At 45.5% G+C, this 130,612-nt stretch overlaps 1 protein-coding gene, 1 long non-coding RNA gene and 2 pseudogenes across 4 annotated transcripts; 2 read left to right on the forward strand and 2 right to left on the reverse strand.

Annotated features, from left to right (window-relative positions):
- Positions 1–8,786: 8,786 nt before the first annotated feature.
- On the reverse strand, positions 8,787–32,519 carry LOC132658823 (uncharacterized). The gene is made up of 2 exons (XR_009598884.1): positions 32,249–32,519; positions 8,787–10,461 (listed from the first exon to the last, which is right to left on the reverse strand). It is a non-coding gene; the product is annotated as an uncharacterized LOC132658823 (long non-coding RNA).
- A 20,131-nt stretch (positions 32,520–52,650) lies between these two features.
- LOC114111631 (heat shock transcription factor, X-linked member 3-like) lies at positions 52,651–59,415 on the reverse strand (annotated as a pseudogene).
- Positions 59,416–61,969: 2,554 nt separating this feature from the next.
- Positions 61,970–69,462, forward strand: LOC114111485 (melanoma-associated antigen 10-like; annotated as a pseudogene).
- A 23,459-nt stretch (positions 69,463–92,921) lies between these two features.
- Positions 92,922–100,388, forward strand: LOC114111496 (melanoma-associated antigen 10-like). Of its 3 annotated transcripts, XM_042241874.2 has the most exons (4): positions 92,922–92,949; positions 93,711–93,803; positions 93,892–94,023; positions 94,156–100,388. In XM_042241874.2, exon 4 carries the CDS (start codon positions 94,176–94,178, stop codon positions 94,968–94,970), a length of 795 nt encoding a protein of 264 aa, XP_042097808.1. In that variant the 5' UTR covers positions 92,922–92,949; positions 93,711–93,803; positions 93,892–94,023; positions 94,156–94,175; the 3' UTR covers positions 94,971–100,388. The 3 variants fall into 3 exon arrangements, with proteins under 3 accessions (XP_042097808.1, XP_042097807.1, XP_027819069.1); XM_042241873.2 differs by lacking the exon at positions 93,892–94,023 and having other exon boundaries at positions 92,922–93,235; XM_027963268.3 differs by lacking the exon at positions 93,892–94,023.
- The last annotated feature ends 30,224 nt before the right edge of the window (positions 100,389–130,612 follow it).

Genomic DNA, 130,612 nt, shown 5'->3' on the forward strand with positions numbered 1-130,612 from the left:
TGTGTTTCCTGTCTAGAGAAGATCCTTTAGCATTTGTTGAAGAGCTGGATTGGTGGTGCTGAATTCTCTCAGCTTTTGCTTGTCTGTAAAGCTTTTGATTTCTCCTTCATATTTGAATGAGATCCTTGCTGGGTACAGTAATCTGAGTTGTAGGTTTTTCTCTTTCATCACTTTAAGTATGTCCTGCCATTCCCTTCTGGCCTGAAGAGTTTCTATTGAAAGATCAGCTGTTATTCTTATCAGAATCCCTTGGTGTGTTATTTGTTGTTTTTCCCTTGCTGCTTTTAATATTTGTTCTTTGTAGTTGATCTTTGTTAATTTGATTAATATGTGTCTTGGGGTGTTTTGCCTTGGGTTTATCCTGTTTGGGACTCTCTGGGTTTCTTGGACTTGGGTGACTATTTCTTTCCCCATTTTAGGGAAGTTTTCAACTATTATCTCCTCAAGTATTTTCTCATGGCCTTTCCTTTTGCCTTCTTCTTCTGGGACTCCTATGATTTGAACGTTCGGGCATTTAACATTGTCCCAGAGGTCTCTGAGGGTGTCCTCATTTCCTTGAAGTCTTTTATCTTTTCTCCTCTGTGCTTCATTTATTTCCACCATTCTATCTTCCACCTCACTTATCCTAAATTCTGCCTCTGTTATTCTACTGTTGGTTCCCTCCAGAGTGTTTTTGACCTCATTTATTGCATTATTCATTAATGATTAACTCTTGTTTATTTCTTCTAGGTCCTTGTTAACATTTATTGCATCTTCTCAATCCTTGTCTCCCAACTATTTATCTGTAACTCCATTTTGTTTTCAAGATTTTGGATCATTTTTACTATCATTATTCTGAACTCTTTTTCATATAGACCCCCTATCTCTTTCTCTTTTGTTTGGTTTTGTGGGCGTTTATCATGTCCCTTTACCTGCTGAGTATTTCTCTGCCTTTTCATCTTGTTTTGATTGCTGTATTTGGGGTGGCCTTTCTGTATTCTGGCAGTTTGTGGGTCTTCTTTATTGTGGAGGTTCCTCCCTGTAGGTGGGGTTGGACGAGTGGATTGTCAAAGTTTCCTGGTTAGGGGAGCTTGCATCAGTGTTCTGGTGGGTGCAGCTGGATTGTCTCTCTCTGGAGTGCAATGAAGTGTCCAGTAGTGAGTTTTGAGATGTCTATGGGTTTGGTGTGACTTTGGGAAGCCTGTATATTAAAACTCAGGGCTATGATCCTGCATTGCTGGAGAATCTGCATGGTTTGTCTTGCTCTGGAACTTGTTGGCTCTTGGGTGGAGCCTGATTTCAGGGTAGGTATGGAGGCTTTTGGATGAGTTTGTACTGATTAATGTTCCCTGGAGCCAGGAGTTCTCTGGTGTTCTCAGGTTTTGGTTTCAGTCTTATTCTTATAGTAGCCTCAAGACTTCTTCATCCATACAGCACCAATGATAAAACATCTAGAGTAATGGATAAAAGGCTCTCCACCATGAAGGACACCCAGAAAGGTTCATTGAGTTACATGGAGAAGAGGGAGGAGGGAGATAGAAGTGACCAGGAAGAGAAGTTCAGTTCAGTTCAGTTGCTCATTCGTGTCTGACTCTTTGTGATCCCATGAAATGCAACACCCCAGGCCTCCCTGTCCATCATCAATTCCCAGAGTTCACCCAGACTCATGTCCATTGAGTCAGTGATGCCATCCAGCCATCTCATCCTCTGGCATCCCCTTCTCCTCCTGCCCCCAATCCCTCCCAGCATCAGAGTCTTTTCCAATGAGTCAACTCTTCACATGAGGTGGCCAAAGTATTGGAGTTTCAGCTTTAGCACCAGTCCTTCCAATGAACACCCAGGGCTGATCTCCTTCAGAATGGACTGGTTGGATCTCCTTGCAGTCCAAGGGACTCTCAAGAGTCCTCTCCAACACCACAGTTCAAAAGCATCAATTCTTCAGCAACTCTCACATCCATACATGACCACTATGTTTGGGAATGCATGTAAGAATTAAAGATTTTAAAATTTAAAAAATAAAAAACTAAAATTAAAATTAAAAAAAAAAAAGAAAAAAAAAAGAAAAACCATAGCCTTGATTAGACGGAACTTTGTTGGCAAAGTAATGTCTCTGCTTTTGAATATGCTATCTAGGTTGGTCATAACATTCCTTCCAAGGAGTAAGCATCTTTTAATTTCATGGCTGCAATCACCATCTGCAGTGATTTTGGAGCCCCCAAAAATAAAGTCTGACACTGTTGCCACTGTTTCCCCATCTATTTGCCATGAAGTGATGGGACCAGATGCCATGATCTTCGTTTTCTGAATGTTGAGCTTTAAGCAAAATTTCTCTCTCTTCTTTCACTTTCTTGAAGAGGCTCTATAGTTCCTCTTAACTTTCTGCCATAAGGGTGGTGTTATCTGTATATCTGAGATTATTGACATTTCTCCCAGCAATCTGGATTCCAGCTTGTGTTTCTTCCAGCCCAGCGTTTCTCATGATGTACTCTGCATAGAAGTTAAATAAGCAGGGTGACAGTATACAGCCTTGACGTACTTCTTTTCCTATTTGGAACCAGTCTGTTGTTCCATGTCCAGTTCTAACTGTTGATTCCTGACTTGCATATAGGTTTCTCAAGAGGCAGGTTAGGTGGTCTGGTATTCCCATCTCTTTCAGAATTTTCCACAGTTTATTGTGATCCACACAGTCAAAGGCTTTGGCATAGTCAATAAAGCAGAAATAGATGTTTTTCTGGAACTCTCTTGCTTTTTCCATGATCCAGTGGATGTTGGCAATTTGATCTCTGGTTCCTCTTCCTTTTCTACAACCAGCCTGAACATCTGGAAGTTCACGGTTCACATATTGCTGAAGCCTGGCTTGGAGAATTTTGAGCATTACTTTACTAGCATGTGAGATGAGTGCAATTTTGTGGTAGTTTGAGCATTCTTTGAGAGGGAATCAAAAGGGGAGAGAGCAATCTAGCCAGTAATCAAATCCCTATGTGCTCTCCACAGCCTGGAACACCTAGAGTGGTTCACAGAGTTACATAGAGAAGAGAAGTGGGAGGAAGGAGATACAGGTGACCAGGAGGAGAAGCAGGGGGGAGAGGTCAAAAGGAAAGAGACAGATCTAGCCAGTAATCAGTTCCCTAAATGTTCTCCACAGTCCAGGATACCCAAAGAGATTCACAGAGTAGGGTAGAGAAGAGAAGGGGGAGGGAGGAGATAGAGGTGACCTAGGGGAGAAAAAGGAGAATCAAAAGAGGGAAAGGGCAATCAAGCCAGTAATCACATTTCTAAGTAAAAATGGGTACTGAAGGTTAGATTATTAAAGGTACAAAATTGATAAGAAATCCCAAAAACCAAAGATTAAAAATCTAGAGTAGAGGTTAGACTCTCAAAAATATTTAAACAAAAATCACAAAAATTCTAAAAAGTATATATGAAGTTTGCTTTAAAAATAGGGTCTTTTTTGGCAAGATAATAGTAGGTTATAAAAATGAAAATTAAAGGAGTAATAGAGGACTTTAAAATTAAAAAAATAAAAATTTTAACAATAAAAATATTTGTAGGAATTTCTCTGGAGCTGTTGTGGGCAGTGTCGGGTCAGTTCAGTTTCAGATAGTTCCTTGTTCCAACTTATACTTCTCAAGAGCTATAGGCCCCTTCCAGTGTAGTTGGTGCTAACTGCAGGGTTTTAATCTGTTGCATCAGTCATTTCAAAAGCAGTTCCCTCTGTTTATTTTGGCTTCTTCTGTTTGCAAGTCTCTTCAATGTCTAATTTCTGCCCTGACACAGGGGGCAAAAGTGGTCACTTATTTAGGCTCACTTGTTCAGTCATGCCGTGGGGAGGGAGGAACGCTGCAAACAAATATCACTGGTGTGTGTGTGGGGAGTGCTTGCAGTGTCGTGGCCACAGTGGATTTGCCCCTGATCACAGTGTATGTGCTTTCCCAATCTACACTGCTCAGGCTCCAGGTTGCTCTGCAGGGGAACTGTCTAAAGCGGGCCCTGGGTTGCATGCACTTTCCAGGTCTAAGCTGCTCAGGTTCAGGTTTTCAGGTACTCCACAAAGGTGTAGACTTGGTTGGGCCTTCGTTTTGTGCCCTTTGCAGGTCTGAGCAGCTCAGGAGACCAGGTGCCTGGCGAGTGCACTCTCCCTAGGTGCGGTGCCAATCTGTGGGTTTTATTTATTTATTTATTTATTTATTTTTCCTCCCGGTTATGTTGTCCTCTGAGATTCCAAAACTCCCCACAGACCCGTCCCTGAGAGGGTTTCCTGGTGTTTGGAAACTTCTCCTCTTGTATGACTCCCTCCCCAGGAAGGATCTCCATCCCTAACTCTTTTGTCTCTCTTTTTATCTTTTATATTTTGTCTTACCTCCTTTCGAAGACAGTGGGCTGCCTTTCTGGGTGCTTGGTGTCCTCTACCAGCATTCAGAAGTTATTTTGTGGAATCGGTCAGCGTTCAAATGTTATTTTGATCAATTTATGGGGGAGAAAGTGGTCTCCCCATCTGATTCCTCTGCCATCTTAGGACCGACTCTTACACTTTTAATTTAAAAACTTTAAACATATTATAATTTTTCCACATTTATTCCTTTGTTTGCCTTTCCTAGTCTTTTTTTCCCCCTTCAACCAGGAAGTCAGTTGGTTTGGACTACATGTGCTCCCTAGGGCAGAAGAGACTGTGCTTGGGGGATAGGCCAGTAGTGTCAGAGGCGAGGAAAGTGATGTTAACCCTGTGACACCAGCTGGGTAACATTTTGCTGCTGCTAAGTGTGGCCCCATGCCGATCTCTCCAGCATTCTCAATTCAGAGTGTGTAACTTAGTTCTTTGGAAGCCTAGGAGGATTACCTGGCAGTGGCAGCAGCACTGTAAGGTGCTTGGAAACAGTGAGCCTGCCATTACAACTATGCCCAAGAATAAAGGTAATGACTCAGTTTCCTGGAACCATGGCTTGCTCAGCTGCTGCCAGTGCTAATTCTTCCTTCTTGTAGTTGGCTGATGTCCTTGAGCGGGACTGCACGGTCCACATATGAGCTAGGAAGATGTTCTTGCTTCCTCCCACTTTGTTCGCATAGCAGTATAATTTCCTCTCTGTTTTTGCCATCTTTACATGGAAAGTATGATTTACTTTGGATTCATGGCAGTTTAACTGCAGGCATGTTAGTAAACTGAGCAGAAAGCTACTTGTGGGCAGAAGAGGCTTCCCCTTGTAGGGTAAGGGAGTTAGAGAAGGCGAGGTTCAGAAAAAAGAATGAGACTGGCACTTTACAGGAACAGATCACCTTTAATGAGGTGAGAGGGGGCAAAAGTCAGATTAGTGAGCTGCTTCACTAACCCAAGAGAAGTGTAAGTATATATAGGCATATATGTGGAAAGCTACTGTCTTAAGGGGGCTTGTTCTTCTTCAAAGTTGTTCAGAGTAGTTATCTCTTAAACGGCTTGGGCAAGGAATTCTAGACATTGGCCAGAGGCTGGACCAGCTGGGAGCTGAGCATAATCAACATTAATGTCCTTTTTTTTTTCCCTTCTGGTGAGAGAGTTCCTTGTTTTGCATAGAATGGTGGAGCGACCCGGAGGAGGGGAGTTTTAACTCCAGGCTATTTTGAGCCATGTAATTTCCTTCACGCCTTTCTGTCCTTCACCCCTTCCCAGGACTCTCCCTTAGCAGTTCTTTATGACACACTGATTCTTTCTTTTGAGACCATTAAATATTTGTCCATACTTTACTTTGTAAACAGTTCACTACTGGTGAAAATACTGCTTCTTTGCAAACACGAAGGTAATTCCTTGTTGCTTGTTTAGGTTCATGTCTGCTGGTTTACTTTCCTGTACCTGTCACAAACTTTAACCCTCTTTAGAAGGTATGCATATACCAACGTATTCAGCATTTTCTCATAAAATAGATGCTGGCACTATGCATGTTTATCTTTATTCTGAGGGAGACAGTTCACAAATAATCAGATTTGGCAATAACTTTACTTGTAACTTCCAAAATGGTACTTCTAAGCTAACTGAAGCAGAGCACTGGGACAGTCATTCCTTGAATTCTCCTTTTTACAGATCTGAGTTCTTCTGTCATGTTTAATGTCCTTGTAATGCCTCCTAGAAAACTGTAACTGCAAGGAGTGAGAATACCTCCTTCACAATAGCACCACATTTCACATTCCACAACAAATCTCTCTTCATTATTCATTCTATGCAAATGGCTCTCTATTTTAGCTCTCAAAGCTTACTTAACTTTTGCCATATTCACTCACATTTCTTTATCTTTGAGTTCAGTGCTCTCTAGATTCCCCAAACCAACTGGCAAGGCCTTTCTCTAGCATGCAAATGCTTTGCTGCTAAATATTCAGGGAAACTTTAGGAACATACTTTTCATAATGTGTTAGGTAAATTATAAACCGCTTCTACTTGTTTTTTTCTAATCTAGTTAATTCACTTTTAGCTTACAAATAACTGTTCATTTCCATACATTCCTTGTTTTCTCCTCTGTTTCTAGGAATGAAGTTTCAGATGCACACATTAGATTGTGTATTCTAAAGAGAATAGTACTTACTTTATGAATGCTGAGTCACTATAACTTGGTGCTTAATAGATGTTCATTACATTTTTGTTAATGTTATCTTCCTAGCTTCACTCCAGCCTTGGGTAACTCCCCTCTTCCTTTTGTGGGACTTTTAAACTAGCTGCTACCACTCATGCCAATCTGAAGACATTTCTACATATGATTTTTCAGTTTTCATTCCTTTACAAATATATGGACTAGTCTTGGTTTATTAATTTGAAAATAAATTGTGGAAGAAAATGTATAGAATCCAGGTTTAATTGGAAAGCATGGATAATAAAAAATGCTAACGATTATCTCTGGTAATGGGTTATGTGGTTGATAATATATTTATCTGCTATGGGATTTAGAAGAAAGCCATTGACAATTTGTAAGTGGCTAATCAGTAAGCAAAATAGGTTAAATTGTAAATCTCTTTTGAGGTCTGTTAACATTTTACTGCTATTTAAATTATCATCTGTTTCCCTGTGTTTTCCTAAATTTTAAAAGCTTCTGTTAATTTGTTTGATAGTTGAGTTAGTAAACTATTATACAGATGATTAGACTTCAATTTTCATTCACTTTTTAATCACTTAGGTAAAGGAGGCAGAAACAGGCACAAGGTTAAGAAGGAGAATGAATATGAAAAAAGATACTTAGTCTTTAAAGAGGATGGACAAGGTAAGAATTCTTTACTTATTTATACCTTTTATAATAATGTAAATTTCAGAGTTTAATCTGAAACATCCCTTAGTCAAAATCCTGAGGAGTTGTCTCGTATCTCCTTTTTTTATCTAAATGATTTTATTTGCTTATGTGTTTTTCAGCTGTGCTGGGCCTTCATTACTGTGCATGGGCTTTTCTCTAGTTGTGGGGAGCGGGGGCTGCTCTGTAGTTGCAGAGCACGGGATTCTCGTTGGGGTGTTCTCTCCACTTGTGGAGCAGAGGCTCTAAGGAGACCAGGCTTCAGTAGTTGCAGCACGTGGGCTCAACAGTTGCAGCTTCCAGGCTGTAGAGCACAGGCTCAATAGCTGTGGCACAGGGACTCAGTCATTCTGAGGCACGTGGGTTCATCCTGGACCAGGGATCAAACCGGTTTCTGCTGTGTTGGCAGGTCGATTTCCTACCACTGAGCCACAACAGAAGCCCATTGTAACTCCAGTTTTTCCCCATTTACATTGCCTTTCATTTCTCCAGAATTTCTGTATTAAATAATTCATTTTACACTATTTCTCATGGAGGCTTAATGTGGCATTTCTGTAAACAAAGTGTCTTGTTTTTATTCTGTGGAAAATCATGGTATAAATGACAGTGAATTTTAGGGTTTAGAGCAGAGTAATCCTGGCTGCCAACATTGAAAATTCCCTACTATTGTAATATTTTTCAGTAGACTATGATAAATAAATGCCAAGACCTCAGACCCTTAGTGCTCCAATGTCACTAGCACATGATCATATTTAATAAAGTAACGGAATAATTGACTATCTTTCATTTAAGTAAGTGCCAACTAAAATAAGAGTAAAATAATTGACTGAAGCACTTACTTTTTTTTCCCTTTAAATAATAGCACAGAGGAGTTGAAATATGAGTACAACTCCCATATTTCTTTTTTTTTACTTAGACTCAGTAATCTTTAATGTTTTTTTCTTGTACTTTCTGTGCATGAACATTTTCCTCCTAATGTTTTAAACTTTCTTATAGGCAGGTCTAGTTACATACAGTTATGGACTTTAGCTCTAAATATTTCATCTCCTAAGAGTGAAGCCTTTCTCTTATGTAACTCCAGTAGCATGGTCACAAGAAATAAGTGCTCTTTTCTAGCACTGTTGCTTGCACTTAGTCATGTCTGACTGCTTTCGATCTCATGGACTATAGCCCACCTGGCTTCCGTGTTCGTGGGATTCTCCAAGCAAGAATACTGGAGTGTGTTGTCATTTGCTTCTCCACGGGATCATCCTGGCCCAGAAATCAAACGTGTGTCTCCTTTGTCTCTTGCATTTGCAGGTGGATTGTTCATGGCTGAGCTACTGGGCAAACCTGTGTTTTGGGATAGCCACTAGCCATATGTGGATGTTGAAATGAATTGAAAGTAACATATTGTTCAATTTACATGTATACTATTCTCTTAATTGAAAATTCTATTCTCTGTTGTTGTGCAAGTGTATAACCTTCATTCACATTTGTCCATTTGTTTCAGTAATTTCCAGCACTTCATAACAAAACCATGTAGTTAGTCTTGCATAGTGCAAGCCACTAAACACATACACACACACATGCTCACAAACACAAATATTTTTATTAATTATTTGAAACATGATGTGTGGCTAAAGATAATCTGGTCCTTGATCTTCATATTTTTTCCTTACATTAAGTTTGTTTTCAGGGCCAGTTTTTAAATTATCGTTTTCTTTCCTTTGTTATTTTATCCTATGTAGCAGTCCTGAGTACTAAGCTAGGTTCATGGCCTGTGATCCAAGGGACTCTCCATCATGTGAACCCAATTTACTTTTCAGGATAATTACAGATTAGACTAGGATCTCTTTGGTGGAGTTGTTGCTATTCAGTCACTAAGCCATGTCTATGACTCTGCAGGACCCCGTGAAATGCAGTACACCAGGATTCCCTGTCCTTCACTATCTCCCTGAGTTTGCTCAAACTCAATGTCCCTTGAATCCTGTGATACCATCCAACCGTCTCATCTTCTGTTGTCCTCTTCTCTTGCCCTCCCACTTTCCCTGCATCAGGGTCTTCTCCTTTCATTCAACTCTTTACATCAGGTGGCCAAAGTATAGGAGCTTCAGCACCAGTCCTTGCAGTGAATATTCAGGGTTGATCTCCTTTAGGATTGAATGGTTTGATTTCCTTGCTGTCCAAGGGACTCTCAAGAGTCTTCTCCAGCACTACAGTTTAATAACTTCAACTCTTCAGCGTTCAGACTTCCTTATGGTCCCAACTGTCACATCCATATGTGACTACTGGAAGAACTAGAGCTTTGACTATACAGACCTTTGTCAGCAAAGTAATATCTCTTCCTTTTTGAGTGACTTCACTTTCACTTTTCTTTTTTAACATGCTGTCTAGAGTGGTCATAGCTTTTCTTCCAAGGAGCAGTTCAGATCAGTCACTCAGTCGTATCCAACTCTTTGCGGCCCCATGGACTGCAGCACACCAGGCCTCCCTGTCTATCACCAACTCCCAGAGTTCACCCAAACTCATGCCATCCAACCATCTCATCCTCTGCCATCCCCTTCTCCTCCTTCCCTCAATCTTTCCCAGGATCACATTCTCTTCAAATGAGTCAGGTCTTCACATCAGGTGGTCAAAGTATTGGAGTTTCAGCTTCAGTATCAGTCCTTCCAATGAACACCCAGCACTGATCTCCTTTAGGATGGACTGGTTGGATCTCCATGCAGTCCAAGGGCCTCTTAAAACTCTTCTCCAACAACACAGTTCAAAAGCATCAATTCTTCAGCACTCAGCTTTCTTTACAGTCCAACTATCATATCCACACATGACCAATGGAAAAATCATAGCCTTGACTAGACAGACCTTTGTTGGCAAAGTAATATCTCTGCTTTTCAATATGCTGTCTAGGTTGGTCATAACTTTCCTTCCAAGGAGTAAATGTCTTTTCATTGCATGGCTGCAGTCACCATCTGCAGTGATTTTGGAGCCCCAGAAAATACAGTCAGCCACTGTTTCCACTGTTCCCCATCTATTTGCCATGAAGTGATGGGACCAGATGCCATGATCTTTGTTTTCTGAATGTTGAGCTATAAGCCAGATTTTTCACTCTCTTATTTCATTTTCATCAAGAGTATCTTTAGTTATTCTTCACTCTCTGCCATAAGGGTGGTGTCATCTGAATATCTGAGGTTATTGATATTTCTCCTTGCATTGATGATTCCAGCTTATGCTTCATCCAGCCCAGCGTTTCTCATGATGTATTCTGCGTATAAATTAAATAAGCAGGGTAACAACATAAAGCTGTGATGTGTATGACAATACAACCACTATATCTGACATCATACCCATTATATCTGACATCACATCCACTGTATCTGTGTCATCACACCCACTGTATTGATGACATCATGCCCACTCTATGTATGACATCACAATCAGCGAATGATGACATCATATGCACTATACATGGCATCACATCCATTCTTTATGACATCAAACCACAGTTTTTATGAAACACCTCCACTGTATTCATGACATCAAACACACATATATGTGGTGACATATGATATTGCATCCACTGTATATGGCATCTCATCCAGTATACATGTGACATCACAGTCACTGTACCAGTGTCATCACATCCTCTGTACCTATGACATCACACCCACTGTGTTAATGACAAATCATCCACTATATGTGACATCACATCCATTGTATATGACATCACACCCACTATATATGACATCCCATCCACTGTATATGAGATCACATCCACTATACATGTGACGAAACATCCATTGTATTCATGACATCACACCAACTATATATGACATCATATCCACTGTATATGACATCACATCTACCATACATGTGACATCACGGCCATGGTATCTATTTCATCACACCAAGTGTATCAATGATATCTCACTCATCTGTATGTATGACATCAGACACACTATATGTAGGATATCATATGCACAATATATGACATCACATCCACTCTTTATGACATCAAACAACAGTGTTTATGACATCACATTCACTGTATTCATGGCATCCCATCCTTTACATATGACATCACACCCAATATATATGATATCACCTCCACTGTATATGACCACACATTGACTATACATTTGACATCATAGCCACTGTATCTATGGCATCACACCTGCAATATTTTGACATCATATCCACCATATATGACATCACACCCACTATGTGAATGACAACACAACCACTGTATCTGACATCACACCCACTATATCTGACATCTCATCTACTGTATCTGTGTCATCACATCCCCTGTATCAATGATATCACACCCACTCTATGTATCACAGCAAAGCCACATATGTATGAAATCTTATGCACTACGTAAGAAATCACATCCACTGTTTATGACATCACACCACTGTATTCATGACATTACATCCACTGTATCCATGACATCACACCCAATACATACAACATCACATCCACTGTATATGACATCACACCCATTATATATGTGACATCACAGCCACCATATCAGTGTTATCATACCCACTGTATGTAAGACATCACACCCACTCTATTAATGACAAAACATCTACTATATATGACAACACTTCAATTGCACATGACATCATATCAGTTGCATATGACGAAAGTGAAAGAGGAGAGTGAAAAAGTTAGCATAAAACTCAACATTCAAAAAACAAAGATCATGCCATCCAATTCCATCTCTTTATGGCAAATAGATGGGGAAACAATGGAAACAGTGAGAAACTATTTTCAGTCAGTTCAGTTCAGTTCAGTCGCTCAGTCGTGTCACAGATGGTTGCAGATGGTGACTGCAACCATGAAATTAAGACTCCTTTGAAGAAAAGTTATGACCAACCTAGACAGCATATTAAAAAGCAGAGACATTATTTTGCCGACAAATGCAACACTGAGGCAAAATAAATAAGTCACAAGCACTCAGTTATCCCCAGTGACTTTTCTCCCACCTTTCCATCTATTTTTAGTTTCACAAGTTACCAATTACTGCCAAGTCCATCTAAGACAGTGCAGGTGTGAAACTCAGACTGTTTTGTTACAGTACCCAGTATTTAGACACTACTTAAAATATTCATTCTATGTTAGAACACCATGATTTTTTAAATCTTGGAAACTGACACTGCATACAAGAGCAAAATTTTTTATGCCTAGATTTCCATAAATATGTCTATGAAAGTCCATTTGCTTAGAATAAGCATCCAGCTGGGGAAAGAAACATTTAAGCTGCAAGGTGCCCAAAGTTTCCCAGACATTGTCTCTATTGTCAGAAAAACCTGACCCACAGCGTATCTCACAACAGTGGAAGAAAATGAGGCTTCAAGAGCTCAGAGAATAACATGACAGGTAGTGAGTAGTGGCTCTGCAACTCATAGTTCAACCTGGCCTGAAGTCAGTGTTTCTTAAACAAGACCAACATGTGCTGTCATATCTGATCTGAGTCAACTTTCTTGGAAGAGGCATGGATCCCTTAATGACCTTTATCTTCTGACAGGCAGATAAGCAGATAAGAAAAGGGTATGGAGGATAAATTCACAAACTTTTTGGGCTGATGAAGATGGGCCTGGATGTTTTTTGCTTAGGACACACTGAATGCAACCTTTAATCTTAGTAACTATTATCTATCATGCACACCTATAACCACAGCATTTCCCCTCCCACCTAGACCCCAACCTCTCCACCTCAGTCCCAGAAGGAGGATCACAAACCCCTGTGTGCTCCAATGAAGGAAAAGTTAATGTGTGGCAATATCAATAGCATGTACTGACCACTCTCGAGATGGGTAAGGTCATGCCAGTAGGTACTATAAAGGCTATGGGCATTCATTGGAAAAGACCCTGATGCTGGGAAACATTGAAGTCAGGAGAAGGGGACAACAGAGGACGAGATTATTGGATGGAATCACGAACTCAATGGACATGAGTTTGAGCAAACTCAGGGGGATGGCGAAGGACAAGAAAGCCTGGCATGCTGCAGTCCATAGGGTCACAAAGATTTGGACATGACTGAGTAACTGAACAACAACAATGATCGACATTTAGGAAAAAAAAAATAGACCCTTGGTCCTCAGTGCATTTGAGAGTCAATTCAGAACATAGACTGAACATGGAACCAGACTGGCGGGATTCAAACCTCCCTCCTCCCACCCACCCAGTGACCTTGGGCAAGTTACCTCTAGGTTTCAGTTTCCTCATCTGTGAGTGTACGTGTGTGTGCATGCGTACAGGCACACGTGCACATGTGCGTTCAGTTGCGTCTGACTCTTTTCGACCCCATGGACTGTAGTCCATCAGACTCCTCTGTTCGTGGGATTTTCCAGGTAAGAATACAGCAGTGGGTTGCCATGTCCCCCTCCAGGAGAATCTTCCCGATGCAGGTATTGAACCCACGTCTCCTGTATTGCATGCACTGTACCACCACCTGGGAAGCCCCTTCCTCATCTGTAGAAAGCAAATAATAGCAACTAACACAGAGGCTTATAGTGAGAAGAAGTTTATACCAGAATCTGAAAGGCACATGATTAAGCACTATGAAGTGTTAGCACTGATATTAATGTAAATACAAGGAACAAATTATGTGCTTTGCATATAAGATATGTGTATAAAATGACTATATTTTGGCCATACTGGTATAACTTGGAGCAGAATGTGTTTCTCAATCAACAAAGTCCTATTTCCAGCAGAAGAGGGTGTCAAGCCAGGCCTGAAGCATTCCAGCTCAGACATAGGAAATGAGCAGGCTTGTTCTATGAGAGGGAGTCACCAGGGCGGGATTCAATCCCTGGGTTGGGATGATCCCCTGGAGAAATAACTGGCAAATATGCACTCTGGTATCCCTACCTGGGAAATCCCATGGACAGAGGAGCCTGGCAGGCTACAGTCCTTGTGGTCGCAAAGAGTTGGGACATGCCTGATCACATGGGCATGCATCAGGGTACAGGCTGTAAATGAAAAAGAAAGAACTACCAGTTTCTCAAGTCTGAAGAGACACTGAGACCCTGCCTGAGTGAAGGGTGGCTAAAGGGAAGAGGTCAAGGCAGGGAAGACTGATCCAAATGCTGAGGATCACAGGAAGACTTGGGTAAACAGTCAAAGTGGCACAACCAGTGAATCATTCTGACTGCGATAAATGAAACAGATTTCAAGGAGATGAAGAAAGTGGGAGAACACTGCAAAAAATATCCCAGCAGTCAAAGCCCAAAATAAGGCAGCCCCAGCACTCTTACAGTATATAGAAAGGGGGAATATAGCTACCAGTTATTTCATTAGAGGGAGAAAATGAGTCTTAGAAACAACCTGATGAGAAGAATTTTAAATGAAACAAAAGCTTAAGATGAAAGGCTTAAAAAGAAGGTTAAAAAACGTACAACCACTAAGAGAGGCAAAATTTGGGGGACATGACTGTTTTCAGAAAAAAAAAAAATCAGAACTCCTTGGGAAAATAGCTTATTTGGAGTCTGGAGCAGGAAACGGAATAAGATACATGTAGAACAACTTTTGCTGGAAAGCAAGAAAGTTATTAGAGACTATTCAGTTCAGTTCAGTTACTCAGACGTGTCTGCAACCCCAAGAATTGCAGCACACCAGGCATCCTTGTCCATCACCAACTCCTGGAGTTCACTCAAACTCATGTCCATCAAGTCAGTGATGCCATTCAGCCATCTCATCCTCTGTCGTCCCCTTCTCCTCCTGCCCCCAATCCCTCCCAGCATCAGTCTTCTCCAATGAGTCAACTCTTCACATGAGGTGGCCAAAGTACTGGAGTTTCAGCTTTAGCATCATTACTTCCAAAGAATACCCAGGACCAACATCCTTTAGAATGGACTAGTTGGATCTCCTTGCAGTCCAAGGGACTCTCAAGAGTCTTCTCCAACACCACAGTGCAAAAGCATCAATTCTTTGGCATTCAGCTTTCTTCACAGTCCAACTCTCACATCCATACATGACCACTGGAAAAACCATAGCCTTGACTAGACAGACCTTTGTTGGCAAAGTAATGTCTCTGCTTTTAAATATGCTATCTAGGTTGGTCATAACTTTCCTTCCAAGGAGTAAGCATCTTTTAATTTCATGGCTGCAGTCACCATCTGCAGTGATTTTGGAGCCCAAAAAAATAAACTCTGACACTGTTTCCACTGTTTCTCTATCTATTTGCCATGAAGTGATGGGACGAGATGCCATGATCTTTGTTTTCTGAATGTTGAGCTTTACGCCAACTTTTTCAGTCTCCTCTTTCATTTTCATCAACAGGCTTTTGAGTTCCTCTTCACTTTCTGCCGTAAGGGTGGTGTCATCTGCATATCTGAGGTTATTGATATTTCTCCCAGCAATCTTGATTCCAGCTTGTGTTTCTTCCAGTCCAGCATTTCTCATGATGTACTCTGCATATAAGTTAAATAAGCATGGTGACTATTTAGGGCCTTGTAAGAAGTATGCAGGAGATGAATATAAACAGAGCATCAAAAAGAATACTGCCTTCAATGGATCAAAACAAATACATTAAGATCATATTGATGCTTGAAAAAGAAAAAAAACTCACTGATTGTTAGGGTATTAAATCATAACTCAGAAAATTGATAAAAAGGAAAAAAATCAAGCCTCTCCCCGTCCTTCCTATACAATCTTTTTTTTTTTTTAGAAGACCCAAGTAGTTCATGAGGGTATTTTTTTTTCTTTTTGAGACTAAATTCTTTATGACAGAGTTCCAACTGGTAAATGAAAGAGGAATCATAGATTTATATCATCATTTTGCAACCTCTAATGAAATGGACCTAGATTACAATAATCGAGGATGCTACAATCATTAGGTGAAAAGTAGAAAGGTATACTTACCCCACCAGAACCCACCTAATCACTCTTGGTATCTCAAAGAGGGACATATTCAGGCATCATGTCTTTAGTGAAGTGATACAACAGATTATACACCATAACACCTACCAAGAATGCTCGCTCTTAAGTCTGAATCTAATCAAGCTGCCACATCTCACTGCCAGATTACAGGAAACGTGGAAAATAAATGAACAAATCAGACAACATCACAAGCAAGAAAGGACCCCAGAAGTGGACATTCTACCTGACAAATGACCTGCTACCTCCATTACATCAAAGGCATGAAAAAAGAAAGGGGGGGGGTGTTATAAAACAAAATAGATTTGAAAACCTAACAACCAAACACACTGTGTGGACCTTAATTCCTAGTTGCAACCAATCATAAGTGAAAAGATGTCTGTGAGAAAAATTAAATGTGGGAATTATGCTAGGGAATTATTATTAAAAATTTTAAGCAAGAAAGGCATGCAACTTTTTTTAAGGAACAAAGTCCTTATCAAAGATGTAAACTGAAACACTAATGAGTGAGATGACATAATACTTAGGATTTTAAAATATACCAGTCCCCCACAAAAGAAAAGTGGGTAAAAGAGAAATAAATGAAACAAGATTGGTAAAATGTTAAAGGTAGGAAGTAATTATATTATTCTCTCATAATGTCCACAACACAAAGTTTTTTTTTTTTGTTTTTTTGTTTTGTTTTGTTTTTAAAAATGAATTGGAGTAAAATAAAAGAATGCGCTTATCGGAAAAAAAAATGAATTGGTTTTGGTGTAAATTCAATCTGTGCCTTATTTTACCAGTGACTTTTTAGGAGGTAGTTAAGGTCTTCCCCTATAGAAAAATCTAGTCATTTCACTTAGCCTAAAGAGGTGCAAAGAGTCTTCATCAGCTTGCATTCTGAATTCAATATGACATTAAGTGACTGAACCAAGGAACCAGGAGTTCTATAGAAAAAAAAAAAAAACACAAATGTCAGCTTACTTTTTACCAGTAAGGGACAGCCTACAAGGTACGTGGGTTGGGCAACACAGCCCACAAAGAGGTTATCTGATGACACTTGATGTCAGATGGTTAAGATCTGTGGGAGCCCAAGGCGGCAAGGACCACACAGATTTAGTAAATCAGATATTGGTCAATACAGAAGTTGCAAAGTTTCCTACCAACTTGTGTGATGCACAAAGTTACTTTCTTACCAGTGGTAACGAATCTGTGCTAACTTGTCCCTATAATCACTCACCTGTAATCTTGAAGTACAGCTCATGACATACAAAACTGAAGGTTCACAGAAAGAGCTTAGCCATGATTTACTTTCATTGGTTTCACTGCCCTAACCAAGGAGCTAACCACATGACCCCAGGTGTTTACAAGTCACCCACTGGTTTGATACATACTGCTTGCATTTTTCTCCTTACTTCAAACACTTCTGTTATGGACTGAATATTTGTGTTCCTCCAAAATTAATATGTTGAAACGATAAGCCCCAAGATGATGGTATTTGGAGGGTCTGTTGGAGGTACTAAGGGTAAGACTAGGTCATGAGGGTGGTATCTCCATGACCAAATTAGTGGCCTTATAAGAAAAGGGAGGGAGATCAAAGAATAAGAACAAAAAAATTTTTAAATTTGTATGAAACCACAACAGACTACCAATAGTCAAAGCAGTTTTAAGAGAGAGAACAAAGCTCCAGGTATCACACACCCTGATTTCAAAAAATTTATATCGCAAAGTTAAGGTCATCAAAACAGTATGGTACTGGCACAAAAACAGAATAAAGAACTCAGAAATAAACACATGCTTATATGGTACATTAATCTATGACAAAGGAGGAATATACAACAGGCTAAAGACAGCCTCTTCGATAAATGGTATTGGGAAAACTAGAAAGCTACAGGCAAAAGAATCAAACTGGACCACTTTCTCATACCATATACAGAAACAAACTCAAAACAGATTAAGGACTTACAAACATAAGATATGAAACCATAAAACTCCTAGAAGAAAATATAGGCAGTACACTCTGCTATCAGTCTTAACAATACATTTTTTGGATCTGACTTTTCAGGCAAGGGAAACAAAAGAAAAAATAAGCAAAAGGGACTGCTACTGCCGCTGCTAAGTCATTCAGTCATGTCCGACTCTGTGCGACCCCATAGATGGCAGCCCACCAGGCTCCCCCGTCCTTGGGATACCCCAGGCAAGAACACTGGAGTGGGTTGCCATTTCCTTCTCCAATGCATGGAAATGAAAAGTGAAAGTGAAGTCACTCAGTCATGTCCGACTTTTAGCGACCCCATGGACTGCAGCCTACCAGGCTCCTCCACCCATAGGATTATCCAGGCAAGACTATTGGAGTGGGTTGCCATTGCCTTTTCTGAAGCAAAAGGGACTACATCAATCTAAAAGGCTTTTTCACAGTGAAATAATACATCAACAAAATGAAAAGGCACCTTACTGAATGGGAGTATGTAAATGATTTGCACATGATATACCCAACACGGAGTCAATCAAAAATATGAGAAGAACTCATACAATTCAACATCAAAAATAAAAATAGCCCCATTTTTTAAATGGGCAGAGGACCTGAAGGGACACTTTTCCAAAGAAGATATGCAGATGGCCAACAGGCATAAGGGAAGATGCTCAACATCACTGATCATCAGGGAAATACAATTCAAAACCACAATTAGATATCACCTCACACCTGTCAGAATGACTATCATCAAAAAGACAACAAACAACAAGTGCTGGTGTGGATGTAGAGAAAAGGGAATCCTCCTGTACTGTTGATTAAGGTTATAACTGGCACAGCCACTATGGAAAACAGTATGGAGATCCCTCAAAAAATTAAAACTAGAACTACCATATGATCCAGGAATTTCACATGTGGGTATTTATCCAAAGTAAATAAAATCCCTAATTGGAAAAGATATATGCACCCTTATGTTCACTGCCACACTATTACAACAGCCAAGATATGAAAGTAATTGAAGTGTCCACTGATGGATGAATGGATCAGGAAGATGGGGTATATACATATAAAGAAAGATTACTCAGCCATTAAGAAAATGAATTCGTCCATTGGTGACAACATGGATGGATCTAGAGAGTATTATGCTAAGTGAAATAAGTTAGAGAAAGACATACTGAATGATCTCAATTACATGTGGAATCTAAAAACCAAGACAAAATGAAAGTAGACAAAGATACAGAGAATAAGCAAGTGATGGGGGTGGCATAAAACAGGTGAACAAGCTTAGGAGGTATAAGCCATGAGGCTGTCATATACAGCATAAGAAATATGGTCAATAATACTGTAATAACTTCATATGGGAACAGATGGTAACTAGACTTACAGTCATCATTTTTCAACGCATGCAAATACCAATCAGTATGTGGTACACCTGAAACTAACATCATGTTTATGTCAACTATATTTCAGTTTAAAAAAGAAAATAGAGGGGGGGGGTTCTCTTTTCCTCCACAGGCACCAAGGAATGGTCACATCAGGACATAGAGGGAAGATGTCTATCTACTGGCCTGGAAGAGAGTTCTCACCAAAAACTAAATATGCTGGCACCTTGATCTTGCACTTCTCAGCCTCCACAACTGTGAGAAAATATGTTTTTGTTATGTAAGCCACCAGATCTATGGTATTTTGCTATGGTAGCCTGAACAAACTAATACGTATTTCACTGAGTTTTCTCTTTCTTTCAAACCCTTTCCAACTCCTTTGATGGGAAGGTTCCACAATCACAAAGGTGGTTCCAGAGCCAAAGGAGGGAAAACGGTTGAAAATTGTGGGTTTGCAATGTTGGAAAATTTGACAATCTCCCTCCAATTAAAAAAAAAGCTGATCAAGCTGCCAATGTTATTTTCCAGAGAACTAAAACAAATAAGTTCACAATTTGTATCAAAATACAAATCACCTTGAATAGCCAAATCTTGAGAAAGAAGAATGGAACTGGAGAAATCAACCTACCTGACTTCAAACTATACTACAAAGCTACAGTCATTAAGACAGTATGGTACTTGCACAAAGATAGAAATATAGATAAATGGAACAAAATGGAAAGCCCAGAGATAAATCCATGCACCTATGGACACCTTATATTTGAAAAGGGAGGCAAGAATATGCAATGGAGAAAACAGAATATCTTTAACAACTGCTGCTGAGAAAACTGGCCCCAGCAAATGTGAAAACCACTTGTAAAACAATGAAACTAGAACACTTTGTAACACCAAACACAAAAATAAACTCAAAATGGATTAAAGATCTAAATGTAAGACCAGAAACTATAAAACTCCTGGAGGAAAACATAGGAAAAACTCTCTGACATAAATCACAGCAGGATCCTTGATGACCCACCTCCCAGAATAATGTAGATAAAAGTAAAAACAAACAAATGGGACCTAAGTAAACTTAAAAGCTTTTGCACAATGGAGGAAACTATAAGCAAGGTGAAAAGACAGCCTTCAGAGAAGCAGAAAATAATAGCAAATGAAGCAACTGACAAAGAATTAACCTCAAAAATACACAAGCAGGTCATGCAGCTCAATTCCAGAAAAATAAACAACCCAATCAAAAAAAAAAAAAACCAAAAAACTAAACAGAAATTTCTCCAAAGAAGACATACAGATGGCTAACAAATACATGAAAAGGTGCTCAACATCACTCATTATCAGAGAAATGCAAATCAAACCACAATAGGTACCATTTCACACTGGTCAGAATGGCTGCTATCCAAAAGTCTACAAACAATAAATGCTGGAGAGGGTGTGGATAAAATGGAACCCTCTTATACTGTTGGTGGGAATGCAAACTAGTACAGCCACCCTGGAGAACAGTGTAGAGATTCCTCAAAAATCTGGAAGTAGAACTCCCATACAACCCAGCAATCCCACTGCTGGGCATACACTAAGGAAACCAGAATTGAAAGAGACATGTGTACCTCAATGTTCATCCCAGCACTGTTTACAATAGCTAGGACATGGAAGGAACCCAGATGTCTCTTGGCAGATGAATGGATAAGAAAGCTGTGGTACATATACACAATGGAGTATTACTCAGCTATTAAAAAAGAATGCATATGAATCAGTTCTAATTAGGTGGATGAAACTGTAGCCTATTTTATAGTGTGAAGGAAATCAGAAAGAAAAACACCAATACAGTATATTAACACATATATATGGAATTTAGAAAGATAGTAACTATGACCCTATATGCGAGAGAGCAAAAGAAACACAGATATAAAGAACAGACTTTTGGACTCTGTGGGAGAAGGCAAGGGAGGAATGATTTGAAAGTATAGCACTGGAACATGTATATTACTATATGTGAAATAGATCACCAGTCCAGGTATGACATATGCGACAAGGCACTCAGGGCTGGTGCACTGAAATGACCCTGAGGGACAGGATTGGGAAGAGGGTTCAGGATGGAGAAACATGTACACCCATGGCTGATTCATGCCAATGTATGGCAAAACCACCAATATTTTAAAGTAATTAGCCTCCATTAAATAACTTAACTTTTTTAAAAAGAGGGGGCAGGGGGGCAGTCCTAAGATGGAGGAGGAATAGGACAGGGAGACCATTTTCTCCCCCACAAATTTATCAAAAGCACATTTGAACACTGAGTAAATTCCACAAACAACTTCTGAATGCTGGCAGAGGACATCAGGCACCCAGAAAAGCAGCCCATTGTCTTTGAAAGCAGGTAGGAAAAAATATAAAAGACAAAAAGAGAGACAAAAGAGATAGGGACGGAGCTCTGTCCTGGGAAAGGAGTGTTAAAAAAGAGAAGTTTCCAAACACCAGGAAACACTCTCATTGGTGAGTCTGTGGCCAGCCTTGGAACCACAGATGGCAACATAAAAGGGAGAAAACATAAATAAATAATTAAAACCCACAGATTACGTGCCCAACAGTAACTTCCCCAGCAGAGAAGCAGCGCAGATGCCTGCATCCACCACTAGCAAGCAGGGGCTGGGCAGGGAGGCACAGGCTGCATTGCTTAGAGTAAGGACCAGGCCTGAATGCCCCAAGGGCAATCTGAGGGAACTAACGTGGGCTAGCAAACCAGACTGTGGGATAGCTACCAAGCAAAAAGCCCTAACCTAAGACACCATCTGGCCCACTCACAGAACAAAGGACTGAGCAGAGCTAGCCGGCTGCAGATCGGCCTATCCCCCTCCAATGACAGGCAGGCGAGGGCAGCCAGAGCCGGAAGAGGGCAATCAAGGCCCCAGAGAGGCATCTACCAAACTGCAAGCAGGCTTCATTGCTAACCAAGACTTCTTGGGATTCTGGACGGTCAACATATACCTGAGGTGTAACGGTTGTACACCCAGAAAACCGAGCGGCAGGGACAGGGGAGGCAACAAGTCCTAGCGACCGTGCACACCAAACACCTGGTCACCTGAGCTGCTCTGATCTGGGAAAGGCACAAAACGCAGGCCCAACCGAGTCTGCACTACTGAGGACTACCTGAGTACCTGAACCTGAGTGGCTTAGACCTGGGAAGTGCATACAACCCAGGGCCAGCCTCAGAAAGTTCCTGGCAGAGCAACCTAGAGCCTAAGCAGTGTAGACAGGGAAAGTACACACGCTGTGAGTGGGGACAAACCCAGTGTGGCCGAGACACTGTGAACACACATCAGTGTTATTTGCTGTAGCATCCCTCCCTCCCCACAGCACGACTGAACAAGCGAGCCTAAAAAAGGGTCCACCACCGCTCCCTTGTGTCAGGGCAGAAATTAGACACTGAAGAGACCAGCAAACAGAAGAAGCTAAAACAGAGAGAACCTCATTGGAAGTGACAGGTGCAATAGATTAAAACCCTGTAGTTAGTACCAGCTACATAGGAAGTGGCCTATAGACTTTGAGAAATATAAGCCGGATCAAGGAACTATCTGAAAATGAACTGACCCCACACTGCCCACAAAACCACCAGAGAAAGTCCTAGATATATTTTTACTATTTTAAATATCATTCTTTAATTTTTAAATTCTTTTAAGTTCTCTATTGTTCCTTTTTCATTTTTATAACCTATTATTAGTTTGCAAAAAAAAGACCCTATTTTTTAAAGAAAAATTCATATGTATATATTTTAAAATTTTTGTGACTATTTTTTTTTTTCGTTAATATTGTATTTTTTAAAATCAAAGTTATATTCTGGACTTTTAATCTTTGCTTTTTGGTATTCGTTATCAATTTTGTACCTTTAAGAACCCAATCTTCAGTACCCAATTTTACTTGGGAGCGAGATTACTGGCTTGACTGCTCTCTCCACCTTTGGACTCTCCTTTTTCTCCACCAAGTCGCCTCTATCTCCTCCCTCCCCCATCTCTTCTCTATCCAACTCTGTGAATCTCTTTGTGTGTTCCAGACGGTGGAGAACACTTAGGGAACTGATTACTGACTGGATCTGTCTCTCTTCTTTTGATTGCCCCCTTTATCCTCCTGACCATCTCTGTCTCCTTCCTCCCTCTTCTCATCTCTGTATAACTCCATGAACATCTCTGAGCGGTCCAGACTGTGGACCACACACAAGGAAGTGATTACTGGCTACCCTGATCTCTCCACTTTTAATTCCACCTCATCTCATCCTGGTCACCTCTAAATCCCTCCTCCCTCTTCTCTTCTCCATGTAACTCTGTGAACCTCTCTGGGTGTCGCTCACTGTGGAGAAACTTTTCATCTTTAACCTAGATGTTTTATCAACGGTGCTTATAGATGGAGAAGTCTTGAAGCTACTGTAAAAAAATAAGACTGAAAACCAGAAGCAGGAGATTTAAGTCAAAATCCTGTGAACACCAGAGAACTCCTGACTCCAGAGAACATTAATCAACAGGAACTCATCAAACTCCTCCATTCCTACATTGGAATCAAGCAGCACCTAAGGGCCAACAAGTTCCAGTGCAAGACATACCACACAAACTCTCCAGCAACACAGGAACACAGCCCTGTGTTTCAATATACAGGCTGCCCAAAGTCACTCCAAACCCACTGACATCTAATAACTCATTACTGGATACTTCATTGCACTTCAGAGAGAAATCCAGCTCCACCCACCAGAACACTGACACAAGCTTCCCTAACCAGGAAAGCCACAGGTACAACCCCACCCAGAGCGAGGAAACTCCACAATAAAGAGAACTCCACAAGCTGCCAGAATACAGAAAGGCCAACCCAAACTCAGCAATATAACCAAGATGAAGAGACAGAGGAATACTCAGCAAGTAAAGGAACAGGAGAAATGCCCACCAAACCAAACAAAAGAGGAAGAGATAGGGAATCCTTCTGATAAAGAATTCCGAATACAGATAGTGAAAATGATCCAAAATCTTGAAATCAAAATGGAATCACAAACCAACATCCAGGAGACAAGGATTGAGAAGATGCAAGAAAGGTTTAACAAGGACCTAGAAGTAATGAAAAAGAGTCAATATATAATGAATAATTCAATAAATGAGATCAAAAACACTCTGGAGGGAACAAATAGTGGAATAACAGAGGCAGAAGATAGGATTAGTGAGGTAGAAAATAGAATGGTAGAAATAAATGAATCAGAGAGGAAAAAAGAAAAACAAATTAAAAGAAATGAGAACAATCATAGAGACCTCCAGGACAATATGAAACGCTCCAACATTCGAATTATAGGAGTCCCAGAATAAGAAGACAAAAAGAAAGACCATGAGAAAATACTTGAGGAGATAATAGTTGAGAACTTCCCTAAAATGGGGAAGGAAATAATCACCCAAGTCCAAGAAACCCAGAGAATCCCAAATAGGATAAAGCCACAGAGAAACACCCCAAGACACATATTAATCAAATTAACAAAGATCAAACACGAAGAATAAACATTAAAAGCAGCAAGGGAAAAACAACAAATAACACACAAGGGGATTCCCATAAGGATAACAGCTGACCTTTCAATAGAAACTCTTCAGGCCAGGAGAGAATGGCAGGACATACTTAAAGTGATGAAAGAAAAAAAAACCTACAGCCCAAATTACTGTACCCAGCAAGGATCTCTTTTACATATGAAGGAGAAATCAAAAGCTTTACAGACAAGCAAAAGCTGAGAGAATTCAGCACCACCAAACCAGCTCTCAAACAAATGCTAAAGGATCTTCGCTAGATAGGAAACACAGAAAGGGTGCATAAACTCGAACCCAAAACAATAAAGCAAATGGCAATGGGATCATACTTATAAATAATTACCTTAAATGAAAATGGGCTGAATGCCCCAACCAAAAGACAAAGACTGGCTGAATGGCGACAAAGACTGGCTGAATGGCGACAAAGACTGGCTGAATGGCTACAAAAACAAGACCCCTATATATGTTGTCTACAAGAGACCCACCTCAAAACAAGGGACACCTACAGACTGAAAGTGAAGGGCTGGAAAAGGATATTCCATGCAAATAGAGACCAAAAGAAAGCAGGAGTACCAATACTCATATCAGATAAAACAGACTTTAAAACAAAGGCTGTGAAAAGAGACAAAGAAGGATACTACATCATGATCAAAGGATCAATCCAAGAGGAATATATAGCAATTATAAATATATATGCACCCAACATAGGAGCACCACAATATGTAAGACAAATGCTAACAAGTATGAAAGGGGAAATTAACAATAACACAATAATAGTGGGAGACTTTAATACCCCACCCACACCTATGGATAGATCAACTAAACAGAAAATTTACAAAGGAATGCAAACTTTAAATGATACAATAGACCAGTTAGACCTAATTGATATCTATAGGACATTTCACCCCCAAACAATGAATTTCACCTTTTTCTCAAGTGTACATGGAACCTTTTCCAGGATAGATCACATCCTGGACCATAAATCTAGCCTTGGTAAATTCAAAAAAATTGAAATCATTCCAAGCATCTTTTCTGACCATAATGCAGTAAGATTAGATCTCAATTACAGGAGAAAAACTATTAAAAATTCCAACATATGGAGGCTGAACAACACGCTGCTGAATAACCAACAAATCACAGAAGAAATCAAAAAAGAAATCAAAATATGCATAGAAATAAGTGAAAATGAAAACACAACAACCCAAAGCCTGTGGGACACTGTAAAAGCAGTGCTAAGGGACAGGTTCACAGCAATACAGCCATACCTCAAGAAACAAGAAAAAAGTCAAATAAATAGCCTAACTCTACACCTAAAGCAACTAGAAAAGGAAGAAATGGAGAAAGCCAGGGTTAGTAGAAAGAAAGAAATCTTAAAAAATTAGGGCAGAAATAGATGCAAAAGAAACAAAAGAGACCATAGCAAAAATCAACAAAGCCAAAAGTTGGTTATTTGAAAGGATAAATAAAATTGACAAACCATTAGCCAGACTCATCAAGAAACAAAGGGAGAAAAATCAAATCAATAAAATTAGAAATGAAAATGGAGAGATCACAACAGGCAACACAGAAATACAAAGGATCATAAGAGACTACTATCAGCAATTATATGCCAATAAATGGACAACGTGGAAGAAATGGACAAATTCTTAGAAAAGTACAACTTTCCAAAACTGAACCAGGAAGAAATAGGAAATCTTAAAAGACCCATCACAAGCACGGAAATTGAAACTGTAATCAGAAATCTTCCAGCAAAAAAAGCCCAGGTCCAGACGGCTTCACAGCTGAATTATACCAAAAATTTCGAGAAGAGCTAACACCTATCCTACTCAAACTCTTCCAGAAAATTGCAGAGGAAGGTAAACACTGGTATATATCTACCTAAAGAAACAAAACTCACCTCACATGCTAGTAAAGCAATGCTCAAAATTCTCCAAGCCAGGCTTCAGCAATACGTGAACCGTGAACTTCCTGATGTTCAAGCTGGTTTTAGAAAAGGCAGAGGAACCACAGATCAAATTGCCAACATCTGTTGGATCATGGAAAAAGCAAGAGAGTTCCAGATAAACATCTATTTCTGCTTTATTGACTATGCCAAAGCCTTTGACTGTGTGGATCACAATAAACTGTGGAAAATTCTGAAAGAGATGGAAATACCAGACCACCTGACCTGCCTCTTGAGAAATCTGTATACAGGTCAGGAAACAACAGTTAGAACTGGACATGGAACAACAGACTGGTTCCAAATAGGAAAAGGAGAAAGTCAAGGCTGTATATTGTCACCCTGCTTATTTAACTTCTATGCAGAGTACATCATGAGAAATGCTGGACTGGAAGAAACACAAGCTGGAATCAAGACTGCCGGAAGAAATATCAATAACCTCAGATATGCAGATGACACCACCCTTATGGCAGAAAGTAAAGAGGAGCTAAAAAGCCTCTTGATGCAAGTGAAAGAGGAGACTGAAAAAGTTGGCTTAAAGCTCAACATTCAGAAAACGAAGATAATGGCATCCGGTCCCATCACTCCATGGGAAATAGATGGGGAAACAGTGGAAACAGTGTCAGACTTTATTTTTGGGGGCTCCAAAACACTGCAGATGGTGGCTGCAGTCATGAAATTAAAAGACGCTTACTCCTTGGAAGAAAAGTTATGACCAACCTAGATAGTATATTCAAAAGCAGAGATATTACTTTGCTGACTAAGGTCCGTCTAGTCAAGGCTATAGTTTTTCCTGTGGTCATGTATGGATGTGAGAGTTAGACTGTGAAGAAGGCTGAGTGCTGAAGAATTGATGCTTTTGCACTGTGGTGTTGGAGAAGACTCTTGAGGGTCCCTTGGACTGCAAGGAGATCCAACCAGGCCATTCTGAAGGAGATCAACCTTGGGATTTCTTAGGAGGGAATGATGCTAAAGCTGAAACTCCAGTACTTTGGCCACCTCATGCAAAGAGTTGACTCATTGGAAAAGACTCTGATGCTGGGAGGGATTGGGGGCAGGAGGAGAAGGGGACGACTGAGGATGGGATGGCTGGATGGCATCACGGACTCGATGGCCATGCGTCTGAGTGAACTCCGGGAGATGGTGATGGACAGGGAGGCCTGGCGTGCTGCTATTCATGGGGTCGCAGAGAGTCGGACACGACTGAGCGACTGAACTGAACTGCACTGAAAGAAACAAAAGATCTATATATAGAAAACTATAAAACACTGGTGAAAGAAATCAAAGAGGACATTAATAGATGGAGAAATATACCATGATCATGGATTTGAAAAATTAATATAGTGAAAATGAGTATACTACCCAAAGCAATCTATAGATTCAAGGCAATCCCTATCAAGCTACCAACTGTATTTTTTCACAGAGCTAAGACAAATAATTTCATAATTTGTATGGAAATACAAAAACCTCGAATAGCCAAAGTAATCTTAAGAAAGAAGAATGGAACTGGAGGAATCAACCTTCCTGACTTCAGGCTCTACTACAAAGCCACAGACATGAAGACAGTATGGTATAGGCACAAAGACAGAAATATAGATCAGTGGAACAAAATAGAAAGCCCAGAGATAAATCCACACACCTTGGACACCTTATCTTCAACAAAGGAGGCAAGAATATACAATGGAGGAAAGACAATCTCTTTAAAAGTGGTACTGGGAAACTGGTCAACCACTTGTAAAAGAAGGAAACTAGAACACTTTCTAACACCATACACAAAAATAAACTCAAAATGGATTAAAGATCTAAATATAAGACCAGAAACTATAAAACTCCTACAGGAGAACATAGGCAAAACACTCTCCGACATAAATCACAGGAGGATCCTCTATGACCCACCTCCCAGAATATAGGAAATAAAAGCAAAAATAAACAAATGGGACCTAATTAAACTTAAAAGCTTCTGCACAACAAAGGAAACTATAAGCAAGGTGAAAAGACAGCCTTCAGAATGGGAGAAAATAATAGCAAATGAAGCAACTGACAAAGAATTAATCTCAAAACTATACAAGCAACTCCTGCAACTCAAAATAACCCAATCAAAAAATGGGCCAAAGATCTAAACAGAAATTTCTCCAAACAAGACAGACAGATGGCTAACAAACACATGAAAAGATGCTTAACATCACTCATTATCAGAGAAATGCAAATCAAAACCACAATGAGTTACCATTTCATGCCAGTCAGAATGGCTGTGATCCAAAAGTCTGCAAGCAATAAATGCTGGAGAGGGTGTAGAGAAAAGGGAACCCTCTTAGACTGTTGATGGGAATGCAAACTAGTACAGCCACTATGGAGAACAGTGTGGAGATTTCTTAAAAATCTGTAAATAGATCTGCCTTATGACCCAGCAATCCCACTGCTGGGCATACACACTGAGGAAATCAGAATTGAAAGAGACACATGTACCCCAATGTTCACTGCAGCACTGTTTATAATAGCCAGGACATGGAAGCAACCTAGATGTCCTTCAGCAGATGAATGGATAAGAAAGCTGTGGGATATATACATAATGGAGTATTACTCAACCATTAAAAAGAATACATTTGAATCAGTTCTAATGAGGTGGATGAAACTGGAGCCGATAATACAGAGTGAAGTAAGCCAGAAAGAAAAACACCAATACAGTATAATAACACATATATATGGAATTTAGAAAGATGGTAATGATAACCTTGTATGAGAGCAAAAGAAACACAGACGTATAGAAGTCTTTTGGACTCTGTGGGAGAGAGCGAAGTTGGGATGATTTGGGAGAATGGCATTGAAACATATGTAATATATGTAAAATGAATCGCCAGTCCAGGTTCGATGCATGATACAGGATGCTCGAGGCTCGTGCACTGGGATGACCCAGAGGGATGGTATGTGAAGGGAGGTGGGAGGGGGGTTCAGGATGGGGAACACGTGTACACCAGTGGTGGATTCATATGGGTGTATGGCAAAACCAATACAATATTGTAAAGTAATTAGACTCCAATTAAAATAAATAAATTTATATTAAAAAAATAAATAAAAACCCAAGGTTGAATTACATCATAGGTCCTTGGGCACACATTTGAAAAAATTAAGGAAAATAAATAAGAGGGGGTATATGTATACATATACCTGATTCATTTTGCTGTACAGTAGAAACTAATACAACATCCTAAAGCAACTATATGTCAATAATTTTTTTAATAAAAGTACCTGCCTTTAAAAAATAAAATAAAAACTGACCATGCACTTATGATGTGTTTAGATGTTGCAAGGAGCACTAACACAGTATTAGAACCAAAGAAGGGCTAATAAAGTATATCTTATTTGAAGTAACTACATTTGGAATACTTAATTAGAGTAAATATGTATTTTGGCATGGTACACCACATCATCCCAGGCAAGGGGAAACACAAGTCTCTATGCAGATGAACACTCCAGATCTCTTTACACAGAAACCCTGGGCAATCCTACTCACAGACTGCCTCACGGTATCAGTATTCTGTGCACTGAAAAAGTAACTGCCAAGCATAACAGGAACACAATTTGACCTACTTTCCCCTCGACTCCTGGAAAGTCTCTAACTCTGATTTTTTTTTTTTTAGCTATCATAACTCTGTTTATTTAGCTGTCATCACATTTTGTGGATACATTTCCTCACTTTCTTTGCAGGCAAGCCTGTACTCCACATGGTAAGGTCATTTGCAGGTAATTCCTAAACTCCCCTGGTCATCTGACCTAAAGATGTCCTATTACTGCTCAGCTACACGACTGAGCGACTGGACTGAACTGAACTGAATCCTCAAAAATCCTTCTGAGGTCGATCATGTACAGTCATCTCTATGTGGGAAGAATTCTCAGGGAAGGAGGAACACAGCCTAGAAAGGCCAAAGACTCAATGTCAGTTCAGACCCTTTCCTGCCCAAAGGAAGCCATACCAAACCCAGTGTTTCTCCCTAACTCTCGTTTCACAAACCTATCTTTCAAGAGCTGAGAGTCCCCCAGCAAGATCTTTTAAGGCAGACAACTAAGACTTCTTTTTTTTAATTACAGACCAAAATATCTACCTGGTGGTACCTTCTCAGTAAAGTCTCGTTAATGATGCAAGATTTTTAAAAACCAAATAAATAAATAAAATTAAATTAAAAAAAATAACATTCCCCCTAAAAAATCATGAAGTATTATTTAAAGATATAAAAGAAATCACAAATAAATGTAGAGATATCTTGTGTTTCTCTACGGACAGAAAAAAAAAAAAAAAAAACAAATAAAACTCCCCAAAGGTGCACAAGGCCCTGGTGAGCAGGGACACCCAAAAAGTCAGCAGGGCCTGTTGAGTAACTTATGAGACATCCCAGGCCATCCCGCTTTTCTTCACCACAACACATGTCTGACCGCTTGGGCCATCAGAAGTACTTAGAACCCAATGAGGGACACTCCTCCACCAGGAAATCCCAAAGAACACACCAGCAGGAAGTCAAAATTTAAGATTCTGGGGGCGTCACCAAGAACTAAGTGCTGGAGGCCAGGAGGTAGAGGTGGTCCAGACCTTCTGACTCCAGCGTCTGCTCCTTGGCCATGGTGGTGGCCAGAGCCAGTGTTGCTGCCAAAGCTTAGTTCTCAGCAGTGCCCCCAGAATCTTAAATATTGACTTCTTACTGGTGTTTTCCATAGGATTTCCTGGTGAAGGAGTGTCCCTAGTTGGGTTCTAAGCTAGTGTTGGTGCAGCATTGCACACGTCTCCTGCCTCCTGCAAACTGAAGTCCCGCGCCTGGGGCCTTGGGCTTGCTGTCCGGACAGGGCCAGCCTTTAGGCACCGGACACCTGCATATCTCCCTCTCCGAACGGGCAAACGGCCCTTCTTCGGGCGATGGTCAGGGTCCTCAGGCATGCCTAGGCTAAGTCAGGTGCTCTAGTTCAGTTCAGTCACTCAGTTGTGTCCGACTCTTTGCGACCCCATGAATTGCAGCATGCCAGGCCTCCCTGTCCATCACTAACTCCCGGAGTTCACTCAAACTCACGTCCATTGAGTTGGTGATACCATCCAGCCATCTCATCCTCTGTCGTCCCCTTCTCCTCCTGCCCCCAATCCCTCCCAGCATCAGAATCACAGGTGCTCTAGGGGAGAGGAAAACCGACGCTCCCCGGGGGGCACCCCACGACCCCGCCTTCCCAGGCCCCTCTTGTGCCTAGGCCTACACAAAAGCTCCACTCCTGGCACCTCCCTAACTTTCAGATTCCCCCCTTGGCCGCCCTGGAGGGTGGACGCGGGCTCCACGTGCGCCTCCCACGCCCACTCGGGCCGCGCAGGATCCGGCCACTCACCTGGCCCTAGTGGCTCCGCCGTTCCTCCGTAGGGTGAGACCGCTCCGCAGCAGCGCCAGCAAGTTCCACAGCTGCAGCCGCGGAGGCACCGGCAGCTGCTCGCAAGCCGGCTCACGCGCACTTGGGCTGCAGCGCAGGAAGCCCTCCGCCGCCGCGGCTGCACCTTGACGGAGCCCACGGCCGTCCTCAAACCCTGAAGGCGACTGTGGTGCTGGCGGCTCTTCCTGCACTCGCCTCCGCGTCCGTCCGCGCCTTAGCCACGCAGCAAGAGGGGCAACAACGGATCAGGAGCGGGGCGCGCTCCCACCTACTGCCCATTGGCGCGCGCCTTTCCCCCGCCCCGCCCCAGTGCGCCCGGCCCCGCCCCCGCCACGCACCGGCCCCCTGGCCCCACACCATCTGGCCCCGCCACACCCAGGCTGGCTCCCCCTACTGGCCCCACCCTCGCAGAGGCACACCTCTGCCTGTGGACTGAGCCCATCCACCTACTCCCTTTAGGCTAAAAAGTCCCAATCCACCCCTTTTTCCTGTATGCCAGGCTTAACTGGAACTTTGACTAAGTGAGATAGGAAGTGGGGAACATCACCCCGCCAGGGAGCACAGGGTGGGTAGTTTTGTTTTGTTTTCTTCCCTTCACAGCCTGGCCCCAAATCATAATCACTATTCCCAGAAGTGGTTTTCGCTGAAGAACTTCAAAATAGGCTCTATATTCTGCTACAAGTCAAACATCACTGAACTAGAATTGCCCCCATGCTGCCCTCTCTTTAGCACATTCATTATTAAAGTCTAAAACTTTTGTTCCTTATAATAGGTGCTGGGCACACAGATGCAAATCTGGTGACCTGGAGGTGATTCTCTGTAAAGTTGAAATCTGATCTTCCCTGAAAGCCTGATGCATGTGATGAATGTGGTTGGTAAAGTGTAAAGGCCTACCGTGGTCATTGTTCACACCATTCCGGGAGGCAGGAATGGTGGAGCCCTGGCAACAAGATTCTTCCAACAGGGCCTTAACATGCAGATGGCTGTGACCCTTCACCTCCCAGATCGATCTGTCTTCAGCAAGGGGCAGCCAGTGATTTTACTCCTTATCAATAGGACGCAGGCCCCCTATCTTTGCCTAAGACCTGCAAAAACTGAATAAGCTTATTCACAATAGGAAAAATAAAGTAGATAACCAAGGATTACAGTGGATCAGGGACCTTTGTTGGTTTACCACTGTACCCTCAGCTCTCATATGGCAGATGCTTGGCAAATATATGTGGAAATATGGCCATGCAAGGAAAAAAGAAGAATGACCTGTGACCTCTGCCTTCAAGGATCTTAAGACCTGTGGTGGTTGTTCAGTCACTAAGTCATACCTGACTCTGTGACCCCATGGATGGCATCACACCAGGCTTCCCTGTCCTTCACTATCTCCCAGAGTTTGTTCAAACTTAAGATTTGACCCAGGATTAGATACACATATAAAAAAGCAAAGATATTGTGTTGCAATCTTGATAATTGCCAAGTGAGTGTGAATAATGAGCACTATAGCTCGCAGGAACAGGGATATGCTTCTGGCCTGAGACAGGCAAAGAAAAGTCAATGAAGGGAGTTTGAGCTGCGTCCTTGAGCTGAGTGCAGAAGAGTCAATCAGGCAGAAATAAGGATATGGGTCCTTCAAGTAAGAAGGAAAAACATGAGAAAACCACCAGGGTAGTAGGACACAGGACCTACTGGGCCCTGAATGTGTCCTATTGGTGGGAGAGGGGGATCACGTGATGGAGGAGGAGAAGAAAAGAACAGAATAGATGCTGGTGACATATTGGACGCCTTACATCATGTCACCAAAAGTTGTGTGTGTTTACTGGAAAGAGCCCTGCATTAAACTCTATCAGACATTACAGTTTCCAAATATCTATTACATATATTTATTCAAGGCAGAAATTCCACTTGTACAGAACATATAAGAGTATATCAGCTTATATAATGTTCAAATGCTTCTTCTCCCACTGGTAATTAGGCATTGTCTTGAGCCCCAGTGTCATGGTAATCTCTTCTAGCTCAGTCGGTAAAGAATCTGCCTACAGCGCAGGAGATCTGGGTTCAAATCCTGGGTCAAGAAGATCCTCTGGAGAAGAAAATGGAAACCCACTCCAGTATTCTTGCCTGGAGAATCCCATGGACAAAGGAGCCTGGCAGATTACAGTCTATGGGGTCGCAAGAGTCAGACATGACGTAGTGACTAAAAAAAACAAAAGTCATACTCCATACTCCAGATTTCCTCCTGAAATACCAACTAAATGTCCACTAGACGTTTGGTCCTGGTCCAGTAAAGGCACTCCAGGACACTTGTGACCAACAGTTTCTCTGATAAGTGGATGTTTGTGCCATGTCACCCCTGAGAGCACCCTATGAATCACACTATGAACCTACTCTGCTATAAAACAGAACACACATGTTCTGACTCCTGGTACACATCCTTGGACTTAATGCTCTTTCACAGAGTTTCTCAATGCAAGTCCAGGGAGTTTGGGACTTGACCCCATAGATTCTATGTCATTGATCAAAGTTCTAAAGCTTAATATCAACAAAGGCCTTTGTAAAGTTGGCTTGGGGTAAGGTGCTAAATGCCAACTGCCTATAGCTATGGTATGAGACAGACAGTAGGGCATAGCAGGTATGTGTGAGCAGAAGAGCAGTACCACTGTCTAGTTCATATCAAGAAATGTCCCACCCACCCCAGGACCTTTGCACTTGCTGTCCCCCCTTCATGAAATACCCCACCTCAGAAATGCTGTCTAGTAGAACTCTCTGTAATGGTGGAAGTGTTCTATATCTGCTTTGTAGCCACTAGTCATAGGTGACTCATGAGCACTGAAAATGTGGCTACTGTGCTTGAAAAACTGAATTTTAAATTTTATTTACTTTTAATTAATACAAATTCAGATAGCCACATATGGTTGTGGGCTACTATACTAGAAAGCAAAGTTCTAGAATTCCATGTTACCCTTCCTCTACTCCTTAAGTTTTTCTTTAACTGAAATGTCTCCATTTCAGTGAGGTCATCTATGACCATGTGATTTGAAATTGTAGCCCTTCCCATCTGCCCCCTGCCCTGTCTGCTTTCTAGCCCTCCAGTGTTGCAATCCATCAGTCTATCTATGTTACTTATCCATTTTCCCTATTGTTCATTAAATCCCACAAGAGCCTAAATGCCTTTTTCCTTTTGTTCAGTATCTAAAACATATTAGTCAAAGAATCCAATTCTGGATCTCCTGATTTTGCAATGTTGAAAGTTCTTTTTTTTTTTAACATCACTGAATGTTTATTAGATGCAAGGCACTTTGTCAATATATGTATTAATTCAGTCATCACAGTAGTTATTTTTCCCAGTCCTATTGAGATATAATCAACATACAACATTGTATAAATTTAAGGTATACAAGGGAAAGATTCAACATATGCATATATTACAAAAGGATTACCACAATAAATTAGTTAGCACATCCATCATCTCACAGAGTTATCTTGTTTGTATGTGTGTTGGAAACTTTCAGGATCTATTCTTTAGCAACTTTCAAGTATACAATACAGTCCTGTTAACTACAGTCACCATGCTGTGTATTAGACCCCCCAGAACTTAGTCCTCTTGTAATTGGAAGTTTTTACTCTTTGACCACAGGCTTCCCAGGTATCTCAGTGGCAAAGGATCCATCTGAGAATGCAGAAGATGCAAGAGACACGTGTTTGATCCCTGAGTCATGAAGAGTCCCTGTAGGAGGAAATGACAACCCACTCCAGCACCCTTGCCTGGAGAATTCCTTAGGCCGAGGAACCCGGCAGTCTATAGTCCATGGGGTCGCAAGGAGCTGGGCACGACCAAGCACATATGCCATGTCTATGCCATAATTGATATCATGTGTCTTTTTTGGATTTATTTCAGTTAGCATAATGTTCTTAAGTTTCATCCATGTTGTTGCAAATGGTAGGATTTCTTTCTTTTTATGGCTAAATAATGTTGTATTGTGTTCCCTTTTCTCCACATCCTTGCCAGCACTTGTTATTTCTTGTCTTTTTAATAATATACATTCTGATAGATATCAGGTGATCTCATTGATGTTTTGATTTGCATTTCCCTGATGATTAAAGTCATCGCAATAATTATGAGCATGCTAAGTCACTTCAGTCGTGTCTGACTCTCCACAACCCCATGGACTGTAGTCGACCAGGCCTCTCTGTCCATGGGATTCTCCAGGCAATAACAGCAGATTAGGTCGCCATACCCTCCCCCAGGGGATCTTCCCGACCCAGATGTAGAACCCAGGTCTCTTATGTTTCCTGCATTGGAAACATAAGGTCTCTTATGCTCCCCACCACTAGCACCACCTGGGAAAAGGGTTGTGCACTAATTCCAGTTTACAGATCAGGAAGCTGAGATTTAGAGAGCTTAGTAACCTGTCCAAGTGTATGTAACAAGCATGTGGCAGAGAAAGAACCTAAACAGATCTGGTTATAAAGTCCAAGATATAGTCCATTACTTAATGGCTTCACCATTGTTCGGGGCCCAGGAGGAGGGATGAAGTCTGTCTTTGAGGATATAAATTATCAAAGGCTTCAAGGAAAAGGAGGAAACAATTAGAACCAAACAAGCAAAGCAAACTGTTACCAGTTTCCTTGCTTCCTACTGAAACTATGGAATCCTGGGTTTGAAAGGCATAGCAATCATCTCATGTCATGTGCTCAGTTGCTCAGTGGTGTCTGACTCTTTGTGGCCCCGTGGACTGGAGCCTGCTGGGATCCGCTATCTATGGAAGTATCCAGGCAAGACTACTTGAGTGGGTTACCATCACCCACACAAGGGGATCTTCCTGACCCAGGGATGGAACCTGAGTCTCTTATATCTCTGGCATTGGCAAGCGGGTTCTTTAGCACTAACGGCACCTAGGCATTCATCTAGTCTAGTCCAACCCTTTATTTATTTATTTATTTTCTGAAGGAAATAAAGCTCAGAGTGGCAGTGACATTCATTTAATGCTAGCAAAAAATAAAGGCAAATTGGAAATAGCTGACCTTAACCAGAGAGATTCAATAACCCTCCACAGACCACCCCCCCCCCCGCCAGAAGTGAGTGGTAGAGCCAGTATCTGAATCAAGACAGGGTGACCGCAGAACCTGTTCTCTTAACCACTGTGCTATATGGGGTTCTGATTCCTAGCCCTGTTCCCCACCTACTGCCTCAGCCTGCCTCCCCACAATATACTGAAAAGTCAGCACATTCAGAGAGATTAGAGTGGTCACTGTCAGCTGGAGGTGGAGAGGTAGAGAGGGAGAGTGGCATGCTTGCCATTTCCAATAAGCCCAGATCCAAATGCAGACAAGTTGGGCAGATGACTGAGAATCGCTGATTAAAGTCGACTTTGAGCAGAAATAAAGCAACATTGGGAAACCACCTAACTTAAACCAACAAATGGGACTTATCACGAACTTGGTGGCTTAAAACAACAGAAATTCATCACCTTTTAGTTATGGAGACCATAATTCCATACTGTAAGTTTAAAACTTCCATCTTACAAAGACCCACTTGGATTATCCTGATAATCTCCTTATTATGAGATACTTAATTTAGTCACATGTGTTTAGTCGTGTCTGACCCTGCAACTCCATGGACTGTCGCCCACCAGGCTCCTCTCCCATGGAATTTCCCAGGCAAGAATACTAAAGTGGGTTGTCATTCCTTCTTCAGGGGATCTTCCTGACCCAGAGATCAAACCTACATCTCCTGTGTCTCTGGAATTTCAGGCAGATTCTTAAGCCACTGAGCTCCTGGAGAAGCCCAATTTAGTCATCTTACTATATAAAATAGTATTCACTACTTTTCCAAATAAAGTAATACTTACAAGTTCCAGAGATTCGAGTTTGATCTCTTTGGGTGGGCATTGTTCGGTCTACTCATTTTCAAGCCCTAGAACTAGAGAAACCTATATACAGGTCAGGAAGCAACAGTTAAAACTGGACATGGAAAAACAGACTGTTTCCAAATAGGAAAAGGAGTACATCAAGGCTGTATACTGTCACCCTGCTTATTTAACTTCTATGCAGAGTACATCATGAGAAACGCTGGGCTGGAAGAAGCACAAGCTGGAACCAAAATTGCCGGAAGAAATATCAATAACCTCAGATATGCAGATGACACCACCCTTATGGCAGAAAGTGAAGAGGAACTAAAAGGCCTCTTGATGAAAGTGAAAGAGGAGAGTGAAAAAGTTGGCTTAAAGCTCAACATTCAGAAAACGGAGATCATGGCATCTGGTCCCATCATTTCATGGCAGATAGATGGGGAAAAAGTGGCAACAGTGTCAGAGTTTATGTTTTGGGGCTCCAAAATCACTGCAGATGGTGATTGCAGCCATGAAATTAAAAGATGCTTACTCCTTGGAAGGAAAGTTATGACCAACCTAGATAGCATATTGAAAAGCAGAGTTATTACTTTGCCAACAAAGGTCTGTCTAGTCAAGGCTATGGTTTTTCCAGTAGTCATATATGGATGTGAGAGTTGGATGGTGAAGAAAGCTGAGCGCTGAAGAATTGATGCTTTTGCACTGTGGTGTTGGAGAAGACTCTTGAGAGTCCCTTGGACTGCAAGGAGATCCAACCAGTTCATCCTAAAGGAGATCAGTCCTGGGTGTTCATTGGAAGGACTGATGCTGAAGCTGAAACTCCAATACACTGGCCACCTCATGCGAAAAGTTGACTCATTGGAAAAGACCCTGATGCTGGGAGGGATTGGGGGCAGGAGGAAAAGGGGACGACAGAGGATGAGATGGCTGGATGACATCACTGACTAGATGAATGTGAATTTGAGCGAACTCCGGGAGTTGGTGATGGACAGGGAGGCCTGGCGTGCTGTGATTCATTGGGTCACAAGGAGTCAGACATGACTGTGTGACTGAACTGACTGACTGAACAGAGAACTAGAGAAAGATAGATTTAAAAATAAAAAACCCTCTATAATGACTCACTAAAAATATCACCACTATCAAGAAGAATTCCTCTCTTAAACTCTGTTCAATCTGGCTTTTTTCCTCACCATCCTCTGAAAATACCCTTATTTAGGCTACCAGATCCAGCAATGATGTCTCAGTTCTTTATGTTATTGCAGTAGCACTTGACACAGTCGAACAATTCCTCCTGGAAATTATACTCCTTCATTTCCTCCTGCTCTACTGGCTACTTCTTTTCAGTCTTCTCTCCTGTATCATCAGCTTCATACACCTCCTGAGCATCAGAGTGCCCGAGGCTCAATCCTTGAACCTCTCTCTGTCTGTATCTATTCTTATTCCCTGAATGATATAATCCAGTCCTCCAGCTTTAAAGCCTCTGATGCACTGATAATTCCCAAGCTTAAATCTCCAGTGTAGTCTCCCCTCTAAACATCCAACGTTAGAATAGAATAGCTACTTAAATGTCTAACAGGGATCTCAGTCCTATCACACCCCAAACTGAACTCTATTCTGCTCCCCTCCCCAAACCAGCAGTTCCCCCAAATTTTCCAAATCCCAGTAGAATATACTACCCATTCACTCAGTCTAAAAAACTCAGGGTCATCCTTGACCTCTCTTTTCTCATATCCTACAGCCAATCTACCAGCAAATGTTCCTGTTTCTACAGTTTAAAATATTCTGACTCTTATTCTGTCCACCTTGACCACCATTCATCTCATCTAAGCCACCGTTACTTCTTGCCTGGACTGTTACAATTGGTCTCCCTGCTTCTCTCTTCCTCTACTCCTTAAGTTTTTTAACTGAAATGTCTCCATTTCAGTGAGGTCATCTATGACCATGTGATTTAAAATTGTACCCCTTCCCATCTGCCCCCTGCCCTGTCTGCTTTCTGGCCCTCCAGTGTTGCAATCCATCAGTCTATCTATGTTATTTACCCATATTCCCTATTATTCAATAAATCCCACAAGAGCCTGAGTGCCTTTTCCCTTTTGTTCAGTATCTAGAACCTGTTAGTCAAAGAATCCAATTTTTCTACATTTGAGGACCTAGTTTTTCAAAAGGAGCTTAATCTGGATCTCTTGATTTTGCAATGTTGAAAGTTAAAAAAAAAAAAAAGCAAATCCTATATATGCTAAGTTTGCACAGGTCACGTAAAACCACTGGGGATATTGGATCTGATTTTTACTTAGAACGACATCATTCAAACTAAAGTTTATGTAAACTCCAATGTTAAGAAAGTTTCATTGGCTATTACAAGTGAAGGAAAGTGGGATACCAGGAAGGTAACTCTGGCATTTACCCAACTACAAAAGGATGCGAGTTTGAATGAGTGGGGTCGGTGGAAACAGGGAGGTGTCAGATGTTAAACATTATAAAAGAAAGCTCCTTAGGCCTTGGACATGTGTTAGGAGGAGTAGAAACATACTTCACATGGTGATGCAGGTTGTATTTTACCAAGATGACCAACACAGTATCTCCTAACCTCAATATCTTCTACAATACAATCTTGCTACTCTCCCATGAAGAGAACAGGGTTTCTTTCTCCATCTCCTTGAACTTGGGCTAGCCCTGGGGCCACTTTGGCCAACAGAATCCAGCAGACCCAACAATGCCAGTTCTGTAAGTTGCCCTTCATTGACCTGGTAACTTTCACTTCCTACTCTCTTCCTACTCTTCCCACTCAGAGACCAGCTTCTTGTGAGAAGTCCAGTCTATACAGAGGTGCTCTGGCAACTGAGCTCCCATCCAACAACCAGCATATCTCCAGCCGTTTGGAAGTCGTTTGGAAACTCTCATCCAGTCAAGCCTTCCCATGACCCCTGCACTTGCCCATGTCAGACCGTAACCACAGTGAGAATCCAAAGCAAGAACTACACAGCTGAGCCCAATCAACCCACCAAACTATGAGAGTTAGCAACAAATTGTTTTAAGTGACTCAGTTTAGAGATATTGGTTGCATACAGATTCAGGTTCAATCCCTGGGGCAAGAAGATCCCCTGGAGGAGGGCATGAAAACCCATTCCAGTATTCTTGCCTGGAAAATCCCAAGAACAGAGAAACCTGACAGGCTACAGTCAATAGGACTGCAAAGAGTTGGACACAAGTGATTTAGCATACATGCACATTACATATTAATAAATGGCCAAAACACATGGTTCAGAAAACTGAAAATTATACTCCTTTATGAATTAAAAAGGAAAAAAAATGTATAATTCTATTTGCATGTGTGTGAAGAAACGTGAAGTTTCCTGCAAGTGGTTAGAATTGGCTACATGAGGAAAGGAAACAAGGGGGATTTTTGTTCAAGCAAAACTTTTGTTTAACATGAAAACATACTACCTATTAAAAAAGTTGTTTTTAAAAATGGCTCTGGTTCTAGAAAAGTTAGGAGGTGGGGGGAGCTAATTTGAGAGTTTTGTTTACACAGCAGCTAAACTCACTAAACTAGAAACTCCCCCCACACCCCACCCAGTGAAAATCTGACCAGCAAGACCAAAGGATGGGGGAGCCCAAGAGAAAGGACAGGAGTGATTATGATGCTTGTGTCCAAATATCTGATTGTAAAGGATGGAACTAGGCTGGAGTGCTCAGAGGACAGAGAGGAGCAGAGACAGTCCACCCCTTGCTACACTGGGCCCTTGGAGCACACACAGGGTGTGACTTTCCAGTCCTTGTTTATGGAATTTAAAGCAATGATTCACTTTGCTTTTCCTCCTTTAATTTTTGTTGTCCATATAATTATCCAGAATGCCAAGGAAGGCACAGCTAGGCTTTCCCTTGTATTTTCCCCCTCCCTGTGTAACTACTTATCTCCCCATAAATGTATACCATGTGTATTATAGAGTCTCCTAACCCCACAACTACCAGGACTTTGATGAACCCTCCTTGGTGCCCATTCCTTCCCAACATCCCTTGTTTTAATTTTTCCATTTAAGATGTGTTGCATTTTTATCAGCTATTCTAAATAGAAAATCTAAATACAGTTTTGTTTCTCTATTCAAGCCTGCTAATGCTTTACTATATAATGAGCAAGATGCATTGAATGGTACCTTCCCAAGGACTGTGGCTGAAGTGGGAGATCAGAGGCAGAGCTTGCACTTGAAACACAGTACTGCCCACTCTGCCTCTGCTAAGAATGCCACACAAAAGTGTTTGCTTGATATTAATTCTATTTTTATGTTTGCTTATCGAATGAATACACAATTGAGATCAAAATCACAAAATAATGAAATGTTTAACCTTAAAAATGTTAAGCCTTACTCGTTTTATTTTAGTTTTCAAGAATCACATATAGGACTATCTGCCATCAGAGGGTTCATGACACACCTGTGTGATGCAGTGCTGTTATTTGTGTAGTATATCACACGCTATGCATCATGCAAATATTCCCCTCATGGATGACACATTTTTTCCTTACACTATTTGCATTGGTGACTCCAACCAGAGACTGGCTGAAAAGGATGGGTGCCCTTCCTTGTAAGTTTGTCTTCTATTCTTTACACTCATAATCTTGGAACAAAATCTGTCTGTTCATGACTTTTCATATGGCATTGACTGTTATCATGCTGGAAATTTCGTTTTTGGTTTTTTGTTGTTTTTTTTTTTAAAAGTCAGGTGTGCATGTTTACAAGGCCCCTAAGTATTTAGGACACTGGTTAAAAAAATTCTTTATGGTCAAGTGCCCAAGAAGACGCCAGGAGAAGGGAATAGGAGACATAAATTGACAAACAGACAGCAAGGAAGCCGAGCCAGTCTTGTCCCATCTCCCCTCTCTGCTTATGTAAATCTACTTGTCCTTGCAGATTCAAGTGGGCACCCTTGTCTTGTTCCTGATTTTAGGGGAAATGCTTTCAATTTTTCACCATTGAGGATAATGTTTGCTGTGGGTTTGTCATATATAGCTTTATTATGTTGAGGTATGTTCCTTCTATTCTTGCTTTCTGGAGAGTTTTTATCATAAATGGATGTTGAATTTTGTCAAAGACTTTCTCTGCATCTATTGAGATAAACATATGGCTTTTATTTTTCAATTTGTTAATGTGGTGTATTACATTGACTGATTTGCGGATATTGAAGAATCCTTGCATCCCTGGGATAAAGCCCACTTGGTCATGGTGTATGATCTTTTTAATGTGTTGTTGGATTCTGATTGCTAGAATTTTGTTAAGGATTTTTGCATCTATGTTCATCAGTGATATTGGCTTGTAGTTTTCTTTTTTTGTGGCATCTTTGTCAGGTTTTGGTATTAAGGTGATGGTGGCCTCATAGAACAAGTTTGGAAGTTTACCTTCCTCTGCAATTTCTGGAAGAGTTTGAGTAGGATAGATGTTAGCTCTTCTCTAAAGTTTTGGTAGAATTCAGCTGTGAAGCTGTCTGGACCTGGGCTTTTGTTTGCTGGAAGATTTCTGATTACAGTTTCAATGTCCATGCTTGTGATGGGTCTGTTAAGATTTCCTATTTCTTCCTGGTTCAGTTTTGGAAAGTTGTACTTTTCTAAGAATTTGTCCATTTCTTCCACGTTGTCCATTTTATTGGCATATAATTGCTGATAGTAGTCTCTTATGATACTTTGTATTTCTGTGTTGTCTGTTGTGATCTCTCCATGTTCATTTCTAATTTTATTGATTAGATTTTCTCCCTTTGTTTCTTGATGATCTGGCTAATGGTTTGCCAGTTTTATTTATCCTTTCAAAGAACTAGCTTTTGGCTTTGTTGATTTTTCCTATGGTCTCTTTTGTTTCTTTTGCATTTATTTCTGCCCTGATTTTTAAGATTTCTTTCCTTCTACTAACCCCGGGGTTCTCCATTTCTTCCTTTTCTAGTTGCTTTAGGTGTAGAGTTAGGCTATTTATTTGACTTTTTCTTGTTTCTTGAGGTATGGCTGTATTGCTATGAACCTTCCTCTTAGCACTGCTTTTACAGTGTCCCACAGATTTTGGGTTGTTGTGTTTTCATTTTCATTTGTTTCTATGCATATTTTGATTTCTTTTTTGATTTCCTCTCTGATTTGTTGGTTATTCAGCAGCGTGTTGTTCAGCCTCCATAGGTTGAAATTTTTAATAGTTTTTCTCTTTTAATTGAGATCTAATCTTACTGCATTGTGGTCAGAAAAGATGCTTAGAATGATTCCAATTTTTTTTTGAAATTACCAAGGCTAGATTTATGGCCCAGGATGTGATCTATCCTGGAGAAGGTTCCGTGTGCACTTGAGAAAAAGGTGAAATTCATTGTTTTGGGGTGAAATGTCCTATAGACATCAATTAGGTCTAACTGGTCTATTGTATCATTTAAAGTTTTTGTTTCTTTGTAAATTTTCTGTTTAGTTGATCTATCCATAGGTGTGGGTGGGGTATTAAAGTCTCCCACTATTATTGTGTTATTGTTAATTTCCCCTTTCATACTTATTAGCATTTGTCTTACATATTGCAGTGGTCCTATGTTGGGTGCATATATATTTATAATTGTTATATCTTCTTGGATTGATCCTTTGATCATTATGTAGTGTCCTTCTTTGTCTCTTTTTCACAGCCTTTGTTTTAAAGTCTATTTTAGCTGATATGAGTATTGCTACTCCTGCTTTCTTTTAGTCTCTATTTGCGTGGAATAACTTTTCCCATCCCTTCACTTTCAGTCTGTATGTGTCCCTTTTTTCGAGGTGGGTCTCTTGTAGACAACATATATAGGGGTCTTGTTTTTGTAGCCATTCAGCCAGTCTTTGTCTTTTGGTTGGGGCATTCAACCCATTTACATTTAAGGTAATTATTGATAAGTATGATCCCGTTGCCATTTGCTTTATTGTTTTGGGTTCGAGTTTATGCACCCTTTCTGTGCTCCCTGTCTAGAGAAGATCCTTTAGCATTTGTTGGAGAGCTGGTTTGGTAGCGCTGAATTCTCTCAGGTTTTGCTTGCCTGTAAAGTTTTTGATTTCTCCTTCATATTTGAATGAGATCCTTGCTGGGTACCGTAATCTGGGCTGTAAGTTATTTTCTTTCATCACTTTAAGTATGTCCTACCATTCCCTCCTGGCCTGAAGAGTTTCTGTTGAAAGATCAGCTGTTATCCTTATGGGAATCCCCTATGTGTTATTTGTTGTTTTTCCCTTGCTGCTTTTAATGTTTGTTCTTTGTGTTTGATCTTTGTTAATTTGATTAATATGTGTCTTGGGGTGTTTCTCTGTGGCTTTATCCTATTTGGGATTCTCTGGGTTTCTTGGACTTGGGTGATTATTTCCCTCCCCATTTTAGGGAAGTTCTCAACTATTATCTCCTCAAGTATTTTCTCATGGTCTTTCTTTTTGTCTTCTTCTGGGACTCCTATAATTTGAAAGTTGGAGCGTTTCATATTGTCCTAGAGGTCTCTGAGATTGTCCTCATTTCTTTTAATTCTTTTTTTTCTTTTTTCCTCTCTGATTCATATATTTCTACCATTCTATCTTCTATTTCACTAATCCTATCTTCTGCCTCCGTTATTCTACTATTTGTTCCTTCCAGAGTGTTTCTGATCTCATTTATTGCATTATTCATTATATATTGACTCTTTTTTATTTTTTCTATGTCCTTGTTAAACCTTTCTTGCATCTTCTCAATCCTTGTCTCCAGGCTATTTATCTGTGATTCCATTTTGATTTCAAGATTTTGGGTCATTTTCACTATCAATATTCGGAATTCTTTCTCAGGTAGATTCCCTATCTCTTCCTCTTTTGTTTGGTTTGGTGGGCATTTCTCCTGTTCCTTTACTTGCTGAGTATTCCTCTGTCTCTTCATCTTGGTTATATTGCTGCGTTTGGGGTGGCCTTTCTATATTCTGGGAATTTGTGGAGTTCTCTTTATTATGGAGCTTCCTCACTGTGGGTGGGGTTGTATCAGTGGCTTGTCAAGGTTTCTTGGTTAGGGAGGCTTGTGCTGGAGTTCTGGTGGGTAGAGCTGGATTTCTTCTCTCTGCAGTGCAATGGAGTGACCAGTAATGGGTTATGAGACATCAACGGTTTGGAGTAACTTTGAGCTGCCTGTATATTGAAGCTCAGGGGTGTGTTCCTGTGTCGCTGGAGAATTTGCCTGGTGTGTCTTGCTCTGGAACTTGTTGGCCCTTGGGTGGTGCTTGGTTTCAGTGTAGGTATGGAAGCGTTTGATGAGCTCCTATTGATTAATGTTCCCTGGATTCAGGAGTTCTCTGATGTTCTCAGGATTTGGACTTAAGCCTCCTGCTTCTGGTTTTCAGTTTTATTTTTACAGTAGCCTCAAGACTTCTCCATCTATACAGCACTGATGATAAAACATCTAGGTTAAAGATGAAAAGTTTCTTCACATTGAGGGACACCCAGAGAGGTTCACTGAGTTACATGGAGAAGAGAAGAGGGAGGGGGTAGTTAGAGGTGACTGGAATTAGATGAGGTGGGATCAAAAGAGGAGAGAGCAAGCTAGCCAGTAATCACTTCCTTATGTGCACTCCACAGTCTGGACTGCTCAGAGGTATTCACGGAGTTATACAGGGAAGAGGAGAGGGAGGAAGTAGACAGAGGTGGCCAGGAGGATAAAAGAGGGAAATGAACAGGAGAGAGACAGATCCAGCCAGTAACCAGTTCCTTAGGTGTTCTCCATCGTCTGGAACACACAGAGATTCCCAGAGTTGGGTAGGGAAGAGTAGGGGGAGGGAAGAGACAGAGGCCACCTGGTGGAGAAAAGGGAGAGTCCAAAGGAGGAGAGAGTGGTCAAGGTAGCAGTCTCGCTCTCAGGTAAAATTGGGTAGTGAAGTTTGGGTTTTTAATGTACAAAATTGACAACAAAAACCAAAAAGCAAAGATTAGAAATCTAGCTTAGAGGTTGGATTTTCAAAAATACAATAGTAAAGAAAAGAAGAAGAAGAAGGAAAAAAAAGCCACAAGAATTATAAAAAAAAAAAAAAAAACACCACCACACATAGCCTATATATAGTGTTTGCTTTAAAAAATAGGGTCCTTTTTTTTGAAAGCAATAATAGGTTATAGAAGTAAAAATTAAGGGAGAAATAGAGGACTTAACAATTTTAAAAAGTTAGAAAAAAAGAAGAAGAAGAAAAAACAACCACACAACATCAATTTAAAAAAAAAAAAGAAAAAAAATGATCTTAAAAATAGTAAAGATATACCTGGCCCTTTCTCTGGTGTTGTGGGCGGTGTGGGGTCACTTCCAAGGCTGTTCCCTCTGTTTAACTTCTTCTGTTTGCTGGTCTCTTCAGTGTCTGATTTCCATCCTGATAAGGGGCGGGGGGGTGGGGCGGTGGTAGACACTCTTTGTTTTTTTTGTTTTTTAGGCTCACTTGTTCAGTCTCGCTGTGGGGAGGGAGGGAGGGATGCTGCAAACAAATAACACTGTCGTGTGTACACAGTGTCTCAGCCCCGCTGGGCCTGCCCCTGCTCGAGGTGCACAAACCACTCAGGCTCTATGTTGCTCCGCTGGGAACCGTCTGAGGCCAGCCCTAGGCTGCATGCACCTCCCCGGTCTAAGCCGCTCAGGTTCGGCACTCAGGTAGCCCTCAGAGGCGCAGATTCGGTTGGGACTGCGTTTTGTGCCCTTCCCAGGTCCGAATAGCTCAGGTGTTTGGCTAGCACGGTCGCTGCGACTTAAGCCTTTCCTGTCTCTGTTGCTCAGTTTTCTGGGCGTACCACTGGCCCCCTTGTGAGGTAGATGGTGACTGTCCAGAATCCCCAGAAGTCTTAGCAAAGAAGCCTATTGCAGTTTGGTAGGTAAAGTCTCTCCGGGGCTGCGATTGCCCCCTTCCAGCCCTTATGGCTCTGGCTGCCTGTCCCCAGTGGGGGATGATCTGCAGCCGGCTATTTCCATCCCATCCTTTGTTCTGTGCGCGGTCCTGGCGGTGTCTTATGTTCAAGCTTTTCACGTGGTAGCTATCCCACGGTCTGGTTTGCTAGCCCAAGTTAGTTCATTCTCTTTACGCGCGGGGAGTTTCTGCCAGATTCTTAAAAAGCACTGCAGCCCATGCCTCCCACGCCTCCCTGCCCGGCCCTGACTTGCTAGTGGCGGATGCAGGCGTCTGCACTGCTTTTCCACTGGGGGATTTAATGTTGGGCTTGTAATCTGTTGGTTTTAATTATTTATTTATTTTTCCTTCCTGTTATGTTGCGCTCTGTGCTTCCAAGGCTCGCCACCGACACAGCAGGGAGAGTGTTTCCTGGTGTTTGGAAACCTCTCTTCTTAAGATTCCCTTTCCAGGACGGGATTCCCTTCCCAGGACAGGATTCCCTTCCCAGGACAGAGCTCCCTCCCCACCTCCTTTGTCTCTTTTTTCGTCTTTTCTATTTTTTCCTACCTGTTTTTGAAGACAATGATCTGCTTTTCTGGGTGCCTGATGTCCTCTGCCAGCATTCAAAAGTTGTTTCGTGGAGTTTGCTCAGCGATGAGATGCTCTTTTGAGGAATTTGTGAGGGAGAAAGTGGTCTCCCCTTCCTATTCCTCCGCCATCTTAGGACCGCCCCGGCCCCTTTCCAGCATTTATTCTTCACAGGTTTTATTGATGATGGCCATTCTGACCAGTATAAGGCGATACTTCATTGGAGTGTTGATTTGTATTAGTCTAATAATTCGGACCATATGTTGAGCTTCTTTTCATGTGCCTGTTGGACATCTGTGTCATCTTTGAAGAAAGAGTCTTCTTTGGAGAAGGGGTTTTGTGTCAGGGTCACACAGGCTGGGTGGCTCAAACTACAAACTGCATTGGTGCAGGAGGCCAGCAAATGAGGTCAAGGTGTCGACTGACGTTGGTTCTCATGACGGATGTGGAGAGTCTGTCCCATATCTCCCCCCTCACTTCTGGGGCTTTGCTGGCCATGGTGGGTGTGTCTGGGTTTGGAGAGCTCCACCTTCCTCTTCACCCAGAGTTCTCCTCTGTGTTTATCTGTCTCTAAATGTGTCCTTTGTATGGAGACAGCCATCCTGTTAGAGGAGGTTCCATCCTAATGAGCTCACTTGGCCACCGTCAGCTCTGAGAAGACCTTTCCTTTGTCTGTAAGGTCCGGAGAGGTACAGGGGATTGAGACTCCAGCACCTGACTCTGAAGGGACGTGATGTGACTCCTCACACCTTACAAAGGCTCTGAGGTAGGAACACACTGGAATGCTCTAAAGGATGGAAGGATGGCCTTCTTAGCTACCAGGGGTGAATCCAGCACTGAAGAGAGCAGGCCACTAGGGTAGGAGCCAGATCAGGTGGGGCCTTGTGGGCCTGTGAGAACTGTGGCTTTGCTGTGTTTGGGGAAGGAAAGGCCCGGAAGGCCCTGAGCTGGGTGCCTCTGGGACTTTGTCCCCATCCTCACAGACACATGGAAACGGAGGCTCCCTGCAAGGTGCTGAGATGCCACTGAGGTTCAGGACTGCAGCTCTGCTCCTCTGCCTCCACCCTCTTCCAGTAAACAAGGAACCCCAACCAGGTACAAGGAAAGAAGTGAGAATGGAGGTGCATGTGGTCATGTCCCCTACAGTCATGGGCTATCTCTCTATCCCCCGGCTCCTCCTCAGCAGTTGAACGAGGTGACAGTAACCTAGTGGGTTTTTTGAGGTTTGAATTCTGTGATCCTTGCGTGGTACCATCCCAGGCCTGGCAAGGACATGTCCATCCCAGTTGTTTCTGCTCTCTGTCCTTCCTCTAGGCTCTGGACAGGGGCCGGTGCATCTGCTGACAGTGGAGGGCATGGTGTGGGAAGGGCTGGGAGGAAGGTGACTCCCAAAGGTGAAGACACCTGGGGAAGACACCTGGCAGGGTGTCTGAAGTCCAGGGCAGCCCCGGGGTCAAGGCCAGATTGGTTAGCACAGATGTGTGCTCAGCATCCCTGGGCTAAGATGGAGCATCTGAAGAGCATGGGCAGTGATGGGGCCAGGGAGCTGAGGGTTGTGGTGGGGCCCAGGGCTGGGGGAAACCAAGCCCAGGACTGTGCCTGTCTGTGCTGGGAGAGGGACCAGAGCCCAGCCCCTGGGCTGTGAAGCCAGAGGAGCCGCCCTCCCTCCTGACTGCTCCCAGGGTTTTGACTCCCTCTGTCTTCAGACTCACCTCATGCCTCTCTCCTGCTGTCCCGCCTTCCTTCCTGACCTCCCCACAGACTACATGTGATGGGTGGGTCCTCTGGCTCGCCAACCCCTGTCTACAGACAGTGTGGAGATGGATGGAAGGAGCCAGCCCTCTGCGACCCTCCCCTCTGTGTCAGGAGGCTTGGAGGATGCTCAGACACATGGGGTGATGTCCGGCCCAGGGCTGTGAGCTTGGAGGCCACTGTGTCAGGCTCCTGGCCTTTGTGGATCTGTGTTTCCACAGCCACATGAGACCCTGGGAGCCCTTGGAGATGAAGTTCGGCTGTCTGTCCTTCTGAAAGCCTTATCCAAGTTTCTTCTTAAACGACGTCAAGAACCTGGAAACACAGTAGCAGCCCATGCTATGCGGACCTGGCACTGTACCCTGGCCATCCACATCGGGCACCGGACTGGGAGGATGTGGCCTGATGGGAGGTGCCGGAGCAGAGAGCTCCAGTGGATGAGCCCCACCCAGATCCAGGTCTGCATGTGGCACTTGTCTCTGTGCATGTTCCTACGTGCATGTGTGTGCCCGGCAGAGAACATGAGAGGCACCACAGCACCCAGCCTGGGTTCCCCATCCCCACTGCCTGCAGCAGAGCCAGAGCAAATCCCCTGACTCCCCAAGGGTGAGGCCCCACAGCAACACCTGTCTGCTGGTGAATCACTTGGGGACCTGATGTCTGCAGGCTCCCCACCAGGGCCCTCCTGCTCTGACCCTGTGGCCTGCAGTGGTCAGACTGAGAGCTGCTCCTGTCCTGGTGAGTTCCTGGAGCACCAGGCCTCTCCCTTTCACTTTGCTCCCTCCCTCGCTTGGCCTCGCCCTGAATTACCTTTGCCAAGGTGAGCATGCTGAAATGCTCAGACAGAGGATCCAGTTCACCCAGGTTCCCTTCCGTAATGCGGTCTTAGTCTCTAGCAGGTGTGACTTTGAATCACCTTGTTCTCCTTCTGTGTCCTGTCTTTGCACGCAGGTCTCGTGGACATTGGGGTCACTTTGCTGTGCCCAGAAAACCTAGGTCCAGACGAGGTGGAGGAGCTGGAGAATCAAGCCCTGCTGCCTGACCTGCAACAGACGTACTGACTGCACTCACCAACCCCCACTGGCTGCTGCAGCCTGCCCCGGGGACGGCCGGGAAGGCCATCTTCCAGGTGGACATCTTTGAGCACCTGATCCCCTTTGGGCATTAGGCCTGTCCAAACTAGGCTCTCAAGTGGAAGGTGACTGAGAGACCAGTCTCTCATGGTGACACTGTCCCGTCGCTGCCGTGCCCTGGACATGCTCTCCTAGTTCAGTCTGAATTGGCCCCGCCCAGCGGTGGGCTGCCCACTTGGTGCAGGGCCGGGCCCAAGACTCCCACTGTGTGTTGCTGCTCTGGACTCAGTGAGAGTCTCTGGGACTTTGACCTTTATGAAAAAGTGGCATCTCCACTCATTTCGGCCCTGCTCGGTCTAGGTGGTTGTGAATGTGTTGTTAAGAAACCGGTTAGTGCTTTTCCCTCTATGTTCTGGTCCAAACTCCCCAATGTTGGAACAGTGTTCAGCGGGTGATGGGGGAGGGCCAGGGGCTGGGCTGAGCATCAGTAGCCGGCAAGGCCTCCAGCACCTGGACAGGCCCGCAGGCCCAGAAACAGGCTGTGGTTTGTCCTTGCAGGTGACCCTTGCCCTGCTGGAAAGTGTCCCTTGGCTCACAAAGTGTGTGTGTTGGACGCAGTGCCTGGCTATTCCACGTCCAAAGACAGGCTCTTAAATACAGCTGTGAGCTCAGAACAACAAGGGCTAGTGTTCACCTTGTGGAAACCTCGTACTTGTCTTTGGGTTTGGGGTCATGTGTTTGCAAGGCCTTTAGCCGGTGGGGTCACCCCCACCTCTTGAGGAGGCCCCTGGATTGGGAGCTGGAGACTCTCAGCTACTGATCAGAAACCTATGGCATCATCGGGGGACCCAGGAGCAGCCCCTTCTGCTTCAGGGTGCGTGACTCATGGAAGGTGACACCCCCAAGGTCAGGAGCCTGGCTGGGCTGTCTCCTGAGTGGCAGGCAAGGCACAGGGACCAGTCCGTCCTGGGTTCGCCTCAGTGCTCAGCTTGTGGGTCAGACCCTTGGCCGAGCGTTCGAAATGCTGCTGCTTCAGATGAAAATGGACCATGAGGACTGGACTGAAGCTTTCCTGGGGTGTGGGCTTCCAGCCTCATGTGGCCCCTCCAGTGCCATGTCTGAATAGCATGGACAGATAAAGAACACAGACTCAAAGTTCTTGTTCAATTCTTTATTTACTCCAGTGAAGTTTTGCTTTACTTTATTGGAGCCAGAATTAGATTTTTGATTACAAGAGAGTGCTTTTGAGTGTCCCTGGGGACCTGGCAGCTCAGGGACTGGGGTTGTTCTAGAACTGCTCACAGAGGGCACACTTGTAATCTGAGGACTCCTGCTCCTCTTCCACCTCAGGGGCCTCGATTGGGGTCACAACTGAAATGGCCGCTTTCACGATGGAATAATAGATGCTGTACATAATCATCACTGAACCATAACCTGGGTACTCTGGGAGGCTCTCGGACAGTTCCCCTGTGGTGTCCTATCCAGCAGTAGCCGGGGGTACAGATGTGGCATTGCTGGACGTACCCTCTCCACTGGGGCTGCCCTGTTCTCTGGGAAGATGGTTTGCCCCGGCCTGCACGGCTACACTGCCCGTAAACCAGAGGCCACAGAACACAAAAGAGTGCCGGCCGTGGGTTCCGTGAGCAGTTGGGGCTCCCTTCTGGGCCTTCTTGTCAGCCTCTTGGGTGGACTCGTTGTGATGGAATCAAGGAGAGTGTCTGGTCGTCAACGCTCACTTCTTTCTCTTTGGAGTCGTTGTTGTGCCAGTGGCGGGCTGAGCAGTTGTTATGGGGTTGCCTTTTGTCTGGATGTTCTGCAGGAAGAGAGGCTTGTCTCTCTGAAAGTTGGAGCTGTGATAGATCTGAAAGGACATGGATTACTTTAGCCATTGTGGAGGAGAATAGCCATTCCTCGCTGCCCTCCTCCCCACCACAGTCCTGGCCTTCCCTAAGGAGGGAGATAAGGTCTTTTCATTCCTGGCAGGTTGAGGCCCTAGCAAGTGTTCTCCCTAGAGCTCCCCTGGGGTTGGCCTCGCTTGAGGTGTAGCTGGCGGTCCCTGACATCAAGTGGCCTCTCAGGATCTGGAGTCACCCATGTGGATCCTGTCTAAGGGGATTTGTGGAACACGAAAGGCCCTGCTTTCTTCTCTTTCCTTAACCACCCTCTCATGAGAAAACAGTTCTCCTGGGAAACGAAAGCCGTCAAGCACTCGGGTCATCTAGTCTAGTCTCCCTGGAAGGGCTTTCTTCCTTACCATCATCCTCTTTTTCCCCACAGAGCTACCCGAAGGATGGATTTTACTGAACTCATACAGGTTCAGTTCACAGATAAAACTCTGGATGCTGTCTGTCTCAAAGATACTGTCCACACTTCTGCCCTGGAGGCCCTCTGTCTGGAAGAGATCTGCCTTGATGACCACTGTGTCTGCCTTGTTGTTCCAGTGCACAGAGGTGAAGGCCGCATCCTCCACGATCATCCAGAGCTTCCTGGGAAAGGACAGCCTGAGGACGGTGTTGTTCTCTTCCTTGTTGGCTGTTTCTGGGTTTGGGCCCTGTGGGGGGGGGTGGGTTGTCTTGGGAGCCCAGATCTAGGCTCTCGGGTTGGTCACCCTGCTTTGCCAAAACCTCCCCTGAATACACATTTGCATTGGGAAAGAATGGGGGGGTGTCTCCTGCTGTGGGCTTCCCATCAGTTGATGGGGCCAGCGGGGCTGTGTGCCTCGTTGGAACTCCGACTAGCCATGGAGCCACTCTAGCTCAGGAGCATTCTCTATCCAAGCAGTGAACGCTCAAGGCAGAAGGGCCTCAGACCAGGGTTGGGGGGAGCCCAAAAATACTCTCTGGAGGTTCTAGAATCTGGCAGCCAATTAAGTGGTCAGCTCCCTTAATTGTTTCATGATGTCACAGAGCTGATGTGGTGAGGCAGCCCTGCACCCAGTGTGGGGGAGGGGGGATGTAGACAGGGATGGGATCCCCAGCTTGTTTCTTGTCTGAAAGTACAGAAAAACATGCTTCAGGTTGCCTGCAAAAGCTCTCATCTGCTGCCAGGCACCTTGTTTCAGGGGGCCAGGTCCTGGATAGGTTGACAAACGTGCCCCTGGCTCCACCTCCCTCCTTAGCAATGGGCAGGCCTGTGGCTGGCTTCTGCTAAAGGGCCAGGCCCTGGTGAGCCCTGGCTCAGCTTCCACCAAGAGAGACCCCAGGGGTCAGATGGGCTCCTGGCGACTGTTCCTCCCAGAAGACCGGGTCTGTAGAGGGCTGGATGGCCTAGCTGAGTTGTTGGTCCCACCCCAACCCCCAACCCCCATCCCGGTCTCCTTGCCCCTCTTCTGGCTTTGGTCTCTTCCAGCTGGTGCTGCTGGTAGGTAGGTCCTGCTCAGATGGCCCCAAAGTCAGAGTCCTGTTGTCCTGTCCCCAGCACCCCCCAGGTCAAGCCTTCCCCAGAATAGGGCTGTGCTTGAGCACAGTGGGAGCGACCTCACGTTCCACTTGACTGTGGAGAATAAGGAGACATGGACACGGACTCCACACGAGACACGGACTCCACACGATGCCGTGTAAGAGGGCACAGCCAGGTGCTCTGCTGAACTCGCAGCCTCCTGAGTTCTGCCCACCCCCAGACGTCATCCCACTGAACATTACAGGTTGTTGCCTTCAGTTTCCATTTCTTCCTATAAAGACTGCTCTCATGGCTCACCTTGGGAACACCTGGGTGTGTGCTTTCCCTGCCCCGTTCCCAGAGTCTCAGACTTGGATTTAGACTCCCTGGAGGCTGACTCGAAATCCTGTTTCCTTTCGTAACTGGGGTGGTTTGACTTCTGCTATCCCTAGTCCTGGCCTCCCATGTCCAACTTGCATGTCCCATGGGTACTTGCCCTTTGAAGGACTTGACTAGGGGTTCAAGGTGCAGATTGTTCTGTTGAAAACAAGCATTTCAGTGGTCCTCTCCGAGGCCAGCTCTGATCTCCTCCACCCCTGCCCCTGCCCCTGCCCCTGCCCCTGCCCCCACCACCACTGTGGACCTGTTCTCCCTTACCCAGATGGCTGGTACATTGAATGATTTTGTTGGCTCACAGGTTAGGTACTTTTCAAGGAGTCTCCTTTATACACACTCACCCCCAGGGAGAGTTCTCAGTTGTTGAGCTAGGTGTGACCAAAGGATGCCCCCGCCTACCTGTATTTGAAAATGGATGAGAGTCTGGGTGTGGGACTGGATGAAACCCAAGTGAGAGTCACCTGTCTGCACGGCACATGGACGATAGGGCAGTGGGTTTGGAGATGTGTGTTCTCTGACCTTTGTGGGCCACTGTTCTTCAAAATCCCATGTAGGGGACAGACCAGCACCTTGGAAAGGCCCACGTGTGAGGACCCTAGGGCACTGTCCCCCTAGAGATGGTGTCCCCCTAGTTCTGCCACTCAGCAGGGTCATTTGCCCTGTGTGAGGGGCACAGCCTGCTGTGTGAAAGGGGAGAGCTAAGAGGCTGTGGAAGAGGCTCTCCCAGGGAATCTTGGCCTGAGGACCGGTGGCCAGAATGGAGCTTGCAGGCCTCGACTTGGGCTTGCTCCCTTGCCTTTGCACTCCTAAACAGGCTGACAAGGCATTCCTTCAGGTCGGTTCATCTGACTGGAACATGACCCTGGTGGCTCCTCTGAAGGGGACGGGAGACTGGTATCTGTGGGCAGCTTGGCTGGGTGGCCTTTCCTGCCTCCACCCAACCCCACTCGGGGCCCCGCCTCACCCCCTGGATCCTGAGGGAGCTGCGTTTTCTGGTCCCCATCCTCCAGGCACCACCTGGGGCCTGGCAGTGGGTTCACGTGGCACTGAGGAGTCTTCGTCAGCTGGTGCTCGGGACACATGTATTGTGCACACACCAAGCTCTCATGATGTCAAAGGCCTGCCCTTCTCAGCCTAGCTCTCCTGCCCCTGCACTTGGCATCCCCACCCTGGTGTCCCCAGAGCAGAGGCCCTGCAGCTGCTCCCCTCCCTCACTGCAGCTGGAGAGACCTGGAGCCTCGGGGGTCTGCCTGTGTTACCTTCCCTCCCATATCGGAGGAGGCTCCTATAGGAGCCTTATTCCAGTTGGACTGGGACCATACAGTCAGGCCCTCCTCCCTCCTGCTCAGTGAGAAGCTGGTCAGCCTGGCACATTCACTTGGGCAGGAGGCCCCATGGCAGCAGCAAGGACAGGGCACTGCCCTCACTCGGGAGGTGCTGGGACTGCACAGAGACACCGGCCCCAGACAGAGTCAGTTCTCAGCAAAGCACAGAGCAGCCCACAGTGCTTCTGATTCGCCTTGTCCCCTTCCTTCTGCCAGCCTGCTTTTTGTCGCCTTAGAGACATCGTGTAGCACTAAGAGGAAGGCGTGAGGTGTCGGAAGGATGGGGCACAGCCTGGGCTGGGCGGGGAGGGCAGGGGCTCCAGAGGAATTGAGACCAGGGCTCTAAGCCCACCCTGGCCCTCACTAGCAGGTGGTCTTGGGAAGAAGCCCAAGCCCCATGGCCTGAGTTCTTCATCTGGGATGTGAGCAGGTGTGAGGAGCCCCTTATGCTGGGTTGCAGGATGGGCCTGAGGGACAGTACAGAGCTCGCAGGGCCTGGCGGCCGTTGGCACTGTGATGACACGACAGGAATCTCGCACATTGTTGCCCCCAGACACTCCTCCAGTCTCCACTGTGGGATGGGGTTGGCTGCTTTGTGGTCCAGGCATGTCAGAGAATATGACCCTCAAGAGGATGTGGAATAGCTAATCAGCCAAACTGGACGTTTCATAAATAAAACTAAGAAACTTTCCTACTTAGACCATAGTGGACTATAGTGTTTGTCACTCAGTCATGTCTGACTCTTTGCAATTCCGTGGACTGTAGCCTGCCAGTCTCCTCTGTCCATGGAATTCTCCAGGCAGGAATACTGGAGTGGGTTGCCATGCCCTTCTCTAGGCAATCTTCCTGACCCAGGTGTCGAACCCAGGTCTCCCACAGTGCAAGCAGATTCTTCATCATTTTAGCTACCTGTTAAGCCCCACTTCCAGTTAGAGGACCTGTTAAACTTGGGTGTGAAGGAGTGTTCCAGCAGGACCCAAGCTGCTATAGGAAATAGAAGCAAGAACCAGTCTTTGCCTCTGCCTCAGCCGGTCTTCCATCCAAACCGTTATTTTCCTTCATTGCAGCCCCAACAGAGGTCGATTCATTGATTATGATGGCCAAATACAATCAAGATAATTCAAAGCTAATTAACACTTTATGATCCGGATCCCCTGGTCCAGGAAAAAGAGAGTAGTTTCATGGATTTCTTGGGCACCATTTCAAGGGAGTGTGACCAAGTTCTGCAGAATTCCTAGCAGATATGGGGTATGATGGAGAAGGCAATGGCACCCCACTCCAGTACTCTTGCCTGGAAAATCCCATGGATGGAGGAGCCTGGCAGGCTGCAGTCCATGGGGTCACTAAGAGTCGGATACGACTGAGCGACTTCACTTTCACTTTTCACTTTCACCCACTGGAGAAGGAAATGGCAACCCACTCCAGTGTTCTTGCCTGGAGAATCCCAGGGACGGGGGAGCCTGGTGGGCTGCTGTCTATGGGGTTGCACAGAGTCAGACACGACTGAAGCTACTTAGCAGCAGTAGCAGCAGCATGGGGTGTGAAAACACCTCATTTGCCCCTGTGATCAAGAGCAATGTGACGAGAGCCAGGGCCCCTTCCTTCCTGCCCAAGAAAGAGATCTCTCTGGGCTTTATCCAAGATGCAAAAGGACACCTCACAGCAAAGATCCACTTCAGAATTTCCCGTCACCCTCAAGACACACTGTCTGCAAGTCTGAGGGCTGCCACCACCCAGCCTCAACACAGTCACCTCCCAGAGAAAGAACCCAGCTTTCCCAAGCCCCAAACCACCCTGGCTCAGGCACTGACACTCCAACACTCCTCCCGTAACCCCACCACCCTGCCCTGTGTTGCACTGTTCATTGCGACTATGGGATGTCTTTCCACCTTCCTCATGTGACTGCAGCTCCTAGACCGTCGCTCTAGGTGTGGGGGTGTCCTGCTTCTCCTAGTGTCCCCACTGCTAACACAGCATTTCACAGAGCAGAGGCACCAAAAAGGTCTTCGGAATACACGAGCCAGTGAGCAGGGGGCTCAATTCATTATCTGCTACTTCCTAAAATGACCCAGGCAAATCCAAATAAACAGAGATAATTTAGTTTTTGAAAATGACACACAAGAAGGACAGAACCATGAATTCACTACAATTACTTTTATCATCTAATTCTTCCCCCATCAATATTACTGCTAAGTAAGCTCACTTTTCCAAAACAGTTCTAATTCCAATTCCATTGCATCCTGTTCGGGACCACAAAACACAATGGAAGAGTCTCCAATCTCTTTTACAAAACAGCGAAGCTCTTGTTCTTGAACTGGGTAAGTTCAAACACACTGTGATCAACATCATTCACTAAGGTAAGACACTGAAGTTTATTTAGCCTTCTATGAAAACAATCATGAAAAAAAAGAAAAAGAAAACAATCAAAGTTTGAACGTTCTCTAAGGAAAACAGATGAATCTCCATGTCATCATAGAGAACAGGAACCCAAAGATGCTATACACCAGTTTCCCCAACAGGCCCTGCCCACTGTTCAGCATCTTATCATAGGTGAGGCCCACGGTGGGGACCATGATGTATATGTGTTCCCTGGGTTCCATCTCCTTCACCTCCACACCACAGACCAGCTGCAGGCACTGTGAGGCTTGGCTGAAGACCACCGGAAAGTGCTCCTGGTAATCCCTGAGGACCTTCTTTAGCATTTCCACCTGGGAGGTCAGCTCCTTGGCCGGATGCATGAGCAGCAGGAACTTAATCAGGTTAGCCAGCATCTCATTCAGAGCTACCGGGGGCAAGGCCAGAGACTGGGGGCGGGGGGGGGGGGTGGCAATTGCAGTCTCCCCTGCCTCAGGCCCCAAGAGCTGCGCCTCCAATGGGCCCTGGGCCTGGGTCCTAAGTTCTTCCTCGAGCTTGCTCAGCTCACTCATGTCGACCATGAGCGCGATGCCTGGGATCAAACCACAGCCTGAGGCAGGAGGGAGGCGGCGGAGGCGGGCGGGGGGCAGATGGGGACATGTGGGGACCACAGGCCTGGATGGTGGAGAGAGGGGCTGTGAACAGCCTCAGCTGAAAACCACACCCTGGGCGGCCACAGGCCACTTACGCATCTCCTCTTGAAAGGTGTTCTCAGACTTCACAGGCGCAAGCCTCCGGGGCATCCAGTCCCCTGGCTACCTGAAGAAGGAAGTGAGGTGTCTCCCCAGGGTGCAGTCAGCACAGTCCAAGACTTCCCAGGCTGACAATGTGGTGGGACTAGGCCCATGTGGGGTCCCCTCTGTTCTGGGATGGGGAGCCCCTGGTGTACACTCAGGGCACCCTCCTCACCTTGACTCCGGGTACTGCCTGGACCACCTCTGCTCTCTGACCTCAGGACACGGGCCTCAGACCTCTGCTTTCGCCTCCTGGTTCCTGCAGCTCCTGTGAGAGAAAGGGAGGACGCAGCTCGGGGGTATCCTGTGGCACAGTCCTGAGCCTTCTGTGACAGTACGAGGGGTGGACTCTGTGAGGTCCCTCAGTTTTGTGTGGCGGGAGGTCCCCTCAGGGCTCCCTTGCAGTGCTCACCTTTCCCCTGGTACAACCTGATCCCTACCCTCTGGGGACCTGCAAGGAAACTCAGAACAAGACCCTAGCCTGAACAAAAAGTGCTGAGGGGCCCCACAAGAGGCCGTACCTGCCCAGGGAATCCCATGGGTCCTAGGCTGGGGAGATGCTCGGTCCTCAACTCCTCTTCACGTCCTGCCTGGCCTCCCAGCACTGACCACAGAGGCAGGGGTCTGCTTAGTCCTCCATCGGGATTAGTGTGTCCAGCCTCTACTAACCTGAAAACATCCGCACTCCACCTGAAAAACCTCACCTCACGAGGTCCCTAGGCCAGATGTCAAGAAGCTGCTCACCCTGCTCACCACCCTGCTCTGGGCCCTCCAAGACCCTCCTGCAAGGGCCAAGTCCCTCCCTGTTGGGGTCTAACTGTCTCGTGGTCCCTCCTCGCATGGAGCCTGTACTCCAGGCAAGATCTGCAAGTGTCCTGTCTGTAATCGGGAGGCTCTGCTGCTTTCACCCGTCTCTCTGACAGGGATGTCAGGCAATGCGGCATGAAGTTGTCCTGCCTGGGGACTACCAAGGTTCCCTCTGGTCTGAGATCTGACTACCCTCAGTCCTCACTCAGGGTGTTCACCTTGACTTCCGGTAGGACCTAGGCTCTGGCGTCTCCCCACTAGGAAAGGTGGGAAGAGGTCCCTGCTCCTCACATCTGGTCCCCACACTCACAGACCCGGAACTCAGGAAGAGAGGACAGACCTATTGTGCTCTTCTTACCCCAAGGGCTCCTAGGGCCGATAACAGGGGCTGAGATCTGTGGGGTTCCATCAGTCTTACCTTGGGGTCCCTAGAGTCTTCACTTGGGGTCCCTTCAGTCATCCCTCAGGGACCTCAACTTGTCTCTGTGTAAGGGCTTTCGATTCTCTCCTCTCCCCACTCGTGCCCCATCCGTTATGTCAGGTCCCCAGTCTCTCTGACACCCGGATGTCAGGAAATGCACCATGGTTCATCTGCCCTATGTCCTCCCAGACCCCACTCTGCTCTGGGGTCCAGCGTCCTCTCAGTCCTCCCTTAGTGTCTTCACCTTGACCCTCAAAAGAACTAAGATCTCCCCCTCTTCCCATCTGAGGCCCTGCCCCTTCTAACAGTTGCCTAATGTCTCTGAGATGCAGATGCGGAAGTCAGAACAGGCTGCCAAGTGCTCATCCCACCACCAGGGTGGCCCAGGGCTGACAGCAGGGGCAGGGATCAGTGGGGTTACCTTTTATCATCCCTCAGGGACCTCATCTTGAGCCCTGGCAGGTCCAGGGATGCCCCTAGTGTTGACCCGAGGCGGGACCCTCACATCAAGGCTCAGGGAACACAGAGGGTGGATGAGCACATGCTGCATTTCCTGACATCCAGGTCTCAGAGAAACTGGGGACCTGGGAAAGGGGGCGTGGCCTCGGGTGAGCAGAGGGAAGAAGCCCAGCTCCTCCAGAGTTTCAAGTTGAGGACCCTGAGGGAGGACTGAGCGGACTCTGGACCCCAATCAGAGGAGACCTCAGAGAAGCCTGTAGCTGCTGTTGGTCCTTGGCGGCCCTGGGGTAGGATGAGCCCACAGTGCGTGGTTTCACTTCCTCATATCCGATCTCAGACTGGAGACGTGGTAGGGGGGCTGACTTCCTGAGTCGGTCAGTCGGGATCTCAGACTGGGGACCTTGCATCTGGGGCGGGGCCTTAGGTGGTCCGATTCCCAGGTCCGGTGGGGTGTCAGGTTGAGGACCCTGAGGAGGAACTAGAGGACCCTGAACCCCAATCAGAGGGTACCTCAGAGAGGCTCATCTCTGCCGTCAGTCCAGGGCAACTGTGGGGTCGGATGAGCGCAGCAGGCATGGTCTGACTTCCTGACATCCGGGTCTTGGAGAGACTGGGGCCCTGGTATAAGGGGCGGGGCTTCAGCTGGGGCGAGGCGAGAATCCCAGGTCCCGGCCGGAGGCAGGTGAGGTGCCTGAAGGAGGACTGAGGGGACCCTGCATGAGGAGCGACGGATCCCCACAGATCTCCGCCCCTGTAGTCGGCCCTGGGAGCACATTCTGTCTGTCTGCCTTTCTTACATGCTGGTCTGAGAGAGACTGGGGATCTTGTGAAAGTGGCAGGGTCTCAAAATGGCGGACGGGACAATCGCCGGTCCTGCCTGAGGGCCAGGCTGCATGCGAGGGTGGACTGAAGCGGAAAGACCCCAACAGGGAGGCAGGGATCCTAGCCCTTGTGGGGACTCTTGGAGGCCCTAGAGCGGGGTGAGCAGTTTCTTGACTTCTGGCTTAGGGACCCCGGGAGGTGAGGTTTATTTGGGCGGAGGGCAGAGGCTTCAGGTCGGCAGAGGCTGAACTCCCCAAACCCAAGGGAGGACTAAGCAGACCCCCGCCCCTGTGGTCAGTGCTGGGAGGCCAGGCAGGACGTGAGGAGGAGCTGAGGACCGAGCATGTCCCCAGCCTAGGAATCACAGGAAGCCCTGGGCAGGTTGGGCAGCATGTGGAGCCCCTCAGGGCTTTCTGTTGAGGCTGGGATCTTGTTCTGAATTTCCATGCAGGCCCCCAGAGGGGAGGGAACTGGTGGTGCCAGGGGCAAGGTGAGCACTACAAGGGAGCCCTGAGGGGACCTCCCACCACACAACTGGGGGGACCTCACAGAGTCCTCCCCTTGTACTGTCACAGAAGGCTCAGGGCTGTGCCACAGGATACCCCCGAGCTGCCCCCTCCCTTTTTCTCACAGGAGCTGCAGGAACCAGGAGGGGAAGGCAGAGGACTGAGGCTCGTGCCCTGAGGTCAGAGGGCAGAGAAGGTGCAGGCAGTACCCAGAGTCAAGGTAAGGAGGGTACCCTGAATGTGCACCGGGGGCTCCCCACCCCAGAACAGAAGGGACCACCCAAGGGCCTAATCCCCCACCTTGTCAGCCTCGGAAATCTTGGACTGTGCTGACTGTACCCTGCGGAGCCACCTCACTTCCTCCTTCCGGTAACCAGGGGACTGGCTGCCCCGGAGGCTTGCCCCTGTGAGGTGTGAGAGCACCCCTCAAGAGGAGACCTGTAAGTTGCCTGTGTCAGTCCGCCCAGGGTGTGGTGCTCAGCTGAGGCCATTCACAGCCCCTCTCTCCCCCAGCCTGGCCCGTGGTCCCCATCTGTCACCCTGGCTGACTCCTGTCTGTGGTTTGATCCCAGGCATCACGCTCGTGGTCGAGATGAGTGAGCTGAGCAAGCCCGAGGAAGATTTTCAGGACCCTGGCGAGGCCCAGGGCCTGGTGACTGCGCAGCTCTTGGGGGCTGAGGCAGGGGTGGCTGCATCTGCCTCGGCCTCCTCCCCACAGTGTCCTCCTTAGGCGGTGGGAGTCCTTGCCCCACCAAGCGCTGAATGAGATGATAGCTAGCCTAATGAAGTTCCTGCTCCTCAAGTATCGAGCCAAGGAGCCGACCTCCCAGGCGGAAATGCTGAAAAAGGTCCTCAGGGATAACCAGGAGTACTTCCCGGTGGTCTTCAGCCAAGCCTCGCAGTGCCTGCAGCTGGTCTTTGGCGTGGAAGTGAAGGAGGTGGACCCCAGGGAGCACATCTACATCATGGTCTCCATCCTGGGCCTCAGCTGCAACGCAATGCTGAGCAGTGGGCAGAGCATCCCCAAGGCCGGCCTCCTGGTGCTGGTCCTCAACCTGATCATGCGCAATGGAGACCGTGCCCCTGAGGAGAAGGTCTGGGGAGCACTCAGCAGATTGGGTGTGTATGCTGGGAGTGTGCACTGCATCTTTGGGGAGCCCAGGACGCTTCTGACCCACGTGTGGGTGCAGGAGGGTACCTGGAGTACCGGCAGGTGCCTTACAGCCACCCTGCTCGCTATGAGTTCCTGTGGGGTCCCCGGGCTTATGCGGAGACCAGCAAGTGGGAAATCATGGCATTTCTGCTCAGGGTCAAACAAAGGGCTTTGAGGGCCTTCCCACTGCAGTCTGCAGGGGCTGCAAGGGAGGACGATGAGGCGGACTGAGCCAGAGCAGCATCCAGGTGACCCTTCGCTCTGAGATTGAAGAGGGAGCGGTCAGCCTTCTCAGAAGTGAGGGCCTGGGGCAGTTTGGCGAACCAGTGTATAGCTTCATTGCATTTGTTTTCTGTATGATGACATGGAGGTTCACCAGTTCTCCTTAGAAAATTTTCAAACTTTGATTGTTTTCATAGAATGCTAAATAAACTTCAGTGTCTTAGCTTTGTGAATGATGCTGATCACAGTGCATTTGCGCTTACCCAGTTTGTGAGCAAGAGTTTTGCTGTTTTGTAAAAGAGATTGGAGACTCTTCCATGGTATTTTGTGGTCCTGAACAGGATGCAATGGAATTGGAATTAGAACTGTTTTGGAAAAGTGAGCTTACTTGCCAGTAATATTGATGATGGAAGAGATGATAAAAGCAATTGTAGTGAATTCATGGTTCTGTCCTTCTCATGTGTCATTTTCAAAAACTAAATAATGTCTTGTTCATGTGGATTTGCCTGGGTTATTTAAGGAATTAGCGGATAATGAATTGAGCTCCCTGCTCACCGGCTCGTGTATTCCAAAGACCTTTATGGAGCCACTGCTCCATGAAAGGCTGGGTTAGCAGTGGGGACACTGGGAGAAGCCGGACACCCCCCCACACACACACCTTGAGCGATGATCTAGGAGCCATAGTCACACGAAGAAGGTGGAGATAAGTCCCCTAGTCACACTAAACCAGGCAACACAGGGTGGGGCGCTCAGGCTCCTAGAGGAATGCTGCAATGTCAATGTCTGAGCCAGGGCGTTCTGGGGCTTTGGGAAGCTGGGTTCCTTCTGTGGGAGGTGATTGTGAAGAGGCTGCATGGTGGCATCCTTCTGACTTGCAGACAGTGTGTCTTGGGGGTGACAGGAAAGTCTGAAACAGATCATTGCTGTGAGGTATCCTTTTGCATCTTGGATAAAACACAGAGAGATCTCTTTCTCGGGCAGGAAGGAAGGGGTCCTGACTGTTGTTGCATTGCTGTTGACCACAGGGGCAAAGGAGGTGTTTTCTACCACTGCCCCACCATCTGCTCAGAATCCTGGAGAAGAGCAAATGTTGCTTTGAAGTATGGCCCAGTATTCCCTGGGCTGGCCCTCTACTCTCTGTCCTGGGAAAGCAGATTACCAAGTATATTGAAATGACCATTTATTTGGTCATCTGGACTTAATTTTGGTCACTTGTGCCCATGCTCTGGCTATCAGAGGGATGAAATGAGTGAAGAGAAGCTGCTAAGTGGAGAAATCCTGCCGGGTGACTGGATCCTGGGAACTTTGATTCCCAGCTGGGAAAGACACTGCTCCACACCCCTCAAGCACACACATACACCCAGGTTGAATAACATAACCTCTAAGAGGAAAACGCACAGAGCAGCGATTTTGACTGCTTTTTTTATTTATCTGAGACTCAGAGTCTGAGATCCAAATGACAAAAGAAATAAGTACTAGCCAGAAAAGATGCAGCATCCATACATCTGTGTCTCTTTTGCTGTGATATTAAAAAAAAAAAAAAAAAGATGCAACATCCACCAGCGTCCCTGGCTTCAGGCAGAGTCAGAAGTGTGGAGGCAGCAGAGACTCAACAGGTTAAGGCTGTGCCTGGCATCAAATGACAGGAGCGAGTTCCAGCCTCAGGAGGTGGTGAGGTCACTGCAGTCCGGTGTGTGGGCGGGTGCAGGGGGCTGAAGGGGCAGCTCTCCCTGCTGAGTGCCAGAGAACAACAGGAACAGAAGATGTGATTCTGGCTACATACATGGCACCTGCCACATAGTCAGTGGACACTTGGAAATGGTTGAGAATTTCCAGACCCATGTGACCTGCTCAGACTCTCTTCCCCAAAACAGAGGAGATTTTGTCATTATAAGTTCTAACTGCTGCTGTTTGTTGAGCATCTGGTAGGCAGTGTGGAATTGGAGAGATGTCAGGTGTTCAGTCAGAGAAGGCAATGGCACCCCACTCCAGTTCTCTTGCCTAGGGAATCCCATGGACGGAGGAGCCTGGTAGGCTGCAGTCCGTGGGGTCTCTAGGAGTCGGACATGACTGAGCGACTTCACTTTCACTTTTCACTTTCATGCATTGGAGAAGGAAATGGCAACCCACTCCAGTGTTCTTGCCTGGAGGATCCCAAGGATGGAGGAGCCTGGTGGGCTGCCGTCTTTGGGGTTGCACAGAGTCAGACAGGACTGAAGCGACTTAGCAGCAGCAGCAGCAGCAGATGTTCAGTTACTTCTTGTCTTTCTCTCTCCCTGCACACATGGGGACACGGCCCTGCCAGGCCTCTTCACTTTGGAAGGGTCATGTGATGACCCGTGACCAGTGAATTTGGAAAAGAAGCATTTTTTGTCACGACCATTTGTTTTGAAGGGACACAGGTGCCTGGGGGTTAATCATCAAGTCAGGACAACACACAGACATAGACAAATCTGAGTGAGGCTTCTCTCCTAGGGACTAAAGTCCTGCACTTCTGACCCTTGAGAGAGGCTGGCCCACAGGGAGCTGGCTGCAGGAATTCCACCCACCCCCACCCACAGCCTGCCACCACCCCCGGTGAGAGGCACTGTCAGCCCCTTCGGGGCTCTGCTCAGTCTCCATCAGGAGGACAGGAGCCAGCTGCCAAAATTCCCTGTTGGGGTTGGGAGCATACTCCTCATGGGCCCCAGTCATGAGGCCTCCCACCCCTGCTGCCCACAGTGCCCCCTCTCCCTCAGAACCTAGCCTTGGGTTTTGTCCTGCCTGGCCCCCTCTCCGGATCCCCACTGAGAACAGCTTAGGCCCTGGTCCTGATGACCTCACGTGTGTATCTTTATCTGAAAGTCCCAGAGCAGCATCCCCTTCCATGGTGCTTCAGCTCGAGCCCGCAGGACTTGACGCAGCCCCTGGGCGAGTCTCCTCGTGGTGGGTCAGTAGTAATGATTGCCATGGATGTGCGGGGCACATCTATATAATCGTGAGGTGTATCAGACCATTCCCTGTGGAATCCCACCTGTTGGAGTAAACGCAGGGTCTTTGAATGTGACTGTTAGGTCATGGCTTTTGAGCCTGAATAAGGGAGGCAGAGGGGTGTCTGGTCAGCCATCCATAGAGCCAGCTAGGAGCCAGTCGGTCTGTTTGAGCAGAGGACAGGCTCTAGCAGATGGCAGGGATCATACCCAGGATGCTCTCCTAGGTGCCAGAGGCCACAGACTCCAGTGGGGATTCAGAAAGGAACCAGGGAGGAGAGGAATCTGGCATCCCAGGGGTGCAGGCTGCACAGAGGGTTGGCTGCCCCAGCGAGGTGGAAGCAGCAAGCCCCTGGAGATCCCATCTGACTTTCCCGGGACTGGCCAGGAGAGGGAGGGGGGAGCAGATGCTGCTGCAGGTGAGCTGCCACCCCGGCCTCCATGAGGACATCCGTGCTCTGGGGCCAAGGCCAGGACCACAGCCCCGGGTTTCCCTCCAGGATGGATACATGACAGCTCTCATAACGGGTATTCCTCATGCCCCTTATTGTATATGACTGTCAGGTGTGGTTGTGTTCTTGCTCTGGGTACATAAGAACCTCAGGCCTTTGGCTGCTAGGAGACCCAAACTGCCCCCTGCCCCCACCGACTTATCTGGAGGTCATTTCCAGGATCCAGCATCTTCTGCAGCAGCCTCTGTGTGGAAACACACCACCCTGTTCCCAAGCTGATCTTGCCCAGGGCATCAGCGATTGGACAGGGGCCTCCCCTGGCTTAAGGAGTCTCAGTGAATGTTCTGCTCTTCTGAGAAGGCCCTGTGTTTCCTCATGGCTTCCCTGGAGACTCAGTGTTAAAGAATCCGCCTACAATGTGGGAGATGCGAGTTTGATCCCTGGGTGGGAAGGTACTCTGGAGGAGGAAATGGCAGTCCACTCAAGTATTCTTGCCTGGGAAATCCCACGGACAGAGGAGCCCGGGGGACTACAGTCTATGGGGTCTCAAAGAGTCAGATATGACAGTGCGACTGAGCACGGCTCACATGTATGCACAGCTGAACGTTTGCTCTGGACTCTTTTATCTTTGGCAAGACACTGACCCCTGCTGGAACGTGCCAGACTTCTTCTGTGGCAAATAACACTTGCTGATGTCTTAAAGTGGATTTGGGGCAAAACAGGGTTCCAGGTCTACCCCTGGCCTCAGGTGGTGGCTCTTGCCATATCCAGGCAAAATATCCATGAGATTGGGTCAGGGCAGTGTTTGTGGGACTTGAGAAAAAAGTGGATCCAGTGATGTTTCTGTGGTGGAAGAGGCCCCGTTAGTATATTATATGGGGTTGGATGTTAAGGGAGAAGAACAGCTGAAGATAATTTAGGAAGGGTTGTTTCACACAGGTTCTGTGTGCTTGCGTTTGGTTTCCTTTCTATTTCCTTTTTAAACATACTCAGCATCTTTTCCCCAAAGATTCCTTGTCTTTTTTTATTATTATTATTTTGAAACTGTCAATAGACTTTAATTGGAGCTTTTCCGTTGTAACCCTTTAGATTTGAGTAATATTTGTGAAAATCGTGGACTTCTCATATGCCCTCACCCAGTTTCCCCTATTACTAATATCTTACATTAATATGATACATTTATTACTGAGGAATCATTGAAGAAGTATTGATGAGGAAGTATTGATGCATTATTTATTATCAACTAAAGCCCATACTTTACTCAGATTTCTATAGGTTTTACCCACTCCAGGATCTTGGCCAGGAAACCAGCCTAACATTTAGTTGTAATGTCTCCTTGGGTTCCCCTTCGCTTTAACATTTCTTTGTTTTGGATGATATTGACAGTTTTGAGGAGTACTCAGTAGATGTTTTGTACAATGTCCCTGTCCCTTGATTGGGATTTGTCTGATATTGTACTCACGCCTCGTCTTGGATTACGAGTTTGCCGGAGGAATATTACTGATAAAAATCCCATTCTCATCACATCAAATCAAGTGTATATTCTATTAGCACAGTTGATCACTGATGATGCTCTCATTGATCATCTGGCTGAGGTAGTGCTTGTCAGGTGTCTGTGCGATAAAGTGATTGTTTTATGCCCCATTTCCATCCTGTCCTCCTAGGAGGAAAGTCACGATGGATGGTCCATGCTTCAGGGGTAGGGAGTTATGCTCCACTTTCTAGAAGTGGGAGTGTCTGCATAAACTGGAATTTTTCTCTGTGGGAGATTTGCCTATCTTTGTTTGTGTAATTAAGAAATCATTAATTTTTTCTCAGTATGGACTCATGGTATTTATATTACACTTTGGGTTAAACTCCAATACAAATTTATATATTTTCATTTTCAAATTGTTCTCAGATTGGCCATTGGGAGCTCTTCCTGTCAGTTCCCTTTGTGAATAACTTTGTCATACCCCTGGAAATGTTGCTTCGTTTTTTTTTTTTTTTTTTGATCACCACAATAAATTTATTTATCACATTATCATATGTAGTTAAAAGTTATTTTTCTTTCAGTTCAGTTCAGTTGTTCAGTCGTGTCTGACTTTCCACGACCCCAAGAATCACAGCACATCAGGCCTCCCTGTCCATCACCATCTCCCAGAGTTCACTTAGACTCACGTCCATCAAGTCCATGTTGCCATCCAGCCATCTCATCCTCGGTCGTCCCCTTCTCCTCCTGCCCCAAAATTCCTCCCAGCATCAGTCTTTTCCAATGAGTCAACTCTTTGCATGAGGTGGCCAAAGTATTGGAGTTTCAGCTTTAGTATCAGTCCTTCCAATGAACACCCAGGACTGATCTCCTTTAGAATGGACTTACTGGATCTCCTTGCAGTCCAAGGGACTCTCAAGAGTCTTCTCCAACACCACAGTTCAAAAGCATCAATTCTTGTGCACTTAGCTTTCCTCACAGTGCAGCTCTCACATCCATACATGACCACTGGAACAACCATACACTTGACTAGACGGACCTTTGTTGGCAAAGTAATGTCTCTGCTTTTCAATATGCTGTCTAGGTTGGTCATACCTTTCCTTCCAAGGAGAAAGCATCTTTTAATTGTATAAGAACTTAGCAGCTTTCAAATATGCAATACAGTATTTTTATCACAACTTTGGTTGTACATTACATCCCCAAAACTAAATTATAGGTGGAAGTTTGTACCTTTTGATCTTCACTTTATTTGCCCACACCCTATTCCCCAACCTCTAATATCTGGGTATATGAGCTTGGATTTTTTTCTTTCTTTTTTTTTGTTGTTGTTTATCTTCTATGGTGAAATATTTGTTGAGATCTAAGAGACACACACTCCTGAGACCAAGACACACACACACACTGAGGGAGAGAAACTTAACCACAGAGAGCGAGACACACATTCACACACTGAGAGAGATACACACACACACTGAGAGGGAGACACACACATTGAGAAACACACACAGACACTACCAAAGAGATCCATGGCACTGAGGCAGACACACAATGAGACAGAAACACACACATGGAGAGAGAGACACATTGGAAGACACACAGAGACACACACACAGAGACACACACACTGAAAGGGACACACACACACTGAGAGTTAGCCATGCACACTGAGAGAAAGACAAACACACACACACTGAAAAAGACACACAAGGGAGAGACACTCACTTTGAAAGTGTGAACACACAACATACAGAGACACACACACTGAGAGAGAGAGACATCCACACTGAGAAGGAGAAACACACTGTGAGAAACACACACACTGAGAGAAATATACACACTGAGACAGAGACACAAACATTGTGAGCCACACATAGTGACACATAGAGTAACACACACAAACACACACACACAAACACACACACACTTAGAGACATACACATACAGAGAAAGACACACATACACACTGAGAGAAAGACATCCACAATGAGAAAGAGAAACACACACTGAGAGACGCACATACTGAGAGACACACAGAGAGAGACCTAAATAATTATAGAGTCACAAACACTGAGAGACACACACAGAGACACATAGTGACAGAAAATAGACAGACAAACACACTGAGAGTCAAGCAGATACAGAGAGAGACACACGCACACTGACACACACACACTGAGAATCAGACACACTCACACTGAGAGAGACACACACAGAGACACACACCCAGAGAGAGAGATGCACAAACACTGAGAGAGACACACACACTATATGAGAGTAGACACACACACTGTGTAAGATTGAACACAAAATATGCAGAAACACACACTCATTGAGAAAGACACACACACACACCATGAAAGACAGACATCCACAATGAAAGAGAGAAACACACAGTGAGAGACACACACAGACACTGAGAGAGACATACAAACTCAGTCACACTCCATGAGAGACCCACACAGAGAGACATAGAGACACACATACTGAGAGTCATACCCATACAGAGAGAGACACACACGCACACTGAAAGAGACCTACACAGTGAGACAGAGTAACACACACTGAGACACACCCAGAGACAAATAGAGACACACACTGAGGCATATACAAACTGAGAGACATACCCTTAGAGAGAGAGAAAAAACAAAAACACGGACACACACACACACACTGAGAGAAACACACACACTGAGAGAGAGACAAAAACACACTGAGACACACACACACAGACACAAAGAGTCATGCAGTCTTAGAGGGACACACACACTGAGAGACATACACATAAGGAGAGGCACACACACACACTAACAACCTGACACACTCACAATGAGAGAGACACACTGAGAGACACACACTGAGAGAGAGAGAAAAACACACTGAGAGACACACATACTGAGAGACACACACAGAGACAGGCAAACTAACAGGGACACATGCAGTGAGAGACACCCTCATCCAGGAAGAGACACACACTCATGAGCGCAAGACACAAGACACACACAGAGGGAGAGAAACTTAAACACAGAGAGTGAGACACACATTCACACACTGAGAGAGAGACACAGTGAGAAAGACACAAAGACACTACCAAGGAGACCCACAACACTGAGGCAGACACACAATGAGACAAACACACACATAGAAAGACACACTGGGAGACACACAGAGACATTGGGAGAGTCACACAGAGACACACACACACACTGAAAGGGACACACACACTGAGAGTTAGACATGCACAATGAGAGACAGACAAATACACACACTGAAAAAACCACACACAAGAGAGAGATGCTCACACTCACACTGAGAGAGACACACATAGAGACACACACAGAGACACACAGAGACATGCAAACTGAGAGGGACACACACATTGAGAGACATACACACACACACAGAGGCAGACACACACACGCTAAGAACCAGACACACAATGAGAGAGACACACACTGTGGGAGAGAGAAAAACACACTGAGAGACACACATACTGATAGAAACACACAGAGACAGGGAAACTAACAGGGACACACACACTGAGAGACACCCTCATCCAGGAAGAGACACACACTCCTGAGAGAAAGACACACACACACACACACACACACAGACTGAGGGAAAGAAACTTAAACACAGAGAGTGAGACACACATTCACACGTTGAGAGAAAGAGACACACACAACTTACAGGGGGAGATACACACATTGATAAACACACACAGACACTATGAAAGAGACCCACAACACTGAGGCAGACACACAAGGAGACAGAAACACACATGGAGAGAGGGACACAGTGGGAGACACACAAATAGAGACATTGTGAGAGTCACACAGAGACTCACACAGAGAGACACACACACTGAAAGGGACACACACACTGAGAGTTAGCCAGGCACACTGAGAGAGACAGATACACAAACACACACACTGAAAAAGACACACACAAGAGACAGACCCTCACTGTGAAAGTGTGAACACAAAACATACAGAGACACACACTGAGAGAGAGAGAGACAACCACACTGAGAAGGAGAAACACACAGAGACACAGACAGACATTGAGAGAGACATACACATTCAGAGTCACAAATCATGAGAGACCCACAGAGAGAGACACAGAGACACACACACAGAGAGACATACACATACAGGGAGACACACACACACTGAGAGACACACCACACTGAAAGATACATACACAGTGAGAGAGCATCACAAACACTGAGAAACACACACAGAGACACATGCAGACACACAACTGAGAGATACACATACTGCGAGATATACCCTCATATATAGAGAAACACAAAAACACGGACTCACACTGAGAGAGACACACGCTGAGAGAGAGACACACAGGGAGAGAGACATACACACTGAGAGAAAGTCACAAACACTGAGAAACACACACACAGACACATATAGACACACAATTGAGAGATGCACACACTGACAGACATACCCTTAGAGAGAGAGAAAAACAAAAACATGGACACACACACCCTTACAACAAGACAGATTCACATTGAGAGTGACACACACACTGAGAGAGACACACACATGGAGAGAGACATACATACTGAGAGTCACAAACACTGAGAAACACACACACAGACACACAGCTGAGAGATACACACTGAGAGACATACCCTTACAGAGAGAGAAAAACTAAAAAGAGGACACACACACACTGAGAACATGAGACTTACACTGAGAGAGACTCACACACTGAGAGAGATACACACATGGAGAGAGACATACACACTGAGAGACAGTCACAAACACTGAGAAATACACACACAGACACATACAGACACAATTGAGAGATACACACACTGTGAGATATACCCTTAGAGAGAGAGAAAAACAAAAACACAGAAACATACACACACGGAGAACAAGACAGACTCATACTGAAAGACACACAAATACTGACAGAGACACACACACTGAGAGACATACACATACAGAGAGAGACATCCACAAACATGCTAAGAACCAGACATACTCACAATGAGAGAGAGACACACTGAGAGAGAGAGAAAAACACAGAGAGACCCACATACTGAGAGACCCACATACTGAGACACACACAGAGACACACAGAGACACACAGAGACACACAGAGACAGGCAAACTGAAAGCGACACACACACTGAGAGACACCCTCTTCCAGGAAGAGACACACAATCCTGAGAGTAAGACACACACACACACACACACACTGAGGGAGAGAAATGCAAACACAGAGAGCGAGACACACATTCACACTCTGAGAGAGACACACACACGTAGAAAGAGACATGAACAACTTAGAGGGAGAGAAACACACATTGAGAAACACACAGACAGCACCAAAGCAACCCACAACACAGAGGCAGATACACAATGAGACAGAAACACACATATGGAGAGAGAGACACACACACAGAGACACACACACTGAAAGGGGCATACACACACAGAGTTAGCCATGCACACAGAGAGACAGACAAGCACGCACACACAGACACACACACAGACACACACACTGGGAAAGACACACACAAGAGAGAGACACCAACTGTGAAATAATGAACACACAACATACAGAGACACACACACTGAGAGACAGAGAGACATCCACACTGAGAAGTAGAAGCACACTGTGAGAAACACACACACTGAGAGGAACATACACACTGAGAGAGAGACACAAACATTGTGAGCCACACATAGTGACACATAGAGACACAAACACAGAAACACACACACAAACACACACACTTAGAGACATACACATACAGGGAGAGACACACACACACACTGAGAGAGACATCCACACTGAGAGACACACACACTGAGAGAGACTTAAATAATTCCAGAGAGTCACAAACACTGAGAGACGCAGAGACCCATAGAGACAGATGACGAACAGACACACATACTGAGAATCATACACATACAGAGATAGACACACACACACTGACACACACACACACTGAGAATCAGACACACTCACACTGAGAGAGACACACACACAGACACACAGAGACACACACTCAGAGAGAGAGGCACACACACTGAGAGAGAGACACACACACTGACAGACACCCTGATCCAGGAAGAGACACACACTCCTGAAAGCAAGTCTCACACACACACACATAGGGAGAGAAACTGAACCACAGAGTGCGAGATGCACATTCACACACTGAGAGACACACACACACACACTGAGAGAGAGACACACACAACTTAGAGGGAAAGACACACACATTGAGAAACACACACAGACACTAACAAAGAGACTCACAACACTGAGGCAGACACACAATGAGACAGAAACACACATGGAGAGGGAGACACACTGTGAGACACACAAACAGAGACATTGTGAGAGTCACACAGAGACACACACTGAGAGACACACACAATGAAAGGGACACACATGCTGAGAGTTGGCCATGCACACTGAGAGAGAGACACACACAAACACACACACTGAAAAAGATACAAGAGAGAGACACTCACTGTGAAAGTGTGAACACACAACTTACAGAGACACACACACTGAGAGACACATACACTGAGAGAGAGAGACAACCACACTGAGAAGGAGAAACACACAGTGAGAGACACACACAGACACTGAGAGAGACAAACACTCAGAGTCACAAACCATGAGAGACCCACACAGAGAGATAGAGAGATACACATATTGAGAGACACACACTGAGGGACATACACATACAGGGGGGCATACACACACTGAAAGAGACATACACACTGAGAGAGAGTCACAAACACTGAAAAACACACAGACACATACAGATACAAAACTGAGAGACACACACTAACAGACATACCCTTACAGAGAGAGAGAGAAAAAAAAACACAGACACACACACACACTGAGAACCAGACACATTCACACTGCGAGAGACACACACACTGAGAGAAAGACAAAAACACACTGAGAGAAACACACAGAGACACACAGAAACATACAAACTGAGACAGACACACACACTGAGAGACATACACATACAGAGAGAGGCACACATACACATGCTAAGAACTAGACACACTCACAATGAGAGAGACACACACACTGAGAGACATACACATAGAGAGGCACACACACATATGCTAGGAACTAGACAAACTCACAATGAGAGAGACACACTAGAGAGACACACCGAGAGGGAGGGAGAAAAACACACTGAGAGAAACACATAATGAGAGATACACACAGAGGCATACAGAGACAGTCAACTAACAGGGACACACACACTGAGAGACACCCTCATTCAGGAAGAGACACACACTCCTGAGAGCAAGACACACACACATACACACACACACTGAGGGAGAGAAACTTAAAGACAGAGAGCGAGACACACATTCACACTCTGAGAGAGACACAGACACACTGAGAGAGAGACATGCACAACTTAGAGGGAGAGACACACACATTGAAGACACACACAGACAGCACCAAAGAGACCCACAACACTGAGGCAGACACACAATGAGACAGAATCACACATATGGAGAGACGATACACTGGAGAGACAAACAGAGACACACACAGAGACACACACTGAAAGGGACACACACACTGAGTGTTAGCCATGCACACTGAGAGAGATAGACAAACACACACACACTGAAAAAGACACACACAAGAGAGAGACATTTACTGTTAAAGTGTGAACACACAACATACAAAGACACACACACACTGAGAGACAAACACACTGAGAGAGAGAGAGACATCGACACTGAGAAGGAGAAACACACTGTGAGAAACATACACTTAGAGAAACATACACACTGAGATAGAGACACAAACATCATGAGCCACACATAGTGACACATAGAGACACACACACAGATACACACACACACACACACACACACTTAGAGACAGACACATACAGAGAGTGATACACACACACACACACACACTGAGAGAGAGAGACATCCACACTGAGAGAGTGAAACACACACTGAGAGAGACTTAAATAATTCGAGAGAGTCACAAACTCTGAGAGACAAACACAGAGACACATAGAGACAGACAACAGACAGACACACACACTGAGAGTCATACACATACAGAGAGAGACACACACACACTGAAATACAAACACACACTTAGAATCAGACACATTCATGCACACACACACAAGAGAGAGACACCAACTGTGAAATAATGAACACACAACATACAGATATCCACACACACTGAGAGACACATACACTGAGAGAGAGAAGACATCCACACTGAGAAGAAGAAACACACTGTGAGAGACACAGAACTGAGAGAAACATACACTGTGAGCCACACTCAGTGACACATAGAGACACACACACACACAGAGACACACACACACACACTTAGAACATACAAATACAGAGAGAGAAACATAAACACACTGAGAGAAACACACACTGAGAGACATACACACTGACAGATTTATGCAATTCGAGAGAGTCACAAACACTCAGAGACTCACAGAGAGACACATAGAGACACACAATGAACAGACACACACACTGTGAGTCATACACATAGAGAGACACACACTCACACTGACACACACACAAGGAGAACCAAACTCATTCACACTGAGAGAGACACACAAAGAGGCACACAGAGACACACACACTCCAAGAGAGAGGAACACACTCTGACAGAGAGACACAAACACTGAGAAAGACACACACAGACACATACAGAACACAACTGAGAGATACACACACTGAGAGACATACCCTTAGAGAGAGAAAAAAACAAAAACATGGACACACATACACACTGAGAACCAGACACACTCACACTGAGACAGACACACATAATGAGAGAGAGAGAAAAACACACTGAGACACACACACAGGGACACACAGAGACATGCAAACTGAGAGGGACACACACACTGAGAGACATACACATACAGAGGGAGGAACACAAACACACACTAAGAACCAGACACACTCACGAGAGAGACACACTGAGAGAGACACACACTGAGAGAGAGACAAAAACACACTGAGAGACACACATACTGAGAGACACACACAGAGTCACACAGAGACAGGCAAACTAACAGGGACACACACACTGAGAGACACCCTCATCCAGGAAGAGACACATACTCCTGAACACAAGACACACACACAAACACAATGAGGGAGAGAAACTTAGTCACAGAGACCGAGACACACATTCACACACTGAGAGAGACACACACACACTGAGAGAGACACAGTTCAGTTCAGTTCAGTTGCTCAGTCATGTCCGACTCTTGGCGACCCCATGAATTGCAGCACGCCAAGCCTCCCTGTCCATCACCATCTCCCGGAGTTCACTCAGACTCACGTCCATCAAGTGCGTGATGCCATCCAGCCATCTCATCCTCTGTCGTCCACTTCTCCTCCTGCCGCCGATCCCTCCCAGCATCAGAGTCTTTTCCAATGAGTCAACTCTTCGCATGAGGTGGCCAAAGTACTGGAACTTCAGCTTTGGCATCATTCCTTCCAAAGAAACCCCAGGGTTGATCTCCTTCAGAATAGACTGGTTGGATCTCCTTGCAGTCCAAGGGACTCTCAAGAGTCTTCTCCAACACCACAGTTCAAAAGCATCAATTCTTTGGTGCTCAGCCTTCTTCACAGTCCAACTCTCACATCCATACATGACCACAGGAAAAACCATAGCCTTGACTAGATGGACCTTAGTCGGCAAAGTAATGTCTCTGCTTTTGAATATACTATCTAGGTTGGTCATAACTTTGCTTCCAAGGACTAAGCGTCTTTTAATTTCATGGCTGCAGTCACCATCTGCAGTGATTTTGGAGCCCCCAAAAATAAAGTCTGACACTGTTTCCACTGTTTCCCCATCTATTTGCTATGAAGTGATGGGACCGGATGCCATGATCTTCGTTTTCTGAATGTTGAGCTTTAAGCCAACTTTTTTCACTCTCCTCTTTCACTTTCATCTAGAGGCTTTTTAGCTCCTCTTCACTTTCTGCCATAAGGGTGGTGTCATCTGCATATCTGAGGTTATTGATATTTCTCCTGGCAATCTTGATTCCAGCTTGTGTTTCTTCCAGTCCAGCGTTTCTCATGATGTACTCTGCATATAAGTTAAATAAGCAGGGTGACAATATACAGCCTTGACGTACTCCTTTTCCTATTTGGAACCAGTCTGTTGTTCCACGTCCAGTTCTAACTGTTGCTTCCTGATCTGCGTACAGATTTCTCAAGAGGCAGGTCAGATGGTCTGGTATTCCTGTCTCTTTCAGAATTTTCCACAGTTTATTGTGATCCACACAGTCTAAGGCTTTGGCATAGTCAATGAAGCAGAAATAGATGTTTTCCTGGAACTCTCTTGCTTTTTCCATGATCCAGCAGATGTTGGCAATTTGATCTCTGGTTCCTCTGCCTTTTCTAAAACCAGCTTGAACATCAGGGAGTTCACAGTTCATGTAGTGGTGAAGCCTGGCTTGGAGAATTTTGAGCATTACTTTACTAGCATGTGAGATGAGTGCAATTGTGCGGTAGTTTGAGCATTCTTTGGCATTGCCTTTCTTTGGAATTGGAATGAAAACTGACCTTTTCCAGTCCTGTGGCCACTGCTGAGTTTTCCGAATTTGCTGGCATATTGAGTGTAGCACTTTCACAGCATCATCTTTCAGGATTTGAAACAGCTCACCTGGAACTCCATCACCTCCACTAGCTTTATTCATATTGATGCTTTCTAAGGCCCACTTGACTTCACATTCCACGATGTCTGGCTTGAGATTAGTGATCACATCATCATGATTATCTGGGTCGTGAAGATCTTTTTTGTACAGTTTGTCTGTGTATTCTTGCCACCTCTTCTTAATATCTTCTGCTTCTGTTAGGTCCCTACCATTTCTGTTCTTTATCGAGCCCATCTTTGCATGAAATGTTCCCTTGGTATCTCTAATTTTCTTGAAGTGATCTCTAGTTTTTCCCATTCTGTTGTTTTCCTCTATTTCTTCACATTGGTCACTGAAGAAGGCTTTCTTATCCCTTCTTGCTATTCTTTGGAACTCTGCATTCAGATGCTTATACCTTTCCTTTTATCCTTTGCTTTTCGCCTCTCTTCTTTTCACAGCTATTTGTAAGGCCTCCCTAGACAGCCATTTTGCTTTTTGGCATTTCTTTTCCTTGGGGATGGTGTTGATCCCTGTCTTCTGTACAATGTCACGAACCTCATCCCATAGTTCTTCAGGCACTCTGTCTATCAGATCTAGGCCCTTAAATCTATTTCTCACTTCCACTGTATAATCATAAGGGATTTGATTTAGGTCATACCTGAATGGTCTAGCAGTTTTCCCTACTTTCTTCAATTTGAGTCTGAATTTTGTAGTAAGGAGTTCATGATCTGAGCCACAGTCAGCTCCTGGTCTTGTTTTTGTTGACTGTATAGAGCGTCTCCATCTTTGGAGACACTTGCACAACTTAGAGGGAGAGACACACACATTTAGCAAAATACAGACACTACGAAAGAGACCCACAACACTGAGGCAGACACACTATGAGAGAAAAACACACACATGGAGAGAAAGACACACTGGGAGACACACAAACAGAGACATTGTGAGAGTCACACAGAGACACACACTGAAAGGGACACACACACACTGAGAGTTAGCCATGCACACTGAGAGAGACTGACAAACACACACACACTGGGAAAGATACACACAAGATAGAAAGACCACCTGTGAACTAATGAACACACAACATACAGAGACAGACACACACTGAGAGACACACACACTGAGAGAGAGAAGACATCCACATTGGAAGCAGAAACACATTGTGAGAGACACAAACACTGAGAGAAACATACACACTGAGAGAGAGACACAAACATTGTGAGCCACACATAATGACACATAGAGTCACACACAGAGACACACACACACACACACACTTAGAGACATACACATACAGGGAGAGAGACACACACACTGAGAGAGAGATATCCACACTGAGAGAAACACACACTAAGAGACACACACACTAGAAATACTTAAATAATTCGAGAGAGTCAGAAACACTGAGAGACACACAAAGAGACACATAGAGACAGACTACGGACAGACACACACACTGAGAATCATACACATACAGAGAGACACACACACACACTGACACAATGACTCACACTGAGAATCAGACACATTCACACTGAGAGAGAAGCACAGAGACACAAACACTCAGAGAGACAGGCACACACACTGAGAGAGAGACACACACAATGATAGAGAACCCCACCACACTGAAAGACACACTCACATTGAGAGAGACACACACAATATATGAGAGTAGACACATACACTGCATAAGTTTGAACACAAAACATACAGAAACACACACTCATTGAGAAAGACACACACAGTACAACAGAGAGACATCCACAATGAGAGAGAGAAACACACAGTGAGAGACACACACAGACACTGAGAGAGACATACACAATCAGAATGCACACACCATGAGAGATATACACAGAGAGACATAGAGATACACACAGTGAGAGACAAACACACTGAGAGACATACACATACAGAGAGAGACACACACACACTGAAAGAGACATACACACTGAGAGAGAGTCACAAACACAAAACACACACAGACACATACACACACACAACTGAGAGATACACACACTGTGAGACATACCCTTACAGAGAGAGAAAAACAAAAATAATGGACACACACCCTGAGAACCAGACACACTCACCTTGGGAGAGACACATACTGAGAGAGGGAAAAAACACTGTGAGAGACACACACAGAGACACACACACTCAGAGAGAGAGGCACACACACTGAGAGAGACACACACACTCTGAGAGAGAACACCATCACACTGAAAGATACACTCACACTGAGAGAGACACACACTATGAGACTAGAGACACTCACTGTGTAAGATTGAACACAAAACATACAGAAACACACACTCATTGAGAAAGACACACACACACATTGAGAAAGAGAGACATCCACAATGAGAGAGAGAAACACACAGTGAGAGACACACACAGACACTGAGAGAGACATACACAGTCAGAGTCACACACCATGAGAGACCCACACAGAGTGACATAGAGACACACACAGTGAGAGACATACACATACATAGAAAGACACACAGTGAGAGACACACACACTGAAAGAGACATACACACTGAGAGAGAGTGACAAACACTGAGCAACACACACACAGTCACATACAGACACACAACTGAGAGATACACACACTGAGAGACATACCCTTACAGAGAGAGAAAAACAAAAACACACAAACACACACTATTAATCAGACACACTCACACTGAGAGACACACACTGAGAGAGAGACAAAAACACACTGAGAAACACTCACAGAGACACACAGAGACATGCAAACTGAGAGGGACACACAGACTGAGAGACACACACACTGAGAGACATACACATACAGAGAGAGGCACATACTACACGCTAAGAACCAGACACACTCACAATGAGAGAGACACACTGAGAGAGAAACACACTGAGAGACATACACATACAGAGAGAGGCACACACTACATGCTAAGAACCAGACACACTCACAATGAGAGAGACACACACTGAGAGAGAAAGAAAAACACATAAGAGACACACATACTGAGAGACATGACCAGAGACACACAGAGACAGGCAAACTGAAATGGACACACACACTGAGAGACACCCTCATCCAGGAAGAGACACACACTCCTGAGAGCAAGACACACACACACACTGAGAGAGAGAAAGTTAAACACAGAGAGAGAAACACACATTCACACATTGAGAGAGAGAGACACACACACACAGAGAGACACACACAACTTAGAGGGAGAGACATCCACATTGAGAAACAAAAACAGACACTATGAAAGAGACCCACAACACTGAGGCAGACACACAATGAGACAGAAACACACACATGGAGAGAGAGACACACTTGGAGACACACAAACAGTGACATTGTGAGAGTCACACAGAGACAGACACACCCAGAGACACACACACTGAAAGGAACACACACACACTGAGAGTTAGCCATGCACTCTGAGAGAGACAGACAAACACACACACACACTGAGAAAGACACACAATGGAGAGACACTCAATGTGAAAGTGTGAACACAACACATACAGAGACACACACACACTGAGAGACACGCACACTGAGAGAGAGAGACATTCACACTGAGAAAAGAAACATACTGTGAGAAACACACACACTGAGAGAAACATACACACTGAGAGAGAGACACAAATATTGTGAGCCACACATAGTGACACATAGACTCACACACACAGAGACACACACACACACACACACACACACACTTAGAGACATACACATACAGAGAGAGACACACACACACTGAAAGAGACACATCCACCTTGAGAGAGAGAAACACACACTGAAAGACACACACAGAGACTTAAATAATTCGAGAGAGTCACAAACACAGAGAGACACACAGAGAAACTTACAGACAAAAAATGGACAGACACACTGAGAGCCATACACATACAGAGAGAGACACATGCACACTGACACACACACACACCTGATAATCAGACACACTCACACTGAGAGAGACACACACAGAGACCCACAGAGACACACACTCAGAGAGAGAGGCACACACACTCAGAGAGAGAGGCACACACACTGAGAGAGACACACACACACTGAGAGAGAGAGAGAGAAAAACACACTGAGAGCCACACATACTGAGAGACACACAGAGAAACACACAGAGACAGGCAAACTGACAAGGACACACACACTGAGAGACACCCTCATCCAGGAAGAGACACACACTCCTTGGAGCAAGACACACACACATACACACACACACTGAGGGAGAGAAACTTAAAGACACAGAGCGAGACACACATTCACACATTGAGAGAGACACACACACTGAGAGACATGCACAACTTTGAGGGGGAGACACACACATTGAGCAACACACAGACACTACAAAAGAGACGCACAACACTGAGGCAGATGCAAAATGAGACAGAAACACACACATGGAAAGAGATACACTGGGAGACACACAAACAGAGACATTGTGAGAGTCACACAGAGACACACACACTGAAAGGGAAACACACACCCTGAGAGTTATCCATGCACACTGAGACACACACACACACACACACACACACACACACACACTGGGAAAGACACATACAAGGGAGAGACACCAACTGTGAAATAATGAACACACAACATACAGAGACACAGACACTAAGAGAGAGAGAGACATCCACACTGAGAAGGAGAAACACACTGTGAGAGACACAGAAACTGAGAGAGACATACAGTGTGAGCCACACTCAGTGACACATAGAGACACACACACAGACATACACATACACTCACACACGTAGAAGATACAAATACAGAGAGAGAAACAGACACACACTGAGAGGGAGAAACACACACTGAGAGACACACACACTGACAGACTTAAACACTTCGAGAGAGTCACAAACACTGAGAGACACACACAGAGACCCATAGAGACACACAATGAACAGACACAACACACACACTGTTAGTCATACACATACAGAGAGAGAAAGACACACGCACACTGACACACACACACACTGAGAACCAGACACATTAACACTGAGATAGACACACAGAGAGACACAAGAGACACATACACACCAAGAGAGAGGCACAAACACTAAGAGAGAGACACACGCACTGAGAGAGATATACACACTGAGAGTGCATCACAAACACTGACAAACACACACTGAGACACATACAGACACACAATTGACAGATACACACACTGAGAAACATACCCTTACAGAGAGAGGAAAACTAATACACGGGCACACACACCCAGAGGAAAAGACAGACTCACACTGAGAGAGACACACAAACACACTGACAGACACACTAACACTGAGAGAGACACACAGTATCTGAGAGTAAACACACACACTGTGCATGATTGAACACAAAACATAGAGAAACACGCCCTCATTGAGAAAGACACACACACACAATGTGAAAGAGAGACATCCAAAAACAGAGAGAGAAACACACAGTGAGAGACACAGACAGACACTGAGAGAGACATACACTCAGAGTCACACCCCTTGAGAGACACACACACACACAGAGACATAGAGACACACACATTGAGAGACACACACAGAGACATACAGACAGGCAAACTCACAGGGACACACATACTGAGGGACTTACACATACAGTGGGAGAAACACACATTCCTGGGAGCAAACAAACAAACACTGAGAATCAGACACACTCACACTGAGACAGACACACACACTGAGACGGACACACACATTCAGAGACTCAAAACCCACTGAGAGACACATGCAGAGACACGCGGACAGGCAAACTGAGAGAGACACACACTGAGAGACATACACATACAGAGGGAGAAACACAAACACACACACTGAGAACCAGGCAAACTAACAATGAGAGAAACAACTGAGAGAGAAACACTGAGAGAGATAAAAAACATAATGAGAGAGACACACTGAGAAAGACACACCCTGAGAGAGACAGTAAAACACACTGAGAGACACACATTCTGAGAGACACACACAGAGACACACAAAGACAGGCAAACTGACTGGGACACACATACTGAGAGACACTCTCATCCAGGAAGAGTCACACACTCCTGAGCGCAAGACACACAAAAACCCTGAGAATCAGACACACACACACATTCAGAGTCAAAACACACTGAGACAGACACACAGAGATATGCAACCTGAGGGGACACACACAATGAGAGACACACACATACAGTGGGAGAAATACTGACACACACTAAGAACCAGGCACACTCATAATGAGAGAGACACACTGACAGAGACACACACTGAAAGAGACAATAACACACTGAGAGACACACATCCTGAGAGAGACACACACTGAGAGAGTATTAAAAACACACTGGGAGAAACACACAGATACACACAGACAGGCAAACTCACTGGAACACACACACACAGAGACATACACATACAGCTGGAGAAACATACATTCCTGAGAGCAAACAAACACAAACACTGAGAATCAGACACACTCACACTGAGAGAGACACACACACTGAACAGACACACACATTCAGAGACTCAAAACACACTGAGAGACACACACAGAGACACACAGAAACATAAAATCCTAGACAGACACACACACTGGGAGACATAAACGTACAGAGGGAGAAACACACACACACACACTAACAACTGGCATGCTCACAACTAGAGAGAATCCCTGAGAGAGACACACACTGAGAGACAGTGGAAAACACACTGAGAGAAGCACACAAACTGAGACACACACACACAGACACACAGACAGGCAAACTCACAGGGACACACACACTAAGAGATATTCACATACAGTGGGAGAAACACACACTCCTGAGAGCAAAAAAGCACAAACACTGAGAATCAGACACACTCACACTGAGAGAGACACACACACTGAGACAGACACACACATTCAGAGACTCAGAACCCACTGAGAGACACATGCAGAGACACGCAGAGACATGCAAACCCAGACAGACACACACTGAGAGACATACACATACAGAAGGAGAAACACAGACACACACACCAAGAACCAGGCACACTCACAATGAGAGAAACACACTGACAGAGAGACACAGAGAGAGATACAAAAACACAATGAGAGACACACTGAGAAAGACACACCCTGGGAGAGACAGTAAAACACACTGAGAGACACACATTCTGAGAGACACACACAGAGACACAGAGACAGGCAAATTGACAGGGACACACAAACTTAGAGTCACCCTCATCCAGGAAGAGAAACACTCCTGAGAGCAAGACACCCTCAAATACTGCGAATCAGACACACTCACACTGAGAGGGAGACCCTCAAATACTGCGAATCAGACACACTCACACTGAGAGGGACACAAGCACTGAGAGAGAGTCAAAACACAGTGACAGACACACAGAGACACACAGAGACATGCCATCTGAGAGAGACACACACACTGAGAGACATACAGATACAGTGGTGGAAACACACACTCCTGAGAGCAAACAAACACAAACACTGAGAATCAGATACACTCACCTTGAGAGAAACACACACACTGAGAGAGACACACTTCTTGAGAGAGACAAACACAGAGTGTGTCAAAACACACTGAGAGACACACACATACAGAGAGACACACACAGAGACACACAGAGAGGCAAACTCACTGGGACACACACACTCAGAGACATACACATACAGTGGGAGAAACACACAGTCCTGAGAGCAAACAAATACAAACACTGAGTATCAGACACACTCACACTGAGACAGACACACACACTGAGAGAGACAACACACTGAGACAGACACACACAGAGAGTCAAAACACACTGAGAGACACAAACATACAGACAGACACACACAGAGACACACAGAGAGGCAAACTCACTGGGACACACACATTCAGAGACATACACATACAGTGGGAGAAACACACAGTCCAGAGAGCAAACAAATACAAACACTGAGTATCAGACACACTCACACTGAGAAACACACACAGAGACACACATTCAGAGACTCAAAACACACTGAGAGACTCATACAGAGACAGCAGACGCATGCCAACTCAGAGAGACATACACACAGAGAGACATACACATACACTGGGAGAAGCACACACACACACTAAGAACCAGGCACACTCACAATGAGAGAGACACACTGACAGAGACATACACCGAGAGACAGAGAAAAACAAAATGAGAGAGACACACACTGAGAGAGACAGAAACACACACTAAGACACACACATGCTCAGAGACACACATACAGAGAGACAAGCCCAGAGACACACAGACACAGCAAACTGACAAGGACACATACTGAGAGACACCCTCATCCAGGAAGAGTCACACACTCCCGAGCGCAAGAGACACACAAACCCTGAGAATCACACACACTCACACTGAGAGAGACAACAAACTGAGGCATATACACATATTCAGAGAGTCAAAACACACTACGAGAAACACACACAGACACACAGAGTCATGCAACCTGAGAGGGACACACACACTGAGAGATACACACATACAGTGGGAGAAATACTGACACACACTAACAACCAGGCCCACTCACAATGAGAGAGACACACTGGCAGAGACACACACTGAAAGAGACAAAAACACACTGAGAGACACATATCCTGAGAGAGACACACACTGAAAGAGTGTTAAAAACACACTGGGAGAAATACACAGAGACACACAGACAGGCAAACTCACTGGGACACACACACTGAGAGACATACACATACAGCTGGAGAAACACACATTCCTGAGAGCAAACAAACACAAACACTGAGAATCAGACATACTCACACTGAGACAGACACACACACTGAGAGAGACACACGTACTGAGAGAGACACACACACACAGAGTCAAAACACACAGAGAGACACACACATACAGAGAGACAGACACATAGACACACAGAGAGGCAAACTCACTGGGACACACACACTCAGAGACATACACATACACTGGGAGATATACACACTCCTGAGAGCAAACAAACACAAACACTGAGAATCAGACACACTCAAACTGAGACAGACACACACACAGAAACACACACATTCAGAGACACAAAACACACTCAGAGTCTCATACAGAGACAACAGACCCATGCAAACTCAGAGAGACATACACACCGAGAGACATACACATACACTCGGAGAAACACACACACACACACACACACACACACACTAAGAACCAGGCACACTCAAAATGAGAGAGACACACTGACAGAGACGCACACTGAGAGAGAGAAAAACACAGAGAGACACACATCCTGAGAGAGACACACACTGAGAGAATGTTAAAAACACACTGAGAAATACACACAGAGACATAGAGCCATGCAATCTGACAGGTACACACACACTGAGACACATGCACATAAAGTGGGAGAAACACACACACACAAAGAACCAGTACCACTCACAATGAGAGAAACACCCTGACAGAGTCACAGAGAGAGAGAGAAACAAAATTAGAAAGATATACTCAGAGAGAGGCACATTCAGAGAAGAAAAACACACTGAGAGATACACATTCTGGGAGACACACATACAGAGAGACAAGCCCAGAGACTCACAAACAAAGCAAACTGACAAGGACACACACACTGAACGACACCCTCATTCAGGAAGAGTCACACACTCCTGAGCGCAAGACACACACAAACCCTGAGAATCAGACACACACTGAGAGAGACAACATACTGAGACAGACACACACATTCAGAGAGTCAAAACACACTGAGAGACACACACAGAGACACACAGAGACATGCAACCTAAGAGGGACACACACACTGAGAGACACAAACATACAGTGGGAGAGATATAGACACACACTAAGAACCAGGCACACTCAAAGAGAGAGAGATACACTAACAGAGACACACAGTGAACGAGAAAAAAACACAGAGACTCACATGCTGAGAGAGACACACACTGAGAGAGTGCTAAAAACACACTGAGAGAAACACACAGAGACACACAGGCAAACTCATTCGGACAAACACACTGAGAGACATACACATACAGCTGGAGAAACACACATTCCTGAGACCAAACAATCACAAACACTGAGTATCAGACACACTCACACTGAGAGAGACACACCCATTCAGAGACTCAAAACACACCGAGAGACACACACAGAGACACACAGAAACATGTAAACTGAGACAGACACACACACTGGGAGACATACACGTACAGTGGGAGAAACACACACTCCTGGAGCAAACAAACACAAACACTGAGAATCAGACACACTCACACTGAGAGAGACACACACACTGAGAGAGACACACTTATTGAGAGCGACACACAGAGAGTCAAAACACACTGAGAGAAACACACATACAGACAGGCACACACAGAGACACACAGAGAGGCAAACTCTCTGGGACACACACACTCAGAGACATACATACACAGTGGGAGAAACACACAGTCCTGAGAGCAAACAAATACAAACACTGAGAATCAGACACACTCACACTGAGAGAGACAACACACTGAGACAGACACACAGATTCAGAGAGTCAAAAAACACTGAGAGAAACACACAAAGACATGCAACCTAAGAGGGACACACACACTGAGAGACACACAGATACAGTGGGAGAATTACAGACACATACTAAGGGGGTTGGGCAATTGCAGTCAGCCCTGCCTCAGGCCCCAAGAGCTGAGCCTCCAATGGGCCCTGGGCCTGGGTCCTAAGTTCTTCCTCGAGCTTGCTCAGCTCACTCATGTCGACCATGAGTGCGATGCCTGGGATCAAACCACAGCCTGAGGCAGGAGGGAGGCGGCGGAGGTGGGCGGGGGTCAGATGGGGACCACAGGCCTGGATGGTGGAGAGAGGGGCTGTGAACAGCCTCAGCTGAAAATCACACCCTGGGCGGCCACAGGCCACTTATGCATCTCCTCTTGAAAGGTGTTCTCAGACTTCACAGGCGCAAGCCTCCGGGGCATCCAGTCCCCTGGCTACCTGAAGAAGGAAGTGAGGTGTCTCCCCAGGGTGCAGTCAGCACAGTCCAAGACTTCCAAGGCTGACAAGGTGGTGGGCCTAGGCCCATGTGGGGTCCCCTCTGTTCTGGGATGGGGAGCCCCTGGTGTACACTCAGGGCACCCTCCTCACCTTGACTCCGGGTACTGCCTGGACCACCTCTGCTCTCTGACCTCAGGACACGGGCCTCAGACCTCTGCTTTCGCATCCTGGTTCCTGCAGCTCCTATGAGAGAAAGGGAGGACGCAGCTCGGGGGTATCCTGTGGCACAGCCCTGAGCCTTCTGTGACAGTACGAGGGGTGGACTCTGTGAGGTCCCTCAGTTTTGTGTGGTGGGAGGTCCCCTCAGGGCTTCCTTGCAGTGCTCACCTTTCCCCTGGTACAACCTGATCCCTACCCTCTGGGGACCTGCAAGGAAACTCAGAACAAGACCCTAGCCTGAACAAAAAGTGCTGAGGGGCCCCACAAGAGGCCACACCTGCCCAGGGAATCCCACGGGTCCTAGGCTGGGGAGATGCTCGGTCCTCTACTCCTCCTCACGTCCTGCCTGGCCTCCCAGCACTGACCACAGAGGCAGGGGTCTGCTTAGTCCTCCATCGGGATTGGTGTGTCCAGCCTCTGCTAACCTGAAGACATCCGCACTCCACCCGAAAAACCTCACCTCACGAGGTCCCTAGGCCAGATGTCAAGAAGCTCCTTACCCTGCTCACCACCCTGCTCTGGGCCCTCCAAGACCCTCCTGCAAGGGCCAAGTCCCTCCCTGTTGGGGTCTAACTGTCTCGCGGTCCCTCCTCGCATGGAGCCTGTACTCCAGGCAAGATCTGCAAGTGTGCTGTTTGCAATCGGGAGGCTCTGCTTCTTTCACCCGTCTCTCTGACAGGGATGTCAGGCAATGCGGCATGAAGTTGTCCTGCCTGGGGACTACCAAGGTTCCCTCTGGTCTGAGATCTGACTACCCTCAGTCCTCACTCAGGGTGTTCACCTTGACTTCCGGTAGGACCTAGGCTCTGGCGTCTCCCCACTAGGAAAGGTGGGAAGAGGTCCCTGCTCCTCACACCTGGTCCCCACACTCACAGACCTGGAAATCAGGAAGAGAGGATAGACCTAGTGTGCTCTTCTCACCTCAAGGGCTCCCACTGCGATAACAGGGGCTGAGATCTGTGGGGTTCCATCAGTCTTACCTTGGGGTCCCTAGAGTCTTCACTTGGGGTCCCTTCAGTCATCCCTCAGGGACCTCAACTTGTCTCTGTGTAAGGGCTTTCGATTCTCTCCTCTCCCCACTCGTGCCCCATCCGTTATGTCAGGTCCCCAGTCTCTCTGACACCCGGATGTCAGGAAATGCACCATGGTTCATCTGCCCTATGTCCTCCCAGACCCCACTCTGCTCTGGGGTCCAGCGTCCTCTCAGTCCTCCCTTAGTGTCTTCACCTTGACCCTCAAAAGAACTAAGATCTCCCCCTCTTCCCATCTGAGGCCCTGCCCCTTCTAACAGTTGCCTAATGTCTCTGAGATGCAGATGCGGAAGTCAGAACAGGCTGCCAAGTGCTCATCCCACCACCAGGGTGGCCCAGGGCTGACAGCAGGGGCAGGGATCAGTGGGGTTACCTTTTATCATCCCTCAGGGACCTCATCTTGAGCCCTGGCAGGTCCAGGGATGCCCCTAGTGTTGACCCGAGGCGGGACCCTCACATCAAGGCTCAGGGAACACAGAGGGTGGATGAGCACATGCTGCATTTCCTGACATCCAGGTCTCAGAGAAACTGGGGACCTGGGAAAGGGGGTGTGGCCTCGGGTGAGCAGAGGGAAGAAGCCCAGCTCCTCCAGAGTTTCAAGTTGAGGACCCTGAAGGAGGACTGAGCGGACTCTGGACCCCAATCAGAGGAGACCTCAGAGAAGCCTGTAGCTGCTGTTGGTCCTTGGCAGCCCTGGGGTAGGATGAGCCCAACGTGGGTGGCTTCACTTCCTCATATCCGGATCTCAGACTGGAGACCTGGTAGGGGGGCTGACTTCCTGAGTCGGTCGGTCGGGATCTCAGACTGGGGACCTTGCATATGGGGCGGGGCCTTAGGTGGTCCGATTCCCAGGTCCGGTGGGGTGTCAAGTTGAGGACCCTGAGGAGGAACTAGAGGACCCTGAACCCCAATCAGAGGGTACCTCAGAGAGGCTCATCTCTGCCGTCAGTCCAGGGCAACTGTGGGGGTCGGATGAGCGCAGCAGGCATGGTCTGACTTCCTGACATCCGGGTCTTGGAGAGACTGGGGCCCTGGTATAAGGGGCGGGGCTTCAGCGGGAAGCAAGAATTCTCGCCTGGGAGGCGAGAATCCCAGGTCCCGGCCGGAGGCAGGTGAGGTGCCTGAAGGAGGACTGAGGGGACCCTGCATGAGGAGCGACGGAACCCCACAGATCCTCGGCCCTGGGAGCACATTCCGTCTGTCTGCCTTTCTTACATGCTGGTCTGAGAGAGACTGGGGATCTTGTGAAAGCGGCAGAGTCTCAAAATGGCGGACGGGACAATCTCCGGTCCTGCCTGAGGGCCAGGCTGCATGCGAGGGTGGACTGAAGCGGAAAGACCCCAACAGGGAGGCAGGGATCCTAGCCCTTGTGGGGACTCTTGGAGGCCCTAGAGTGGGGTGAGCAGTTTCTTGACTTCTGGCTTAGGGACCCCGGGAGGTGAGGTTTATTTGGGCGGAGGGCAGAGGCTTCAGGTCGGCAGAGGCTGAACTCCCCAAACCCGAGGGAGGACTAAGCAGACCCCCGCCCCTGTGGTCAGTGCTGGGAGGCCAGGCAGGACGTGAGGAGGAGCTGAGGACCGAGCATGTCCCCAGCCTAGGACCCACAGGAAGCCCTGGGCAGTTTCGGCAGCATGTGGAGCCCCTCAGGGCTTTCTGTTGAGGCTGGGATCTTGTTCTGAATTTCCATGCAGGCCCCCAGAGGGGAGGGAACAGGTGGTGCCAGGGGCAAGGTGAGCACTACAAGGGAGCCCTGAGGGGACCTCCCACCACACAACTGGGGGGTCCTCACAGAGTCCTCCCCTCGTACTGTCACAGAAGGCTCAGGGCTGTGCCACAGGATACCCCCGAGCTGCCCCCTCCCTTTTTCTCACAGGAGCTGCAGGAACCAGGAGGGGAAGGCAGAGGACTGAGGCTTGTGCCCTGAGGTCAGAGGGCAGAGAAGGTGCAGGCAGTACCCAGAGTCAAGGTAAGGAGGGTACCCTGAATGTGCACCGGGGGCTCCCCACCCCAGAACAGAAGGGACCACCCAAGGGCCTAATCCCCCACCTTGTCAGCCTCGGAAATCTTGGACTGTGCTGACTGTACCCTGCGGAGCCACCTCACTTCCTCCTTCCGGTAACCAGGGGACTGGCTGCCCCGGAGGCTTGCCCCTGTGAGGTGTGAGAGCACCCCTCAAGAGGAGACCTGTAAGTTGCCTGTGTCAGTCCGCCCAGGGTGTGGTGCTCAGCTGAGGCCATTCACAGCCCCTCTCTCCCCCAGCCTGGCCCGTGGTCCCCATCTGTCACCCTGGCTGACTCCTGTCTGTGGTTTGATCCCAGGCATCACGCTCGTGGTCGAGATGAGTGAGCTGAGCAAGCCCGAGGAAGATTTTCAGGACCCTGGCGAGGCCCAGGGCCTGGTGACTGCGCAGCTCTTGGGGGCTGAGGCAGGGGTGGCTGCATCTGCCTCGGCCTCCTCCCCCACAGTGTCCTCCTTAGGCGGTGGGGAGTCCTTGCCCCACCAAGCGCTGAATGAGATGATAGCTAGCCTAATGAAGTTCCTGCTCCTCAAGTATCGAGCCAAGGAGCCGACCTCCCAGGCGGAAATGCTGAAAAAGGTCCTCAGGGATAACCAGGAGTACTTCCCGGTGGTCTTCAGCCAAGCCTCGCAGTGCCTGCAGCTGGTCTTTGGCGTGGAAGTGAAGGAGGTGGACCCCAGGGAGCACATCTACATCATGGTCTCCATCCTGGGCCTCAGCTGCAACGCAATGCTGAGCAGTGGGCAGAGCATCCCCAAGGCCGGCCTCCTGGTGCTGGTCCTCAACCTGATCATGCGCAATGGAGACCGTGCCCCTGAGGAGAAGGTCTGGGGAGCACTCAGCAGATTGGGTGTGTATGCTGGGAGTGTGCACTGCATCTTTGGGGAGCCCAGGACGCTTCTGACCCACGTGTGGGTGCAGGAGGGGTACCTGGAGTACCGGCAGGTGCCTTACAGCCACCCTGCTCGCTATGAGTTCCTGTGGGGTCCCCGGGCTTATGCGGAGACCAGCAAGTGGGAAATCATGGCATTTCTGCTCAGGGTCAAACAAAGGGCTTTGAGGGCCTTCCCACTGCAGTCTGCAGGGGCTGCAAGGGAGGACGATGAGGCGGACTGAGCCAGAGCAGCATCCAGGTGACCCTTCGCTCTGAGATTGAAGAGGGAGCGGTCAGCCTTCTCAGAAGTGAGGGCCTGGGGCAGTTTGGCGAACCAGTGTATAGCTTCATTGCATTTGTTTTCTGTATGATGACATGGAGGTTCACCAGTTCTCCTTAGAAAATTTTCAAACTTTGATTGTTTTCATAGAATGCTAAATAAACTTCAGTGTCTTAGCTTTGTGAATGATGCTGATCACAGTGCATTTGCGCTTACCCAGTTTGTGAGCAAGAGTTTTGCTGTTTTGTAAAAGAGATTGGAGACTCTTCCATGGTATTTTGTGGTCCTGAACAGGATGCAATGGAATTGGAATTAGAACTGTTTTGGAAAAGTGAGCTTACTTGCCAGTAATATTGATGATGGAAGAGATGATAAAAGCAATTGTAGTGAATTCATGGTTCTGTCCTTCTCGTGTGTCATTTTCAAAAACTAAATAATGTCTTGTTCATTTGGATTTGCCTGGGTTATTTAAGGAATTAGCGGATAATGAATTGAGCCCCCTGCTCACCGGCTCGTGTATTCCAAAGACCTTTATGGAGCCACTGCTCCATGAAAGGCTGGGTTAGCAGTGGGGACACTGGGAGAAGCCGGACACCCCCCACACCTTGAGCGATGATCTAGGAGCCATAGTCACATGAAGAAGGTGGAGATAAGTCCCCTAGTCACACTAAACCAGGCAACACAGGGCGAGGCTCTCGGGATCCTAGAGGAACGCTGCAATGTCAATGTCTGAGCCAGGGCGTTCTGGGGCTTTGGGAAGCTGGGTTCCTTCTGTGGGAGGTGATTGTGAAGAGGCTGCATGGTGGCATCCTTCTGACTTGCAGACAGTGTGTCTTGGGGGTGACAGGAAAGTCTGAAACAGATCATTGCTGTGAGGTATCCTTTTGCATCTTGGATAAAACACAGAGAGATCTCTTTCTCGGGCAGGAAGGAAGGGGTCCTGACTGTTGTTGCATTGCTGTTGACCACAGGGGCAAAGGAGGTGTTTTCTACCACTGCCCCACCATCTGCTCAGAATCCTGGAGAAGAGCAAATGTTGCTTTGAAGTATGGCCCAGTATTCCCTGGGCTGGCCCTCTACTCTCTGTCCTGGGAAAGCAGATTACCAAGTATATTGAAATGACCATTTATTTGGTCATCTGGACTTAATTTTGGTCACTTGTGCCCATGCTCTGGCTATCAGAGGGATGAAATGAGTGAAGAGAAGCTGCTAAGTGGAGAAATCCTGCCGGGTGACTGGATCCTGGGAACTTTGATTCCCAGCTGGGAAAGACACTGCTCCACACCCCTCAAGCACACACATACACCCAGGTTGAATAACATAACCTCTAAGAGGAAAACGCACAGAGCAGCGATTTTGACTGCTTTTTTTATTTATCTGAGACTCAGAGTCTGAGATCCAAATGACAAAAGAAATAAGTACTAGCCAGAAAAGATGCAGCATCCATACATCTGTGTCTCTTTTGCTGTGATATTAAAAAAAAAAAAAAGATGCAACATCCACCAGCGTCCCTGGCTTCAGGCGGGTTCAGAAGTGTGGAGGCAGCAGAGACTCAACAGGTTAAGGCTGTGCCTGGCATCAAATGACAGGAGCGAGTTCCGGCCTCAGGAAGTGGTGAGGTCACTGCAGTCCAGTGTGTGGGCGGGTGCAGGGGGCTGAAGGGGCAGCTCTCCCTGCTGAGTGCCAGAGAACAACAGGAACAGAAGATGTGATTCTGGCTACATACATGCACCTGCCACATAGTGGACACTTGGAAATGGTTGAGAATTTCAAGACCCATGTGACCTGCTCAGACTCTCTTCCCCAAAACAGAGGAGATTTTTGTCATTATAAGTTCTAACTGCTGCTGTTTGTTGAGCATCTGGTAGGCAGTGTGGAATTGGAGAAATGTCAGGTGTTCAGTCAGAGAAGGCAATGGCACCCCACTCCAGTACTCTTACCTGGGGAATCCCATGGACGGAGGAGCCTGGTAGGCTGCAGTCCGTGGGGTCTCTAGGAGTCGGACATGACTGAGCGACTTCACTTTCACCTTTCACTTTCATGCATTGGAGAAGGAAAAGGCAACCCACTCCAGTGTTCTTGCCTGGAGGATCCCAAGGATGGAGGAGCCTGGTGGGCTGCCGTCTGTGGGGTCACACAGAGTCGGACAGGACTGAAGTGACTTAGAAGCAGCAGGTGTTCAGTTACTTCTTGTCTTCCTCTCTCCGTGCACACATGGGGACACGGCCCTGCCAGGCCTCTTCACTTTGGAAGGGTCATGTGATGACCCGTGACCAGTGAATTTGGAAAAGAAGCATTTTTTGTCACGACCATTTGTTTTGAGGGACACAGGTGCCTGGGAGTTAATCAAGTCAGGACAACACACAGACATAGACAACTCTGAGTGAGGCTTCTCTCCTAGGGACTAAAGTCCTGCACTTCTGACCCTTGAGAGAGGCTGGCCCACAGGGAGCTGGCTGCAGGAATTCCACCCACCCCCACCCACAGCCTGCCACCACCCCCGGTGAGAGGCACTGTCAGCCCCTTCGGGGCTCTGCTCAGTCTCCATCAGGAGGACAGGAGCCAGCTGCCAAAATTCCCTGTTGGGGTTGGGAGCATACTCCTCATGGGCCCCAGTCATGAGGCCTCCCACCCCTGCTGCCCACAGTGCCCCCTCTCCCTCAGAACCTGGCCTTGGGTTTTGTCCTGCCTGGCCCCCTCTCCGGATCCCCACTGAGAACAGCTTAGGCCCTGGTCCTGATGACCTCACGTGTGTATCTTTATCTGGAAGTCCCAGAGCAGCATCCCCTTCCATGGTGCTTGAGCTCGAGCCCGCAGGACTTGACGCAGCCCCTGGGCGAGTCTCCTCGTGGTGGGTCAGTAGTAATGATTGCCGTGGATGTGTGGGGCACATCTATATAATCCTGAGGTGTATTCGACCATTCTCTGTGGAATCCCACGTGTTGGAGTAAACGCAGGGTCTTTGAATGTGACTGTTAGGTCATGGCTTTTGAGCCTGAATAAGAGAGGCAGAGGGGTGTCTGGTCAGCCACCCGCAGAGCCAGCTAGGAGCCAGTCGGGCTGTTTGAGCAGAGGACAGGCTCTAGCAGATGGCAGGGATCATACCCAGGACGCTCTCCTAGGTGCCAGAGGCCACAGACTCCAATGGGGATTCGGAAAGGAACCAGGGAGGAGAGGAATCTGGTGTCCCAGGGGTGCAGGCTGCACACAGGGTCGGCTGCCCCAGAGAGGTGGAAGCAGCAAGCCCCTGGAGATCCCATCTGACTTTCCCGGGACTGGCCAGGAGAGGGAGAGGGGAGCAGATGCTGCTGCAGGTGAGCTGCCACCCCGGCCTCCATGAGGACATCCGTGCTCTGGGGCCAAGGCCAGGACCACAGCCCCGGGTTTCCCTCCAGGATGGATACGTGACAGCTCTCATAACAGGTACTCCTCATGCCCCTTATTTGATATGACTGTTAGGTGTGGTTGTGTTCTTGCTCTGGGTACATAAGAACCTCAGGCCTTTGGCTGCTAGGAGACCCAAACTGCCCCCTGCCCCCACCGACTTATCTGGAGGTCATTTCTAGGATCCAGCATCTTCTGCAGCAGCCTCTGTGTGGAAACACACCACCCTGTTCCCAAGCTGATCTTGCCCAGGGCATCAGCGATTGGACAGGCGCCTCCCCTGGCTTAAGGAGTCTCAGTGAATGTTCTGCTCTTCTGAGAAGGCCCTGTGTTTCCTCATGGCTTCCCTGGAGGCTCAGTGTTAAAGAATCCGCCTGCAATGTGGGAGACGCGAGTTTGATCCCTGGGTGGGAAGGTACTCTGGAGGAGGAAATGGCAGTCCACTCAAGTATTCTTGCCTGGGAAATCCCACGGACAGAGGAGCCCGGGGGACTACAGTCTGTGGGGTCGCAGAGTCAGATATGACAGAGCGACTGAGCACGTTCACATGTATGCACATCTGAAGGTTTGCTCTCGACTCTTATATTGGGCAATACACTGACCCCTGCTGGAACTTGCCAGACTTCTTCTGTGGCAAATAACACTGGCAGACATCTTAAAGTGGATTTGGGGCAATACAGGGTTCCAGGTCTACCCCTGGCCTCAGGTGGTGGCTCTTGCCACCTCCAGGCAAAACATCTATGAGATTGGATCAGGGCAGTGTTTGTGGGACTTGAGAAAAAAGTGGATCCAGAGATGTTTCTGTGGTGGAAGAGGCCCCGTTAGTATATTATATGGGGTTGGAGGTTAAGGGAGAAGAACAGCTGAAGATAATTTAGGAAGGGTTGTTTCACACTTACAGGCTCTGTGTGCTTGCGTTTGGTTTCCTTTCTATTTCCTTTTTAAACATACTCAGCATCTTTTCCCCAAAGATTCCTTGTCTTTTTTTATTATTATTATTTTGAAACTGTCAATAGACTTTAATTGGAGCTTTTCCGTTGTAACCCTTTAAGATTTGAGTAATATTTGTGAAAATCGTGGACTTCTCATATGCCCTCACCCAGTTTTCCCTATTACTAATATCTTACATTAATATGATACATTTATTACTGAGGAATTATTGAGGAAGTATTGATGAGGAAGTATTGATGCATTATTTATTATCAACTAAAGCCTATACTTTACTCAGATTTCTATAGGTTTTACCCACTCCAGGATCTTGGCCAGGAAACCAGCCTAACATTTAGTTGTAATGTCTCCTTGGGTTCCCCTTCGCTTTAACATTTCTTTGTTTTGGATGATATTGACAGTTTTGAGGAGTACTCAGTAGATGTTTTGTACAATGTCCCTGTCCCTTGATTGGGATTTGTCTGATATTGTACTCATGCCTCGTCTTGGATTACGAGTTTGCCGGAGGAATATTACTGATAAAAATCCCATTCTCATCACATCATATCAAGTGTATATTCTATCAGCACAATTGATCACTGATGATGCTCTCATTGATCATCTGGCTGAGGTAGTGCTTGTCAGGTGTCTGTGCGATAAAGTGATTGTTTTATGCCCCATTTCCATCCTGTCCTCCTAGGAGGAAAGTCACGATGGATGGTCCATGCTTCAGGGGTAGGGAGTTATGCTCCACTTTCTAGAAGTGGGAGTGTCTGCATAAACTGGAATTTTTCTCTGTGGGAGATTTGCCTATCTTTGTTTGTGTAATTAAGAAATCATTAATTTTTTCTCAGTATGGACTCATGGTATTTATATTACACTTTGGGTTAAACTCCAATACAAATTTATATATTTTCATTTTCAAATTGTTCTCAGATTGGCCATTGGGAGCTCTTCCTGTCAGTTCCCTTTGTGAATAACTTTGTCATACCCCTGGAAATGTTGCTTCGTTTTTTGTTTGTTTTTTTTTTTTTTTTTGATCACCACAATAAATTTATTTATCACATTATCATATGTAGTTAAAAGTTATTTTTCTTTCAGTTCAGTTCCGTTGTTCAGTCGTGTCTGACTCTCCGCGACCCCAAGCATCGCAGCACATCAGGCCTCCCTGTCCATCACCAACTCCCAGAGTTCACTCAGACTCACGTCCATCAAGTCCATGTTGCCATCCAGCCATCTCATCCTCGGTCGTCCCTTTCTCCTCCTGCCCCAGAATTCCTCCCAGCATCAGTCTTTTCCAATGAGTCAACTCTTTGCATGAGGTGGCCAAAGTATTGGAGTTTCAGCTTTAGTATCAGTCCTTCCAATGAACACCCAGGACTGATCTCCTTTAGAATGGACTTACTGGATCTCCTTGCAGTCCAAGGGACTCTCAAGAGTCTTCTCCAACACCACAGTTCAAAAGCATCAATTCTTGTGCACTTAGCTTTCCTCACAGTCCAGCTCTCACATCCACACATGACCACGGGAAAAACCATAGACTTGACTAGATGGACCTTTGTTGGCAAAGTAATGTCTCTGCTTTTCAATATGCTGTCTAGGTTGGTCATACCTTTCCTTCCAAGGAGAAAGCATCTTTTAATTGTATAAGAACTTAGCAGCTTTCAAATATGCAATACAGTATTTTTATCACAACTTTGGTTGTACATTACATCCCCATAACTAAATTATAGGTGGAAGTTTGTACCTTTTGATCTTCACTTTATTTGCCCACAACCTATTCCCCAACCTCTGGTAAACATCAATATCTGGGTATATGAGCTTTGATTTTTTTTCTTTCTTTTTTTTGTTGTTGTTTATCTTCTATGGTGAAATATTTGTTGAGATCTGCCTCGTTTTTTAAATATTTTTTGAGCACTTTTTTTTTTCACACCCTACAAGGATGCTCCAGGGTCATTTTTCATATTTCCTAACCCAATTCTAGAATCATCAATTTTTCCATGGAGCCTTTATTCCTTTTATTATTGAATGGTGTTGACAAACCTAGATCTGTACACTAATTGTGCTCATTGGTACTAAAGAGTTCTGGGGACCTCTTTCTTGACAGAGCAAAGAATTACATGTGTACTTCCTATCTTGTGTTTATTTATATATCTAGAAATATTTTAGATGGTAATGATTTCATGGATATGATACCAAAAACAGAGGCAAAAAAAAAAAGAAAACACATAAATTGCACCTCATCACATTAAAAAGAGAAAATGTCTGTGCGTCAAAGAACACAATCAAGGAAGCTACCATATGATACAGCAACTCCACTTCTGAGTGTATTTTCAAAAGAAAATGAAAATAGGATATCAGAAAGATATTTTCACTCCTACATTTATTGCGTCATTGTTCACAATATCCAAAATGTGGATACAACCTAAGTGTCTGTCAGTGGATGAATGGATAAAGATGTGACACATTCAATACACAGCCATGTGAGAGAAGGAAATCATGCCGTTTGCAACAACTTGGAAGGAGCTTGAGGGCGTTATGCTAAGTAAAAGAAGTGAGACAGAAAAAGATAAATACCAGTTGTTGTCACTTACATGTGGAATCCTAAATGGACAAAACAGGATTTTCCTGGCAGGCCAGTGACTAAGACTCTGTGCTTCCAATGCAAGGAGCATGGATTTGATCCCTGCTTGGGGAACTAAGATCCCACATGCTGAGCAGCAAGGCCAAACATTAAAAGAAATAATAAAAATAAATTTAAGAAGTAAAAAGGACAAACACAGAAATGGAGAAAAGAGTGGTGCTTACCAAGAATTAGGGGATGGGGAAATAGGCAGAGATTGTTCACAGGGTACTAGCCCCCACTTATAATACTAACAAGTTTTGAAATCCAGTGTACAGCAGCATGCTTATAGCTCACAATTCTGTATCAAATACTTGACTGTTGCTAGGAGAGTAAAACTTATACGTTCTCACCACAAAAAAAAAAAAAAAACAAGGAAAGAAATGTGACAGGATGGAGGTGGTAACTAATACTATGTCAGTAATCATTTCACCATTTATAAATGTATCATATCAACATGTCAAGATTTTTGCTTGAACTCCATCCCTCCTTGCTAGCGAGGCTTCTCTTCTAGTGGAGTAAACCTAACTGCAGTGGTGGTGTCATTCACCCATGTGACGCTTCCAGACTTGAGCAAGAAACAGTTCTCAGTGTGAGCAAAATTTGAAACATCCCTTAGGAGATGCTGTCAATTCTGGCTCCAGTGCAGCATCCCATATAACACTCTGGAAACCAGTCTGCAGATCAGAATCCTTTTCTGCTTGTTTTTTTTTTTCTTTTTTTTTAATATATAAATTTATTTATTTTAATTGGAGACGAATTTCTTTACAATATTGTATTGGTTTTGCTATACATCAACATGAATCCGCCACAGGTATACACCTGTTCCCCATCCTGAACGCCCCTCCCACCTCCCTCCCCGTACCATCCCTCTTGGGTCATCCCAGTTTCTGCTTGTTTTAGTGTTTTAAAGTTGGCATCTGTACATTGTCAGACTTTTTAAATTTCAAATTCCCTTACCTCCCCTGACTGAACATCAGTAATACCTGATGGGACTGGAGGACACATGCAGGTTAAGAGTTTCTTTCCTGGTTCAAAGATTTGTTACTCAGAAAGTGTCACCTCTCTCCCCACATGCAAACAGAGAACAATGTGAGTCCATTTCCCAGCTTTGACAATTACCGCCACACAGTCAAGAGTAGTAAACACCACATGACAGAGGAATATGTAACAGAGCAGAAGACATAGGTTAAGACTGTCTAACAGTATCTCCATAGTGTTCTGCTCTCCTAAAGTCCTATTCTGAATTTCGCACCTGGTCTATGGCCCTCAAGTGTCTTGTATATTTTCATCACTTGAACTGTCTTTGAAGTGAACTTGAAACACATTTGATTAATCCTTCACAAAGTGATAAATTACTCTTGGTTCCAGTTATCTGAATGAAGAGCTTCAGAGAGAGACCCACCTGCCCTGGATTAGAGCCAAGGCCTCCCTGCCCAGGAGTCAGGAGCCAGAAGCATTCCCAAAGAGATGAGCATATATGTTGCAATATCTGTAGAGATAAACAGAGATCTTCATTCTTAAGGTAGAGGATCCTCAATTCTAGGGCACTTTGCTCTGACCATGGGCTTCCCAGGCCATTTAGCCAGCTCTAGGGTTGAACCCAAAGTCAAGGTTTACAGAGGTCAGGACAAGGGCCACTCTACCCCTACTCCATCCGTATCTGGGTCTTACCCAGTCTCCCTCCACAAAACCCTTTTTGCCAACCCCCGCCAGCTCAGAGGGGCTGCACGGAGAGCTGGCTCTCCAGGGTAAGATCTTGAGGACACCCTTTTCCCCCTCCGGGAACTGGAGAAATGATCTCTAACGTGGTAACTCCATGTCTCCCAATGACTTTTAGCAGTTGCTCCTGTGATGAGTAAACGCCAGTGTCTGCAGAAGCTGTGCTGAGCTGAGAGTGGCTGTAATTTATTTCCTAGAACTCCACTGCTTTCTTGTAGGAGTCCATGAAATTGTCCTTTAAGGTGAGCAAAGTACCATGATATTCAAATAGCTGTGAACTTAACTCAGTGGACAGCCAGAGTGTCCTGCAGTGTGTGGAGCTCAAGAGTAAAGTCCAGAGGGATAAAGAGGGACTCGTGGTTGCCACAACCTAGTTTGATGTTTTAAATTATGTTGGCCACTCAGCATGCAGGATCCTAGTTCCCCAACCAGGGATCAAACCCACGGCCCCTGCAGTGGAAGCAGAGGGTCCTAACCACTGGACCATGAGGAAAGTCCCTGCAATATTCTTAACCAGGATGCCTCAAAATTGTCAATGTCATGAGAGAAAAAAAACAAAAAAAAAAAAAGAGGAAAGTCTGAGAAAGTATCCCTGCAATGAGAAATTTAAGGAAATATGACAGCTACATAGACTGTGGTATGCTGGATGTAAATTGACCCTCTAAGAAAAAAGAACATGAGTTAAAGACTAACTATAAAAATATAAAGCTAATTACTGTTATACTATTCAGTTCAGTTCATTTGCTCAGTCGTGTCCAACTCTTTGCGACCCCATAGACTGCAGTACGCCAACTCCTGGAGATTACCCAAACTCATTTCCATTGAGTCGGTGATGACATCTAACCATCTCATCCTCTGTCGTCATCTTCTCCTCTTGCCTCAACCTTTCCCAACATCAGGGTCTTTTCAAATGTGTCAGCTCATTGCGTCAGCTGGCCAAAATATTAGAGTTTCAGCTTCAATATCTCTCCTTCCAATGAACACTCCGATATTAAATAAATTAAACCTTAATATTAAGTAAATAGATCAATTAAGTAACTAAATTAATCATAAACATTAAATATGAATACATTAAACACAAAATTATTATGAATATAATACAAAAATAAAATTTAAAATCTGTCTATCTCAGAGAAAATGTATGACCTACAAGGACAAAAATATTTACAATTTAGTCATTTACTGGGAAAATTTGCTGATCCCTGGTGTAAAGCAAAGTAGCATGAACATACTGAGGGATTTATAACATGGATAGAAGCAAAAACCCCAGGTCTAGATTTGTAACCCTGTGGTGGAAGACTCAATAACAGCATGGTAGACACCTAAAATTTTGAGGGAGGGCGTTTTTTCTCTCTGTAAAGACAAAAAATTTGTGAGAAGTGACTGTTGTGCCATTTTTGTATTACTTCACCGCTTGGTGACCTAGGTGAATCCATTTAAGGGAAGTACACGACAGAGGGAGGAAACTAAATACCCCCACTCAGCGTGAGAGGACCAGAAGGAGAGCCTCCTGGTAGCCAAAGAGTGAGGGCAGAGAGTGGAGAAGAGCAAATATGAGCAAGGGATTCCAGCATGTTGTAGGAACTCCTGAGTTTGACCTGAGCTGTGCATGTAGGAATTTCACCCTAGGCAGAATACCAAAAGCATGGAGAAATGAACCATTGCCCAAGGGGCAGGCTGGGCCCTGCGTGATTCACAAACACTATGGATCGAAGCATCACTGCATCAACCACAGCAAAATGCACATTTATTTCGAGTACATGGGAAACATCCACCAAGACAGAATCCTATATCCTCAAAAGACATTGAAAACATGTAAATGATGCAGAGTATGTTCTCTGACAAGAAAGGAATGAAAATAGAGATCAAGCAATATGGAAGGAGAAGAAAATCTCAAAACACTTGGAAATTAAACAACCATCCATAGGTCAAAGAGAGTCTCAAGGAAGCAGAAACTGCAATAGAATGAATTAAAAGGAAAGTGCAAAGTATTACAATTCATGGCATGCAGCTAAATCAGTGTTAAGAGGGAAAATTATAACATTTAATGTTTAGGTTAAGAAAGAAGGACCTCAAGCAATAAACTGTGCTCCCACCTTAACTTAGAAAAAGAAGAGAAAACTTTACCCAAAGCAATCTGAAAACAAACTAGAAACATAGGAGGAAAAAAAAATCATGGGAAAAAAAACTGGTTCATTGGAAAGATCAACAAAATTGATAAAACTCTAGCCAGATAAACAAAATCGAAAAAGAGAGGACAAATGACTAATACCAGAAATGAAATACTGACTATAACTACAATTCTACAAGCCCTACACTGAAGACGTTGGAAAGATAAAAAGGAAACACTAAGAACAAATCTATGTATGGTAGATAAATTCAAGAACTTAAATGGAATCGTACAATTCCTCAAAATCCAGAAACTACCCCACTCACTCCTGATGTGTACTACAACTATTCGAGAATGGATATCACATTTTAAATTTTTCTAAAAAGAAAATGTGTAGAACCTCAGAAACTTCAAAAACTCAAGCAGAAATTGTAACAACCAACTTTATCAGAACTCTGAAGAATAGTCAAAACTTTGGAGCAACTAAGCTATCAAGGTTGTGAGCTCCTCTGGGTAAGGGTTACTGGTCATGCTCTGTGGTCTTGGTGTCCACCATGGTCCTTGGCACTCCGTGGGAGATCAGAAAGTGTTTGCTAGTTAATGTCTTACTCATGGCTCCTGCAATCTGGTTGGATCAACTTTATTTGGCCCCCAATACATGCAACCGGAGAAGGCAATGACAGCCCACTCCAGTACTCTTCCCTGGAAAATCCCAGGGGTGGAGGAGCCTGGTAGGCTGCAGTCCATGGGGTTGCTAAGAAACGGACACGGCTGAGCGACTTCACTTTCACTTTTCACTTTCATGCACTGGAGAAGGAAATGGCAACCCACTCCAGTGTTCTTGCCTGGAGAATCCCAGGGACGGGGCAGCCTGGTGGGCTGCCATCTATGGGGTCGCACAGAGTTGAACACGACTTAGCAGTAGCACATGCAACAGGTCAACACAACCATAAACACAAACAGGAGCAGTGGCGCAAACACACCTCTGCAAACATCTGTAGGAGAGGTGCCTGACGCTTCCGTCACCAACTGAGACAGAACCATTTTAGGCCATAGGTAGCTTTAAAAAATCCCAAAATCTGATCACTGCCATGAAAGAACAAAATGATGGCAAGAAAGAGCTCCTCATAGAATGACAAGCTGAGCCCGTGTCCTCCAAGTTCTGGGATAACCAAAGTGGCATTTAGGAGGCAAGGACCAACTAGGCACAATAGGAAGGCAATTTAGGTTTGGAGGAGTACAATATTCTGATGACTTCCAGAAGTATAAAACCCAGTCCTTACCTAAAAGGAAAGGATGGATGCGCCTTTCCTCTGGCACCTCCAAGATACAGACAACTTTGACTCTTCTAAGAAGATAAACATTCTGGCCCTTCCATGACAGTGTATGTGTTAAATGTCAGTACACAAGAAACAAGTACCCTCACAGTCCGAATTCCAGGCCTGGCCTTCCTGTCACTATTACAGAAAAGTGAGTGTGTGAAACAAGTATTTAGTACTTCTGTTTCACTTTTGCTTAAGTCAAAAGGACCTGAGACAGTGTTAGTTTAGCAAATCCACCCTTCTAGCAACAGAGAGGTCAAGACAGTGAGGTGATAGATACCTGGGCACAAAAATAGGCCTACAGTCAGAATTCAGATGGAAATACAATGGTGCACATGACCATAGGATAGGGAGTCCATAATACACAATGAAGAATGAAGATGCTCAACTGGTGTTTTCAGCTCCTCATCAAGACTTCATGCTTTCCAGCATTTTGGGCCATGATGTTGAGCTGTGACTGGATGGAATTTGACCTGAAAGAATAAAGAGAACACAGGTGAACTGAATGTGTGACTTATTGAAACACCTTAATCTCAAAATGAGCAAAGGATTGTTCTTAGACGGGAGCTTAAATGGGCCCTTCTTTTGAGATATTCATAAGTACATCCCAAAGTGAGAACATTTAGGCCTTCCTCATACCCGGTGAGGATAGTATATAAGAAAACAGATCCAAATCCCACTCCCAAAAGGAACTGGGGAGGATGAGAGGAGCTCAGGTGTGATCATGTCACTCTGCTGCTTAATTATCTACCACCCATAAAAGAAAAGCTTCCCAGGTGGCACCAGGGGAAACGGACCTGCCTGCCAATGCTGGAGACATAAGAGATGCAGGTTCGATCCCTGGGTAGGGAAGATCTCCTGGAGAAGGAAATGGCAACCCACTCCAGTATTCTTGCCTGGAGGATCCCATGGAACGAGGAGCCTGGAAAAGTACAGTCCATAGGGTCACAAAGAGTCTTGACATGACTGAAGCAACTTAGTGTGTAACATAAGGTCCACACCCCTTCCTCTGATATTCAGGGTCCCCGTAAGTTGGACACAAACTGCCATAGATTCTCTATTTACACCATGATCCCATTTATTGTTTTCCATGTTGGAAGACTTCTGTTCCACTGCAGGAAACAGGGCTGAATATTTTTTGTTGGTTGTAATCTGCTCAATAAAGGACAGAAATGGTATGGACCTAACAGAAGCAGAAGAGATTAAGAAGAGGTGGCAAGAATACACAGAAGAACTGTACAAAAAAGAGCTTCATGACCCAGATAATCATGATGGTGTGATCACTCACCTAGAGCCAGACATCCTGGAATGTGAAGTCAAGTGGGCCTTAGAAAGAATCACTACAAACAAAGCTAGTAAAGGTGATGGAATTCCAGTTGAGCTACTTCACATCCTGAAAGATGATGCTGTGAAAGTGCTGCACTCAATATGCCAGCAAATTTGGAAAACTCAGCAGTGGCCACAGGACTGGAAAAGGTCAGGTTTCATTCCAATCCGAAAGAAAGGCAATGCCAAAGATGTGCACAATTGCACTCATCTCACACGCTAGGAAAGTAATGCTCAAAGTTCTCCAAGCCAGGCTTCAGCAATACGTGAACCATGAACTTCCAGATGTTCAAGCTGGTTTTAGGAAAGGCAGAGGAACCAGAGATGAAATTGCCAACATCCGCTGGATCATGGAAAAAGCAAGAGAGTTCCAGAGAAACATCTGTTGCTGCTTTATTGACTATGCCAAAGCTTTTGACTGTGTGGATCACAATAAACTGTGGAAAATTCTTACAGAGATGGGAATACCAGACCACCTGACTGGCGTCTTGAGAAACCTATATGCAAGTCAGGAAGCAACAGTCAGAACTGGACATGGAACAACAGACTGTTTCCAAATAGGAAAAGGAGTACGTCAAGGCTGCATATTGTCACCCTGCTTATTTAACTTATATGCAGAGTACATCATGAGAAACGCTGGGCTGGAAGAAGCACAAGCTGGAATCAAGATTGCCAGGAGAAATATCAATAACCTCAGATATGCAGGTGACACCACCCTTATGGCAGTAAGTGAACAGGAACTAAAAGGCCTCTTGATGAAAGTGAAAGAGGAGAGTGAAAAAAAGTTGGCTTAAAGCTCGACATTCAGAAAACTAAGATCTGGCATCCTGTCCCATCACTTCATCGCAAATAGTGATGGGGAAACAGTGGCAACAGTGTCAGACTTTATTTTGGGGCCTCTCACATCACTGCAGATGGAGATTGCAGCAATGAAATCAAAAGACGCTTCTCCTTGGAGGGAAAGTTATGACCAACCTAGATAACATATTCAAAACCAGAGACATTGCTTTGTCAACAAAGGTCCATCTAGTCAAGGCTATGGTTTTCCCAGTGGTCATGTATGGCTGTGAGTGTTGCACTGTGAAGAAAGCTGAGCACCGAAGAATGATGCTTTTGAACTGTGGTGTTGGAGAAGACTCTTGAGAGTCCCTTGGACTGCAAGGAGGTCCAACTAGTCCATCTTAAAGGAGATCGGTCCTGGGTGTTCATTGGAAGGACTGATGCTGAAGCTGAAACTCCAAGACTTTGGCCACCTCATGCAAAGAGTTGACTCATTGGAAAAGACCCTGTTGCTGGGAGGGATTGGGGGCAGGAGGAGAAGGGGACGACAGAGGAAGAGATGGCTGGATGGCATCACCAACTCGATAGACATGAGTTTGAGTGAACTCTGGGAGCTGGTGATAGACAGGGAGGCCTGATGTGCGGCACTTGATGCGGTCGCAAAGAGTCGGACACGACTGAGCGACTGAACTGAACTGAACTGAAGAGGACCTAAAAGGCCTATTGATGAAAGTGAAAGAGGAGAGTGAAAAAGTTGGCTTAAAGCTCAACAGTCAGAAAACGAAGATCATGGCATCTGGTCCCATCACTCCATGGGAAATAGATGGGGAAACAGTGGCAACAGTGTCAGACTTTATCTTTTGGGGCTCCCAAATCACTGCAGATGGTGATTGCAGCCATGAAATTAAAAGACACATACTCTTTGGAAGGAAAGTTATGACAAACCTAGACAGCATATTAAAAAGTAGAGATATTACTTTGCCAGCAAAGGTCCGTCTAGTCTAGGCCATGGTTTTTCCAGTGGTTATGTATGGATGTGAGATTTGGACTGTGAAGAAAGCTGAGCACCAAAGATTTGATGCTTTTGAACTGTGGTGCTGGAGAAGACTCTTGTGATTCCTTTTTACTGCAAGGAGATCCAACCAGTCCATGCTAAAGGAGACCAGTCCTGGGTGTTCATGGGAAGGACTGATGCTGAGGCTGAAACGCCAATACTTCAGCCACCTCATGTGAAGACTTGACTCATTGGAAAAGACCCTGATGCTGGGAGGGATTGGGGGCAGGAGGAGAAGGGGACGACAGAGGATGAGATACCTGGATGGCATCACCGACTCGATGCACATGAGTTTGGGTGAACTCCAGGAGCTGGTGATGGACAGGGACACCTGACACACTGCAATTCATGAGGTCGCAAGGATTCGGACATGACTTGAGTGACTGAACTGAACTGAATCTGTGTGACAAGTTAGCCACAGTTAGCAGTGATTTCTGGCTGGTTATTTAGGACATGATCCAAGTGCTGTCTTCCTCTCTTCCTTATTTCTGCATCTGAGCTCAAGAGAGGAAAAAACATGACAAATACTACTTCAGCTAGGTGATCGAGGTAAATATCAATGGTGATAAATCATGTTGATAGTATATACCCTTGGTATGATGTGATAAGAATGGCACTTTGTCTCTCTGGTCTTCCTCCCCAAAACTCATTACCTCAGTTGAATACTTTGGACTAACCCTTCTTTTGATGATGACTGGATGTTGATTTTTATTAATACTTCCCTGCATCAATGTAGGTCTGATTTTTCTCACTCAATCTGTTATTTTAATGAGGCAATCCTGGGCTTATGCATTCCCAGATCCATCCCTCATTCTTCCTTGCTCTGTTCTAGATTACACAGGGGCCGAGTCTGGCAGGCTGCAAACAAACTAGCCAACAGTTGGCTGCCATTTTGGTTCAGCTCACCAGAAACACCAGCAAGAATTTAGAATCCTGGGAGACAGAGAAGTCAAAGATTTTTCTCCTTCCTCTGCATCAGGTGGTTCTTGCCCTTCAGTGGGTCTATATTCATGGCTCCAGCCATTCAGCCATGAGATTGGCCCATCATGGCTCTGGATCCTGTTGAATCCAACACCCATGTTCCAGTAATACTGTCTCCTTTCTTTGTCCTTCCATCCTAGAGGTGAGTGATTTCCTTGTGTTGCTAACAATTGGGTTTCCCAATTCTTTCCTGCTTGGCTTCCTCCCACTTTCGTAACCAACCCCTTGCATTACGTTCTCTCCATGTTAAGTATTTACAGTTCTTTCTATTTTCCTGGACAATCCTTGACTGTTACATGCAGCCAATTATAGTGACTGATCTTCTAGTAAAGTCCTTTGCATTCCTGGCATAAACCCAGCTCTGTCACCAGCAGTTAAATATGTTTGTCTCTTCTGTAATTAATAAAAATAATAATAAAACAAAATACCCCTGGGCTCTGAAACTTTCCACAAATAATGCATCTTTCATCATCATCTTCACAGCCTTCTCAAAACTAAATTTTACACTTGCTGTTTTGGGGGCTTATATTGAAAATTTCTAACAGCATGAGTAACAGAGTGATTTAGTCAATTTATTTAAATAATTCAAGCAATACCAGTTCAGTTCAGTTGAGTCGCTCAGTCGTGTCCGACTCTCTGCGACCCCATGAATCGCAGCACACCAGGCCTCCCTGTCCATCACCAACTCCCGGAGTCCACCCAGACTCAGGTCCATCGAGTCAGTGATGCCATCCAGCCATCTCATCCTCTGTCGTCCCCTTCTCCTCCTGCCCCCAATCCCTCCCAGCATCAGAGTCTTCTCCAGTGAGTCAACTCTTCGCATGAGGTGGCCAAAGTACTGGAGTTTCAGCTTTAGCATCATTCCTTCCAAAGAAATCCCAGGGCTGATCGCCTTTAGAATGGACTGGTTGGATCTCCTTGCAGTCCAAGTGACTCTCAAGAGTCTCTCCAACACCACATTTCAAAAGCATCAATTCTTCAGCGCTCAGCCTTCTTCACAGTCCAACTCTCACATCCATACATGACCACAGGAAAAAACCTTAGCCTTGACTAGTCGGACCTTAGTCAGCAAAGTAATGTCTCTGCTTTTGAATATACTATCTAGGTTGGTCATAACTTTTCTTCCAAGGAGTAAGCGTCTTTTAATTTCATGGCTGCAATCACCATCTGCAGTGATTTTGGAGCCCCCCAAAATAAAGTCTGACACTGTTTCCACTGTTTCCACTGTTTCCCCATCTATTTCCCATGAATTGATGGGACCGGATGCCATGATCTTCATTTTCTGAATGTTGAGCTTTAAGCCAACTTTTTCACTCTCCTCTTTCACTTTCATCAGGAGGCTTTTAGCTCCTCTTCACTTTCTGCCATAAGGGTGGTATCATCTGCATATCTGAGGTTATTGATATTTCTCCCGGCAATCTTGATTCCAGCTTGTGTTTCTTCCAGTCCAGCATTTCTCATGATGTACTCTGCATATAAGTTAAATAAGCAGGGTGACAATATACAGCCTCGACGTACTCCTTTTCCTATTTGGAACCAGTCTGTTGTTCCATGTCCAGTTCTAACTGTTGCTTCCTGACCCGCATACAGATTTCTCAAGCAATATACACAGAGTTAAATAGCATGGCTTCTGCAAAATAGCCAAAATGGTACTCAAAGGGGAATATATATCCTGAAATAGATGTGTTAGAAAACAAGAGCTATCTAAACCCCCCAAGAAATTCAAGAAGCTAGGTAATGAACATCATAGGAAACCTTAGGTAATAGAAGGTAGGAAATAATGAGGAGAGTGTAGAAATAATGAGCTGGAAAGCAGTAAGGCCAAAAAACAAATGCCAGTTACTTGAAAATATTTATGAAAGAGGCTTTTTTCGAAAATATGACCAGATACTAAAGAAAAAATATAACACATAAACAATATAAATTAAAACTGTATAAACTATAGATGCCAAAGCTACTTAAATGACGTAAAGACACAGCAAATATGTTATATGATTCCCTCAAGATAAGCAAATGGTGGACAAGGAAATGTTTCTCCATATGAAAGTCCTTTAGGTAATAAACTAAAACTGAATGAGAGAATTTGAAAATTACCCCTCTGCAACCCTCAATGGGTAAATGAAGGTGAGGATCATCAATGACTGCCAACTCAGCACAAAGGAAAAGAAAACATTATGTTCTTAACGGAAGTACATGGCATCACCTAGGTAGCAGTCTTGTAGATAAACAAGTTAATCAAGCTTCTACCTGTAACTAGCAATTTAAAGAACTGTTGAAGGGCCCATCGTGTTAAATGACATCAAACTGTTTCATTCAACATAATGTATATTATGGAAAACTTGAAAAATACAAAACTTGCTTTTTCTTTTCACAACAAACACTTTTCTTTTTTTTTCAAAACAAAGAAAAAAAGAAGATGCAGGGGAAACCTATTGATTAAAAAAGACTTAAGGAACATAAAAAAAATCACAATATATAGACCATATTTCTATCCAAACAAACTAAAAAAAATACTGTATAAGGTAAATGTGAAAAATTACTAGATATTTGCTCTTGTTGAAACATTTAAATTTTTAGGAATGATCATTGTTTTGGGTTTATGTTTTACAAAATATCCCTTGTCTTTTAGAAATGCATACTGACATATTTAGAGATGAAACATCCTGATGTCTTGGATTACCTTCACATTAGTCAACTGGCAGAGATGTGGGGAAGGTTAGGGGACATTGGAACCAGACCGGCCAGTGCTACAGATGATTGATGCTGGCTGCCAAGCATATTGGGTCCCTTATACCATTCTCTACTGCTATATGTGTTTTACAGCATCTGTTATAATAATAAAGTTGTATTAGTAATATCATGCAATAAACTTGAAATTCTGGGTGAAATGGACAATTACTTTTAAAAAAAGACCAAATCAGTCCATAAAGTGATAGAAAACTTTAAACAATACAAACTTTAACTGTAGTCAACACCCAGGCTACCTTCAAATGTTCCAAAACAGGCATTTCCGGTGGTCATTTCTACCAATGGTCAGGGAGAACTAATCTCCATCTTATGTAAACTTTTCTAAAGCACACACACACAAAACGGGGAAATTATTAAACTTATTTTCTGACTAGCTCTCCTTGACTATAAAACCAGATGAGTACCCCTACTCCCACCATGAAAAGAACACTTGAGCAAAGTTCAGCCACACAGTAGCAAATATGCTAAGCAAACTAATAGCATATTCAATATAGCAGTGAATTACATGAACAGACAGGTTATGGCTAAAGAATGAAAATATGATTCAAACTAGAAAATAGCTCAATTATAATTATCCACAGTAACAAATTAGGGAAAATCATTGGAGCATGTCAATGGATGTGGAAAAAGCCTCTGAAACCAATTCAACATGAATATGACTTTTAACTAATTGAGATTAGAAAGGATCTTCCATCTCCTAATATCTACAGCAAGCATACTTCAATGTGAAATGTTCGATGCATTCCCATTAAAGACAGGAACGTGTCAAAGATGCATGCTCTCCCTTATACGATGCAAAAATTCACTGGAACACAGAGTTGGAACTGTGCATATCAAAGGAACTAAGAAGTATGACTATTGAAAAGATAATATTTTGTGACATTATGGTCATCTACATAGGGAATTCAAAGAAATCAATACATGGAATACTCAAATTAATAAGAGACCAAAAAAAACTTTGCATGGAAGATTACTACAGCAAAATGAAGAGCCTTCCCACACACACAAAGCACTATTTAGAAGATGTAATTTAAAAATGCCCCATTCACAACACAACCCCCAAATTACCTAAGAAGCCTAATGAAATATGTAAAATCTTAATAGAGGCTACAACACAAATTTGTAGATAGATATGGGTAAAAAAAAAAAATCGCAAACAGTCTCAAACAAAAAGTCTCTAGCAGTGTACCATATTCATTTATGGGGAAACTGTTATAAAGATGTCAAGTCTGCTTAAATTATTTATAGATTTAGTGCTTTACCTGTAGTTCTCAAGATGGTGGTGAAGTGTAGGCTGCTGTCTTCTGTTCCCAAAATCTACCCTGACAAACTCAAGAAGAGAAAATGAAGCAAATGAAAAGAGCAATATCGACCACAAAAGCTAAACAACAGAACATGAGATGCCTCTGTAAGAGAACAGGGCTGGGAGACATATCAGTATGAAAGAAAGATGCTTTTAGCATTTCCACAATGGTTTCCAACAATTTAAAATTTTGAGAGACCACATCAAAATCTGGATTTACAGCTCAATTTAAAAAAGAGGGAAAGCACTGACAACACTTGGCCTCTGTGCCAGGCTGGTGTTTTTCCTGCAGCTGGGCAGCTTCATTCATTTATATCAGCCACCGAGCCCCCACCAGAATCTGCATTTGCGTGTTCCTTTTGTCTTGCCCTGCACCACAACCTTCTGCTCTGGCCACAGAATGACCCTATTGGGGCTTCTCACATAGGACTGCACTTCACACTTCTGGGTTAGCGGTACACGCAGTGACCTTCCCCTCTCTCTTCTATTGTTAGCTCTTCCACAAAGCCTCCTCCCATTCTGCCATTCATATCTGACCTCACTCTTCAGTCTCTCTTCTGAACATTGCTCAGGTCTGAGTAAGCAAACCCCACACCTGCCTCTGCCCTAGGTATTTGCATGCAGTTCTAGGGCCTCCACTAGACTCTCATCCTTTCTGTCTTACTGATTGCCAGCTTGACTGCTGCACCCTCTATATACCCTGTAGACCGTAGGTGCCTAATATTTTACAGATTGGGTGGTCCTGCTGGCCTGGCCTGATGCTGAGGAAGTAAAGTTGCTATCACCATAGGAAAAGATTCAGCACAGAAAATCATGGTACACTAACTCAGAGCAGTGACAAGTGAGGGAATTTAGCAGCAAAGACCATGGGGAAACACTCCTTGCTTGAACTGAGCTAAGCCTGTTCAGAGATATTTCACAATGTGGCTCAGCGGAAAGAATCTGCCTGCAATACAGGAGATGAAGGTTTGATCCCTAGGTTGGGAAGAGCCTCTGCAGGAGGAAATGACAAGCCACTCTAGTATTCCTGCATGGGAAATCCCATGGACAGAAGAGCCTGGTGGGCTGCAGTCCATGGGTTCGCAGAGTCAGTCACAACTGAGTGACTGAGCATGAAGGGTCTCACTCAAACTGCAAGTGGCCTCATTCCTTCCAACAGCAATGCTCTCCTGATGGTGGCTGGTAAATGGCATGTTGGCAGCTGAGGCAGTGAAAGGTGATCTGGCCTGTGCAGCCAGTGCTTGCAAATCTGACAATCACATTTTCTGACAACCCCATCGGCAAAGTGCTACTTCTCCCTCCCACTAGAACAGGCTAGACTGCAGGGTTGACGGGCAGAGCACAGAAATCGCTATTTATTGCCTGTCTCCACCTGAGAAACCACCTGGAGAGTAGGGGAAAGCCAAGAACAGAGGTTTGGAGGTGGGTGGGGGCTGGGAAGAGAAGTCCTAACTTCTGTTTTCCTTTAAACCATTAAGATCAATTTTTTTCTCCGTGGTCCTTGCTCTTCAGTCATGAAAAAATTTCTTCTCAAGGAAGAATAAAATCACGCTCCTAAGGAACTGAAAACAACTCTTGCTAGGTGAGTAACTAACTGGAGTTTCTAGACAGTCTCCACTGAAGAAATCAGGCTCGATTACTTCTGACTATGTGCACATGCTAAGTCGTTCATGGACTGTAGCCCACTAGGCTCCTCTGTCCATGGAATTTCCCAAGCAGGACTGCTGGAGTGGGTTGCCATTTCCTCCCGCAAGGAATGTTCCCTACCCAAGGATCCAACCCACATGTCTTGCAGCTCCTGCACTGTAGGCAAATTATTACCACTAGGTGGCGGTAGTGGATAAAGAACCCACTTGCCAACACAGGACACTACTGAAGCAACTCAGCCGGCAAGCAGGAGCCACTGGGGAAGCCATTCCTGACTATGGAAGACACAATGGCCCTGCATTCACAGACTCTACAAGGCAGTGGACCACAGCACAAGGGACAGTGAACACGTGGTGACTTGCTCCATCCCCCTCCTGAAAGTGAACGTGTCAGTCTCTCAGTCGTGTCTGACTCTTTGTGACCCCATGGAAGCCACCAGTCTCTGCTGTCCGTGAAATTCTAGGGTTGCCATTCCCGTCTCTAGGGGATCTTCCCGACTCAGGGATCTAACTTGGGTCTCTCCCATTGCAGGCAGATTTTTTTTACCATCTGAGCCACCAGGGAAGCCCTTCCCCCTTCTGGGGATCTGGTTAATATGGGGATCTCTGTATAGCTGGGTGGAGGCTGAGATCTCACCTCTCTTCTCTGCACTCAGGTGATGGGGTGCTGCTGGTCCAGAACCAGGGGCTGCAGAGGAGGGAAGGAGTTGGGGTGGGTGCAGGGAGGGTGGGCTGCAATGGAGACAAAGTAGCCAGAGTGGGCCTTGGCTCACCCCAGGCACAGGTGGATGCACCCTGGTGGTCCTTGAGAAGGCTTGGGATTTGTTTAAGCAGCTCTCGCCCTCGTGGCTAGAGCCCCTTTAGCTCCTCACTTCTTAGAGATTAGAGATTCACTGGTGTCTCAGGATCATGATAAAGCACCTGGCTGCAGTGCAGGAGACCCGGGTTTGATTCCTGGATCAGGAAAATCCCCTGGAGAAGGGAATGGCAACCCATTCCAGTAGTGCCTCAAGATTTCCATGGACAGAGGAGACTGGCAGAGAGTTGGACACAATTGAGCGACTTTCACTTTTCCTTAAAGATCCAGCAAAGGATGGTGACAGCGCTGGAACCAGTTACTGTGTGCAGGAAAATGTCAGTGTGTAATGTTGGACACGGGCTGGGATGGGCTGGGACTAGCGTATGACCTCCCAATCTGTCCTTTCCCCCAGTGCCAGAGAGATGAGTGGGATCGTCTTTCAGGGATGCACTGGGGAACATGGGGAGACCTCCACACATGTCCCCAGTCTCTCTCCTCAAGGAGACCCTGGGTTCACTCTTGGAGGTGCCCTGCAGTGGTTGATAGTTCTCCCTCAGCCTTAAGCTTCTTTGACTCCCACCAGCCAAGGGCAGAGCCTCCCAGCTGCACCACACAGAAGGAGTCACGGGCTGAGGTCCAGGGGACCCAGTGTCTCTGCCAGACTGGGCAAGCCCTTGGCCCCAGGCATGCAGTTGCCCCAGGGATGCTGGACTGCAGAAGTTTCTTCCCTGTCAGAGCATCTCTCTATGGGTGCAGGTGGCAGCCCAAGTTGCTCTCGTCACTGTCCCTTCTTTAGGACCCCGTGGCGCCTCCTCGGGGGGACCATGCAAGCTTGGTCTCCCCCGGGGACCAAGGGCATCTTCATGGCTCTGTTCCTCTTCGCTATCCTGTTCATCTTCTATGTGATCCTGTGGTACATTTGCCAGGACCTGAACAATGACCCTTTCTGAAGCAGGTAAAGTGCTGCCTCAGCCCCATGACCCCACGTTCATCCCCAGAATCCACTTCTCTTCCCAGGACCCTGCACTCTTCCTATGGATTCTGTGTTGCTCCCTGGGACCCCAAGCCCTCTCCCAGTCCTGCACCACTCCCTGTACTCTGGGTGCTCTCATTTCCAATCCCAGGCTTCTTCAGAGACCACCTACCCTTCCTTTGTTTCTGAATTCCTTACCTGGACCTGGCGCCCTTCCCCAGATTCCTTGCCTGCAACCCAATCCCAAGTCCCAACTCTTACCTCACATGCTCCTCCCCCAGACTCTGCGCCCCTTCCCAGGACCGTAGCACTCTCTCTTTAGCTCAGCATCCCTTCTCTGGACCCTGTTGACCTCCCTGGACCCCCGGAGTCCTCTTGGAAATCCCAGGACTCCGTGATCTTCCCATGATTCTGTGGCTCCATCCTGATCCTCTGATCCTGAGCCCTCTCCCGGACTCCCCTCTCTTCCTTGGAGCACTATCCTCTCCCCCAAGCCCCAAGGCCCTCTCTCCATCTGTGAAATCTGCTTATTGCCCCTACTCCTCATCACAGCCCTGCATCCTCTTCCGACCCCACACTCTGCAGCTTTCTCCAGACACTGGCGAAACCCAGTGTCTTTCTTCAGAAACCCATAGCCCACTGGCCAGAGCTCCTCGTCCCTCCCTAGGCTGAGAGCCCCTCTCTCTCATGCCCTTCCCAGGAGGCCTGGGCCGTCTCCCAAGTTTGTGCCCTTCCCGGGGTCCTTCGCCCTTCTCCAGATTCTGCCCCCACCAACCCCTGTCCCCACCTCCAGTACCTGCTTCCCTTTCTAGCTCCTGGCATGTGTGCAGGCTCACTTCACTGCCCCCTCCCAATCTGCTGTTGGGTTTTGTGTCTGAGCATCAGGTGACTAAAAAGCCGGGGGAGGGACTTCTAGTGGCCAGGGGCCTCCTGTCCTCACCCCCCACCAACTCCATAGGCTTTCCACACTGCTCTTGCTTGTTCCTGGCATGGATGTGCTTTCCGCCTTCCACAAGTTGAACTCCGGAGTTGCTTGAGCCTGTACACCAGCAAGCAAATCATGATTGGACGTGTCACTCCTGTGTCCTGAGTTGCCTCAAATGAGGTTCATTCCCACAAAGAGGTTCCTGGCACTGGGGCTGAGCTTGACCCTGGAGATTAAAGGGTGCACCAGGGATGAATTCTTTGGTGGAAATGGGGTAATACAGGCTGGACTGTGCTAGTTAGATCAACTGCTTCTAGTTTTGCTCTTCTGATGGAGTGGGTCCATCTGTGGGCAAATGGTTATTCAGAACTTGACCAGGTGGACACTGGGGCATCATCCACTGAAGCTGCTCTGGGAGAAGTAGGTGGGAACGTGGGCAGGGAGTGTGAGCCTGATGCCTTTGGTGGCCTTGGCATCACTCAGACATGAAGGCAGACCCAAAACCATGGTTGAACAGAGACCTGAAGTGAGTTCAGCCCGGATTCTCCCTGGAGAGGACAAGAGTATCCATCGGGAAGGAGTAAGGCGTCTCCAAAGGACCCTCTGGACTGTTATGTGTAGAGCAATGCAGGTGTATGGTGTGAGAGCTGGATTCCCGTTCCAGACCAGCTGCTTACCAGCTATGCCATTACACACATTACATCTCAGAGCATCTATTATTTCATCTGTAAATAAATTAATGGTGGTGTCAGGCTCGTTGACGGGATTACATGAAATACTGTATTTAAGCTGATAAACAGCCTTTCATGTAGAAAATCTGCAACTAGCTGGGGTAGTTACCTGTGGACTGCCAACCATCCTCTAATGATAACTTACTGTTTTACTTATTTAGGGGGGGCATAAGTTACATGGAGTAAAATTCACTATTTTTCAGTGTACACTGCCAAGTTTTGACAAAAACATTAAGCTGTGTATCTACCACTACAAGCAAGATATGAATATCTTCTATTGATAACCTAATACTAAAAATATTTACCTGTTCATGTCTTTAAGTCCTAGAAAAACAGCATCTAAACCTTGTTTTGAAGAAGCAAGGGTAATATTCATGTATATTTATATTCAATATAAATGCTCATTACTTATTTAATATTTTAGTGGTTCAACCTTTGCATGGTACTGGATCACTGCCCTACCAAAATGCTTCATTACCTTTTTCAGCAATATTCGTGATACAATACAGATAGATTTTTTAATATATTTCCCCAGCAATAAATGTACTTTCTTCCAAAAAAAAAAAAAAAAAGTCATACAGCCCAGAAGTGAAAGGAGCAATGATTCCACACAGCCCGCCCCTTCCTCCTCCCCAGAGGAGATAACACTGTTAACCATTCAGTCCTTCTGTTTCCTACCTTTCTTTGCTCCCCTCCTTCACTGTCTCATGCTCAAACACACAATGGTATTTGTTTATATTCTTCATACTAAATGGGATTCTACTTTAGATTTCAGAGGTCCAGGAAGGAATTCCCAAGCCAAAGAAAGTCTTCCAGTGAAGTGCCAGGGCCCTGCCTCCCTGTCTTCTCCTCCTGTCCTCAAGACACTGCGAAAGAAGGGATGCCTGCGAACCAGGTCTGTGAGCGGATTGCTTTGAGCTTCTTTTGTGAAATTCTCTGATGACAGGTGCTACATGAAGTGCAAAGACTATTTTAAAGAGTGAGGCAGGAAGCACAGGGCATTTTCATAGAGGGCAGAGGAGGTGTAAGGTTCACATTTCTGGGTGGCCCACTTCTTGACTGCCCACTTCTGCCGGGAGTGGCAGCCAGCTCCATGCCTGTTGTTCTGCCCCTTAGGCTGTGCTGTGGATCCCTAGAGTCATTCTCCAAAGCTGCTGATGTGGGCTGCTTTTGAACTGGAGACTTTCTCCCTTTACCTACAGAAAGCCCGGAGCCTATCTCGGTGGTCCTGTCAGTGCTTCTAGATAGTTCCTCATTAGCAGTGTGGAGGACAGATTTGAGGTCCTGGGAGTAGAGAGCAGTTAGAAGACCAGAATGAATGAAGGCCTGAATTCAGACGATGGCCATGGGAGAAAGTGGGGTCGAGACATCTCTGGCTTAGAACCGGTGGACCTTGGTGGCTGGATGAGTGTGGAAGCTCAGGTACTGGTGTGGGTGGGAAAAGGAGAGGAGACACAAACCCGATCCAATTCTAGCTGGGTAGATGTCATTAACCAGTGACATCATTAACATGTCAGAGGCTCTGGGGAATGGAGGTTCCCTAGGCCTCTGTTCCTGGCTCCTGATAACATTGCTGCCTTGATTTTCCATCCTCTCATCCTACTGCCCAATGTGCCTAACCAAGGGCCTGGCTCAGAGGAAGAGCTCAGAGAACAGTAGCCTAGTTATACCTCTTGAGGCTTCACTTGTAGCTTTGGTTTCTGCAGAGGCCACTGGCTTTGTTATCTTAGTGAAGTGATTTGTGCCCATAGATGGGGTCTATGCTAAGTCCATGGCATATTGACCAGAATATGTGTGAAAGTCAGCTCGTACACAAAACAGGTCCCTGCCTGACTGTGCAAACAGGAGCCTCCCACACTCCTAACTCAGCTTAAAGAACAGCCTCCGAACCAATTACAACCACGTGTTCAAACCTTGGGGTTTGACATGGATTATGGTGTTTTCCTTTCTTCCAATTCCTCCTCGAGAATGAACTTGTGTCTTGCAGCACTGAACAGGGGGTTTGAATTCCCGAAGCAGGTCAGTGAGCTTAGAACTTCAACTAACCCCCGCCCCAACCCGCCACCAGACCCCACACAGGTGTTATCATCTAAGAGTGTTGATCCAAGGCTGATATCCCCTACTGTCTGCTGGTGCTTGTTCAGGGAAGTGAACAAAATTGTTGGGTGCCAGAGACCCACACATTTGGGGTGTGGATGTTACACTTGGCACTGAAGCTGACAACCAATCAGCAGATGGCTCGCATGGGTCTTTGGAATACCTGCCCTTTGGCTATGTCCCTTCAGCCTGAACAGCAAGATTGCTGGGAATTCTGCTGCCCTGTCATGAATTGGAGGCTGTAGCTGAGTTGCAGCTATTATCAGAGACAAGCAAACAACTAAAGCAATTTGTTGCACTTTCTCCATATCCTTCCAAAAGTTGTCCTTTTAAAATGTTTTATCCCTCCTCTAGGTTATGTATCAGTAAGTTCAACCAGAGAGAACCTTTCACGTGTGTGTGAGTGTATATGTACATCTACTCCCAAGCCATACCCAACATCTCAATCCACGTCTAGAAAATCACTAGCTAGAAATTACCCATCACATTAATCTCTAGAAAGAAAGCCATTCTCTGGAACCTATCCCCATTCAAATAGTTTGGTTCAGGTTGGAACAAGTATAAGTACTTCCTTCTTTTTTCCCCTTAGGTTTTTAGTTCAGTCTTTTTTAATGTTTGAATAATATGTCATTGAGCAAGTGAGCTATCAGGGAAGCCCTGCATAGATGCATATATTATCTATTCATCAATTATTGTACATTTGGGTTTATATCAGTATAACTTGGTACACTGCTATATACCAATATATTGTTATACACTGGTACATTGGTATTGATATACATACATCAGGAGTGAGCAGAAGACTATCTGAAGTTTATATCAGAAATGTCATAGAGAGTCAATCATGGAGCACCAGAATAACCTAGCCTTTCCTGCCTGATACAACCACTCAGGGCCTTTTCAGGTTCAACATCACATACATCTAAAGGGAAAGGTGGCAGGGAAGATGGAAGAAGCAGTTCCCATTATGTTATATAAGCGAAAAAACATGTGTGGACAAACCCACTACCATGCCCTTGATTCCTTCAGCTCCTCCACCAGCCTGACATTTCTCAGGAAATTGGGTCACAGTTGATTGGCTACCTCCAACGTGCCTGGAAGTGTAGCAGCTCTTGACATGATTCAGGAATTAAGTCCCAAGGTGAGGCCTACAAAGTTTCTTGAGGTGCTAGGCAATTTTAAGTAATGGTAGTTTTAATGTATTCACAATTAATTATAAAGCAACTTGTTTGGGGTCCCTATAACAGAAGCGGCCCCTACAATGGCTGTTTTCCTGACAGCATCGCAGGAAGCTGCCTGTCTGGCTCTTCTTGCTGGCACTCCTTCCCTATAGGGAACTGTCTTTGCAGGCACTGGGTTATTTTGTCTACCTTGGGCTACTGACCACCAGTGCTGGAAAGCAACATGCATCTTCATGTACCAGGGAAGCAGACATATTGGAAAACCCAGAGCTGGGCTCCGAAGAGCACATAAATGATGGAATTAATTAGAAGTTATTGCAAATAATGAGTATTCCTCTTGATGGGAATTTTCCACTTGGGCCAAGGCTCCCAGTTACCTCTGTTATAGCAGCAGGATGTGTTTGATGGTCACCAAAAGCACATGCCCATGAGAGGGTGGTGGAAAAGGCATAAATGAGTGTTTGGGGATGAGCAGCACATGTCCAGATGTTGATCTAGTCATACTTCTTTATCTAAATGAAAAGAGGATAAGGAGTACCAGTCATCTGGTTTCAAATCTTTACTGTGACCTCTGTGATTTGGAAATGGCAGCAGAGGTGACTGGGAGAGTGAAATGCAAGTTATACCCTGAAGTTTAGTTATTGGAGGCTTAAGACATGGGAAGGGAGGGCATCCATGTTTTCTGTCAGAAGCTCCAGGAATAGAGCTCCCAAAGCATTTATTTGGCTCAGGCTCAATTAAAAGCCAGAAACTCAAGCCTATTGTGCCCTGTTGCTTGTTTTAGCAAATGAGATCATCTCTGTGATCTACTGTATAACTTGCAGTATACTGGCAAGCAGTTACCATTGTTATTATGGTGTATTTATGCATCCCACAGTAAGCTGGTATAGTCATGGACTACATTCAGGAAGTTAAGGGACTTCACCAGAATTGACCACTGGGTGGTTGCAGAAACAGTAAGAACAGTCGAGAGGTGCAATAGCACACTCTGGAGCATGGGAGGATCCGAGGGCTTCCAGGCCTCCATCAGGGATAAGGATAACCATACAGTATGCTTTGCAGGGGGCTAAGTGTTTCAAGTTCACCACAGCTCAGTGGAGCACAAGTTTTAGCCCTGTCTTACAGACTCTCCAAGTTCTGTTTATCAAGCTGAATGACAGAATCCTGAGGCTACACAGCAGTGTCTGTGATTCTGCTGGTTTAATAAACATTAACTTGACATTTACTATGTGCCGGTGCAGTTGAATGTGCTTTACAGATACTACCTGGTTTTGTTCTCATAACTGCCCCATGAGTTAGGTTCTATTGCTATCCATGGATTACAGATAAGGAACCTGAGGCACAGAGAGGTTGAAAGCGTACACAAGATCACACAGCCAGCAAGTGGCAGAGTCAGGATTGAAATCCAGGCTGGCTGGATTCAGAGCCCCTGTTCATATCCACGCCCTTTGCCATCTCCTTTAAACCTAAGTCTAAATATTCTCACTCAAAAACAAACATATTTGTAATTATCCATTGTTGTTGTCTATATGCCTTGGCGCTTCTAGAGCATAAAGGAGGAACTTTGTTATGTGGCCATTTATTGTTATTCAGTTGCTAAGTTGTGTCCAACTCTTTGCAACCCCATGGATTGCAGCACGCCAGGCTACTCTGTCCTCCACTATCTCACAGAGTTTGGTCAAATTCATGCCCATTGGTTCAGTGATGCAATCTAACCATCTCATCCTCTGCAGCCTCCTTCTCCTTTTGTCTTCAACCTTTCCCAGCATCATGGTACACTTCGCGGAGGACAGCCTCGTCAAGGCAAAGAGGCTTGCATAACTCAATGAAGCTATGAGCCATGCCATGCAGTGCCACCCAGGATGGACGGGTCACAGTGAAGAGTTCTGACAAAGGTGGTCCACTGAAGGAGGAAATGGCAATCCACACCAGTATTCTTGCCTCAAGAACCCCGTGAAAAGTGTATGTGACCAGACTGCCTATTAGATCATGAGTTGCTCAAGTCAGAGTTCACACATCATACTCTGTGGTCCTGGTGGCCACCATGGGCCATGGCACTCAGTTGAAGGTCAGAAAATGACTTATAGATCATATGATCTGGTTGGATCAACTTTAGTTGACCCCCAATACATGTCAACATGGCCATAAACACAAACAGGAGCAATGACACAAATATATTTCTGCAAACATCTGTAGCAGAGGTGCCTGATACTTACACAGCCAACAAAAACACACCATTTTATCCCATGGGTAACTGTAAAAGTCCCATTTTCCAGGAAAATCAGATCAATGCTGTGAACGATGGAGAAGGCAATGGCACCCCACTCCAGTACTCTTGCCTGGAAAATCCCACGGACAGAGGAGCCTGGAAGGCCGCAGTCCGTGGGGTCGCTAGGAGTCGGACACGACTGAGCGACCTCACTTTCACTTTTCACTTTCATGCATTGGAGAAGGAAATGGCAACCCACCCCACTGTTCTTGCCTGGAGAATCCCGGGGATGGGGCAGCCTGGTGGGCTGCCGTCTATGGGGTTGCACAGAGTCAGACACGACTGAAGTGACTTAGCAGCAGCAGCTGTGAAAGAACAAGATGGTGGCCAGAGAGAGCTCCTCATAGAATGACAAGCTTAGCCAGTGTCCCTCAAGTCCTGGGGGAACTGTGGTGGCATTTAAGAGAAAATGACTCATCAGACACAATATGAAGGCAAGTTAAGGTTGGGGCTGGGAGTGGAGTGTGCTACAGAATGGTTATAGAAGTATGAGATGGAGCCCTTCACTAAAACATTCCTCAACAAGCTCAAATTTTTGAGCATCTAATTACTTTAAATGTAGTCCAAATAAACTGATTTTCACCATTTAGAACCTGCTTTCTTGGCATACCCTGAAAAACTGTACCCCAAACCTGCTGGGCATAGATAACAGTAACTGGGCATAGATGAGATAACTTTAACCTGGAACCATAAGACTTCAAGCCACTACTGCCTTTTGGAGCTCTCTGACAAAGATTCCTCACTGTGCTGGAAGGTTACATCACTCTCCGATTCCCTTTCGTCTGGGACTTCCCTTGTGTCTTGTCCTTCTGGGTTTTGAGCTTTTCCCATCACCTCTGCAAGATCTCTTGCTGTGAGGGACTTCCCTTCACATGCCATCCTGTCAAAATATTGCCCATATGAAGCTTGTCACATGCCACTGCCATATAGTGGTCATAATCAGTCCCCACAATTCAGACTCACAATTATGTGTGAGAGTCTAAAATCAGCTTTAAAATTACTTACACCAGACCGTTAGGCATGGTTATTTCTGAAGACGGGGCTGGATTTTGAAGAAACTTTGTAGAGGGAAAAATATGATTTGTCTGAAGTTTTAAAAGTTTTTTCAAGAAGAGTGCATGCACTATTATCATTTCAATTACAATACATAACTAACTCTAACAACATATTCGTTGGTTAGTATTAAGCACTCAGTCATGTCCAGCTCCTTGAGACCCCATTAGGTATAGCCCACCAGGCTCCTCTGTCCATGGGATTCTCTAAGCAAGAATACTGGAGTGGGTTGCCATGCTCTTCTCCAAGGGATATTTCTGACCCAGGGATTGAACCCGGGTCTCCTGCACTGCAGGTGGTTTCTTTACCAACTGAGCCATCAGGGAAGCCAAAATAGTAGCTGTATGTCAGCTAAAGTAACTGCCAGTTGACACAACAGGCAAAACCTGAAATTTGAATGGCTCAACTTGGGCTTCCCTGGTGGCTCAGATGGTAAAGAAACTGCCTGCAACGCAGAGACAGGAGATGCAGGTTCTATCCCTACTTCAGGAAGATCCCCTGGAGAAGAGAATGGCAACCCCCTCCAGTATTCTTGCCTGGAGAATCCCAGAGAAGCCTGGCAAACTTCAGTCCATGCGGCTGCAAATGGTCGGACACGACTGAGTGACTAACACTAACTCTGAGCTCAGGGGGCCCCAGTTTGCATGCTGTTTCCATTCTGGAGTTCTACCACTGGATTGCCGTATTTGCTGCTGAATGAAAGAGAAAGCACAGAAATGGCATACTGGCTCCAGACGTGACCAACAATGCCCCTGCTTGTATCTTGATAGCAATGGCTAGTCTCATGACCCTTCCTAACTACCAGTGTACAGGCAATGTAGCATCCCCTGTGTCTGGGATGGAGGAAAGGAAGATAAGATATGGACAAGTGCTTGTAGTCTCTCATACAGTAATCCATAGTAGGCGCTCAATTAAGTGTGGCCATTATCATTTGTTATGACTAGTTTCTTCATTTCTTGGAAGAGTTTCTGAGAAGGCCTGATTTGCCTTGATATACTCCAGATATTTCAGTGCCTCCTATGTGGCAGATGTTTTCAAACACAATGTCACATTAATCTTAAGAGGAGCATGTAAAGTGCATTCAGGTGAATTTGCACGTTACCATATAGCACCTTTCTATACTTCCCTTTACGATCGTGACTATATCGCTGACACTGACTGTAACGTCAGTCGACTGAGAATAGTCTCTTTCCTTTTGATGCAAGGCTATCTTCTCCTGGGAATCTTGGCTGCCTCTACACAACTGGACTTACCTGAGCACCTGCCCAGGTACCATTAGGCACAATGACAACCATGACCTTCCTGTGGGTCAGGTAATGGACAAGAGGTCAAGGAAGGCTGGCTGATTAGTTTTTCTTTTAAAATCTGAGCTACCAAGGAACTGTTTTTTTCACCTCAGACGAAGATCCCACATTTTTCAAGAGTTCAGCCTTGAAAACCTTGGCTCCACTTCTGTGTTCCTTCCTCATCTACCATGTAGGATGGAGGCTTTGGGTTTTGACCACCTAGTAAGCTCATTCATCTGGGCATGAGTTCATTGGTCAGTTTCAAAGACACCCCTTTAAAATCCGGCTGCAAATGTCAGGGAGGTATAAAAATCTCTCTAACTTCAGGTTTATATCCAAAGAACCTGCTGATTATGTGGCACATCAGAGTACTCACACACTCAACAGGAAAACATTTGGAGAATGTGTTGAAGTTGCCCAGAAGGATTAACAGGTGCCTAAAGGTTACTATCCAAAGCCAAGGGAATGTAGGTGTCAGAGGGCTTCTGGAGTGGGGGCTGGGACAGCCAGAGGACTTCTGCAGGGGGTAGTAATGCTCTGTGTAGGGAAGCTCAGGAGATCCTCCTGTGCAGCCTTCAGAAGGGGGCAGCAGTGAGGAACTGGTCAGCCTGGCAGGTTCCATTGGGCAAGAGGCCCCATGGCAGCAGCAGGGACAGGGCACCACTCTCAGGCTGGAGGCACTGGCATGGGACAGAGATGCTGGCCCCCAGCAGAGTCAGTTCTCAGCAAAGCACAGAGAAGCCCCACAGTGCCTCTGATTCTCCTTGTCCCCTTCCTTCCATGGGACGGCTCTCTGTCACCTCAGAGGCATTGTGTAATACTGAGAAGAGGAAGGCGTGAGAAGTCGGAAGGATGGGCCACGGCCTGGGCTTGGTCGGAAGGGCAGGGGCTCCGGAGGAATTGAGACCAGGGCTCTGAGCCCACTCCAGCCCTCACTAGCACGTGATCCTGCGAAAACACCCAAGTCCCGCAGCCTCAGTTATTCATCTGGGAGGCAAACTGGTGTGAGGAGCCCTGTGTGTTGGGCTGCAGGATGGGCCTGAGGGACAGTATAGAGCTCGCAGGGCCTGGCGGCTGTTGGCCCTGTGAAGATGGGGCAGGAATCTCTCCCACCGTTGCCACCAGAAACTCCCCCACTCTCTCCTCCTGCACTTTATTTTATGATCCTGTTCAACACAGAATTCAGACCCTTACAGAGGCTTCCCATGTTCTGTTGTTTAGCTTTTGTGGTCGATATTGCTCTTTTCATTTGCTTCATTTTCTCTTCTTGAGTTTGTCAGGGTAGATTTTGGGAACAGAAGACAGCAGCCTACACTTCACCACCATCTTGAGAACTACAGGTAAAGCACTAAATCTATAAATAATCTAAGCAGACTTGACATCTTTATAACACTTTTCCCCCATAAATGAATATGGTATACTGCTAGAGACTTTTTGTTTGAGACTGTTTGAGATTTTTTTTTTTTACCCATATCTATCTACAAATTTGTGTTGTAGCCTCTATTAAGATTTTACATATTTCACTAGGCTTCTTAGGTAATTTTGGGGGTTGTGTTGTGAATGGGGCATTTTCAAATTACATCTTCTAAATAGTGCTTTGTGTGTGTGGGAAGGCTCTTGGTTTTGCTGTAGTAATCTTCCATGTAAAGTTTTTTTCTGGTCTCTTATTGAGTATTCCATGTATTGATTTCTTTGAATTCCCTATGTAGATGACCATAATGTCACAAAATATTATCTTTTTCAATAGTCATACTTCTTAGTTCCTTTGATATGCACAGTTCTAACTCTGTGTTCCAGTGAATTTTTGCATCGTATAAGGGAGAGCATGCATCTTTGACACCTTCCTGTCTTTAATGGAAATGCATCGAACATTTCACATGGAAGTATGTTTGCTGTAGATATTAGGAGATGGAAGATCCTTTCTAATCCCAATTAGTTAAAAGTCATATTCATGTTGAATTGGTTTCAGAGGCTTTTTCCACATCCATTGACATGCTCCAATGATTTTCCCTAATTTGTTACTGTGGATAATTATACTTGAGCTATTTTCTAGTTTGAATCATATTTTCATTCTTTAGCCATATCCTGTCTGTTCATGTAATTCACTGCTATATTGAATATGCTATTAGTTTGCTTAGCATATTTGCTACTGTGTGGCTGAACTTTGCTCAAGTGTTCTTTTCATGGTGGGAGTGGGGGTACTCATCTGGTTTTATAGTCAAGGAGAGCTAGTCGGAAAATAAGTTAAATAATTTCCCCGTTTTGTGTGTGTGTGCTTTAGAAAAGTTTACATAAGATGGAGATTAGTTCTCCCTGACCATTGGTAGAAATGACCACCGAAAATCCCTGTTTTGGAACATTTGA

This window comes from Ovis aries, chromosome X, assembly GCF_016772045.2.
Source record: "Ovis aries strain OAR_USU_Benz2616 breed Rambouillet chromosome X, ARS-UI_Ramb_v3.0, whole genome shotgun sequence".
Lineage (NCBI taxonomy): Eukaryota > Metazoa > Chordata > Mammalia > Artiodactyla > Bovidae > Ovis > Ovis aries.

Coding starts and splice junctions, on each gene's coding strand:
- LOC114111496 (XM_042241873.2), top strand. CDS start 94,176: ATGAGTGAGCTGAGCAAGCCCGAGGAAGATTTTCAGGACCCTGGCGAG.